The sequence below is a fragment of the Bos indicus genome, chromosome 8, assembly GCF_029378745.1.
Source record: "Bos indicus isolate NIAB-ARS_2022 breed Sahiwal x Tharparkar chromosome 8, NIAB-ARS_B.indTharparkar_mat_pri_1.0, whole genome shotgun sequence".
NCBI classification, from domain to species: Eukaryota; Metazoa; Chordata; class Mammalia; order Artiodactyla; family Bovidae; genus Bos; species Bos indicus.
In genome coordinates this window covers 87,345,812-87,489,990 of record NC_091767.1, presented here as the reverse complement: position 1 = coordinate 87,489,990, position 144,179 = coordinate 87,345,812, and the positions used below count along the sequence as shown (strand labels likewise).

Below are 144,179 nucleotides of genomic sequence, written 5' to 3'. Positions count from 1 at the left end.
TAGCCACCCCATGGACTGCAGCCTACCAGGCTCCTCTGTCCATGGGATTTTCCAGGCAAGAGTCCTGGAGTGGGGTGCCATTGCCTTCTCTGTCTTTACCTTCTGAGCTACCATCATATCACTGTTGTATTAGAGTTCATTTAAATCACTATCCAATCAATCAGACTCACCTAACTTGCAGAAGTCTCACACCTGGGCAGCCACTGATAGCTGAAGTTTTACTCTGAACTACTTTTTGAAATAATATTTGAAAGCAGATGGGAAACTTATTTGACTTTGCCATGGGATGATATTCTCAAATAGAACTGTTCTTTGATGTGTACTCAGTATGGGGACCAGACCTTCAACCTGCTGTTGGTTGACCATCAGAGAGTCTTGAATTTTCCACTAGCTACTTTTCTTTAGCCAGTATACTCTTTGAATAATAGTGAAAATTTATTCACAGTTTAGTCAAACACTCTTTCTTTATATATGGCAACATGAAGGGCAGTTTATCAAAGTGACAGCAGCTCTCTTGGAAGCCTGCAATTCATCATTTGGGGGAAAAAAAAAAAAACCCTAAATGATACTTTATAGCACTGGTGTGGATGAAAACTTCTCTAAAATCAGAAACCAAAGAGTCCTAAGAAACAGATGAAGAAAGAGTCTCCCTGTGTTCTCACAAGGAATTTGCGTCCTAACCAGAATCCTCTGTTCTCTGTTTTAATCTCCTAATAGGAAAGAATATGTCAGAGGCTGCTTTCTGACCTTATTCAGGTGGAACATTTGGGCTGAATATCTTTTCAGAGTCTTTCACTGTTTTCATTTTCCAAAACTTCTGTACAAAATATGGGTCCTATGAAAATGTAAGACTTTTAAAAGTCAAAAATAGTTTGTTTTTTTTTTTTTAAAGGAAAAAAAGATAGGGATCAAATCCATCAGAACTCAAAAGCCCTAATTCTTCTTGTCAGTTTTCCACTGCTTTCTAAGCAATCAGTTCAGTTCAGTTCAGTTGCTTAGTCATGTCCGACTCCTTGCGACCCCATGAATTGCGGCACACCGGGCCTCCCTGTCCATCACCAACTCCCAGAGTTCACTCAAACCCTTGTCCATCGAGTCGGTGATACCATCCAGCCATCTCATCCTCTGTCGTCTCCTTTTCCTGATGCCCCCAATCCCTCCCAGCATCAGAGTCTTTTCCAGTGAGTCAACTCTTCACATGAGGTGGCCAAAGTATTGGAGTTTTAGCTTTAGTATCATCATTCCTTCCAAAGAACACCCAGGACTGATCTCTTTTAGAATGGACTGGTTGGATCTCCTTGTAGTCCAAGGGACTCTCAAGAGTCTTCTCCAACACCACAGTTTAAAAGCATCAATTCTTTGGCGCTCAGCTTTCTTCACAGGATGACCATAAATCCTCTGAGGAATAAATTGTTGCATAGGTTGCTCTACTTACCTAAAAGTTTAGCAAATAGTTCCTAAATAGTCAATGCAGTTAAGTGCACAGACTTTAGGATCAGGATGCCTGTATTCTAATCTTGCTCAGATATTTACTTGCTTTGTCACTTAGGATAAATCAATTAACCTGTCTGTGCCCCAGTCTTCGTAAAATACAAACAAAATGGCATCTATCTCACAGATTGTAGTCAAGATCAAATAAGTTCATACATGTGTCCATTTTTAATTGGATGTTTTTATAATAGTAAGTTTTAATTTCATTCACAGGTGAAAGGATTGAATAGTGGTTTGAGGCCCAGGCAAGTGTAGAAACCCCAAATTAAGAGTAGCGTCCATCAGCAGAACTGTGGACTTTTTTTATAGGACTCAGCTGCTATGAGACAACATATGACAACACTGGTATCAAGTAGGATTTGTAGAATTGATGGCTGTGGAAAAACAAGGTACTGAGAGTACTAAGGGTCCTGGCGAGAGATGAGTTCAAGTGCCTTTAACTAAGGCATGCAAGCTAGAGAGGAAATGTGGTTGCCCAAGGCCTTCAAACAAAAGGGTTGAGAGAATAAGTGACCTTAGGGTTGGAAGACTGAGAGTTCTAAGAGAGATTGTACTTAAAGGAGGGTAGTTCAGGAGGGAAAAATGGTTGAGTGCGATGGTCCAAGATTCCTAGGGAACAGGAGTTAACTTCAAAATAAAGGTGAAAATTTATTTTTTGATCAATGAATTATAATCCAAATGGAGACTGCATCCAAGATCAGTTTTTTAATTTAACTGATCAAATAGCTGTTTATTTTATTTTATTTTATTTTAGAGGATAGGAAAAATATTCAACATTTAAGTAATCTTTATTTTGACCCAAAGAAGTATAATCATTTTTGATAAATATAAGTAGCAATTCAAACACTTTAATAATGCAGATATGACTATTGCATGCATTTTCAAGAAGGGCAATACTACTCCTAAAGGACTGAAAGCTTGTTTTTTGAGGGAGAAATTATTAGATATTATAATGATTTGTGGCTCTTTGAAGCCAGGCTTGCCCAGTAAAATCTTATTCCTTAATATTTCATTTCTATCATTGGGTTTTCTTGGATAACACACAGCAATGCTGATATTAACTTAATGGCATTGATCCAAAACATATGCAAAGTCAGGTTACAAGGCTGTGGCAAATCGATGCCTGTGAGTGGGAGATTTTCCATCAGCTGTTCCATATGAGTCACATGGTGCAAGAGTCAGCCTGTGCCCCTTGTCTCCTCTGTGGACCGTGTTTGTTTGATCTCAGCAATCTTATATTGCCACTTTGGCTTTGAGGGCATTGAGAATTCAATACAAATGTTTAGATTTTATCATTTTATTCTAAAACTATTATTTAATCCACCATTAATTATGTCAAGTAGTGAAAATAAAAAACAATTGGTAATGTCTGAAAGACAATTCAAAGTTATCCTCTGATATCAAATGAGAAGTTCATTTTGCTACATTTTTAAGAAACTAATTTTTGAAGTATTTTACTCTTGCAGAGAAAATCAAGTTTAGAATGATTTTTTAAATGTGCACAGTACTATTTTATGTATTTATATGTAACTAATACACATTGCTATGACCAGTGCATTCTCTTGGCAAAACTCTATTAGCTTTTGCCCTGCTTCATTCCGTATTCCAAGGCCAAATTTGCCTGATACCCCAGGTGTTTCTTGACTTCCTACTTTTGCATTCCAGTCCCCTGTAATGAAAAGGACATCTATTTTGGGTGTTAGTTCTAAAAGGTCTTATAGGTCTTCATAAAACTGTTCAACTTCAGCTTCTTCAGCGTTACTGGCTGGGGCATAGATTTGGATTACTGTGATATTGAATGGTTTGCCTTGGAAATGAACAGAGATCATTCTGTCGTTTTTGAGATTGCATCCAAGTACTGCATTATGGACTCTTTTGTTGACCATGAGGGCTATTCCATTTCTTCTGAGGGATTCTTGCCCATAGTAGTAGATAAAATAGTCATCTGAGTTAAATTCACCTTTGCCAGTTCATTTTAGTTCGCTGATTCCTAGAATGTCGATGTTCACTCTTGCCATCTCCTGTTTGACCACTTCCAATTTGCCTTGATTCATGGACCTAACATCCTAGGTTCCTATGCAATATTGCTCTTTACAGCATCGGACCTTGCTTCTGTCACCAGTCCCATCCACAACTGGGTATTGTTTTTGCTTTGGCTCCATACCTTCATTCTTTCTGGAGTTATTTCTCCACTGATCTCCAGCAGCAATTTGGGTACCTACTGACCTGGAGAGTTCCTCTTTCAGTGTCCTATCATTTTGCCTTTTCATACTGTTCATGGGATTCTGAAGGCAAGAATACTGAAGTAGTTTCCCATTCCCTTCTCCAGTGGACCACATTCTGTCAATAGTCTCCACCTTGACCCGCCCATCTTGGGTGGCCCCACATGGCATGGCATAGTTTCATTGAATTAGACAAGGCTGTGGTCCATGTGATTAGATTGACTAATTTTCTGTGATTATGGTTTGTGTGTCTGCCCTCTGATGCCTCTCGCAACACCTATGGTCTACTTGGGTTTCTCTTACGTTGGACGTGGGGTACTTCTTCACAGCTGCTCCAGCAAAGTGCAGCCAGATGGTCAACACCAAAATCAGATTGATTATATTCTTGGCAGCCAAAGATGGAGAAGTTCCATACAGTCAGCAAAAACAAGACCAGGAGCTGACTGTGGCTCATATCATGAGCTCCTTATTGCCAAATTCAGACTTAAATTGAAGAAAGTAGGAAAACCCACTAGACCATTCAGTTAGGACCTAAATCAAAAACCTTATGATTATACAGTGGAAGTTAGAAATAGATTTAAGGGACTAGATATGTTATATAGAGTGCCTGATGAACTATGGATGGAGGTTCGTGACATTGTACAGGAGACAGGGATCAAGACCATCCCCATAGAAAAGAAATGCAAAAAAGCAAAATGGCTATTTGTGGAGGTCTTACAAATAGCTGTGAAAAGAGGAGAAGCGAAAAGCAAAGGAGAAAAGGAAAGATATAAGCATCTGAATGCAGAGTGCCAAAGAATAGCAAGGAGAGATAAGAACGCCTTCCTCAGCAATCAATACAAAGAAATAGAGGAAAACAACAGAATGGGAAAGACTAGAGATCTCTTCAAGAAAATTAAAGATACCAAGGGAACATTTCATGAAAAGATGGGCTTGATAAAGGACAGAAATGGTATGGACCTAACAGAAGCAGAAGATATTAAGAAGAGGTGGCAAGAATACATAGAAGAACTGTAGAAAAAAGATCTTCACGACCAAGATAATCACGATGGTGTGATCACTAACTTACAGCCAGATATCCTGGAATGTGAAGTCAAGTGGGCCTTAGAAAGCATCACTACGAACAAAGCTTTTGGAGGTGATGGAATTCCAGTTGAGCTATTTCAAATCCTGAAAGATGATGCTGTGAAAGTGCTGCACTCAATATGCCAGCAAATTTGGAAAACTCAGCAGTGGCCACAGGACTGGAAAAGGTCAGTTTTCATTCCAATCCCAAAGACAGTCAATGCCAAAGAATGTTCAAACTACCACACAATTGCATGCATCTCACATGCTAGTTAAGTAATGCTCAAAATTCTCCAAGCTAGGCTTCAGCAATATGTGAACCGTGAACTTCCTGATGTTCAAGCTGGTTTTAGAAAAGGCAGAGGAACCAGAGATCAAATTGCCAACATCCGCTGGATCATCAAGAAAGCAAGAGAGTTCCAGAAAAACATCTATTTCTGCTTTATTGACTATGCCAAAGCCTTTGACTGTGTGGATCACAATGAACTGTGGAAAATTGTGAAAGAGATGGGAATACCAGACCACCTGACCTTCCTCTTGGGAAACCTATATGCAGGTCAGGAAGCAACAGTTAGAACTGGACATGGAACAACAGACTGGTTCCAAATAGGAAAAGGAGTACATCAAGGCTGTATATTATCACCCTGCTTATTTAACTTATATGCAAGTACATCATAAGAAACACTGGGCTGGAAGAAGCTGGAATCAAGATTGCCGGGAGAAATATCAATCGCCTCAGATATGCAGATGACACCACCTTTATGGCAGAAAGTAAAGAGGAACTAAAAAGCCTCTTGATGAAAGTGAAAGAGGAGAGTGAAAAAGTTGGCTTGAAGCTCAACATTCAGAAAATGAAGATCATGGCTTCTGGTCCCACCACTTCATGGGAAATAGTTGGGGAAACAGTGGAAACAGTGTCAGACTTTATTTTTGGGGGCTCCAAAATCACTGTAGATGGTAATTGCAGCCATGACATTAAAAGATGCTTACTCCTTGGAAGGAAAGTTGACCAACCTAGATAGCATATTGAAAAGCAGAGACACTACTTTGCCAACAAAGGTCCATCTAAATCAAGGCTACGGTTTTTCCAGTCGTCATGTATGGATGTGAGATTTGGACTGTCAAGAAAGCTGAGTGCCGAAGAATTGATGCTTTTGAACTGCAGTGTTGGAGAAGACTCCTGAGAGTCCTTTGGACTGCAAGGAGATCCAACCAGTCCATTCTAAATGAGTTCAGTCCTGAGTGTTCATTGGAAGGACTGCTGCTAAAGCTGAAACTCCAGTACTTTGGCCACCTTATGTGAAGAGTTGACTCACTGGAAAAATCTCTGACGCTGGGAAGGATTGGGGGCAAGAGGAGAAGGGGACGACAGAGGATGAGATGTATGTATGGCATCACCGACTTCATGGACATGAGTTTGGGTGAACTCTGGGAGTTGGTGATGGACAGGGAGGCCTGGTGTGCTGCAATTCATGGAGTTGCAAAAGTTGGACTCGACTGAGTGACTGAACTAAACTGAATACACATTGTAATTTACATAAATGACACTAAAACTTATTCAGATAATCAAGTTAAATGAAATGTTATAGCTTCTCAATGAGGATTTACCATATAATGGGGAAATATAATCAATATCTTTTGATAACATATAATGGAAAATAATCTGAAAAAATATATACATATATATGTATATATATAACTAAATCACTTAACTGTATACCTGAAACTAACACAATATTATAAATCAACTATTCTTCAATTAAAAATAAATAAAATTTTAAGATATAGATTTTAATTTTTATTTTGAATTTGAACTTAAAATTTGTGTTTAGTTATTTTTAAGATTCAGGTAATAATATGAGTAAAATTCATGCTTAGTATGTTTGTATAAAGCACAATGGTATACAAAACATAAGCAGATGTATATCAATTGTATTAAAATTTATTGAAGGTGATGAATAGGCAAAAAGTAGCTAAACAGGCTTTTGGCCTATGTTTCTGAATGGAGGTGGAAGAAGCTGTTATTAATAAGGGGAAAACATTTAAAAAAATGCCCCACTAGAGAAAGATACTCAAACACCAGAGGTGTTTCCCCACCGCCCATCCCAAGGTTCCAGGAGCCTGATGGCAGTTTGTCCGGTGGTACATCCTGCAAGAACAGAGCAAGACAAGAAGAGAATCCAATCATGTTGACCATCTGAAACTTGGTTTCAGCCACTCGCCAGTCTCCACCCCACCTCCAGCCAGTCGCATCTTTCTCCTCAACAGGCAAGACCCTGGTTCCACTGCTCTGATGTTTGCTTTATGGAGGGTGCTCACTTCTTGGAGGTTGCAGTTTACTCTATATCAATTTCAATTCACCTGATATCTGTATTCTCTTCCCTGTATAGTAAGGTAATGTAAAATCAGCATTAAGCAAAGTTCAGACTCTCAGTAACAGAATTTGAGACATTTGAGAAATCCTCCCTAAATTAAAAAGTTGGTGAACTTATCCAATCTGCCTCTCTTTCCCTGAGATGTCATGAATACACTGAAATTGGCTTGGATTACCTTGGTGCATAATTTTTTAATTTTTCTAAATATGAATGTACATATAGTGCATCAAGTAATGAGTTACTAGAGGCAGAATTTTTTGAATGAACAGTCACTGATATTTGTTCCCACAATCTAGATCTGGGCTGGGTTCTTGCTATAGGCCTGATTTCTCTGAGCCAGTCCTGATGACCTGTTAGTGAAAGCTCCCTTCTGTGTTCTAGTAGTTTGGTCATCAGGAAACACAGGAATTCTAGCCATTTCTATCTTGAGATTGAAAACTCAGTTTTTCAAAAAAGGCTTCACTTTAAGATTTAAATTTTCCCCAGAAGCTGAGTGGTTTGACATGGAGAGCTGCCCTAAACATTTTTCTCTGCAAGCAAGTTGTCTCTGTAATATTTGGATTAACAAGACAGGCAATTGGTGGAGCAGAGCAGGATACATATTAAAGAGAGCATCATCCCTCACTTTACACCCATGTGATTTAGACACACAAATACATGCACACATGCATAGAACTTATAGATGCGGAAGGACACATTTGTTTTTTCCTAATGGCAGAGTATCACCTGTGATCTAATCCATCTCACAGAAAGAGCCTCTTGTTGTAATGACATTGTGAACACTATATTCACTGTGGAACTACAAAAGTTAATCTCCAATTTCTCTTACTGCCAATTCCCCAATTGTATGTCCTTTAGCAAAAGAAAACTCAGGGGACATTTTTCTCCCCCTGAGATTCCTGTTTGCACCTTCACATGTGTCTGATAATTGCTTGTCTTCTTGAGATGACATATATCAAGTACACAGTTTCTCAGCACCCACTTTGTCATAAAATACCAGAAGTTGGTCCCTATGACTCATGTCTGGCAAGCCTGAGATTATTTTCCCTCATATTTACAGCCTTGTCCACGGAGACCTGGGAGTGGTCCTGCTGTGCTGAGAGGGTCTCCAAAGAGAGTTAGCTGTGACATATCCCCAAGACCACTTGGGGTTTTGCTGGCATTTACTGATGGATACTCCTCATGGTCAGCTTCTAGTTGTATAAGAATGTGCCACTTTTCACCTAAAGGATTTGTAGAAACATCTAGAAGCACTCTTTACCTCCTATATATATATGCAGGCTAATGTCCACATTCGTAATTTTCTCTGCATATCAAGCTGTCCCGCCCATCAGGAAATCTTTCAAGCCAAACACAAGCATTTACTGTTCCTTGAATGTCTCTTATCCTTAAGCTGTATTAGTTATCTATTGCTGCATAACAAAATACTCCCAGAATTTAATAGCTTAAAAAACAGCCATTGTGTTTGCTTTCAGTTCTGTGGATCTGAGCCTGAACAGTGTATGAAGGAGGTAGGTCTCTGCTTTGTATGGCACCAGCTGAGGCAGTCGGCTGTGCTGCAGATTGGTGGGCACTGCTCTACCAGTATCCCACAGCTGGTTCCTTGGTGCTGTCAGTTGGCTTCCTGATTCTCTTGAATATGGCCTCTTCATGTGTTCTGCTTGGACTTTCTCACAGCACGGTGGTCTCAGGAAGTAGGATTTCTTAAATGGTGACTGACTTCAGCAAGAATGAAAAGCAGTAGCTTCAGCATGTTAAGTAATAGATTTAGACTTGGAACTGGCACAGTCTAGTGATTAAAGCAAGTCTCTGGGAAAGATCAGATTCTAGAGGAAGTAGGACTACCAGGAGATATGGTACATCAGAGGTCCCCAAAGTTTCATTTGATTCCTTCTCACTGGAATGTCTATGCCAATTTCTCTGAAAGCTTATACTCTACCCAAATACAAAAAATGGCCTCACACAGTCCTTCCAGAACTCAAATTCTATGATACAGGTTGGTACTGTGGATCAGTATCTGCTCCGAAAGGAGCAGGTGTTTACAAGGCAATACTACTTCCAAGCTTAAAAATTATTGAAAGGCCAATGTGTTATAAGCCAAATGTATACAATTCTCCATCTCCTTGGTATATTATTATGTATCTATACACTCTTAAAAATTCACAACATACTGATTAAAACATATAAGAACAGTAGGAAGAGAAGTAAAGATATCATTGTAATTTGGAAAATAATAACTGTAGAACCAAATATAAAAGGATTCATCTTCACAAAACTAGATTTTAAACTTAGTTCTAATATTTGATATCTCAATTCTAAAAGCAATTAAATCATTAATGATAATCATTCCATTATTATTGCTGCTTTCCATGCAAAGGTAGTAACATCAATTTGTGCTATACATGGTTACTATGGGTATTACTTATTTGCAGATTTCTAACATAAATTTGTGTCATGACAAGATAATTTCTGAAAACTGCCTCTGTCCATTGAATATTTTTGAAATGAATATGGAAGAGGAAAAAAATTCATTCTTCCCCTGGAGATCTAAGCCTATTAACAGGTGAAGCACCAAGCTTATTATTTTGCTTCCTGTGCACTAATGTCTGCTTTAGTGCAGTCCTTCTGATCTGCCTAAAATGAAGCGTTCCAATACACATATAAGGTCCTTTGGGATTTAAGAAAAACTCACAGTGCGAAAGAACTTTAAAAGATCAAGGGTTGTGTCAAGTAACTGAAAGAAATTCAAAATTTTTTTTACATATCAGTTTTGCCTTGGGGACATTCTGGGTGGCAAAGTTCTTCCTTTAGAGAGACTACCTTTCATCCTTAGCATGTTTCCCTGCTTCCAGGATGGTTAGCCTCCTCCTAGTGTATGCTGCTTTTTCTTCTCCAGTCACTGTGAAAGCCAGAAATCTCACCATGTGCTCTCTGGGCAGGAATAACATTTTGGGATTGAGAACCATTGAGAGACACTGTGGATGATGCTCCTTAAAACGAAGACAAAAAAACAATGTAGCTTCTGATTACCTGTTTATTACTATCTTGGTCAAGCAACACCCAGTGTCCTCTCTGCTGTCCAAAATATAAACCACCCTAGTGCAGGTTGGACTGTGAAGAAGGCTGAGCACCCAAGAATTGACGCTTTTGAACTGTGGTGTTGAAGAAGACTCTTGAGAGTCCCTTGGACTGCAAGGGGATCCAATCAGTCCATTCTGAACGAGATCAGCCCTGGGATTTCTTTGGAAGGAATGATGCTAAAGCTGAAACTTCAGTACTTTGGCCACCTCATGGGAAGAGTTGAGTCATTGGAAAAGACTGTTGCTGGGAGGGATTGGGGGCAGGAGGAGAGGGGACGACAGAGGATGAGATGGCTGGATGGCATCACTGACTCAATGGACGTGAGTCTGGGTGAACTCCGGGAGTTGGTGATGGACAGGGAGTGTTGGGGGCCAGAGTGAGGTACTCCGCCCGTGACAAAGGTCATGAGGAAGGAGGCTCGACATACGCAAAGGCGGGATCGAGCCTCAGGAGTCCCCCTGGAACTCCTCGAGCATCTACCCCCATAACCAGAGCCTGCCTACTTTACTACTTTGTGCTCACCTACACCTCTGACTTTACGGGGGGCTGTCCCCCACCACCTCTTTTGGAGAAGGAGTTAATTTAGAGCTCCAGTTTATAATAATTCCTGGGCATGATAAGAGTGTTTTAACCTACAAACTCCTTTGAAGTTTCTCTGGCCTGCCTGACAGGCTTGTCTGGCCACATGTGATCGCTCACAGCCTCCCAACCGTGAGAGGCACAAGATGCTTTAAACCTTCTAAAAACAGGTTCCTTAGAAAAGTTAGAAAACTATTAGTATAAGTATAATGGGCTAATTAGAAATTGTGTTGGTGAAGGGTTTTTCATTTGTTGAGCCAATGTTTGTTGCTAAGTCTCCATATCCCCTGCCCTTACACACATTAATGAATATATAGAATTAACCTTTGATATTAATCACGTTAGACCTTAGGCTAAGTAAATTCTTTCCTTAACTAAAACCCACTACACCCTCACCCTGTAGGAATGTAACTTTATTTGAGTGGCGTCTGTTTTGAGAATAATCAGCCCTGGAGAAATAAGTGTCCTGATTGACTGACCGCTGTCACAAGCAGAGGGTCGTAAATTGTCAGCAGGCCCCCCTGGCCAGAAGATGATGTAACACCCCTAAGACCTCTGTATACATTTGTATGAAGCACCTGACTTTGATAAAAGTCAGGACTGCTGACCCCGCGTGACTTTTGCATAACATCTCAGTGTATAAAAGTAGACCATGGAAAATAAAGAATTGGGATCAGTTTCTCGAAATACTGGTCTCCCCATGTCGCTCTCTCTCTCACTCTGGTTGAGTCTCCATCTGGAGCGCGGAACCCACCATGCTTACTAATTATGCCTGGGCTTCTAAGATCCGACCGGGGAGGCCTCAGTGTCTCCTCTCCTTTGGGAGAACGGAAGGACGCCTGCGGCCTACGTAAGTGGTGCAAACTTCTTGTCTTGAAGTTTTATTGGTCTCCCGCGTAAACCAAGCTACTCAGCCTCTTTTCTCCACTGAATTTTCCTACTGAGCTATCCTCATCCTATTACTCTTTATATCTTTGATAAAATACTTAAATAAATAGGTCGCCGACGCTGTCCCCGCTTCGAATACCCTGGATCAGCCGGGGCAGGACCCCGGCAAGGGAGGCCTGGGGTGCTGCGATTCATGGGGTCGCAAAGAGTCGGACACGACTGAGCGACTGAACTGAACTGAACTGAACTGAGTGCTAGATCAGAGAAGGCAATGGCATTCCCACTCCAGTACTCTTGCCTGGAAAATCCCATGGACAGAGGACCTAGTAGGCTGCAGTCCATAGGGTTGCTGAGGGTTGGACACGACTGAGCAACTTCCCTTTCACTTTTCACTTTCATGCATTGGAGAAGGAAATGGCAACCCACTCCAGTGTTCTTGCCTGGAGAATCCCAGGGACGGGGGAGCCTGGTGGGCTGCCATCTATGGGGTTGCACAGAGTCGGATACGACTGAAGCTACTTAGCAGCAGTGCTAAGGAGTACAGCAACTTGAAGATTTTGGCTAAGTTTGTGCCATGAATAAAACCATGAAGAAAAACTTAGCCTTAACTGTTTCTTGGGGTTGCTGCTAGACCATTACTCTCATCCCAGGAGTGTATGAGTCCCTGTGGGGATGGTTGGGTGGAGGACAATGTCTCTGGGTCTCCCCACACACTCAATTGCTCTCCCGTGAATGAGTACACAGGGCAGGGGCTCTACTTCTAAACTGTTATAAAGTCCACTTGGCCTACTAGCAGACATATAGAACTAAGGGCTGTTTTTTACTCAACAGGGTTTGACACTGACATGCCACCATCCAGGGAAATGCCTACCAGAAAATAGAACATTATGAGCATGTTATATGCTGGGAAAAGATGGAGACAGAAGTTGGGTGAGGTTAATTATTTAACACAATGAAAACTCAAATCACAACATTTTGCTTGTTTAAAGTTTAACTTCTTTGTATTATTTTCTTTTCTTTAAGTATTTATTTATTTGACTGTATCAGGTCTTAGTTGAGGCATGCATGAATCTTTTATGAGTCATACAGGCTCTTCATTGTGGTGTACTGGTTTCTCTCTCTAGTTGTGGCCCATGGTCTCTAGAGCTTTCAGACTAATAGTTTCCTCGAGACACATGAGATTTTATTTCCCTCATCAGGGATCAAACCTATGTACCCTCTCTTGAAAGGCAGATTCTTAACCAGTGGACCATCAGGGAGTTCCTCTATTATTTTTCTTTTCAGCCCTGACCTCCTGCTTCACTTTTGCATTCAATAGTTATTCATGTTCACATTTTTAAAAAGAAAATGATGAAAGTTATCTTTTATTTCATTTATATAAGATTTATCCCATCCTAGCACATCAGAAGTAGACAATTGACCCAAGGTTGCCTGTTTGCTAGGAAATCACTGGTAGCATGTTTTAAAGTGAAAAGAGCCATCCAAGCCAAGCAAGGTTGGGGGCTTCTATTAAGCCCAAGACCCTCCCTCAAAAGAGGCATTTATTTTCCAGGCTAATTTTAATCTTCATAAGCATACTATGATAAAGATATTTTCATTTTATTTTTCTTTCTACTTAATTTTATAAAGGGTGTGGATAACACCCAGGGTATTTGAACCCAATCAGGATGAATCCAAAGCCTATGTCTTTAATCTGCACATTCTTCTGTCCTCTTCTCTATTGAATAAGGCTCCCCATCATCTAAGGGCTCAGTGGTAAAGAATCTGCCTGTAATGCAGGAGATGCAGGATACTCGTTTTCAATCCCTGGGTCAGGAAGATTCCCTGGAGGAGAGCATGGCAATCCACTCCAGTATTCTTACCTGGAGAATCCCATGGACAGTGGAGCCTGGCCAGCTACAGTCCATAGGGTCACAAGGAGTCAGACATGAGTGAAGCGACTTAGCACACATGTACCATCATGTAACCTGGTCTTGATAAGGTACTCAGTATGGGAGAAAATAGACACAAACATCGGACAGAAGAGACAATACAAAACAAAACGTTATAGTCCTGAATTTGAATTGAAAGTATGAATTCAAGGTACATTTGACCTCATAAACAAAAATCTTAGCTTTATTCACAGAAATGTTCTAAAATCCAACCCCTGGACTGTTGTCTTGAAATAGCATTGCCAACCCAAAGGACCAGGGCCTTATGGAGACATGGCTGATTCCAAGACTAGGGCAGGAAATGTACAACTTAAGCCTGAAACATCTTTTCATATCAGAATATAAGAAAGTTGTCAAAGATTACTAGGGTCATGTCAAGAGGGCTAGGAGCCAACTCACATAGGCTCCCACTGGCCAAGGAAAAGAGGACTTGAACTTCAAAATGGATAGACATTGCATAGCTGTTGTGACTGTTTATAGCTTTATCAGTTAGATCTCTATCCCAAGATACTACAGTTCAGTTTATTTCTTAGATCTCCTTATATTCTAAGTCTTTTTTTAAAACACAATTTTTCTTATTCTTACAATTTATCCATTGAAAAACCCATGTCACTTGATCTGTAGTCTCTCACAGCTCGGATTTCATTGATTCAAATTCAAAATCCAGGTTAGGGTGTCTCTTTGTCCTGTATATTTCTTGGAAACTGGCAACTATATTGGAGGTTCGATTAAACTTGGATTCGATTCTTTTGAATAAGACTACCATATTGTCAGTGATGGCATTTCATTTCATTTCATCACGATGTACATCATTAAGGTGTGTTTCCTCTCATTTATTCTTTACTTAACCAGCAGTACAGCTCATTAGGAAAGGTAAACGCTAATTCTATTTCCCAATTTCCAACCTAGCAAATTGATTCTTCACCATCCTCAGGGAATCATCAATTATATTTCATAATATGATTATGAATTTGTGGATTTAAATATATTTGAATATGTAATTACATCTAGAAATAGTTAAGGCAATTTGTGAGTTCATATTGGTATTTCCAATTTAGATTTAGGACTACTGGATTTCACTTTACCTTCATTACAGTATGTCTGAATTTCCTTTCTTCCACAGTGAAAGTCTGGCATTCTAAAATACAGAAAGTAATAGAATTAGAATATCTCATAATTGCTAATTTGTTGCTTCATATTACATGTACAATAAACTCAGAATAACAATGTTGTCTACTGCTATTATTATAATTACTAATTACCAGAAAGTTGATTTTTTAAAATATGTATCTCCTTTTTCAATAATTTTTAAAATGGTCATATCAGATCTACATTGTCAGATGACATACCTATTATATATCTAAATACTCACTTTTAACCCTCATTTATTCTTCTATAGGTAGTTAAACTTTTAATGTTCACCACTATTAATTGCTCTCTAAATAGTTTGGTTTTCTGGGGCTCTTTCTCTAGTAGAGTCCTCAGAAATATATTCCCTGGGTTCTTGTAGATTAATTATACTCTTTTTTCCCCTTAGTATCTTTAATATGCTAGTTTGTGTTTCTTCTGGCATTGTTGTCAACAAGTCTGATGATAGCCTAATTTACTTTTCTAACAAATTATAGACTCTTTTTACCTAGATGCCTTTTAAGTTCAGTCATTTTACTAGAAATATCTTTATGTTGGTCATTTTGGATCAATATTTGTAGATACCCAGTGTTTCAAAATATAGATTAAAATCATTTTATTTAAACCAAAGAAAAAATTTATTAAATTATAGTTTTAACTATTTGTTTCTCTCACTTTGGTTTCTCCTTTAAGGATTTCTATTATTTCTGTGTTGAATCTCATCTGTCTACATTCAACAGTGTCACTTCTCAATATTTTTTTTTTTTATGTCTTTAGTCATTACTTTTTTATTTCTTTTTTCCCTTAGTACTCTGTGGTTAAGTGTGAGTCTTTATTTCTCCTTATTTAGTAATGATGGATGCCACCTCCTCTCAGAATTGTTCTCAATTTTACCTGCTACACTTTGCAGTGAGTACCTGGAGACTCTACTGTCTCCTTCTATCTGCAAGGCTGTCAGATGTTCTACTGCTTCCCTCAGCTTTCTTCTGCATGGACATAGAAACATCTAGGTATTGTAGCTCTTTACAGTTTGAGGACCTTCAGAACAAACACCTGGTTATGTTGTCCATAGATTGTAGTTTTCCTATCTAGTTTTACTATCCAATTTTTCTGCCTCTTCTTACTTGGGAATTTGGGAAGATTAAAAAACTAAAGTAATTTCCAGTGCTGCCCATACTACCACAGAATCTCTTTGATTTCTGTCTTCTTTTCTTTGAAAATGCTCTTTTAAGACAAGAATCTGGGCCTAGAGATGTTCTTTGCTACTGAATTGGCCATGGAATTTACTTTTACCATGCATAGAGCTAGTCCTTTAGCAGGCATGGAGCTAAGAAATTACGTAATAAATTAAATTTGAGCATGATCAACTCTAAATCCAGCGATTAATAAGAAATAGTATACATACCACACGAAACAATCAGCAAAATGCACATTATGAGAAATTCTACAGGACAATAAATCAAGCCCTTGTCTTTCAATAGCATGCTCTTAAATTACTTAGTGGGACAGTTTATTATAAAACACAAAAAGCAAACAAACAAAAAATAAAGAGAGATCAGCATGGGGGAAATCTATAAATTAAAATTAAAGGACACCAATTGTGATGTATTCATCCTATGTTTATCCTGATTCAAACAGACATTTGCAACATGATATTTCTGAGACAATCAGAAATTTGAAAATTCAAAAGCATCATTTAGTAGTGATGATTAAAATATTTATGATGATGAAGTTTAAAGGACTAAAACTCGGGTGACAAATAGTTACTTTAAAGGGGAAAAACAGTGACTTTCATATATATTGATTGGTTATAGTGTGCCAGGCATTATACTAAGCAATGTATGTGTATTGCCACATTTAATCCCCAAGACTCTGGGGTAGGGTTACATCAACCCATGTTACATATAAGAAGAAACTGATTTTCCAAGTTTCTAACTAACTTGCCCAAGCTCACAAAAATTAGTATATGAGAAGTAGAGATTTAAGCTCAAGTGTGTTTCTTTAAGGCTCTACCAATGATCCTCTTTTACAAATTTGTAAAGAGGCAGGGAAAAGTGAAATTAACAAAAGCCAGTAATGTACATGTCTCAAGTAAGTGTAGCTCATAAATTGATCTTATCATCTGCACTGTAAACAGCTATCTGAGAGTTCAGGAACCTGGATCCTTGACTTGCCACAAAGTCCCTTCACCCAATTTCCAAAAATAGTGTTCCATCATCTTTTGGAAAACAGTGTTCCATCACCTTTTCCTTAATGTGTGTTGTCTGGAAACTGTAAATTAAGTCGTTCTATGGGGTCGCAAAGAGTCGGACACGACTGAGCAACTGATCTGATCTGATCTGATGCTCTCTTAGCAAAGAGTTGAGTCACTGCCCTCAGTGAGCCTAGTGGAATGGCATCCTGGAAATTTGAAATCTGAATGGATTGATGCCAGGACAAAAAATTGTTGTTTATGGATTTTGTCAAGTGAACTCTAAGAAGATAACGAAGTTGTTGGCACCTGCCACTCAGACCCCTGGAATTGCCCTGTGCCCTGTCCGTGTTCAGAGCTTGGATTTCCAGATTATGGTTCATTCTGTAAGGTATGATGTACACCCTTTGTACATTCTGTGATACTTCTGTACCCATTTTGCAATTATTAGTCAAAGATAACATCTGTAGTCTATTAAAGGAAACAAATTTCAATGACATTTGTTATAGCATGGCAAGGAAGATTTCATTCAAAGTGATGAGGATGTCACAGTGGGTGCAAAGACCACTGCAATAGGGTCTTACAGTGAGGGAGAGAGGTTGGAATCAACTCCAAATACAATAAGGAAGAGTGAGGATTTATAACCAAGGAGCATGGAGGGAGTTGGTGAATAGAAAATTACTAAGAGCATCAGAGGTAAGTGGGGTTCTGGCTAACCTGACCTAAGAAGATTCTTGCTGTGGACAGGCCAGGGTGGGTGAACATCACCTGGGACATGGTGAGGGATGAGGGACCTCATTAGACATTGAGAGTGATCAGATATGAAGGATGGGAGGATTCTAGTTAAATGGATGATTCTCACTAAAATTGGATGATGCACATAATCCAAAAGTTATGCTTAGTTGAAAAAGAGTTCAGGGATGCTGAGTAGAGTTTGGTCAATGAGAGACCCTCATTGTCTACTAACAGAATAAATTGGCAAAGAATCTCCTTGTCAAAACTTTAGTCAGGTTCCTCTGCATCCCCTAGGCCTTGACCTTGGCATCCGTCCTTGCCTGGCCTGCATTGTCCAGTTGTTGCCAAAATCTTGCCAAGTCAGTTTATGGGGAATCTTTGACCCAGACACCAAATCTGATCATCTTTGACATCTGATCAAATTCCTCATCCCCTCCTTTGATCTCTAAGCTATCAACCTTCCTTCCACAAAAATTCTCTTAGGTTTGCTTAACCAGAGCCCCAAACTCCCGCTGTTTCTGTTAGTATGTTTCATCTAATAACCACTCTCCATCCTGGGCTGTACTAAGGTCTTTTTTCCACTTTTGCAATAGTCCCTGAATGAAATCTGTTTTTACCACTCTAACTACTGCCTGGCTCTAGTTTTTCTTTAATAAAATACAGTGATTATGTTGGTTGTTTCAAAATGAGAACATAGGATATTGCACATGGTTTTCTCCTCTTTTATTTAAGTGGTATTTCACTTCCTTGCTTCATGTGCAGGGGACATATCTTCCACATCCTTCCTTATCCCCATTACTTTTATGCCTTCCCCGTTAGGAGATAAGAAGCTCTGTCACTCAACAGAAACCTTATGATTTAACATTTTCCTTCATGTATATATTTATCAAAGAATAAGAGATTAAGCTAAGGTACTTTATAGAATCCAGTAATCTTTTGCAAAATCAAAGTTTCAGTCTGTACACCCTTGGTGCCCCAAAAGCTCTGGGCTATTGCAACATCAAATAGGCTGTAGGTTATTTTAAACAGACTCCTTCCTGGGTCTTAACTTTTTGGATTTGTTTCTAGTGGAAGGGCAATTTAACAGCTGACCGATTTAGAAAGAGAATAAAATAATGCTACAAAATATCTGATAACATCCACCGGAAGGCAACCCTAGTGCTCAAGCTAAGGGGAGAACCTTTGGAAATGGAGAGATTAAAGTGAATCAACTTCCAAAAAGAGTGGTTCTTACAAAATGGTGAGGCAGGCATGATTCTCAGTTTCTAACTCATACAAGCAAGACATTGCCTCTTCTTTTCATCAATTACATCAGTCCCCATGTATCTACCTTCCTAGATATTGAGGTCCATTCTTCCTACCTTACCATGGGGCTTAGAATCCTGATGGCTTCCTCAGTCCCTGCAAATGAGGAAAGAGCATCTAAACTCCAACATATCTTAGTTGCCTCTGGCATCAGCATTATGAAAGCTTTTCAGTAGGCAATTAAACACCAGAACTCTTTTTTGCGGGCCATTGTGAGGAGAGAGCAAATTAGCCTATATGGGGTGTTTAGGCTCTCTGGCTCAATGTTGTAAATAATGACTATGTGACAGCTGAGATTACTTATAGCACTGGCATGCAGGTCACAAGGTACTCGCTTGGTCACCACTACTTTGTGTGGTACGGATATGTGAACTCCACCCAGAAAACAGTGGGAATTATTGCTACATCACAGCTGTGTCTATTGATTAGCCAGTAGCGGAGAGAATAGAGCATGTCTGCTGTTACGGCTGCTCTGTCAACCAGGTGAGAATATTGTTATGGTTGCTTTGTCAATCAGGAGAGAGGTTGTGTGTAGTTATGTTGTGTTATGTCATGTCTGCTGCTACGGCTGCTGTGCCAGCCAGAAGAGGATAAATGTGTCCACAGTTCCTATGGCTCCTAGCGACTTCTTTCAGCCACTTAACTCATGTCTTGTCTAACTTGAGTTCAGTTAGCAGTGCAGACAGTGTGAACAGCAAGACAATTGGCACTCTGAGCAGGATGAGAAGCAATATAGCTATTATAAAGAGGGCTCTTTGCTGAGCCTGGGAACCCCATTCTTAGAGCTCCTGACCCCCTGAGACCACCATAGCATCAGCATCTCTAGGATCTCACCTTCTCTCCCAAGAGATGCAGAAGAAATCGCAAATGCTGTTGATATTGTAGAATTCCTAGGCCCCTCTCTGCTTCTCAGCTGGTCTCTCTCTCCCTCACCCATACAGAATGTCTTGCGTGCATTATCTCCTCTGCAGCTGAGGCTTATGTACAAGATAGGCTGCCAAAGGCTGCCTCTCTTTCAGGCCAAAATCCTCAAGGCAATTGCAAAGCCTTGATATCTGCTAGAAATATGGAGCAGATACTTGAGGAAAATAGAATAGATATTTAAAGTCAAATTGATGCCTCCAATTTCTCAGCACTTGTTCAGAGATGTATGTGACTGATAAACTAGGTTTTTTGTTTGTTTTTTTGATGGAAAACATCCACTTCCCCTGTTCTAGTTACTGCATTAAACCACAGAATGCTTGGTCCATTGAAAATAACAGTAGCCTTCCTCTACATCCCCAGGGGATCATTGGGGTTTCAGCCTGCTGCAGAGTCCCTGGAGGTAGAATACCTGTGTATGGAGGGCTGATGTAATACCAGGGCTGCCCTAGACAAAAAGAAGGACTGAAAGGTGGGTGTCTAGATTAGTGTGATGATGAGAGTGCTTACTCAGTTCTGTTAACTTAGTTTGGTTAGCTAAGTATAAAATTTAGATCCAAAGAACAATGTGTTAGTTAATCTATAGATTGTCGTGGAATTCAGTGGCCTCCTTTTCAAGGAAGCTACAAAGCCTCCATAATATCCAGCACCTCTGCAGATTCATACTTTGTAACAATGGGCCTTTTAAGTCCCCAGAACATCACTGCTTAGATGAAGAACACACAGCTCACTACTTTTCTGCTTTGATTCAGGAAAACCTGAAGAGGAGCTTCTCAGATATAATTTCAGTGAAATCTAGCAAGATGATGCCTCATGTGCTTTGGAAATGTAAAGAGAAGATCATCACTGCAGTTCACTTTTCCTGATCAGACACTGAGGTAATTAAAAACCTAAAGATGCTATGGAGAAAATCAACCTCTGAGGTTCTTCTGAGTCTCTGTTTTGAGCTTCTAAGATGTTGCTTGGAATGTAAACTTTCTGACTGCCAGTGCCTGCATGTCAAAGACCCCCACTGAAGTCTTGTGATGAATAAAGAAGACAGGGAATATGGAATCACAAATGCAAACCTGGCTTTGAAGAACTCTTGGACAAATGTTTCACTCAGAAGTGTTGAATCAGAATTCTCTTTTTTTTCCCCTAGATTGTGAGTTGAGTTACCTGCTCAATATGTTACACACATTTGAAAAGCAATTTGAAAGCAATACTGCAAAATGCTATAAGCCAACACTCCTGTAGTCTCTAAAATTTAATTTCCAGGAGCTGTAAAGTAGAACTTCAGTGGGTCCAGTCTGGTATAAAAATATTAAATTAATAGAGTCCCCCAAATTGCCAGGATATGCCACTAGTCAATATAGTAGATTCATATTTGAATTGTTTGTGAATTCAACTAAAATTACCCAATAACTAAACCCAAGGGCAGGGGAGAACACCCCAGCAGGTTTGCTTTGTTCCTATCCTACCCAGAGTGCCTCTGCCCCAGGAACAGCAGGCTAAATGAAAAGTGGACTTGTTGTAGAAAAGAAGCCAATTCTGACTCCATATTGGAAGTTTCTTTGACTTGGTTTCCATTGCATTTGTTATTACAATCATACATAATAGCCTGCCTCAGAGGACCCTGCCCCTCTGCCTGACTGTAAACTAAAGTGCCTTTGTTCAACTCTTAGAGAGATAATTTGACTCTGCCCACCTATGAATAGAAGAGATTAACATATCCCTTCCAAAGGCTGACCTTTCCCAGAGATGTTTTGCAAGACCTGTCTCACTGACTCTCCCTCTGTATTCTGCCTTTTGACTTGAGTTCTCACTGCTTCTCTTTCTCTATGACTCTATAAAAGAATCTGGCATCCAGATCCAGACAAGATGGTTACTTTGAGACATTAGTCTGCCATCTTCTTGGTCAGCTGGCTTTCTGAGTAGTCATTCTTTGCCTCAAGATCTTGTCCCTTTGATTTAGTGGCCTCTTGTGAGGCAAGCAGAGTGAGCTTGGATTTGGTAACAAATTTACTCCTTATCTCACTTCCCCAGTGGCTCAGAGGTTAAAGCGTCTGCCTGCAATGCAGGAGACCTGGGTTCGATCCCTGGGTTGGGAAGATCCCCTGGAGAAGGAAATTGCAGCCCACTCCATATTCTTGCCTGGAGAATACCATGGACTGAGGAGCCTGGTGGGCTACGACTCACTTCACTTCACTTTACTGCTTATACTTCTCACTCCCCATGAATCTGGCATTAAATGAGCACACTTCCAGGTGAAAGGTGATCTTAAATTTCTAGGAGATCAGAACATGTCATTCTGAAATGCTTCACTTTGGCCTAAGGGTTATCTGGAGCTGGAGACAATTGAGAAACAGCAGACACCACAGGTCTCTGCCCTGCTCACCATTGGCACAAAATCAGGCTTAGAGATCTCCTTCATCGGAGAATCTTAATAGCTCAGAGAGAGCAGGAGAGGACTCCAGGTGACAAAACTAAACAAACAGCTGTTTTGTTCCATTATTTCCCCTCATATATTTACTTTTATATATCTGCTAAAAGCTGGATACCCTTTTCCTGTGTCTTTTCATATATGTACAAATATGTTCTTTTATGTAAGTCCAAGTTCGAATCTATCCTTTGAGTTACTCATCACTGAGTGCTCACATCTAAGTGCAATGCACACATTCATAAATTCTGTTTGCTTTTCACTCTTTCATCTTCCTTTGTCAATCTAATTTTCAAGGCCCCAGCTAAAAAGATAAGGCAAATGTTCTTTTTCTTTCCTTATAATTTTAAAATGTATGGTTTCAGTTTAATTGACATTCAAAGTAAGAAGCTGACCTGCATCCATAGGAGGGAAGAAAACCACTGTAAAACTGTGTTGTGATCTGTGCACATGTTGGAAAAGAATTTCCAAACATGAGGCAAAATAAGAAGGGAATAAAGTTTATTAGATTGGAGGATGCAGTTAGAACAGGGGAGTTGGCTCAAGGGAGAGTTGAACACTTTCACAGGCTAATGGCCTATTTTTATAGACAGAAAATTCCTACTGGAATGGTGGCATTAGGGGGTTGGTTAGGATGCTATAGGGTAGATAGTAGTTTGGGTATTTTACCTAATATGGGGTCAGGAAAGTGGCCAGTTTAGATCCTGAGGCTCATGGCAGCAATTGCTGTGGGAGTTGGTCAGTTCCAGAGATTTTTATCCTGTGACCTTGGTATAAGGCTCCACACCTGTGATCTTGATGTAGGGCTCCACAAATCAGTAGATAAAGTTTATCCTTCAAGCTTAACTTCCAAATTGTCCTTTTCCCAAGAAGTTAATCTTCTTGTGTAGTATTGCTTACATATGATTTTCTCTTATGCAGACTCTAAGCATGGATGGTGTGTGTGGGGTATATGTGTCATGCATGCATGTATGTATATGTGTGTGTATATAAGTGTAAATTCTAGATTGAAATTTTATTATCTACTAAGTCTAATAAAAATTTATACCTAGAGTGGGATCACATACTACATGGGAGCTCTACTTTCACATTATTAGAAATCCAGTGACCCTCAACCTTGCTCTCCTTTTCAGCTGCAAGAAAATCCTTCCTTCCATAGATGTTTGCACACATGTTTCAGGATTCAGCAAGCTCTGCTCTGGCCTTCCTAATATCTGATTTGTAAGGTGGTAAAATTCCTCTCACTTAATTATCACTAAAATGTGGCTTATCTCGTTCTTGTGTTCCAAGTCATAGTGATTAATTTGACTGAAACTCAGGCGGAAGTCGAGCTGTGAAGATACCTATAACCTGAATCTCCTTTCCTGCCCTAAATCATACAAGTGCCAAAGGAGTACATTCTCTGCTGCTTCCTCAGGTCAAAAACACATCATCTTTTATTAAGGAAATTCCCAAGTCACTTGTGAATCTTAGCAACACATCCATGACCCTGGCCTGGAGGGTATAATTATCTTAATGGTCTTTTGACTGAGCATCAGTCTCCCATTGTTAAAAATGTGTTCACTGTGTGACAGGAAAGCCCATCCACCCTGCCTTGCACAGCAAAAGATAATTAAAAGAGGGAGTTCTCTTGCAATAAAAATCAAGGCCTAGAGGTGAGCTTTCTGCATGATAATGAAAAAAAGCCATGATGATAAAAATAAACCTTTGCTAAGCAAAGGTTAATTGGGGGAACAGCAGAAAGACTGACTGTGTCTAAAGTTATCTGTGTTGAGGCAGTGGTCTCTCTCCTCTAAAGTCCCTGAGCTCTGTGCTGGCATTAGGCTCTATGTTTCAGGGAGGTGCCAGGTTTTCATCCAGGACTACTGAATGGCAATATGTTGCTCTCTGCTCCCCAACCACGGAATGGTCCACAGAGCTGGGTAAGGATGTTAAGAAAAGCAACAGTAATGCCCTACTGATGCCCCAAGAAAAAAATAATGGGGCTTGAATTTTCCCTTGGGGAAGAATTGGGGAGTGTGGGGAGAGGATAGGGGAAAGATGTGTTGACTTAAAAATTACACGTCATGAGAGTTATGAGTTAAGTTTTATTTGGGGCAAAATGAGGGCTACAGCCTGGGAGACAGCACCTCAGTAGTTCTGAGAAACTGCTCCAAAGAGGTATAGGGGGAAAGTCAATATATGTGGTCTTAGTGAAGGGGGTTGGGGGAGGGTTCATTCAATCAAGCACTTACCTTTACAAAAGGATTTCTGCTGTCACCCTGAAGGGATTTAGTGCTTTTCTAGATATGAGGAGATGCAAGGATTGGACTAATAAAATCAGTTGCTGAAAATATCTATCTGAAGACTGATTCTGCCAGTTTTCCTGGAGCATGGAGTGCCTCATTCATGTCCACCACCCTGAACTTCCTACAGGCTGTGTTGGAGGTCTACAACTGAAGCAGCACAGGCTCCAGTTCTCACAGAGTCAGATGGCAAATGCCCTTGGCAAGTGCCAGTTCATAGTTGACAGATGTGAGTCTCCGCCAGATGTGCTGGATAAAGTGATGCTGGGGAAAGTGTTTGCACAGCTGGGCAAAGGAGCTTGGATTATGCATGATGTGAGTTTACTGGGTCAATTTCCAATGAAATTCCATGAGGAAGAAGTCCCAGAACAGTGGCCTCTAATCCCCCAGAGACCTATAGAGAAGGCTTAGAGAAAGCAGTGTTGAAAGAAAAATCTATGGTTAGCTGTACCCTGGCAGAGCTGATGGAAGCTCTCAGGCCTTCACTGGATTCTGTGGTGGCTGCTCCCAAACCACGGTCAGGTGACAGGTCAGGGAGGTAGCCCTGTTCCATGCCACCAAGTACCAGCAGCTCAGGCTACTTATGTGGAATGCAATTGGGTGTTTGGGAAGGAGGAGAAGTTGGAAGGAAAACTGAATACAGGATAGCGAAAGGACTTAGAGGCTGGCAGGTCAGGAAGAATTCTCCAGAGCCACACGGAGCTTGGGCTAAAGATTAGGGATGAAACAACTATTCGTCGCATGATGGTTCTCATTTCTGGGCTTTCCTGGTAGCTCAGCTGGTAAAGAATCTGCTTGTAATGTGGGAGACCTGGGTTCTATCCCTGGGTTGTGAAGATCCCCTGGAGAAGGGATAGGATACCCACTCCAGTATTCTAGCCTGGAGAATTCCATGAACTATACAGTCCATGAGGTTGCAAGGAGTTGAACATGACTGAGCAACTTTCACTTTCATTTTTTCTCATTTCTAGAGTATGAATTGATGAGGATATAGAGTGTCCAGGAAACATTCACATATTCATGGCCACTTGGCAGCTATAGGCCAATGTATTAAGGGCATCCCTCATGATCCTAGAGTATGGCCCAAGCATATTTTGACTGAGGTTAAGCTGCTACCAGTTTTCAGTTGGTTAGTTGATCCTCCCTTCTTTGCAGACTTACCATTGGGGTGCTTTAGGTATGCACCCAATGCTTGGATATAGCGGTACTATATCAAAGTGAGTTGTGTGATCCTATAACCTCTGAGAAGCCAGAGCCTCCATTCTGGTGCATGTACCAACTGAAGTTAAGTGCCTCTGGTTGTCCCTGTCTTCGAGTCTCCGGTAGCCCAAGGTGCCAACTGGACATTATTCTTCTGATATAATCACTTGTGTGAGTACAACCTGATGAGGGAAGCCACTTCAATGTGGGCTGTTTGTGATTTTTCAGCCCAATGCCCCTTGGGGAGATAAGTCAGCAGAAGTTTCAAGCTCTGTGAGCTTCTGAGAAATGGAAGGAGACACTGAAGGAAAACTATAAACTATGATTCATCCTTGGATAGTGACACAACCACCAGTGCTGCAAGGAGCCTCCTAGAAGTTTGCAGTCTAAGATGGATAATCATGTCCAAAATCTCAAATGCCATCTCAGTTGGGCACATAAGGTAGGAAACATTTAAAGTATGATGTATGTGGATTGTCAAACTCTAAATCAAAGGCACACAGCACACCAATATCCTGTGAATTTAGTGTATCCTAGACTTTACGGTGGTATTCACCCATGGCTTCATGCTATCATTTTGCAGAATAAAACTAGCAGAGAGGAAAGTCTGTTGCTGATATATTTAAGCACACCTGTTGGTGACAGAGCTTCCTTTCAGGCATCTGAGGTTTGGCAGCCAGGCTCTGAACAAAGGGGGATGCTACCTACTCTGATTCACATGGGAGAGGGTAGAAGAAGCCAATGAGCTTGCATCTTCATCAGTAGGAAAGTAGCTTGTCACTTGCAGAACTGACTTGTGAATCCAGCATAGAAGGCAAATGAATATTGTATACAATAGTGGTTTTGAACTTCACTCTGCAGCAGAACCACCCAGAGGGCTTATGAAAACACACTTGCTGGACCCCCCAGCACCCATGAAGTTTCCAACTCAGCAGGTCTGAGGTAAAGCCAACGGATTTGATTTCCTAATAGGGTTCAGATAATGCCAATGATGTAGGTCAGTGGACCCCACTTTAAGAACCACTGCTGTCTATCTTAGGAGAAGGCAATGGCACCCCACTCCAGTACTGTTGCCCGGAAAATCCCATGGATGGAGGAGCCTGGTAGGCTGCAGTCCATGGGGTCTCTAAGAGTCAGACACAACTGAGCAACTTCACTTTGACTTTCCACTTTCATGCATTGGAGACGGAAATGGCAACCCACTCCAGTGTTCTTGCCTGGAGAATCCCATGGATGGAGAAGCCTGGTAGGCTGCAGTCCATGGGGTCGCACAGAGTCGGACACGACTGAAGCGACTTAGCAGCAGCAGCAGCAGCTGTCTATTTTAAGGATGTGGAAGAGCAAAAGTCACTGCTAGCTGGGGACCTCTCTGATAGAGCTGATATCTGTTTCATAAAATAGGTTCATCAGTTCTACAGAGGGCCCAGAAGCAGAGAAGGGGCATGTATAAGACAAGAGAGGAAGTGCCTCATGGAAACTCTCACTAGTGGTAATGCGGATATTGCTGGGCACCTTGTCACCTTGGCACCATGTGAAAGGGCACCTTGGTCACAATGTTACAAATGCAAGTTCATGTGCCTAGTGCACAGTGAGGCCAAACAAAGCAAAACACTGGGGTTGGGCACAGAGAAAGATTCATTGCTCAGCCATGCAAGGAGAATGGGTGGCTCATACCCCACAAAACCCTCAGCTCCCCAAAGGGTTTCAGCAAACCATTTTTAAAGACAAGATGAGGGAGGAGCAGGGTTAGTGGTTGTAAACGTCTTCGCATCAGAAGTCTGTTCTTGCAGCTATACACATAGGTTAGGTCATGATCTTTCTGTAAACCTCCAAGACAAATATTATTCTCTGTTCTGTAACTTTTATCTCTATATGAATGGAAAAGTGTTATAATATACCCTTGAGAATTATAACCTATAAGTTATAATATACCTGTTCTGTATATTTCAGGTTATTCACAACATTCTTAACTGAATGCTAAAGCAATAAAATACAAAGGTTAAAGTAAAAGAAACAGATCTAATAAGGAGTCAGATTTGTTCTTCCCCATTACAATAGCACAGTCCAGAACTAGAACTTTCCCCAGAAGCTATGGATCCTCTCACCCTGAGCCAATCCCTGTTGCCACAGACTGGGAGATAACATGGACAAAAATAAGTGTTGAAGAGAGACGAGCATAAGCCATATTCATAGTCATAAGGCCATGCCCAGAGAAGTTCCTGATAATAATGGAATACTATAGAGAGTATTGCAGCAGACCCCTAAAATATTTATGGAAATAAAGAGTACTTCCTGAGGTCAGCCACAATGCTGATAAATTTGAAAAACAGAAGGATTGATTTTAAGGATAACTAAGATATAGGTTTTTTATTTTTTTAAATAAAATTATAGATAGATGATATTTATTAAAAAAGAAAGAAAGAAAATAAAAACAAAACAAATCTGACCCCCTGCACCTGTTGTATGTAGCAGAAAGCATTGCTCACAAAAACCACCTGTCAAGATGATTCAGGCCAGGAATTCCTTGGAAATAGCATACCTTAATATGCTGTCCTCAAAGCTAGACTTGAAACCAAGACATTGCATTCACTACAATGGATGACTTTACTTACAACTCCTAGAAAGAAACCTAGCTCGGCACAGATATTGTAGGAAAATCTTCTTGGGTTTTGCTCTACCCAGACTTATCAAGAAAAAGTGGGTGCATTTGGGATACTGTCAAAACGGAATGCAAGCATTTGGTGGGAACAGAAGACAGAAGACTGAGGGCTTTGATGAAGAACTCAATGCAGAGAACAAGATACACCTTATCATGTAATAGGGAAGAACAAATCTGACACTATATCTGCTTCTTTTAATTTAACATTTGTATTCTCTTGCTTTTGCTTCAAGTTAATAATTCTACCTATAGCCTGAAATATGGAGAAGGAAATGGCAACCCACTCCAGTGTTCTTGCCTGGAGAATCCCATGGATGGAGAAGCCTGGTAGGCTGCAGTCCATGGGGTAGCACAGAGTCGGACATGACTGAAGTGACTTAGCAGCAGCAACAGCACTCTGAAATATACAGGATAGCTCATGCTCAAGACCTGACTTCAAGGGTATAATACTCTTCCATTCATGCAGAGAGAAAAAGTTGTAGAACAGAGAATAACATTTGTCTTGTTCAAGGTTTACAGGGATATTGTGACCCGATCTATATGGATGGCTGCAAGAACAAAGAATTCTGAAACCAAGAACTCTGCAACAATCAACCACACCCCCTCCCTTTTTTAGTATAAAGGAAGCCTGAATTTCACTTTGTCCACACTGTGGCTGAAATAATTTACAGAGAAAACTTGAGTTTCTGAGGGTAAAATACTTTATTTCAAATAAGATCCTAATCATAGTAAAAGGGGTGGAGGAAAGGTTGATTTTTAGGGTTACTCTAGGCCAATCAAGGTTACAAATATAAAATTATAAATACAAATTATTTTTATGCATTTGAATCTCTGTAGTATTGTTTGCATTTATGTAAACATCTTTGCTAACATATGCTCTGCAGCTGAGAAGTTTCACTACCCCTGATAGTAAATGTGATACTGTTGTATTATATATGTGAACCTATAAAATTGAAGATATTCAAAAGTGTTTCTTTGAATAGCCAGATTTGCATTACTCTTGGGAACCTATCTTCACTAAAATAAAACATAGGGTCAGAATATTAAGACCATTGCCACAGAGTTTGCATTTGAGTGAGGATAAATACAAAGTCCACCTCATGGGAAGAGTTGGCTCATTGAAAAAGACTCTGATGCTGGGAGGGATTGGGGACAGGAGGAGAAGGGGACGACAGAGGATGAGATGGCTGGATGGCATCACCGACTCGATGGACGTGAGTTTGAGTGAACTCTGGGAGTTGGTGATGGACAGGGAGGCCTGGCGTGCTGCGATTCATAGGGTCGCAAAGAGTCAAACATGACTGAGCGACTGAACTGAACTGAATTGAACTGAAATACATAGTCAGGGAGTAAGGTAAGATTAAAATAGTAAACACGGCAGCACTGCTGCAGACTAGGGCATGTTAACATCTCTTTACAATAATATTCTGATCCTGTATATGTCAGCATTCAATTTTATTTGGGATTACTCATTAAGTGTCTAAGTCAGCACCCTAAAGCATTAAGACTGATTATCATCCTACATTTCTAAGAAAAAAAGAGATGGTTAATATGATCAAGAAACAGTTATTTGACACAATTCTAACTTGTTTATCTTTTTCCTTTCAGTTTATTATATTTTGAAAATATTCAAACACAGAAATGTTGAAAGAATGAGAAGGTGAACATTTACATAACCACCACCCAGGTTCTACATTTTTCTATACCTGCTTGTGTGCTTCATCCATCCTTCCTTCTATTCACTCTATTCATCCATCAGTATGAATGAACATTTTTGATGCATTTCAAAATAACCTACAGACATAATTTTCTTTCACTCTGAAATACTTCGGCATGCAGATCATCACCTTGAGTTCAATATTTGTTATCTGTATTATATTATTTGTGGTTAAAAGTTCAAATCTGAAGAAGACCATTTAACATTTTGACAAATGCATGCGCCTGTATAATCCACATCCCTACCACCATACAGAACTTTGCATCCCTCCAGAGGATTCCATTGTGCCCCTCCCAGTCAATTCCAACCACCTCCATCCTACCAATAGGACCACTATTTATATCTTTTCAACCATTAATTAGACTGCCTATTGGTCAGTTCATTTTTGTCTCTCTTGTGCAATTGAATAAAAAACAATTTTAAAGATTTTGCTTTCAGACTAATGAAACTTCAATATTTCATTGGATACTCATTTTTTAATATTTAGGGACAATTTCTAATAACAATAGAGAAAAGTTCTCACAAACAATGTCAATAAAAATTTCTGATGTGTTTGAGGACAATGCAGTCTCTTAAAGGAGGCAGATCTTGCCAAAAGGGAGCAGGATTTATTGTGTTCCTCGAGGTAGCTTGACTGTTGAGGAGAGAAAAAAAAAAAAGGAAAATTCATTTGTTGGATATTTCCTGAGGGAAAATCAAAACAACTCTATGTTTTCATTTGTCCATGACATGATGGTGTTTTGTTTCTCTCACATCACAGGGCAGCAGAGCATTTTTCTTCCCACGAGCTCTGCTTGAGTTCTTCTTCCCTGTTTTACTTTCAGAAGGCACTTGCCTGAGACCACAGGACTCTCTGCAGGCTGCATGATTTAATCTGCAAAGTGAGATATTTCAGAATCCAGAGGCTTCTGGGGCCTTGCCTCCTGGAGAACACAGAGGATTTACCATAGATTATTTCCAGTGGGCTGCCCTGACAAGCCCAGAATAGAAACACAGTGGGAAAGTGGCAAAATACATGTCTCATCTCTCTTCTCTGTTCTTATTCAGCAAGTCAGTTGAAACTGGAACATTGTGTTTGTCAAAACCCCACACTATTCTGGCTGTGTACAGCAGCCTTCCCACACTTCAATCAACCCTTATTTTGCCATCAGCTACAAATATTAATTCACTTATTCACTCATTCCTTCATCAATTTATCCATTCCTAGCATTGGTTGTCTCCCCAGGTGTCATTTGTTCAGTGGGAATACAGTGACCCATGAAAAAGAAAAGGCTCCTGTCCTCCTAGATAGTCCACTTTAGGGAGAAGAAATACCCAGAGAAACATGTTGAAATTTTATATAATGCTGTGAATCAAAGAAATTCAAAACTAAGGCTCATGTAACATGGTATGAAGAAAGAGAGCAACAATTTAGAATGTAATCATGGGAAGCTTTTTTGAAGTTAAGCTGTTGCAACCAAGATTCTAATAATGAGAAGATATGGTCATGTGATGGTCTGGTTGGGACTTTCAGGCAGAGTGGACAGGAATTGGCAACACCTTACTCTTATCTTGGGCTTCCCTGGTGGCTCAGGGGTTAAAGCGTCTGCCTGCAATGCAGGAGACTTGGGTTCCATCCCTGGGTTGGGAAGATCCCCCGGAGAAGGGAACAACAACCTACTCCAGTATTCTTGCCTGGGAAATCCCATGGACAGAGGAGCATAACAGGCTACAGTCCATGGGATTGCAAAGAGTCAAACCTGACTTAGCAACTAACATTTCATTTACTTTTATCTACCATCACTTTTACCTTGGTCCAACTAACTGGTCTACCTTGATGTATGGGTGCTCTGATATACTATGTCTTTCATACTAAGCTTTCTGTAATGTAAACCATATTCCATCAATTTCCCTACCCTCTTGTCATTCTCATCAAAATGTCCCATAGCTCTCTACTACTTTTTCAGGGATACAGTCCTTAACATAACAACAGGCAACCAGACCATCCAGGGCCCGCCTTGGATTCCTCTCCAGCTACATGTTACAACACAATTTCCTGGTCTCACTGACCTTCTTTCAGTCTTCCAGTCCACTGGGCTTACATAGATGACATTTCCCCAGTGTCAGAGTGGCCCATTTATTCCCCTATTTTTGAATTAATTCACTTTCATCCTGTAAATTGCAAATCAATCATCACTATCCCAAGAAAGCCTTCCCTGACCTATTTTTTAGAACCAAATGTCCAAATTACATGTTTTAGGGAACAATTGCCTCCCATGTACAGCACTTCTCACTTCAGTAATTGTCGATATAGTTTAGTTTATTTGGTTTATCTCTGCCCATAAGATTCTATGTTTATAAGAGGAGCCTCCTTGGAACATTACTTAGAACATAATTTTTCTTTTTTTAAATGTTAAATTGATTAATCATGAATAACTTCTGTGAATTTGAAAGTTGTCAGCATAGAGAAGACATTCTAAGAATTACAAAGGATGAGCTCACCTTGGGAGATGATAAGCAGAATCAGTACTGGGCACCTGAGCCATGGGCAAGTCTACCTTTACAGAACCAAAGAAGGAGGGGCAACCAAGGAAATAGAAGTGGAGCAGCCAGAGGGGCACTCCCTGAAAAGGGAAAGGGGAGAACTCTGTCTCCCACATCAGAAAAGGAACTCTCCTAGTCTATTTGGGCTACTGTAACAGACACTTATAAGCAACAGAAATTTACTTCTTACAGTTCTGGAGAACAATTCCAAGATTAAGTGACCAGATCCAGTGTCTGATGAGAGCTCTCCATCTGGTTCAGACATGGCCATCTGCTCACTGTGCCCTCATGAGGCAGACAGGGCAAGAGAGCTCCCTGGGGTCTCTTTATGAGGGTGTTAATTCCATTACGAAGGCTCCAACCTCAAGACCTAATCGCCTCCTAAAGGCCCTACCTCTGAATACCATTACATTGGAATTAGGTTTCAATGTATGAATCTGGGGGAAGCAAAACTTTAAGTCTATAGCAGAGAGTGTGCTGAAGAAGGGAGAGGTCAGTCAACTCTCTGGAATTCTGCTGTATATGACAGTGTTTTAGGAAATAAAGAAACAGAAAAAGAACATAAATGGAAATAATTCAAATACACACACATGCATGCATACTATGTTTGGGAAATGTTCTTAGATGACTTTTAAGCACCTAACCAAACTGTGCTTGAGTGTGAGTGTGTGTGTGTGTATGTGTGTGTATTTGAGAGAGGGAGTAATGAAGTGATGCTGCTACTGCTAAGTCACTTCAGTCGTGTCCGACTCTGTGTGACCCCATAGACGGCAGCCCACCAGGCTCCACCGTCCCTGGGATTCTCCAGGCAAGAACACTGGAGTGGGTTGCCATTTCCTTCTCCAATGCATGAAAGTGAAAAGTGAAAGTAAAGTCACTCAGTCGTGTCCGACTCTTTGCGACCCCATGGACTGCAGCTGACCAGGCTCCTCCATCCATGGGATCTTCCAGGCAAGAGTACTAGAGTGGGTTACCATTGCCTTCTCCATGAAGTGATGAGCATTATTAAATAATCCTCTGGTCTCAGAATTATATATTTTATCAGTTGCTAAAAGAAAACAGATTTTTGTTTTGCTTAGTTTTTAAAACATTTTTCTTTAGATTTTGTGACAGTACTGTTCTAACAAAGTATTCATTTTTTGCAAATAATAAGTCATATTAAATAATCTTAAAGAAATAATAATCTTAAAGTCTAAAATAAATAGTCTTAAAGGAATCCTAAAATAGAACTGAATACAAATCAGGTAAGTTATTATTTAATAAAGAAGGTATATAAGTTACACATAAGAGGGCCCTTGGTAAATATTTTGAAAATAAGTTTTTTCTCCTGCAGAAATTATTTCTTATATTTAATATAAAGCAAGAAATCTAATTTTATCAAAAATGTGCAAACAGTTTTCATGGCACAGCAGGTTCGTGTGTCGAAACAATCACAGGCGATGTGTAGATATAGTACTTCTCTGGCGCTGCCCCCAGACTCTCTGAAAGAGCATTACTGACCCTTAGGTGGTCGTGAAAATCCAAATCCTGAATCCAGGGTACTCTTAAGAGTCCTTGTGGTTACCTGCCAGTGACCAATGAAGACTTCAGGTCTAGTGCTGGCTGCCTGATGTTTGCAGCAAAATCAGCATTTCTGCATGCCCCCAGACCTTTTCCCTGTGCAATCTTCAGCCCCTCAAGGCTGCAGGCACCAGACCACTGCCCTCAGTATTCAGAAAGATTTGATAAAAAGAGATATTTTGTTTACAAGTGATTACTCTTTCATTGATCACACTGGAAACAATCCATGCTTGGACTGGAAAACAATCTAAGCAAAAATACCTTTCCTGTACTCCAAATAACAACCTGCAGCCCTCATTTGCCAAGTGAAATCACAATATAATCTTCTTTGAAACCAAGAACTCAGATAAGCTCCAAACAATTCTCCCCATGAATCTGAGGCAAACAATTCCTGACCTGATCCTGAGCCACAGAGGAAAATTGTGAAACTGACTTCAGCTGGAGATAAAATCCCAAACTAGTCCACTGATCAGAAATCAATAGTTTATGTAAACAGGTCCAGGGTGGGTAGCTGGCTACTCATTGGAGTGACAAGGATCCTGAGACCTACTGTTTTTTCCCTTCTGCCTTCAACAGCTTCCTCTGTGACCCTCTAAACTTATTACCACATATTTAGCAATAAACATAAAATGAAGATAAACTAGGAACTGATCACAACACTTTTCATCTCTCCACATTTATGCTAGCTTAAGTTACTATTGTGCTTGCCTGGTGGCTCAGTGGTAAAGAATCTGCCTGCCAAAGAAGGAGAGGCAGGTTCAATCCCTGGGTCAGGAAGATCTCCTGGAGTAGGAAATGGCAACCCACTCCAGTATTCTTGCTGGGATAATCCCATGGACAGAGGAGCCTGGCGGGCTACAGTCCATGGGGTCGCAAAAGAGTTGGACACAACTCAAACAACAACACAACAAAATTACTAGGAATTTATCTTCATGCATTGATTTGCTATTTTTTGTGAGCCTCTGTGTGAAGATAATAGCCTGTGTCTTTGGGAGAATAATAATTCTCTGAAAAAGAGAGTGAGCAGGAAACAAGAGAAGAGAGGCAGGGAAGCACTCTGTGTAGGTGATCACTTTTACTGAAATTGCAGAGCTGTAATTATCCATAAACTGAAAGGTTTAGATGGAACATTTTCAGGTCATTTCTGCAGAACCTCAAGGGCTAGAATTATTTACAATACTTAAATATTTAGGTAAAAATTTCAGGAAGAAAAAACAATATCTTTCTTTCAGCATTACTAAACCTAAGGGTTTTAAAACCTCACATAAAAGTGTCACTTAATTACTCTTAGGGAAAAGGTGAGTTCAGAAGGCTTTTTATTATAGTTCAGCTTTCTGGGAAGAAGTAAACTCATGTTAAGCAAATGATAGAGGAAAGTTCTCTATCTCAAAACATGACTAACGGGAGAGCGGTGTTTCTGGATTGGGATGCGCTGTATCAGGGCTACAGGAATTATATACTGTGTCACTGCTGTTCATCATTGGAAGAAACCTAACATTTCCTTAATGGGAAACAATTGCTGCAGAGTGGGCTCTGACGCCTTTATTTGTACTGAGGAGCATAGCTATGTTCACCCTGTAATTACAGTGACACAACAAACCTTGGCAAACGTTGGCACAGCAGAGCAACCTTCATCGTTGCAGAGTCCTGAGATGCCGGAGTTCTTGGAGTCATGCAATCTCTCTCTGGCTCGCATTGACCTTCCGCGGTGTCATTTCCAATACTTCTATGGGGCTGCGGTCCATCACCGTGTCTTAAACTTTCCTGACAGAGAATCCAGAATCAGTTTTTGAGACAGAGGGATCGAACCTCCTCCACAAATCAACCACATTGAAATCTCCAGGTTTAAGAATTTGATTGTGGACACTCACTTTTCAGAAACACTGAGAGATCCCTGAAGCTCCTTCCAGGTCTAATGGTCTATGAGGATCTCAGCTAGTCGTTCTCAATAAAAACAGAGGAGCTGGCATTTGAGAACCACCCAAGGAGCCTTGTCAGAACACAGATTCCTTTTTCTCCCAACCCTCAGTTACGTTGAAGTCTCCAATGGAGTTGGTTGTACATGTGTTTTGAAGTGACTTCCAAAGTAGTTAGAGCCTCCCTAGGCAGCTGCTCTTCTAGAACTTTGATATGCAGGATGCCAGCTCAGGTGCTGCTCATCCAGTCAGTGTTTTGTTTTGTTTTAATGGAGCACCCACCATTTACTTATTCAGAACGTTTTAGTGCTTATTGTTTCCTACTCCCACATATTTCAAGTCAAATAAAACCATCATGCACCTCATAGAATTTTAAGCTCTGAAGATAAAAAAAAAAAAAGAAAATACAATTTGGTGACACCATGACCCATGACACTTACAGTCTAGTTAAACAAGCAAAAGAAAAACTAAAGAACAGAAACAACAAGGAAAATGCTTCAAAGAAAAGTGGTATGTCAAGCAATCAGGAGACTCCAGTTCCAAAAGGGAGTGTGGTTGAGGCTCAAGTAACAATAAAGTCAGTAGTTGTCTTGAAGAGGAAGACTTCACTCTACTCCTTGAGAAAGCAACAGTGGGATAATACCAAGTAGAGAGAAAGGGAAGGTAGCATAATGTATGGGGAAACTGCTCTCTTAAGAAAACACAAACATTAACAAAACTGTATTGTATTTTTTCTGGAAAATTTAATTTACCTCTGGTTTTTGTCAAAAGGCATGCATTTTTATTCTGTTTCTGAAATCAAATTTGTGCATTCTTTGCATATACATCCTTTGCATGTACAATCCTTTGCATGTACAATATTTGCATTCATGTCTACAACCTTGAATTACTATAAGTGCATGGAAATAATTATCCATCTTGAGAACTGACAAATGCATATCCATGTGATAAAGGTAACCATCCTAACCAGTTTACTCTATTAAAAAGGAAGAGTAAGAAAGAGAAGAGGAGAAGGAGAAGAAGGTGGAAGGAGAGAGAGGGGGAAGAGGAGGGGAAGGAGGAAAGACAGAGAAATAAAAGAAGAACAATAAAAATAATAATGGAGGATTTGAGAATAGATGAGCGCTGAAGAACTGATGCTTTTTAACTGTGGTGTTGGAGAAGACTCTTGAGAGTCCCTTGGACTGCAAGGAGATCCAACCAGTCCATTCTGAAGGAGATCAGCCCTGGGATTTCTTTGGAAGGAATGATGCTAAAGCTGAAACTCCAGTACTTTGGCCACCTCATGCCAAGAGTTGACTCCTTGGAAAAGACTCTGATGCTGGGAGAGACTGGGGGCAGGAGGAGAAGGGGACGACAGAGGATGAGATGGCTGGATGGCATCACTGACTTGATGGACTTGAGTCTGGGTGAACTCCGGGAGTTGATGATGGACAGGGAGGCCTGGCGTGCTGCGATTCATGGGGTCGCAAAGAGTCGGACATGACTGAGCGACTGAACTGAACTGAACTGACTACCGTAAGCACCACCAAAATAAAAAACAGAAACAGAGGTGAGTTACCTGCCTGATGAATCTTGCATAAATGAGAAAAATAAGGAAATAGATTGGTCAAAGACCACATGAAACTCAGGAGCATTGAGTGGAGAGTTGTCCGAGATTGTTTACTGTAGGAAACTGGGCTTGGCGCATTCACATGTTTTTCATTTTACTTATACATGGAACTTTCTGGAAGTAACATCTGAAAGTAAGTGGCAAACCAATTTCACCTTAGGTTAGCTAACCTTAAGGGAGAGTGTGCCAAGACTTTGTTTGTTCCATTCCCTAAAAGAAGTGGTAGGAAGCAAGAGGGGGGTCACCCTCAACAAAACTCCGCCACCATTGCTTTGAAAATCACTGAAATTTATGAGACCTGATACCACAATGGTGGGATTCCCATTGATCTCAAGACTCTAGTAATAGGAAGAGCAGCAAGTTGGGTGGCAGACTCGAATGTGAAGGCTGCAAGGAGGCCTGTCTTCTCTCAGTTCTTTGCCATAATTGATAGGCATACACCAACCTCATCAATAGCTGGCTCCTGGCCCTCAAGTATTAACCTTATACTCATGTTCCCACAGTGTCCTTGGCAGTACAGTCTTCATTCATGGTGAGGGAAACCTTTCCAAGTGAAATAACATATCATGTTTGCCTCCACATGGGAAATATTTGAAATATACCCACTGATGTAAGTTGTAAGGAAATTGGCATATATATTAATTGGTTATAAGTATTATTGCCTATTCATATAATGCTGCACTATGTTATTATTAAAGGCAATTATTTTTATTGCCATTAAAAGATTTTCTCAGTTAAAAGTTAAAGAATGACTAGAAGTATGAAATACAGTATGATCTTATATTCATACATACAGACACACACAATAGACACATTCACATAAAAAACTACACACCATACATACATATACATTCTATAAATATTTGAAGTATGAACTTACACAAATTCATATACTCTTACATTTTTGTATGAACTTACTCAAATTCATATACTCTTATATTTTTGTATGATGATGTTAAAATTCTTCCTAGGAGTCAATAAACCAAAATACTAAGACTTGACCTAAGGATATTGTGGTTATCAGTGATTTTCACTTTTTACCATTTTTTAGCTTTTCAAAGATGTGATTTTTTTCTCCAACTCAAGATGGATTATAAGTAAACAGCAAATGTTTCTTTGAGATATTCATAATTTATATCATCACCCTTCATTTCAGAAAGTTGCCAAGAGTGCATCATGTCCCTGTCAGGAGGAAGCATGAGCTGATGGGCATGTTCAGATGGAGAAGAAGGCTGCTGAAAGGAGAGAGAGGTGGCTGCAGATGCTGCAGGTTGACTGTGCTCCTTCCAGACTCAGCACACCACTCAGATACCAGATCTCATGTCATTTTGCTGCCCAGAGTTTGCCAATTGCCCATGCCAACAGTAATAGATGAAACTTATAGCACTTCTACCACCATAGTCCCCATCCCAAACCATCCTAGGGCAAAAAATGGCATTGCAAACTCTCATGGATCCACATGGTGAAGGGGATTGTGCAGGGCCAGGAAGTAGGCTTGTACCATTGGGGTTGAAAGTTCTAGGGTCCTGAGAACCTTACAGCGGGAAATGAGAGTAGGACTATGCTGAGAAAGAACATGCCCTGTCAGTACCACCAATGCCTAACCCCATGGGGAATAAAAGACTGAAGGAAGACTGGAGTAAGGACCTGTAGGGCTTGAGGTCTAGAGTAAAGATGACAATTGTCCAGGTCTAGTGGTATTATGGTAAATCATTTCTCTTCTGAAAAAATAAAAATTTAAAAGCACTGATTTGTAGGATTTTCAGATTTTAATGACATAATTCTCTATGGCCAACTTTAGGCTGCTAATAGCTACATAAAATAATGCTTGATACTAACCTCTAGCCAGCCAGCACATGCTGACTCTACTTCTTTGTTCCTAGTTTCAGTTCAGTTCAGTTCAGTAGCTCAGTCATGTCCGACTCTTTGCGACTCCATGAATTCAAAAGCAGAGACAGTACTTTTGCTAACAAAGGTCCGTCTAGTTAAGGCTATGGTTTTTCCAGTAGTCATGTATCTATGTGAGAGTTGGACTGTGAAGAGGGCTGAGAACCAAAGAATTGATGCTTTTGAACTGTGGTGTTGGAGAAGACCCTTGAGAGTCCCTTGGACTGCAAGGAGATCCAACCAGTCCATTTTAAAGGAGATCAGTCCTTGGTGTTCTTTGGAAGGAATGATGCTAAAGCTGAAACTGCAGTACTTTGGCCACCTCATGTGAAGAGTTGACTCATTGGAAAAGACTCTGATGCTGGGAGGAATTGGGTGCAGGAGGAGAAGGTGATAACGGAGGATGAAATGGCTGGATGGCATCACCAACTCGATGGACATGAGTTTGAGTGAACTCCGGGAGTTGGTGACGGACAGGGAGGCCTGGTGTTTAGAAATCCTCATAAACAGACAAGTAAAAGAAATAAACATCATTCCCATTACTCAGAGACTGAGATGAGACTAATAAAGGCAATACCCTAAGTCTTTGTAAAATGTCACGGTGCACCCCTATTTTCCACTCACAAAATAGTCAGCAAATGTGCCTCCTTTCTTGATAGCCTCATAAAAGATCCTCCTCCTCCAGGCATATCACTATAGTCTTCAAATTCCTTTTTCTTTTTTAAAATGGAGTGTAGTTGATTTACAATGCTGTGTTAGTTTCTGCTGTGTAATGAAGTGAATCACCTATTTGTTGTTGTTGTTCAGTCACTAAGTCTGTCTGACTCTTTGTGACCCCATGAACTGCAGCTTGCCAGGTTTCCTGTCCTTCACTATCTCCCAGAGTTTTTTCAATTCATGGCCATTGAGTTATTGATGCCATTCAACCCTCACATCCTCTGTTGCTCCTTTCTCTTCCTGCCCTCCATCTTCCCCAGCATCAGGGTCTTTTCCTGATGGTCTTTTCTTCACATCAGGTAGCCAAGAACTGAAGCTTCAGCTTCAACATCAGTCCTTCCAGTGAATATTCAGGGTTAAATTCCTTTAGGATTGACTGGTTTGATCTTGTAGTCCAAGGGATTTTCAAGAGTCTTCTTCAGCACCACAGTTCAAAAGCATCAGTTCTTTGATGCTCAGCTTTCTTTATGATTCAACTCTCACATGACTCCTGGAAAACCATAGCTTTGACTATACAGACCTTTGTCAGCAAAGTGATGTCTTTCATTTTTAATATGCTGTCTATATTTGTCATAGCTTTCCTTCCAAGGAGCAAGCATCTTTTATGGCTGTGGTCACTGTCCATAGTGATTTTGGAACCCAAGAAAATAATCCTGTCACTGCTTCCACTTTCCCCCCTTCTATTTGCCATGAAGAAATGGGACCAGATGTTGTGATCGTCATTTTTTGAATGCTGAGTTTTAAGCCAGGTTTTTCACTCTCCTCTTTTACCTTCATCAAGAGGCTCTTCAGTTCCTCTTCACTTCCTGCCATTAGGACAGTATAATCTGCATATCTGAGCTTGTTGACATTTCTCCTGGCAATCTTGACTCCAGTTTGTGATTCACCCAGCCTGGCATTTCACATGATGAACTCTGCGTATAAGTTAAATAGGCTGAGTGACAAGATACAGCCTTGTACTCCTTTCCAAATTTTGAACCAGTCTGTTGTTTCACGTAAGATTCTAACTGTTGCTTCTTAATCCACATCCAAGTTTCTCAGGAGACAAGTAAGGTGGTCTGGTATTCTTATCTATTTAAGAATTTTCCACAGTTTGTTATGATCCACAGTCAAAGGCTACACACATACGTATATACCCTCTTTCTTGAGCCTCCCTTCCGCCACCCTATCCCACTCCTCTAGGTCATCAGAACACTGAGCTGAGCTCCCTGTGCTATATTGCAGGTACACACTAGCCATCTATTTTTAAACATGGTAGTGCATATATGTCAATTCTAATCTCCCAATCTGTCCCACCACCACTTCCCCCTCCACCCTCCCCAACTGTGTCCACATGTCTCTATTCTACATCTGTGTCTCTACTCCTGTGGTGGAACTAGGTTCATCTGTACTACTTTTCTAGATTCCATATGCATGTGTTAATATATGATATTTCTTTTTCTCTTTCTGACTTCACTCTGTTAATCTCTAGGTCATCCACATCTATACAAATGACCCAAATTGTTCCTTTTAATGGCTGAATAACATTCCACCTGAAGTAACAGGCAAATTTGGCCTTGGATACAGAATGAAGCATGAAAAGACTAATAGAGTTTTGCCAAGAGAACTCACTGGTCATAGCAAACACCCTCTTCCAACAACACAAGAGAAGACTCTACATATGGACATCACCAGATGGTCAACACTGAAATCAGATTGATTACATTCTTTGCAGCCAAAGATGGAGAAGCTCTATACAGTCAGCAAAAACAAGACCGGGAGCTGACTGTGGCTCAGATCATGAACTCCTTATTGCCAAATTCAGACTTAAATTGAAGAAAGTAGAGAAAACCACTAGACCATTCAGATATGACCTAAATCAAATCCCTTATGATTATACAGTAGAAGTGAGAAATAGATTTAAGGGACTAGATCTGATAGACAGAGTTCCTGATGAACTATGGACTGAGGTTTGTGACATTGTACAGGAGACAGGAATCAAGAACATCCCCATGGAAAAGAAATGCAAAAAAGCAAAATGGCTATCTGAGGAGGCCTTACAAATAGCTGTGAAAAGAAGAGAAGTGAAAAGCAAAAGAGAAAAGGAAAGATATAAGCATTTGAATGCAGAGTTCCAAAGAATAGCAAGGAGAGATAAGAAAGCCTTCCTCAGCGATCAATGCAAAGAAATAGAGGAAAACAGCAGAATGGGAAAGACGAGAGATCTCTTCAAGAAAGTTAAAGATACAAAGGGAACATTTCATGCAAAGATGGGCTCAATAAAGGACAGAAATGGTATGGACCTAACAGAAGCAGAAGATATTAAGAAGAGGTGGCAAGAATACACAGAACAACTGTACAAAAAAGATCTTCATGACCAAGATAATCACAATGGTGTGATCACTCACCTAGAGCCAGACATCCTGGAATGTGAAGTCAAGTGGGCCTTAGAAAGCATCACTATGAACAAAGCTAGTGGAGGTGATGGAATTCCAGTGGAGCGATTTCAAATCCTGAAAGATGATGCTGTGAAAGTGATGCACTCAATATGCCAGCAAATTTGGAAAACTCAGCAGTGGCCACAGGACTGGAAAAGGGCAGTTTTCATTCCAATCCCAAAGAAAGGCAATGCCAAAAAATGCTCAAACTACCACACAATTGCACTCATCTCACACGCTAGTAAAGTAATGCTCAAAATTCTCCAAGCCAGGCTTCAGCAATATGTGAACCATGAACTTCCTGATGTTCAAGCTGGTTTTAGAAAAGGCAGAGGAACGAGAGATCAAATTGCCAACATCCACTGGATCATGGAAAAAGCAAGAGAGTTCAGAAAAACATCTATTTTGCTTTATTGACTGTGCCAAAGCCTTTGACTGTGTGGATCACAATAAACTGTGGCAAATTCTGAAAGAGATGAGAATACGAGACCACCTTACCTGCCTTTTGAGAAAGCTATATGCAGGTCAGGAAGCAACAGTTAGAACTGGACATGGGACAACACACTGGTTCCAAATAGGAAAAGGAGTACGTCAAGGCTGTATATTGTCAACCTGCTTATTTAACTTCTATGCAGAGTATATCATGGGAAATGCTGGGCTGGAAGAAGTACAAGCTGGAATCAAGATTGCCGGGAGAAATCTCAATAACCTCAGATATGCAGATGACACCACCCTTATGGCAGAAAGTGAAGAAGAACTAAAAAGCCTCTTGATGAAAGTAAAAGAGGGGAGTGAAAATGTTGGCTTAAAGCTCAACATTCAGAAAATGAAGATCATGGCATCCAGTCCCATCACTTCATGGGAAATAGATGGGGAAACAGTGGAAAAAATGTCAGACTTTATTTTGGGGGGCTCCAAAATCACTGCGGATGCTAATTGCAGCCATGAAATTAAAAGACGCTTACTCCTTGGAAAGACAGTTATGACCAACCTAGATAGCATATTCAAAAGCAGAGACATTACTTTGCATAACAAAGGTCCATCTAGTCAAGACTATTTTTTTCCAGTGGTCATGTATGGATGTGAGAGTTGGACTGTGAATAAAGCTGAGCGCCGAAGAATTGATGCTTTTAAATTGTGGTGTTGGAGAAGACTCTTGAGAGTCCCTTGGACTGCAAGGAGATCCAACCAGTCCATTCTGGAAGAGATCAGCCCTGGGATTTCTTTGGAAGGACTGATGCTAAAGCTCAAACTCCAGTACTTTAGCCACCTCATGCAAAGAGTTGTCTCATTGGAAAACACTCTGATCCTGGGAGGGATTGGGGTCAGAAAGAAAAGAGGATGACAGAGGATGAGATGGCTGGATGGCATCACTGACTCAATGGACATGAGTTTGAGTGACCTCTGGGAGTTGGTGATGAACAGGGAGGCCTGTCGTGCTGCAATTCATGGGGTCACAAAGCATCAGACACGACTGAGTGACTGAACTGATCTGAACTGAACATTCCATTATATATATGTACCACATCTTCTGTATCTATTCATCTGTCAGAGGACACTTAGCTTGTTTTCATGTCCTGGTTATTGTAAATAGTGTTTCAATGAACATTGGGGTACATGTGTCTTTTTAAATTATTTTTTTCTTAGGGTATACACCTGACATAGTGGGATTGCTGAGTAGTTCTATTTTTAGTTTTGTAAGGAAGTTTCATACTCTTCTGCACAGTGTCCGTGTCAATTTACATCTCCACCAACAATACAAGAGGGTTCCATTTTCTATATACCCTTTCCAACATTTATTGTTTGCATATATTTTGATGATGGCTATTCTTACTGGTGTGAGGTGATACTTCGTTTACAGTTTTCATTTGCCTTTCTCTAATAATTAGTGATATTGAGCATCTTTTCATGAGCCCCTTGGACATCTATATGTCTTCTTGGTACAAAACAGAAATATAGATCAATAGTACAGGACAGAAAGTCCAAGATAAACCCACCTATGATAAACCAATGGTCACCAAATCTATGTCAATTAGATTAGGTCACCTAATCTAGGTAACCTATCTAACTCCCTGATGGCTCAGATGGTAAAGAGTCTTCCTGCAATGCAAAAGACTCAGGTTTGATCCCTGGGTTGGGAAGATCCCCTGAAGAAGGAAATGGCAACTCACTCCTGTATTCTTGCCTGGACAATCTCATGGATTGAGGAGCCTGGCAGGCTACAGTCCATGGGTTCACAAAGAGTTGGACACGACTGAGCAACTTCACTTTTTCACTTTCAATCTATGACAAATGAGGCAAAATACAAATGGAGAAAAGATTGCCTCTTCAATACATTTTTCTGGGAAAACTGGACAGCTACATGTAAAAAAAATGATATTAGAATACAACCTAAAACAATACACAAAAATAAACTCAAATGGATTAAAGTCCTAAATGTAAGACTGGAGACTATAAACTTCTCAGAGAAAAACATAGTAAAAAAAAAAAAACTCTCTTATATAAATCACAGCAAGAGCATTCATGATCCACTTCTTAGAGCAACAAAAATAAAAACAATAAAAAATGGGTCTTCATTAAACTTAAAAAGCTTTTGCAACATGAAGGAAACCATAAAGAAGATGAAAAGCAGCCCTCAGAATAGGAGAAAATATTTACAAATGAAGCAACAGACAAAGGATTAATCCCCAAAATATACAAACAGTTCATGCAGTTCTCTCTCTCTCTCTATTTTATATATATATATATATATATATATATATGAACATGCAAAATGCCAGACTGGATGAAACACAATCTGGAATCAAGTTTGCTGGGAGAAATTTCAAAAACCTCAAATACACAGATGACACCACCCTTATGGCAGAAAGTGAAGAAGAACTAAAGAGCCTCTTGATGAAAGTGGACAAGGAGAGTGAAAAAGTTGACTTAAAACTCAACACTCATAAAACTAAGATCATGGCATCTGGTCCCATGACTTCACAGCAAATAGATGGGGAAACAGTGGAAACAGTGGAAACAGTGACAGACTTTCTTTTGGGGGGCTCCAAAATCACTGCAGATGGTGACTGCAGCCATGAAATTAAAAGACGCTTGCTCCTTGAAACAAAAGCTATGACCAACCTAGACAGCATATTAAAAAGCAGAGACATTACTTTCCAACAAAGGTCCATCTAGTCAAAGCTATAGTTTTTCCAGCAGCCATGTATGAATGTGAGAGTTGGACTATAAAGAAAGCTTAGCATTGAAGAATTGATGCTTTTGAACTATGGTGTTGGAGAAGATTCTTGAGAATCCCTTGGACTGCAAGCAAATCCAACCAGTCCATCCTAAAGGAAATCAGTCCTGAATATGCATTGGAAGGACTGATGTTGAAGCTGAAACTCCAATACTTTGGCTACCTGATGCAAATAACTGACTCATTTGAAAAGACCCTGATTCTGGGCAAGATTGAAGGTGGGAGGAGACGGGGACGACAGAGGATAAGATAGTTGGGAGACATCACCGATTCAAAGGACATGAGTTTGAGCAAGCTCTCTAAGTTGGTGATGGACAGGAAAGCCTGGCATGCTGCAGTTCACGAGGTCGAAAAGAGTCAGACATGACTGAGTGACTGAACTGAACTGATAAAAGAACTCAATCATTTTGGATTCATTTTGATATTTGGCAAAACTAATACAATTATGTAAAGTTTAAAAATAAAATAAAAAAAAAAGAACTCAATCAAAAAAACGGGTGGAAGGCCTAAGTAGATATTTCTCCAATGAATTCTTGAGATTATCTTAAGAGGAGTGGAACAAGTGTTTACTATAGGTTGAAAAGAGCTTATAAGATCCAAAGCACTTCTGAATTCCAGTGCAGAGTATGTCTTTAGATATGTGATTTTTGTCAAAGGATTAGAGCACTATAGTTGTTGTTTAGTCACTAAGTCATGGACTCTTTTGTGACCCCATGGACTGTGGCCCATCAGACTCCTCTGTCCATGGGATTTCCCAGGAAAAAATACTGAAATGGGTTGTCATTTCCTTCCTCAGGGGATCTTCTTGACCCAGGGATTGAACCCACGTCTCCTGCATTAACAGGCAGATTCTCTACTACTGAGCCACCTGGGAAGTTTTTAGAGGATTGTAGAGTTTTTGAAATCTCAGTTGTAAATTGGTACGGCTATTACCAACCTCAAAGCTATGATTTTTCCAGTAGTCATAAACAGATGTGAGAACTGGACCATAAAGAAGACTGAGTGCTGAAGAACTGATGCTTTCAAATTGTGGTGTGGGAGAAGACTCTTGAGAGTTCCTTGGACAGCAAGGAGATCAAACCAGTCAATCCTAAAGGATATCAACCCTGAATATTCATTGGAAGGACTGATGCTGAAGCTGAAACTCCAGTACTTTGGCCATTTGATGCAAAAAGCTGACTCAGTGGAAAACACCCTGATGATGCTGGGAAAGATTGAAGGCAGGAGGAAAAGTAGGTGACAGAGAATGAGATGGTTGGATGGGATTACTGACTCAATAGACATGAGTTTGAGTAAACTCCAGGAGATAGTGAAGGACAGAGATGCCTGGTGTGCTGCAGTTCATGGGCTCTCAAAGAGTCAGACATGACTTAGAGACTGAACAGCAGCAACGTTACCAACCTCATAAGGTTGCTGTAAAAATTTAAAGTGACACATGAACACAATTTATAAACTATGAAATATTTTTCAAATATTATATAGCAGTGGCAGTTTTATTTAGTTTGGGTATACAATCAATGGATCAAGAATTTCTGCCTAAAAAGGCTTAGGGATAGCATGGGAGGCAGAAGAACTCTCTTGACACCATGTTTTCTTACCAACTGCACTGTTTTCTCATAATGATTTATTTGGAGTGAGTAGAAGGATCTGCTGAACACTGGAGGAGGAATAAAATCCTCTGAGAAGTTCCTTTGCACCCCTACTATATTCAGGGAGTACAAGAAGAAGACAAAGTACCTGAAGAACTGAAGAGATTCACCACACAGGATTTTCCTTCTTTGAGGAGGCGGTTAGTTTTTAATGCGCAGGATCCAAATGTAGAACAGTACACAAAAGTTGCAGCAGCCTTTTAGAATGCTATCCAGTGCTACTGTGTCATTTATGATGAGAGAAAAAAGAATTGCTACACAGGCGCATCTTTTGACCTTTTTTTTTTTTTTTAAGAGGGTAGGTAGAATTGACTCCAGCAAGGAATCAGAACCTGTGCATCAATGTCAGGTGTGAGTGAAATTGCAACTTTCTCTCCATCTCCTATTGCTGACAGTCCTTCAGCTCTACCATGTCCCACCTCTTCTCCCTCCTCCAGTCAGTAACTCTTCTTGTCTGCTCACTTGATGCCAGCCTCTATATGCCAGCTGTTGCAGTACTGTACTTTTCAAGATCCTATACTGTAAAATTAAAAATGTCTTCTTTATAAAAAATGACAACCCAAAAAACACCAGTATAATTTTACAACCTAAAAGACAAACATTTATGTGTGTACTTGTGTGAATCTGCACACACTCATAACTATAAATACACACACACACACACACACTACAGTGCTGTTTCTTCCTAAAATGAAAAGGTTAGAGCAGAATTACAAAGAAACCCTGCTCATTCTAGGCACCTGAATCTCAAATAGGTTCTTCAATATTTGGTACTATTGTTTTTCAAAAATATAAAAAAGATTGAGAGTGACTGGATGGAACCTATATTTTGCAGTGAGGACTTGTAAATGTACTTTACTAGAATGACAAAAGAAGCGTTAGCATCTATAAAACAAATTATATATAATGTCTTTGTTTCACTGGGATTAACGTATTCTGTCTCACTAAAGACTGGGCATCAAATGAAGTACTAGAGCTGAATATAGTCAAAGGAAATTCCACCCCTGAGCCATTCACATCCTCTGGGTTTGATGTCAAGGAGTGTCACAGTCATGTCTGTGTGGTTCTGTAGTGCATGGGGCACTTCGTGGTATCAGGGCTCTCATATTTATTCTAATTTGACCTTGATAGTTCTATCTGCAATTCCTAGAGGCCCATACAGTTTTTACAAGGCCCCTAAATGTAACTTTGATTTTCTCTGATTAAATACTGCCTATGCCCATACAGTCAGAATCACAAAAAATATGACTTTCATTGTGGCCCTCAATAGGCTGTCCAAGCTTATTTCTTGCCAGTGGCAGCTTACCGTGTATTTCACCCTGGGGACTTTTCTTGACTTCACACACAATCAGTTCTCTGCTCCGAAGGACCAACGAGTTGTTTTGTGGTTGGACATTCTCTCCATTTGGTTTTCTTCCCTCTATCTTTCATGAACACTCAAATAAGATAGAGGGAAAGGGAATGAGTCCTCTTCCAAGTGAGTATGATCTGAAAGAACTTCCTTGCACAGAAACCCTAGAACATGTATTTCCTATATATTATTTGTGAGTATTCTTTCCATCCTCAGCTGGATATTATTTCAGTTTTCATAGTTCTCTGTGGGATTCTGGAGGTAAGACATTGAATTTTTAGCAAACACTAATTAATGTAACCTGATTGGCCTTCCATCCTCCCTGTGATGGAATCCCCTGGGCCAGAGGCTGAGTCAAGGGTTCCATTGCTGAAGTCCTCAGTCAGTCCTGCCCTGATGTCCATCACACACACATGCATGCAGGCTAAGTTGCTTCAGTCGTGTCTGACTCTTTGCAACCCCATGGACTATAGCCTGCCAGGCTCCTCTGTCCATGGGATTCTCCAGGCAAGAATATTGGAATGCGTTGCCATGCCCTCCTCCAGGGATCACACACACACACATCCTCTTAAAAATCACCACCCTGTGCAAGATCGCTCTGGAAAACTTACAGAGCAAATGGAAAAATGGGGTTAGTAGCACAATGCTTAATAACTCTGTGACTAAAAAAAGAAAGAGCTAAGAATCTAATAAAAATAGGGACTTCCCTGGTGGTCCAGCAGTTAAGACTTTGTTTTCCAGTACAGGGGGTGTATGTTTGATCGCTGGTCAGGGAGCTAAGATCCCACATGCCTCATGGCCAAAAAAACAAAACATTAAATAGAAACAATATTGTAACAATTCAATTAAGACTTTAAGAATGGTCCACATCAAAAAAAATCTCAAGAAAAAAGTAATCTAATGAAAATAATCCCACAACTTTTGTGTATTAATGTGGTTAAAAAACATAGCAATAAATATGACACCTAACCTTGAAAAAGACATACTTGCTTATGGCAGTATTGCTTCAGAACCCTGTGTGCAGAGGAAGAGAATAAAATAGAGACAGAAAAGGGGTGAGAGAAAAGAGCAAAGAGCAATAGAGAAAAAGAACCAGAGGATGACTGCAAACTAGGCTAGGTGGCCAGTGGGGGTTCAGGGCAGGGAGGAACAGACCTTGTGTTCTGTTTGGAGTAGTCATCTGGGGGCAGTTTTCTGTGGCCACGTTGGGCTTCTTGCAGACAAAATCATCAGTAAAGCAGCTCAGAAGCTTGGTGGTACTCAGCTGATGCAACTACATCAATTCTATTGGCAAATTTTGGAGAAAGGCCAAGAAGACCCAGCAAAGGAGCCACTTGCCAGCTCCAAGAGAGAGAAGCCCATCCAAGGGCCCATTCACAGGTAAGTTAACCTTAGGCTCTGAGGGTGGCGGGGTGCATGCAGGACTTTCCCTGCCAGGGGCCAGCATCTAGCACTGTCAACTTAAAAACTGAGAGTTATGTCTTATTCAGTGGGAATTTTTAGGAAACTTCAAACCCAGTAGACAACATCTCAGGTTGCCTTGCAAGAACTGCTCTAAGGAGGCAAGGGAAGGAGCCAGGTTATATAGAAGTTTTACAACAAAGGGCAGATAGTCTGTACATCAAAATATTATTGTTAATTAAGGAAAACCAGATATCCCAAGTTAAGGAATGTAGCGTTTTTCTATGTATGGGAAAATATAAGAGTTTGGGCTCACTGAAATCATTCCTTTCATATGTATCTTGACTATCTGGGGCCAATACCTTGTGTTTTTCACATCCTGAGCTCCCTTGGAACTCACTGTAGGAAGTGGCTGCAGTCTGATAGCTGCTCGATTTTAGATTCTCTCCGCCTTCTTCAGTGCCCTAAGAGCTCATCAGCTCACCTTGGAGGGCTGCAATCACTGATGACTATGACACCCTTGTTTACCGATACAGCAGGAAATATTCCATTTCTCAGCATCACAAAGTGTTTACTCATCCAGTGCCTACGCTACCTGGTTTAAGGTCATCTCTGGCTGCTATGAGAGAGGCTGAGGGCACATATTGGGTGCATGCTGTGGTGACTGGCCAGGGATGAGAACAAACCTCAGGAGCCTGTATCAGTACAAGCAGAGTCTGCAGCCAATGAGGATCTCCTCAACCTGTAGCAGAGTTTTGTTTCCAGTTGACCCTCTTGGGTTACAGTGGTCAGGACTGCTTCACAGCCCAAGGTGCTGTGCTGGGCACTTTCAACAATGAAGACTTTCATGGCCCAGGGCTGGTGCCAGCTCCCTCCACACCCATGCCCCATCTGATTACCTTTTCCAAGAAGCATGCTGGTTATCCTTACCAGTTATAGTTACTGTTTAAACTGACATTTGCTGAAGTTCTATGCATTTTTTTTAGCTTAAATGTGAATTATGTGTCAGTTCCAACCCTGGCAAATTTAGCTATAATTTGAAAGAATTGTGCTCCATCAAAATGGAGAGCCCAATGGGGTTCCTTTCAAGGATTTGCATTAAATAACAAAAAGAGCTTTTTAGAACTCTTCCAGCTGTTAAAATATTAAAATTCAAGAGCAGTAAAGGCATGCATAAAGGCAAAAGCATCCAGTTTATATGAAATGAAAACTTTTCTTAAAGTTCCTTGAGTATTGTTTTTAAAGGAACTGAAGAGCTGTTTTTCAACAACAACAAAAAAAACTTCTTCCCTGGCATCTTCAACTCCATCAAACTTCCCTCCCAATGCCTCAATTCACTTTGGAAACAGAAACTGTGCATCTATTCTAACAGCATGTCCCTTATTAAATGAAACAACTGCTCCTGAAAACTTTAGTATTACTTACATGGAGAGAAGGACTGGAAACAGTCTTCTTCACAGAACAGTTTGAAAAGATACATGCACCGCCGTGTTCATAGCAGCATTATTCACAGTAACCAAGACATGGACACAACCTAAATGTCCATTGACAGAGTAATGGATAAAGAAGATGTGGTACATATATGCAATGAAATATTACTTAGTCATAAAAAAGAACTAAATAATGCTATTTGCAGCAACATGGGTTGCTGCAACTAAGTAAAAGAAAGAGAAAGGTAAATGCCTTATGATATCACTTATATGTGGAATCTAAAATACGACACAAGTCAAACTATATAGGAAGCAGAAACAGAAGCAGAAACTTAGAAAACAGACTTGTGGCTGCCAAGAGGTCGGGGAGGGGGAGGGATGGATTGGGAGTTTGGGAGTAGCAGGTGCAAATTATTATCTGTAGGATGTATGATCAACAAGGTCCCACTGTATAGCACAGGGAACTCTATTCAACATTATCTGATAAATCATAATGGAAAAGAATATGAAAAGTATATGTATGTATGTGTATATATCTGAATCACTTTGCTATATAGCAGAAACTAACACAACATTGTAAATCAACTATATTTCAAATAAATAAGCAGTTCTCTTGAAATGTAATTTGAGTAAGTTCAGGTTTAGCAAGCATATAAACCTTGAAATCAACCACAAAGTATTGAGGCGATGATGTGTGCTGTATCACTGCTGTCTGACTCAGTCAGATCTTAGGGTTCAGAAGCTCCTGGCTCCCCCAGAGCCCTGTTAATGGGACACCCAAGATGATCTGTGGGACCTCTCCTATTACTGTGGGGAATTTGGAAATGCTGAACTATTTCAACACCACCAAGTACCTCACGTCTGTGAGCTGAAAACCAGTTTGCATTGCAATCCAAATTGTCAGAATTATAAACAGTGAAGCACAAAAATCTCCACCTGACAATTTTTTACCTATCTAGATTTGGGAATGTTTTCATAAATGCTTAATGTAACAGGCAAAAGACCTAAAAAATATCGAACAATATTTTTAAAACAAATACACTTTTTCACGAGTGAAAATATAAACATAAACTGTAGCCTGGAAAAGCAATCAGCTGAACTATAAAGCCAGGGGAACAAGACAAAGGAGAAGCAGAAATATAAAGCCAGGGGAACAAGACAAAGGAGAAGCAGAATCTGAGAGCCCATTTCTGCAGATGGTTGAGTTGCAGAGGCCTTTGTACAAGATGATTCATAACAATAGTCACAAATCCTACTTCTAGATCCTTTTAAAAGATCCTCCTTTGTTTCATTTACCTTCACACTTTCAGAAGTGCTTTGTTGTTATTTTTACTTGCATAAGTGTCTTTAATCATGAGATTTGTCTTCTTTTATCACTATACTAGATAAAGGCACATTTTGTACCTACATTGTAAGTGAAAGTGAAGTCGCTCAGTCGTGTCCGACTCTTGGTGATCCCATAGACTGTAGACTACCAGGCTCCTCCGTCCATGGGATTTTCCAGGGAACAGTACTAGAGTGGGTTGCCATTTCCTTCTCCAGAGGATCTTCCCGACCCAGGGATTGAAGCCGGGTCTCCCGCGTTGTAGGCAGATGCTTTACCGTCTGAGCCACCAGGGAAACCTAAGAAAGTCTGACAAATGTCAAAGATTTGAAATTAGACCAAGTGTGATTCTGTGACTACAGTAAGCCTAGTTGTAAATAAAGAAACAAAACTGGAAAACCTCTAAATGTAGCAATAATATTTTAAGTAGCCAATGAGTCAAGGAAATAATATATGTTAGAAAATGTTTGTATTAATTAATAGTGAAAACACAACAGATCAAATGATCAAACTCATGAAATACTTTTTTTCTAAATCTGTGCCTAGGGGAAAATAGCTTTAAATACACAGATTAGAAAAGAAGAAAAACTGAAAAATCAGTGAGTACTAAGGAGTTAAAAACGAATAATTATAAAAATTAAGTGAAAAGAAATAGTTAAAACAAGAATAGAAAAAGTTTTATTTCTAGATAACAAAATAGAAAGAATATTTAATGGAGAGGGATAATGTTTTCATCAAAATCTTCAGAAGATTAAAAATATGATAAACTACTCACAATGCTGATCACAAAAAAGAAAGGTACAAACAATATTAAGAACCAAAAGGGGAAAAGCTATAGCTATAATAGAAATGAAAATGATAATCAGAATATTATTTAAAAATTCATGGCAATAATTTTGGACTCATTTCTAGAAAAATGCAACTAACCAAAACTCAAACAGTAACAAGTAAAATTTTCAAGTATCCTGTAATAAAGCTCATTCTACAAAGAAATCTTTGAAATCAGAGACCTTCACTAGAGAACTGTTAAAAACATTAATAAAGAAGTAACATGAATGTTACACATATTTTTTTCAGAGTATAGAAAATGGAGGAAAATTTGCCAACTTTATTAATGACAACAAAATAACCTGCACACCAAAACTTGTACTGAAGATTAAAATAAGATAAAATTTTAGATCAATTCTTCTCATGAATACAGATAAATATTCTAAAAATAGTGGCAAAATGAACAAACAAATATATGAAAATGATACTAGATCATAAAGAAGTTTATGTATATTTCTATTAACTTCAGGGATGTAAAGTTGGTTTAAAATTGAAAAATTAATCAATATAAATCACTACATTAACAGAAAAAGGAGAAAAAATGCATAACTTTCCCAAGAAATACATGAAAATAATTACATAAAATCTAGTCCCTATTTAGGAGTGCAATTTTCAGCTGAGATGTAAGAGAAAGGAACACCTTTAATCTGAGAAAAGATACTTACTATCAAATTTAATCAAACCATACTTTTTAATATATAAAACACTGGAAAATTTGCTCAAAGGCCAGAGGTAAGATAAGAATGTCCATTATCAATATGCATAGTCAACTTTTTACTTGAGTTCAGTTGCTGAGTCATTGTCCAACTCTTTGCGACCCTATGGATACAGCATGCCAAGCTTCCCTGTCCATCACTAACTCCAGGACCTTGCTCAAAGGTCCTTGATAGACCATGTCCATCAAGTCGGGGATGCCATCCAACCATCTCTCCCTCTGTCATCCCCGTATCCTCCTGCCTTCAATCTTTCCCAGCATCAGAGTCTCTTCCAGTGAGTCAGTTATTCACATCAAGTGGCCAAAGTATTGGAGCTTCAGCTTCAGCATCAGTCCTTCCAATGACTATTCAGGACTGATTTCCTTTAGGGTTGTCTGGCTTGATCTACTTGCAGTCGAAGGGACTCTCAAGAGTCTTCTGCAACACCATAGTTCAAAAGCATCAATTCTTCAATGTTCAGCTTTCTTTATAGTCCAACTTTCACATCCATACATGACTACTGGAAAAACCATAGCTTTGACTAGATGTATTTTTGTTGGCAAAGTAATGTCTCTGCTTTTTAATATGCTGTCTAGATTGGTCATAGCTTTTCTTCCAAGGAGCAAGTGTCTTTTGATTTCATGGCTCCTGTCACCGTCTGCAGTAATTTTGGAGCCCAGGAAAATAAAGTTTCTCACTGTTTCCATTGTTTCCCCATCTGTTTGCCATGAAATCATGGGACTAGATGCCATGATCTTGGTATTCTGAATGTTGAGTTACAATGTAAAAGTGCTTCACTCAGTATACCAGCAGATTTGGAAAACTCAACAGTGGCTACAGGACTGGAAAAGGTCAGTTTTCATTCCAATCCCAAAGAAAGAAAATGCCAAAGAATGCTCGAACTATTGCACAATTGCTCACATCTCACATGCTAGTAAAGTAATGCTCAAAATTCTCCAAGCCAGGCTTCAATAGTACGTGAACTGTGAACTTCCAGATGTTCAAGCTGGATTTAGAAAAGGCACAGGAACCAGATAAAAATTAGCAACATCTGTTGGATTATCAAAAAAGCAAGAGAGTTCCAGAAAAACATCTATTTCTGCTTTATTGACTATGCCAAAGCCTTTGACTGCATGGATCACAACAAACTGTGGAAAATTCTTCAAGAGATGGGACTATCAGACCACCTGACCTGCCTCCTGAGAAATCCGTATGCAGGTCAAGAAGCAGCAGTTAGAACTGGACATGGAACAAAAGACTGGTTCCAAATTGAGAAAGGAGTACCTCAAGGATGTATATTGTCTTCCTGTTTATTTCACTTATATGGTGAGTACATCATGAGACATGCTGGACTGGATGAAACACAAACTGGAATCAAGATTGCCAAGAGAAATATCAATAACCTCATATGTGCAGATAACACTACCCTTATGGCAGAAAGTGAAGAAGAGCTAAAGAGCCTCTTGATGAAAGTGAACAACGAGAGTGAAAAAGTTGGCTTACAACTCAACATTCAGAAAACGAAGATCATGGCATCTGGTCCCATCACTTCATGGGAAATATATGGGGAAACAGTGGAAACAGTGACAGACTTTATTTGGGGGGGCTCCAAAATCACTGCAGATGGTGACTGTAGCCATGAAATTAAAAGACTCCTGCTCTTTGGAACAAAAGCTATGACCAACCTAGATAGCATATTAAAAAGCAGAGACATTACTTTACCAACAAAGGTCAAAGCTATAGTTTTTCCAGTGGTCATGTATGGATGTGAGAGCTGGACTATAAAGAAAGCTGAGCGGCAAAGAACTGATGCTTTTGAACTGTGGTGTTGGAGAAGACTCTTGAGAATCCCTTGCATAGTAAGGGGATCCAACCAGTTCATCCTAAAGGAGATCAGTCCTGAATAGTCATTGGAAGGACTGATGCTGAAGCTGAAACTCCAATATTTTGGCCACCTGATGCAAATAACTGATTCATTTGAAAAGAGCCTGATGCTGGAAAAGATTGAAGGTGGGAGGAGACAGGGACCACACAGGATGAGATGGTTGGATGGCATCACCATTTCAATGGACATGAGTTTGAGTAAACTCTGGGAGTTGGTGATGGACAGAGAAGCCTGGTGTGCTCCACTCCATGGGGTCATAAAGACTCAGACAGGACTGAGTGACTGAACTGAACTCAACTGTAGCTTAAGCCAACTTTTTCACTCTCCTCTTTCACTTTCATCAAGAGACTCTTTAGTTCTTCTTTGCTTTTATGTGAGGTGCTGACTAACGTGATTAAGTCAAGAAGAAAGAAACAGTATGAATACTGAATAAAAGAAAAGAAACTATCCATGGATGACATGAACATGTATGAGAAACATCCTAAAGAATCCACCACTACATCAGGATATCATTCACTGAAATTATCAAAATATCTGGGTACAATTTATCATTTAAAAATAAATTGTGTTCATATCTACTAGTCACAGAAAATTACAAAAAGCAATTTTAAATGATAATTGCTACATAGCAAATAAAACAAACAGTTAAGTATAAAGCCATCTAGACTTTATAAGACTTCACAAGACCTACAAAACTGTATTGAAAGTGATAATATTTAAGCAAACTCAAATAAAGAGAAGGATATATCATCTTTAAGGATAAGAATAATCAGCACTGTAGGGGTGTCAGTTTTCCTCAAACTGAGTCTACAATTCCAGTTTTCATCCTACATAAATCCTCCTTGGTTTTTGTTTTTACTTTTTGCTAAAGTTTACAAGCTTATTCTAAAAAATGTATATGGAATACAATGTCCAGGAATAACCTAAATAATCTGATTTTTTTTAAAAGAGCAATGTTTGAACACTCAAACTATCTGATATCAGTATTTATTGTAAAGGCATATTATATTACTTAAAGCATTACAGTATTGGCACAAGGACAGATAAATAGTGCAATGAAAACTTCCTAAACAGAGACAAGCATAAATGAGCACTTGAATTTTTGACAGAGATGACACAATGGAACATGGGAAATAAAAGTTATTTAAAGTAAACAGTACTGAGTAAATTGGGTATACATATTAGATCTGAATGTGAAAATTAAATGGAGTAAGCATCTAGAAAAGTACATAGTACAAAGCTATCGCTCAAACAGAATATACTACACGAAGACAATCAGAAAAATTTGAGCAACTAGACTTCTTAAAATCTTCTGTTCATCCAAAATTATTAAGAAGACATGTTGCAGAGTGGGGGTGGAAGAAGAACTCTTCTTACATGTAAGTAGCAAAAGACTCATTCAGAATATGTTTTTCAAATCATTAAGAAAAGAGTGATATAGTAGCCCAGTTTTTAAGTGAGGAAAAGTCATAGAAAAGTACTTAACAAAAGATAGTACCAAAATGACCAATAGCAATAAGAAAATATACTCAAAAATTAAGCCACAATGATTTATCATTCTACTGTTTTGTTCTCATTTAAATTCTAAAATTAAGAAAACTAGGAATAATGAATATAAGTGAGGGTGTGGGACACCTGTAACTCCTTTGTGTTGAGTATGTAAATAGATAAAACCATTTGAAAAGCTGCTGACAGTATTTATCAAAGCTAAACACACACATTTGTTCAGCAGATTCATGCCCCTGTATCTATTAACAGTCAACAGAAATCTTACATTTGCCCCAGAGATACAAAAGAAGGGCCGTTTCACTGTTACTTTGAACAATGAATAGTGTAATGATAAAACTGGGATGAATACAATCTTTCCTCAATAGCAGAATGGAAACACAATCTGTAAAACATACAATCCTGAATGGAACATTGTGCATCAGTGCAAATGGGATGAGCTGCCCTCCATACACAGCATGGGCACACCCCACAGACACACCTGGTGCTTGCAAACCAAACACCACGCCTGCACACTGATGACCACGCTGAGCTCAACACCAGGCAAGAGGACTCTGAGGTCTGGAGGGGAGGTGTTTGGTTCCCTTGCTGAGGATAGGGGCTCTGTGACTGAGTGGCCATGGGAGAGACATCTGGCCTGGGATGATCTCCTACTTCTCCACTACTGTAGTGAGAACATGCCACGTTCGGGGTTCAATAAGTTAGAATGTTAAAATTCCAGTAAAGCATATTGAAAAAGTGGAGTTGAATAGATTGATTAATAAGGAGTTGATGTGTTTGACTGCTGACAGTTTCTAAGCCTCATCTCTCCCTCTTCCCCTTGTGCCCACTTCTGGTCAGTAGACAAAGCAGCCAGATGCTTTCTCCTTTAGAGAGGACAGGAGATTAAAATTTCAAAAGTCCCTGAGTGTATGGGGGAACCCTCGTAAGCCCCAGCACTCACCACAATAGAAGCTCAGTCTGGTCTCCTTTCCTGGCTGTCCCAGGCTATTTGGGGCCCAAGTTTTGAGTAATATAATGAATTAAATGATTGTAAGTAAAAGTCACTCAGTTGTGTCCTACTCCTTGTGACCCCATGGACTATAGCCTACCAGGCTCCTCTGTCTATGGAATTCTCCAGGCAAGAATACTGGAGTGGGTAGCCATTCCCTTCTCCAGGAGATCCTCCCCACCCAGGGATCAAACCTGGGTCTCCTGCATTGCACTTAGATTCTTTACCATCTGAGCCAGTTGAATATTTGTGCCTCCCACACCCGAGGCCAGGGGCAGCGGCCAGGAGGAGCAACCCCACACCCGAGGCCAGGGGCGGCGGCCAGGAAGACTATCCCCATGTCCAAGAAGCAGTGGCTGTGCGAGCGCAAGAGGGTCTAGAGGAGCTATCCCACATTGAAGGTCAGGAAGGGCAGCAGTGAGGAGAAACCCCTCGTCCAAGGTAAGGACCAGTGGCTACATTTGCTGGAGCAGCCGTGAAGGGATACCCCATGCCCAAGGTAAGTGTAACCCAAGTAAGATGGTAGGTGTTGCAAGAGGGCATCAAAGGGCAGACACACTGAAACCAGAATCACAGAAAACTAGTCAACCTAATCACACTAGGACCACAGCCTTGTCTAACTCAATGAAACTAAGCCATGCCCATGGGGCAACCCAAGATGGGCAGGTCATGGTGGAGAGATCTGACAGAATGTGGTCCACTGGAGAAGGGAATGGCAAACCACTTCAGTATTCTTGCCTTGAGAACCCCATGAACAGTATAAAAAGGCAAAATGATAGGATACTGAAAGAGGAACTCCCCAGGTCAGTAGGTGACCAATATGCTACTGGAGATCAGTGGAGAAATAACTCCAGAAAGAATGAAGGGATGGAGCCAAAGCAAAAACAATATCCAACTGTGGATGTGACTGGTGATAGAAGCAAGGTCCGATGCTGTAAAGAGCAATATTGCATAGGAACCTGGAATGTCAGGCCCATGAATCAAGGCAAATTGGAGTGGTCAAACAAGAGATGGCAAGAGTGAATGTCAACATTCTAGGAATCAGCAAACTGAAATGGACTGGAATGGGTGAATTAACTGAATTAACTCAGAATTAACATCTGAATTAACTCAGATGACCATTATATCTACTACTGCGGGCAGGAATCCCTCAGAAGAAATGGAGTAGCCATCGTGGTCAACAGGAGTCCAAAATGCAGTACTTGGATGCAATCTCAAAAACGACAGAATGATCTCTGTTCTTTCCAAGGCAAACCATTCAATATCACAGTAATCCAAGTCTATGCCCCAACCAGTAACACTGAAGAAGTTGAAGTTGAACGATTCTATGAAGACCTACAAGACCTTTTAGAACTAACACCCAAAAAAGATGTCCTTTTCATTATAGGGGACTGGAATGCAAAAGTAGGAAGTCAAGAAACACCTGGAGTAACAGGCAAATTTGGCCTTGGAATACAGAATGAAGCAGGGCAAAGACTAATAGAGTTTTGCCAAGAAAATGCACTGGTCATAGCAAACACCCTGTTCCAACAATACAAGAGAAGACTTATTACATGGACATCACCAGATGGTCAACACTGGAATCAGATTGATTATATTCTTTGCAGCCAAAGATGGAGAAACTCTATACAATATAGTCAACAAAAACAATACCAGGAGCTGACTGTGGCTCAGATCATGAACTCCTTATTGCCAAATTCAGACTGAAATTGAAGAAAGTAGGGAAAACCACTAGACCATTCAGGTATGACCTAAATCAAATCCCTTATGATTATACAGTGGAAGTGAGAAATAGATTTAAGGGCCTAGATCTGATAGATAGAGTGCCTGATGAACTTTGGAATGAGGTTCATGACATTGTACAGGAGATAGGGATCAAGACCATCCCCATGGAAAAGAAATGCAAAAAAAGCAAAATGGCTCTCTGGGGAGGCTTTACAAATAGCTGTGAAAAGAAGAGAAGAGAAAAGCAAAGGAGAAAAGGAAAGATATAAGCATCTGAATGCAGAGTTCCAAAGAATAGCATGGAGAGATAAGAAAGCCTTCTTCAGCGATCAATGCAAAGAAATAGAGGAAAACAACAGAATGGGAAAACTGGAGGTCTCTTCAAGAAAATTAGAGATACCAAGGGAATATTTCATGCAAAGGTGGGCTCAATAAAGGACAGAAATGGTATGGACCTAACAGAAGCAGAAGATATTAAGAAGAGGTGGCAAGAATACACAGAAGAACTGTACAAAAAAGATCTTTATGACCCAGATAATCATGATGGTGTGGTCATTGACCTAGAGCCAGACATCCTGGAATGTGAAGTCAAGTGGGCCTTAGAAAGCATCACTATGAACAAAGCTAGTGGAGGTGATGGAATTCCAGTTGAGCTATTTCAAATCCTGAAAGATGATGCTGTGAAAGTGCTGCACTCAATATGCCAGCAAATTTGGAAAACTCAGCAGTGGCCACAGGACTGGAAAAGATCAGTTTTTATTCCAATCCCAAAGAAAGGCAATGCCAAAGAATGCTCAAACTACCGCACAATTGCACTCATCTCACATGCTAGTAAAGTAATGCTCAAAATTCTCCAAGCCAGGCTTCAGCAATATGTGAACCGTGAACTTCCTGATGTTCAAGCTGGTTTTAGAAAAGGCAGGGGAACCAGAGATCAAATTGCCAACATCTGCTGGATCATAGAAAAAGCAAGAGAATTGCAGAAAAACATCTATTTCTGCTTTATTGACTATGCCAAAGCCTTTGACTGTGTGGATCACAATAAACTGTGGAAAATTCTGAAAGAGATGGGAATACCAGACCACCTGACCTGCCTCTTGAGGAATCTGTATGCAGGTCAGGAAGCAACAGTTAGAACTGGATATGGAACAACAGACTGGTTCCAAATAGGTAAAGGAGTACGTCAGGGCTGTATATTGTCACCCTACTTATTTAACTTATGTTCAGAGTACATCATGAGAAACGCTGGACTGGAAGAAACACAAGCTGGAATCAAGATTGCTGGGAGAAATATCAATAACCTCAGATATGCAGATGACACCACCCTTATGGCAGAAAGTGAAGAGGAACTAAAAAGCCTCTTGATGCAAGTGAAAGTGGAGAGTGAAAAAGTTGGCTTAGATCTCAACATTCAGAAAATGAAGATCCAGTCCCATCCAGTCCCATCACTTCATGGGAAATAGATGGGGAAACAGTGGAAACAGTGGAAACAGTGTCAGACTTTATTTTTCTGGATTCCAAAATCACTGCAGATGGTGACTGCAGCCATGAAATTAAAAGACGCTTACTCCTTGGAAGGAAAGTTATGACCAACCTAGATAGCATATTGAAAAGCAGAGACTGTACTTTGCCAACAAAAGTCCATCTAGTCAAGGCTATGGTTTTTCTGTGGTCATGTATGGATGTGAGAGTTGGACTGTGAAGAAGGCTGAGCACCGAAGAATTGATGCTTTTGAACTGTGGTGTTGGAGAAGACTCTTGAGAGTCCCTTGGACTGCAAGGAGATCCAAGGAGATCAGCCCTGGGATTTCTTTGGAAGGAATGATGCTAAAGCTGAAACTCCAGTACTTTGGCCACCTCATGCGAAGAGTGGAAAAGACCTCATGGAAAAGACTCTGATGCTGGGAGGGATTGGGGGCAGGAGTAAAAGGGGATGACAGAGGATGAGATGGCTGGATGGCATCACTGACTTGATGGACGCGAGTCTATGTGAACTCCGGGAGTTGGTGATGGACAGGGAGGCCTGGTGTGCTGCAATTTATGGGGTCGCAAAGAGTCGGACAAGACTGAGTGACTGAACTGAACTGAACTGGCGTTGGGGACTTTGGGAAGGGATTAGGTATAATTGAGGCCATCATATGGCTCTTGTTATGGGGTTAGTGTCCTTATAAGATCTCTCTCTCTTTCTTCATGTTCACACACTGGGGAAAGCCATGTGAAGATACAACCAGAAGGTGGCCATCTGCACACCAAGAATAGAGCCCTGACCAGGAACTGTTTCTTCTGGTGCCTTCATCTTTGATTTCCGGCTCCCAGAACTGTGAGAAATAAATGTCTGCTATTTCAGCTGCCCATGGTGGCATTTTGTTATGGTAACACACGAACTGATTGAGAAGGGAGGGCAATCCTCCTGCTTTTACATAGTACCTGTGATAATATATTGAGTGATATCTAACAAGCATTAAAACAAACAAACAAAAAAAGGTCAGTTTACATAACTGTGTGTATTTCCTTCTATCTGGTCTTCATATTTATAGAAAAATAATTGGAGACACACAAACATATTTGTATAGGGTTTCGTTACAAAGCAGAAACTACCTGCCTTTTTAGAGGACTCACAAGAAATTGGAAAGTATACTTAATGCTGAGCTATTTGCAAGGCCTCCTCAGACAACCATTTTGTTTTTTGCATTTCTTTTTCTTGGAGATAGTCTTGATCACTGCCTCCTGTACAATCTCACGAACCTCTATCCATAGTTTTTCAGGCACTCTGTGTATCATTTCTAGTCCCTTAAATCTATTTCGCACTTCCACTGTATAATTGTTAAGGATTTGATTTAGGTCATACCTGAATGGTCTAGTGGTTTTCCTTACTTTCTTCAATTTAAGTCTGAATTTGGCAATGAGGAGTTCATGATCTGAGCCACAGTCAGCTCTCAAGAAAGAGAGCTTCTCCATCTTTGGCTGCAAAGAATATAACCAGTTTGGTTTTGGTATTGACCATCTGCTAATGTCCATGTGTAGAGTCTTCTTCTTGTGTTGTTGGCTATGATCAGTGCATTCTCTTGGCAAAACTCCATTAGTCTTTGTCCTGCTTCATTCTGTACTCCAAGGACAAATTTACCTGCTACTCCAGGTGTTTCTTGACTTCCTACTTTTGCATTCCAGTCCCCTATGAGGAAAAGGACATCTATTTGGGTGTAAGTTCTAGCTCTTGTAGGTCTTCATAGAGCCATTCATCTTCAGCTTCTTTAGCACTACTGGTTGGGTCATAGACTTGGATTACTGTCATATTGAATGGCTTGCCTTGGAAATGAACAGCGATCATTCTATAGACCTAGAGATCTCTTCAAGAAAATGAGAGATAAAAAGGGAACATTTCATTCAAAGACGGGCATGATAAAGGACAGAAATTGTATGGACCTAACAGTAGCAGAAGATATTAAGAAGAGGTGGGAAGAGTACACAGAAGAACTATACAAAAAACATCTTTATGACCACAAAACCACAATGGTGTGATCACTCACCTAGAGCAAGACCTCCTGGAATGTGAACTCAAGTGGGCCTTAGGAAGCATCACTACAAACAAAGCTAGTGGAGGTGATGGAATTCCAGTTGAGCTATTTCAAATTCTAAAAGATGATGCTGTTGAAGTGCTGCACTCAATATGCCAGAAAATTTGGAAAACTCAGCAGTGGCCGCAGGACTGGAAAAGATCAGTTTTCAATCCAATCCCAAAGAAAGGCACTACCAAATAATGTTCAAGCTACTGCACAATTAAACTCATCTCACATGCTAGCGAAATAATGCTCAGAATTCTCCAAGCCAAGCTTCAACAGTTCATGAAGTTCATGAACCTTGAATTTCCACATGTTCAAGCTGGATTTAGAAAAGGCAGAGAAACCAGAGATCAAATTATCAACATCCATTGGATCATCAAGAAAGCAAGAGAGTTCCAGAAAATGATCTACTTCTGCTTTATTGACTACACTAAAGCCTTTGACTGTGTGGATCACAACAAACTGTGGAAAATTCTTAAAGAGATGGGAATACCAGACCACTTGACCTGCCCCTTGAGAAATTTGTATGCAGGTCAGGAAGCAATAGTAGAACTGGACATGGAACAACAGACTGGTTCCAAATTGAGAAAGGAGTACATCAAAGATGTACATTGTCACCCTGCTTATTCAACTTCTGTGCAGAGTACATCATGTGAAATGCCAGGCTGGATGAAGCACAAGCTGGAATCAAGATTTCCAGGAAAAATATCAATAACCTCAGGTATGCAGATAACACTACCCTTATGGGAGATAGCAAATAAGAACTAAAGAGCCTCTTGATGAAAGTAAATAAGGAGGGTGAAAAGTTGGCTTAAAACTCAACATTCAGAAAACTAAGATCTTGGCATCAGGTCTCATTAGTTCAGTTCAGTTTAGTCACTCAGTCATGTCCGACTCTTTGCGACTCCATGAATCACAGAACACCAGGCCTCCCTGTCCATCACCAACTCCCAGAGATTACCCAAACTCATGTCCATTGAGTCGGTGATGCCATCCAGCCATCTCATCCTCTGTCGTCCCCTTCTCCTCCTGCCCCCAATCCCTCCCAGCATCAGGGTCTTTTCCAATGAGTCAACTCTTCGTATGAGGTGGCCAAAGTATTGGAGTTTCAGCTTCAGCATCAATCCTTCCAATGAACACACAGGACTAATCTCCTTTAGGATGGACTGGTTGGATCTCCTTGCAGTCCAAGGGACTCTCAAGAGTCTTCTCCAACACCACAGTTCAAAAGCATCAATTCTTCAGCACTCAGCTTTCTTCACAGTCCAACTCTCACATCCATACATGACTACTGGAAAAACCACAGCCTTGACTAGATGGACCTTTGTTGACAAAGTAATGTCTCGGCTTTTGAATATGCTGTCTATGTTGGTCATAACTTTCCTTCACTTCATGGCCAATAGATGGAGAAACAGTGGAAACAGTGACAGAGTTTATTTTGGGGGGCTCCAAAACACTGCAGATGGTGACTGCAGCCATGAAATTAAAAGACACTTGCTCCTTGGAAGAAAAATTACTACCAATCTAGACAGCATATTGAAAAGCAGAGACATTACTTTGCCAACAAAAGTCTGTCTTGTCAAAGCTATGGTTTTTCCAGTAGTCACGTATGGATGTGAGAGTTGGACTATAAAGAAACCTGAGCACCAAAGAATTGATGCTTTAAAAATGTGGTGTTGGAGAAGACTCTTGAGAGTCTCTTGGACTGCAAGGAGATCCAACCAGTCCATCCTAAAGGAGATCAATCCTGAATATTCATTGGAAGGACTGATGTTGAAGCTGAAACTCCAATACTTTGGCCACCTGATGCAAAGAACTTACCCATTGGAAAAGACCCTGATGCTGGGAAAGATTGAAGGCAGGAGCAGAAAGAGATGACAGAGGATGAGATGGTTGGATGGCATGACAGACTCGGTGGACATGAGTTTGAGCAAGGTCCTAGAGTGAGTGATGGACAGCGAAGCCTGGCATCCTGCAGTCCATGGGATCACAAACTGAGTGACTTAACTGCACTGAACTGTATTAACTCTGAGGAACGATGAAATTATGTTATCACAGTAAAAATTTTGGTAACATTGTTATTTTTGTTTTCCTGTGTTTGCTTATTATTTCTCAAGTTAAAATAATCTTAAATAAAGCAAATGCAGTTTAGTTCACTCTTAAAAAGGAAAAGAAATAGAAAGTAATGGTCATTTGCAGTAAATAAAAGCACAAGCAAAATGAGTGCAGTATTTTAGACTACATGACACGTAACACTTTTACTTTTGCAGGTGCTACAGAAAAGGCATTCCCCTGAGGTGCTAAACATGCAGTGAGTCAAGGTGAGAATGAAAATTCTCATGTGGTAAATGGCCAATTTTTATCTCTTTTTATCATCCTTTGGAAAATATATTTTTAGGATATATACTGCTAATGTTACTGCTACTTTCTTCCTTCTGTGTACTTAAAAACTCAAATACTGAAGAAATAAACAAAATAAGTATAAACCAGAGATGTCCTTGAGCTTCTCCTGACAGTATGTTCTTTCATGGAGCACATTTAGGCAAGATTTCTCTTTGTACTACTATGCTTCATCGTTTAAGTAACAAGCTAATCCCAAGACTTGCACAATGGCTGGAGTTAGTGGAATGATGCTCTCTTATTTCTGATATAATGGGGTTAGAGCAGATGATCTTCAAGACCACTTCCAGATGAAACAGTTCAGTATCCAAGGAAACACACACCTATACAATTGTCCTGTGTGTGTCTCAATACTTGCAGAATTACAAGTGTTGCACTTAGAATCATTTTGAGATAAAATACTAGAGAATCTTCACAAGGGAATGTAGGCATCATCTCTAGCCATGTCTGGTCCTCTATCCACTTCACTAAATGTACTTTGCTGAATTTAAAAGGTGTGCATCCATCTAAAACTTTGGATGTCAACTACTTTCAAAGCAGAAATTAGCTTTATTTTCTGTCTGAAGAATTTGGGCAAAGCAACATTTGGAATCCTCACATTTGGAGGTTAAGTTTCTGCCAAATATAGAAGTTCCCATTTATATTTCAATGGAACTTATTCAAATAAGTCTTATTTATTCAAGGATCAATGCTGCATTTGTAGACTATGTCCCTAACTAAGGACTCAGTATCAAAGTAAATTATATATAATCTATATATCTATATGGCATCAGTATATCATGAAAGTTTAAATAAAATTAAAATTGCCAAAATTAAAAGGACAAGTCCATTTCAGAGTAGTTAACAAACCAATTAAATAGCTTACCAAATAATCAGACAGGTCAAGGTTCAGCCTAGATGCTCAATCTTTTCCCACAAACTTCCTCCTTCCTTGGTAATGCTTTTCACAGTGCTGTTCTCTCTCCTAAATAAACTGCATCTGTCCTTCAGGTATCCACTTAATATCAGCTTTCATGGAGATGACTCTGACACTCAAGTGAATTTGCCTTTGTGGTGTGCCTGCTTCTCCTACCTACTTCCCCATCATGATACTGGTCACAGTTTTGTAAAGAATTTGTTTAATTTTCCCTTTGACCTGACTATGGGCAAAGAGCACTGGTAATCTACTATCTTGATCTAAACCAGAGATCCTTAATGAAATTGCCATTTCTGATGTAGTACATATGTTATCCAGGCTTCCTTGGTAGCTCAGACAGTAATGAATCTGCTGGCAATACAGGAGACTCAGGTTTCATCCCTGGGTCAGGAAGATCCCCTGGAGAAAGGAATGGCTACTTCCTCTAGTATTCTTGCCTGGAGAATCCCATGGACAGAGAAGCCATGTGGGCTGCAGTCCATGGGGTCACAAAGACTTGTACAGAACTGAGCAATGAACTATTTCACCTTCACATGTGTGTTATCCACAGCTCTGAAAGGGGAATCCTCTCTCCTGAATTTTGTGCAGGTTAATTTTATTTTTAACTGTTATTCATAGTACTGCCACTCTCCTATATATTATGTATTTATATATTGACTTGTCTTTATCATCTTACCAGAACATACATATGATGAAGGCAAGAATATACTTTTCTATTGCATTTTTTCTGTATCCTCGGTATCTGGTTCACAGAGGTATGTAATATTTGATTAAATCAAAGAATCAACCAACAATGAATCAATAGTATCAAAAAATTAAATTAGGTATGTATTAATTTAATAACTACTGTTTCCCCAGTCTGAATAAGTGAATTTCAGAAAAAAGGAACACAGCAAAATAAACTAAAATAATAGTTTATTTCATATAATCTCTATGTTCTACTGTAGAACTGAACAGGGCTAATCCTGAAAGTAGTATGTGTTCTAACTTGACATGGATCAATAAAAGCTTAATCATCAACAAAAAATTGCATGCATTTTTCCTGTTTTGTGGCCATGTATGTAATATTAAATCATTAAAACATAATGTTATTTGACAGTTTGATCTTATTACTAAGGCACTATCCTTGCATTTTTGTTTACTTTGATTCTACTATGGTACTAAAGTACATATTCGTGGTAAAAGTAGTATGTGGGAATTTGTATTAAGCTCATACTGGCTTTCCCACAGCTGGTTTCTACCCACAAAAAAAAAATAAAATTGTTTGATACCAGCCATGCACAATTTTGCCATCTCCTTGTAAGATTCCCAAATGAGTATGAAAACATTGAAAAGGAAGACAAATATCCAGAAATCCAGTGAAGTGCTAAAATAAGATGTCAGGCATACCTGGAATTCCTTGGGAAGGAAGATAGATTATAGTTGTAAGACAGCACATAGGTTATTTTGCTGTTTGTGTTTTTGTGAGTAGTTTTAAGGCAGTGATGGGTTGAATTTTGCATAAAGGCAGTCCCTATCATTTGCCCTCAGGGATACTAGTTACTGGGAGTATAATATTAGCAATTATCATTCATTAGCCAATATGATAAATTGCTCACTTACCTTGCACTCATTGAGTAAAAATGTTGAGTGTATGTGAGCTTCACTGGGAAACAAAGATGGGTAATAAAAACTTGCGTCATTCCTTGAGGACAAGGTGAGACAAATAGGTATGTTAAGGAGCAGTTTTTTAAGTGGATGTGATCAAAGTGTTGTCATAGCAACAAACACAGACTGATTAATTGTTTGGTGGCATTGAGGAAGGCAAGTGAGTTATTGTTTCACCTGGGTCTACAAGGTGTAGAAGCAGCTTGCCAAGCAGTCACACAGAGAATGAGTGACTTTCAGATAAAGGAACATAGTGAAAATCGTCTCTTATTTTCCTATAATTGGTTCAGGGTCACAGACATGTGGGAAAGAGATGGTAAAACTGGAGATGGTGTTAGGGATAAAACAGGCTAGTTCTTGAAGCATTTTGCATACCAAACTAAGGATGAAAAATGTTATCCTCATAAAAATTATCTGTTAAAAATTTTACTTAATTGTTTAGACACACAGCTTTAAGAATTGAGTTGTATCCTAGAGATTTTAATGATAAATCCGCTAGGTTTTAGCTCTTTTAAGTTTAGTCAGTATACACTGATATCAACGTATTGAATAAACCAGAAGGAGAAAAGAATTGATGAAAAAGAAATTATTTAAAGGCTTATTATAAGAATATAAACAAGAAATAATATTGGAACAAAAGGATTGCATTCATATCAAGTTCTATGAGGTAGAATGGAGAGGATCTAACAAATAATTGCTGAGGTTGGGAGTGGTGGGTCAAGAAAGGATGATACTGGGGTTGCTAATATGAAAGAGAGTGGGTCACAGTGAGAAATGATATCAGTAGTTAAAGGCCATAATCATAGAGAACAGACTTGTGACTGTCAAGGGGGAATGGAATGGTGGAGGCATGGAATGCGAATTTAGTATTGACAGATGGAAGCTATTATATATAGAATGGATAAACAACAAGGTGATACTGTATAGCACAGGCAACTGTACTCAATATCTTGTGATAAACTATAATGTAAAATAATGTAGAATATTTCTACATTCTAATATATATTCTATATTAATGATATATGAATATATACGAATCACTTTGTTGTACAGCAGAAACTAACACAACATTGCAATTCAACTGTACTTCAATTTAAAAAAAAATAGAATTTAGGGGAAGAGTCTCAAGATCATAAAAATTGAGGGAGCATAAAGGATAACATAGTTTTGGCCATACTAAGTTTGAAGACCCAACAGAACACCCAGGCAGATGTGCTCAGGTTGAAGATAGGCTGACCCTGAAGGTGCTGTCTTGAGGTTCATCAGTCTATGGATAGAATTTGGGCCTCGGGAATGGTGACATCCCTCAGATGGACTGTAGAGTAAGGGTCAGCAAGCACTGGCATTAGAGTTTGAGAAATATTTTGTTTCGATAGTTTATCCAAAGCCTACTTTTCAGCTCTCATCGTAACAAGAAACTTAAGTGTTCATGATATACTTTCTCTTTGAAGAGACGTCCCTGGTGGCTCAGACGGTAAAGCGTCTGCTTACCTGGGTTCGATCCCTGGGTCAGAAAGATCCTCTGGAGAAAGGAATGGCAACCAACTCTGGTACTCTTGCCTGGAAAACCCCGTAGATGGAGGAGCCTGGTAGGCTAGAGTCCATGCGGTCGCAAAGAGTCGGACACAACTGCGCGACTTCACTTTCACTTTTCACTTTCTTTTCTCTTTGAAATGTTTTCTTTATGTATGTAAATATATATATATATATATATATATATTTCTTTTTTAAAATACTTATTTTATTTATTTGACTGTGACATGTTTTGTTGTGGCATGAGGGATTTTTAGCTGTGGCTGGTGGGATCCAGTCCCCTGACCAGATATTGAACCCAGGGCTCCTATATTGGGAGTGTGGAGTCTTAGCCACTGGACCATCAGGGAAGTCCCTGAGATGATTTCTTTACTGTACTGTTGTTCTTACTGAATTTCCTCCTGTCCATAAAATGCTGCTTCATCGCTATGGAATCCCCCTCCTGTGCTGTCTCTAAATGTTTCATAATTTAAGGATCTGCCCTTGGCTTTATTCTTTTCCATGTTTACAGTTAATACCTAGGTGGTCTCATCTGATTCTATGTGTTTAAACCATGCATGAATTTATTCATTCAACAGATATGTATTGTGTACCTATATCGTACCTGTCACATTTTTAAGTTTTACATGGCAGTGAATAAAACAGATTCTGTTCTCATGGAATTTATCCTCCATTAAAGGGAAATATATATATAATTTGTAGGTACCTGAGGTCAGGGAACATACTTCTCAAAATGTTTCATGGAAGCAGAGACTTGACATGCAGTCATGTGTGGGCAGGATGTTCTACAGGAGACAACAGTAAGCTCTAAGAAACTGAAAAGAGAGGACGCCTGCCATTTTCTAAGGAGTGGCAAGGACTCTAGTGTGGCTAGAACCACGTGAGTGAGGGATAAGAGGGAGAAGTTGGAATAGGGAAGTGTTCCATGCCCAGGTTAGGTAGGGCCAAGCCCACTATAATGGAAATTCATGTTTTCCTGAGGGTGAAGAGAAGCCTTCACAGGTTCTGAGTGTATGAGCAGCATAATCAGATTTATGGCTTTAAATGTCACTTCTGGGGTTCTATAAATGATCTAAATTTGAGTATATTTTGAAGGTCAACCCAAGAGATTTTATGGAATGGACTAGAAGTAGGATAGAAGAGAAAAGAGAAGTTAAAGGAGACAACAAAATGTAGAAACCATACGGTAGGATGAGAAATGGTAGCTGCAGAGCATCTTTTACTGGATACTGTGAGGCTGGGAGAGAGCAAAACAAAAATTACTTTTAATGCTTATGTAACCCTTTGAATTTCCCCAGGAAAGTCGGTCATGGTAGCAAGTTGGAATGTGAAATTCATAGGTGAGATCAGAATGGGAGTTATAAATATGAGATTTATCCATTTTTACTGCTAACAAACTACTCTCAGGACACTGCAAATCTAACTCCTACTCACCGCTTTCACTGCTACCAGTCTAGACTGAGGTATCTTTGTGGATTTCTAATTGGATGCCTTCCTTTCAAATATGTCTTTCTGTATTCTGTTTCTCACAACGTAGCCAGACTTTTCATTCTAAATGTAAATCATATATTGCCCTCTGATCTGTGGCCTTTAATTGGATTCTCTCATCCCTCTAGACAAACAATGCTGACTAGCCAAAGCAATCTTGAGAAAGAACAAAGCTGAAGGCATCATATTTTCTGATTTCAAAATATTTTACAAATCTACAGTAATCAAAATAGTATGGTACTGGCATAAATACAGATCATTAGCCTGATGTAACAGAATAGAGAGCTCAGAAATAAACCCATGAATATATGGTCAACTGACCTTCAACTAGGATGCCAAGAATACACAATGGAGAAGGATAGTCTTTTCAACAAATGCTACTTGGAAAACTGTATATCTACATGCAAAAGAATGAAACTGGACCTTATATTCCATGGGATAACAAAGAGTCAGACATGACTTAGTGACTGTACTACAACAACAATTACACCATATGCAAAAATCAACTCAAAATGCATTAAACATAAGACCTAAGAAGAAAGCATAGGAGTAGTTTTCTTGACATTGTCCTCGGCAATGATTTCTTGTATATTCTGTATTATAGCCAGTAGGCCTTATGAGCTCTGAATCTGGTTAATCTCCACATTAATTTCCAATTCCTTTGCTGTTCATTTTCAAAATTCCAGTTCACTGCCTCCCTTGCTCTTCCTTGAAAATATCAATTAAAATGTAATCTCAGAGTGAGGATGTGGAAAAATTGAAACACTCATGCATTGATTGTGGATGGTGATATAAAATTGTGCAACTGCTGTGGAAGACAGCTTGGTGGTTTATCAAAAAGTTATGCATAGAACTACCCTATGATCCAGCAATTCCCTTCCTAGGTATATACAAAAAAGAATTGAAAACAGGGACTCAGGAAAATATATCCACACATCACTAGTTACATCAACAAAATGGTACAAATGACCCAAATGCCCACCAATGTATGAATGGGTCAACAAATTGCTGAACGTGAAAATGACAATGGCTCAGTCGTGTCTGACTCTTTGCGACTCCGTGGGTTCTACAGTTAATGGAATTCTTCAGGCCAGAATTCTGGAATGGGTAGCCTTTCACTTCTCCAGGGGATCTTCCCAACCCAGGGATTGAACCCAGGTCTCCCACATAGCAGGTGGATTCTCTACCAGTTGAGCCATAAGAGAGAGCTCTGTGTACACATAAAATGGAATATCATGCTATAAAAAGGAATGAAGTACTGATACGTGCTACATGTAGATGAACGTTCAAAACACACTAATTAAAGGTTCCAAACACAAGAGATCACATTCTATGACTATTTTTATATGAAATATCCATAATAGATAAATCTGTAAGAGACAGAACACAGACTGGTGGTTTCCAAGGCTGAGAAGAATGAGAAAAGATGACTTAGTGGTAGGGAATTGTATTTTAGAACTAGACAAGAGGTAATACATTGAATTTTGACTATACTAAATGCCACTGAAATGTTGTCTCACTTTATTTAGGTCTCAGCCATTTATCTATTTAGAGGGCTTGTCTGGCTTCTAAAATAGTATACTTCACTCTCTTTCTCCTTACCTTATTTTATTTTTTCCAATCTCAACCAAATATTCTATTAATATTAATCATAATATACTATATATGTGTGTGTGTGTGTGTGTGTGTGTGGTCTATCATGAATTTATATCCTTAATCTTCTGCTATTTACTATGTTCCTATGTTTCCCCAGTTAAGTCATAAAATAACTCCCTATCCCTTCTCCAACAGATCTTCCCAACCCGCAAACTGAACCAGGGTCTCCTGCATTTCAGGTGGATTCTTTACCGAGCTATCAGGAAAGCCTTTAATGAAAATGAGGACATTAACATTTTCCATGTGGATTTGTTAACAGAATTAAGCGACATAATGCATATACAATAATTAACAGGAGTTCTAGGCTTATAATATGTACTGAATAAACTATGGTCATTAACTTCAACACTTACAAAATAGCTATATACTCAAAAATCAGTGAAAGAAAGAGAAAAACTATCTAACAGGGAAGTGGATGTGTTGTTTGTAGAATCCAAAAGTGATCTGTGAACTGAAATGAAGGAAAATGTACAGAGAACAGCAGTCCCAAGACTCTTTCTAGCAGGCGGGAGAGTGAATGAAAATTGAAGAGCAAATACTATTAATAGCACCTGGCAAAGTGGGGAGTTTTTGAGCACAACTGGAAAACAAAAAGTTGTTTCCTTTGGTTGGATAGAGACTTAAACAGGTTTGAAGGTAAAACAGTAAATAGAGGAGCAAAAGGAACCAAAGGCACAAAGTTTCAAAGAAGTCAGAGACAATGACTCATAAACAATTGTCAAGACAGTTGTCCCTCAGGCCCAGCACTGACCTCAGGCACGTTTGTAAGTGCTGCCTTATTGAGTTTGAAGTGTTTCAAGAACTATCCTCAGAGCATCACATTCAAAGTAAAAGTGCACATTCCCACTCTTCTCCTTCTCTAGATACTCTGACTGTAGTTGTGGAGAGAAGAAAGTGAGTCCCAGTTATGAATAAGCATGATTCAGGTGCATAGGTGTATCCATCAGGGCACTGAGGACACAGGACTGAAATTCAATAGATCATCTGAGTATGGTTGAGGGTGAAATAATTTTTTTTTCAAACAAGAATGAGGGAATAGTATTTTTTCAGACTCAGTGTATTTCAAGTTTTTATGTATATATATATATATATACATATACATATATATATATGTATATATTACATATATACCGTAAGTCGCTGCTACAGTGAAAATTTTCTAAGATAGACCTGCAGTTCCAACAGTAATCAAGATTATGTGGCATTTGCTTCGTTTATTTATCCCTGTTTTGTTCATTTATTGTTGTTCAAGTGTTTGAAAGTAAAACCAATATTTCTTGTCTTTTCATTTCAACTCTATTTCACCATGTATTTCATAAAACAAAATAAATATTTTGAAAACCATAATATCAAAGTTTTTACAACACTTATCAAGATTAATAATAATTTCTCAGTAACATTAATAATGGATCTATATCCAACTGTCTCAATAATATTAAAATATTTTCCTGTATATATACATATTTTTTTCCAAATTTGTATCAAGATTTAGTCTCTTGATCCTTCTTTAATTGAACTTTCTTCCTAAAGATTTTTAATAAAAATTGATTTGTTGAGATAATTTGGTCAATTGTTCTAAGAAATATCCTGAATCCTGGATTTGCCTACTTTTCTCAAGTTGATGTTTAAATTTTTCTAGTACCCTCTGTACAGGCAGTAACTGGAAGCTCAGTGAAACTATGTGCCATGCCGTGTAGGGCCACCCAAGACAGATGGGTCATGGTGGAGAGTTCTGACAAAATGTGGTCCACTGGAGAAGGGAATGGCAAGCCACTTCAGTATTCCTGCCCTGAAAATCCCATGAACAATATGAAAAGGCAAAAAGATAGGATGCTGAAAGATGAACTCCTCAGGTCAGTAGGTGCCCAACATGCTATTGGAGAACAGTGGAGAAATAACTCCAGAAAGAATGAAGAGATGGAGCCAAAGCAAAAACAATACCCAGTTGTGGATATGACTGGTGATGGAAGCAAGGTCCGATGCTATAAAGAGCAATATTCTATAGGAACCTGGAATGTTAGGTCCCTGAATCAAGACAAATTGGAAGTGGTCAAACAGGAGATGGCAAGAGCGAACACTGACATTTTAGGAATCAGCAAACTAAAATGGACTGGAATGGGGGAATTTAACTCAGATGACCTTTATATCTACTACTGTGGGCAAGAATCCCTTAGAAGAAATGGAGTAGCCCTCATAGTCAACAAAACAGTCTGAAATGCAGGACTTGGATGCAGTCTCAAAAATAACAGAATGATCTCTGTTCGTCTCCAAGGCAAACCATTCGTATCACGGTACTCCAAATCTATGCCCTGAACAGTAATGCTGAAGAAGCTGAAGTTGAACAGTCCTATGAAGACCTACAAGACCTCCTAGAATTAACACCCCAAAAAGATGTCCTTTTCATTATAGAAGACTGGAATGCAAAAGTAGGAAGTCAAGAAATACCTGGAGTAAGAGGAAAATTTAGCCTTGAGTACAGAATGAAGCAGGGCAAAGGCTAACAGAGTTCTGCCAAGAGAATGCACTGGTCATAGCAGTTGGAAGACACCCTCTTCCAACAACACAAGAGAAGACTCTACACATGGACATCACCAGATGGTCAACACCAAAATCAGATTGATTATATTCTTTGCAGCCAATGATGGGAAAGCTCTTTACAGTCAGCAAAAACAAGACCAGGAGCTGACTGTGGCTCAGATCATGAACTCCTTATTGCCAAATTCAGACTGAAATTGAAGAAAGTAGGGAAAACCACTAGACCATTCAGGTATGACCTAAATCAAATCCCTAATGATTATACAGTGGAAGTGAAAAATAGATTTAAGGGACTAGATCTGATAGAATGCCTGATGAACTATGGATGGAGGTTGGTGACATTGTACAGGAGACAGGGATCAAGACCATCCTCAAGAAAAAGAAATGCAAAAAAGCAAAATGGCTGTCTGAGGAGGCCTTACAAATAGCTGTGTAAAGAAAAGAAGCAAAAAGCAAAGCAAAAAGGAAAGATAAACTATTTGAATGCAGAGTTCCAAAGAATAGCAAGGAGAGATAAGAAAGCTTTCCTCAGCGATCAATGCAAAGAAATAGAGGAAAACAACAGAATGGGAAACACTAGAGATCTCTTCAAGAAAATTAGAGATACAAAGGGAACATTTCATGCAAAGATGGGCTCAATAAAGAATAGAAATGGTATGGACCTAACAGAAGCAGAAGATATTAAGAAGAGGTGGCAAGAATACACAGAACAACTGTACCAAAAAGATCTTCATGACCAAGATAATCATGATGATGTGATCACTCACCTAGAGCCAGACATCCTGGAATACAAAGTCAAGTGGGCCTTAGGAAGCATCACTACAAACAAAGCTAATGGAGTAATGGAATTCCAGTTGAGCTATTTCAAATCCTAAAAGATGATGCTTTGAAAGTGCTTCACTCAATATGCCAGCAAATTTGGAAAACTCAGCAGTGGCCACAGGACTGGAAAAGGTCAGTTTTCAATTCAGTCCCAAAGAAAGGCAATGCCAAAATATGCTCAAAATACCGCACAATTGCACTCATCTCACATGCTAGCAAAGTAATGTTCAAAATTCTCCAAGCCAGGCTTCAACAATATGTGAACTGAAAACTTCCAGATTCTTAAGCTGGTTTTAGAAAAAGCAGAGAAACTAGAGAATTCCCAACATCTGCTGGATCATCGAAAAAGCAAGACAGTTCCAGAAAAACATCTATTCTTGCTTCACTGACTGTGCTAAGACTTTGACTGTGTAGATCACAATAAACTCTGGAAAATTCTGAAAGAGATGGGAATACCAAACCACCTGATCTGCCTCTTGAGAAGTCTGTATGCATGTCAGGAAGCAACAGTTAGAACTGGACATGGAACAACAGACTGGTTCCAAATAGGAAAAGGAATATGTCAAGGCTGTATATGATCACCATGCTTATTTAACTTATATGCAGAGTACATCATGAGAAGTTCTGGGCTGGATGAAGTACAAGCTGAAATCAAGTTTGCCAGGAGAAATATCAATCACCTCAGTTATGCAGATGACACCACACTCATGGCAGAAAGTGAAGAAGAACTAAAGAGCCTCTTGATAAAATTGAAAGAGGAGAGTGAAAAAGTTGGCTTAAAGCTCAACATTCAGAAAACAAAGATCATGGTATCCGGTCCCATCACTTCATGGGAAATAGATGGGGAAACAGTGGAAACAGTGTCAGACTTTAATTTTGGGAGCTTCAAAATCACTGCAGATGGTGATTGCAGCCATGAAATTAAGACACTTACTCCTTGGAATTAAATTTATGACCAACCTAGACAGCATATTAAAAAGCAGAAACATTACTTTGTCAACAAAGGTCCATCTAGTCAAGGCTATGGTAGTTTTTTTCTAGTGGTCATGTATAGATGTGAAAGTTGGACTATAAAGAAAGCTGAGTGCAGAAGAAATGATGCTTTTTAACTGTGGTGTTGGAGGAGACTCTTGAGAGTCCCTTAGACTGCAAAGAGATCCAACCAGTCCATCCTAAAGGAAATCAGTCCTGGATGTTCATTGGAAGGACTGATGCTGAAGCTGAAACTCCAATACTTTGGCCACCTGATGCAAAGAGCTGACTCATTTGAAGAGACCCGCATGCTGGGAAACATTGAAGGCAGGAGGAGAAGGGGTCAACAGAGGATGAGATGTTTGGATGGCATCACTGACTGATGGACATGAGTGTGAGTAAACTCCAGGAGTTGGTGATGGACAGGGAGGCCTGGTGTGCTGCAGTGCATGGGGTCTCAAAGAGTCGAACTTGACTGAGAGACTGAACTGAACTGAACTGAAAGGTTTTATTAAACCCAGATTCAGCTCTTCTATCAAGCATGCCTCCTATATGATGGAGTGTTTCATCTTGTATCACATTAATGAGGCATTTACAATCTGCTTTTCCACTTTCAAGGGATGCCAAGAAACATCACTGGATGAGAGTGGTGAGTACTAATCTCTTCTTTAAAATATTCTCCATCCACCTTTTACCTAAGTCTCTTGTTTCTATTGTTTGCTTTACTATTTTTTTTATAAAATTATAAACATGTATTTTTATAGATTGAATAAATTTGATTCAAGTGAGTGTTGATTTCAGTAGGAGTCTGCCACGTTGCTCCTCTGTCCATCAACTTTGTATAATCATGTAACTGTACTTTATCATACATCATAAAGAGTTCATCTCTTCTTTTAAAAGATAAAACATGTAAGTCCACACAAACTCTTACACAGAGATATTTGCAGCAGCTTTTTTTCAAAATTGCCCAAAGTTAGATTCAACCAAGATGTCCTTCACAGGTGAAAAGATAAGCTATGATATATCCAGACAAAGGATTTTTGTTCAGCACTAAAAAATAAATGTTCTTTCAAACCAGGAAAAGACATAAAGGAAACTTAATGCATATTGCTAAGTGAAAGAAACCAATCTGGAAACTACACTGTTTGACTCCAATTATACGATGTGCTGGAAAAGAAAATACCATGAAGAGAGTAGGAAATGATTGTCAGTGGTTGTCAGAAGTGATAGGGAGAGATGAATACACAGAGCACAGAGCATTTTTAAGGCAGTAGATATACTCTGTACGATGCTGCGATGCTGCATTTATGTCATCGTACAATTTCCAAAACCCACAGAATGTACAAAACCAAGAAGGAATCCTTATGTAAACTATGAACCTTGAATGATAAAGATGTGTCAATGGAAGCTCATCAATTGTAACAAATGTATGACTCTGGTGGGGGATGTTGACAATGGGAGAGGCTGTGCCTGTGTGTGGGGAAAGGGTATATGGGAAATCTCTACAGTTTCTGCCCGTTTTCTATGAACCTGAAAATGCTCTTAAAAAAACAAACAAACAAATCCTACTATAGTCAAGATACAGAAATAATCTAAATGTGAAGAATGGATAAAAAAGATATGTACAATGGAATACTACCCAGTTACAAAAAGTAATGAAATAATGCCATTTGCAGCAACATAGATGGATCTAGAGACTATCACAATAAGTGAAGAAAGTAAGAGAAAGACAAATACCGTATGGTGTCGCTCATATGTGGGATCAACAATGATGATGCAAATAAACTTATTTGTGAAACAGAAACAGACTCATAGACTTCAAAAACAAATTTACAATTACCAAAGAGGAAATGTCGGGGGACAGGGATAAGTTAGGAATTTGAAATTAGCATATGCACACTACTATGTATAAAATAGATAATCAATAAAGACCTACTGCATAGTACAGGAAGCCCTACTCAATATTCTGTAATGACCTATTTGGGAAAAGAATCTGAAAAAGTATATATATGTATGTATGTATTTGTATCAACTGAATCATTTTGCTGTACATATGAAATGAAAACAACCTTTTAGATCAGCTATAATCCAATATAAGATAGAAAAATTAAAGTATATTAAAACAGAAAAGAATTAACTTATGAAATACCTCACCTAACTTCATTTTTAACAATAGTGTGAGAAGCTTATGCTCTTTGTAAATTCTACTACATACCAAAGTCATTATTTTTTTTCTAAGAACTGTACTTCACTTTGTAATGTTCTAACTATAAATAATCCCAGTGTTCATGTTAAAAAATTTCAGTGATAAACTGAGACTTCTATTGTATTGGAAATATATCAAAGAATGACACAGCTTTTCTAACAGTGACAAATAAGATATGAATACTTTAATCTTAAAGCTAAATTAGTCTTCTCAGATGATACTAAAAAGTAGATTTAGCCGCACTCAGTGACATTTATTATTGTCAATTTAAGCCATTGTACTAGTTAAATGACATGTATTCAACAGCAGCAGTGAAACACATATCATTATCAATGATTTAATGATATTAAATATGATTACCTGGGATCATATGACTATTTTCAAAGATATTTCAAAAGGACAAAATATACCAAAGGAATTTGAACTGTGTTATACTTAAAACTTCTCTTAGCTCTAAATTTTTGCCTATTATCTTTCTCTCTCTATTCCCTCCTCCTTCTCCCTCCTTCCCTCTCTCCTATCCATCTTTTCTTCCTCTTCTCTTCTTTCTTTCCTTCATTGCTTCCTCCCTTCCTCCTCCTCCCTTTCTTTCCTTCCTTTTTTTGGCTACTTTTCCCTCTCCTGCTGAGTTGGGAGAAAATAAAAACAGTTGGGACATTTACCACAAAACATTCTTTTTTCTTCTCACAGACGTATCACTTAAATAATCTATGAAGATACAGTAGGAAAGGCAAAGAGATTTGTAAATGGAAGTATCTTTCATCTGGCTGTATCCTTAGAGCAATGATTCCCAAAGTCTGGCCCTCAATTATGGGGAGACAAAAACATTACAAGTTGTCCTCAGAACCACTGTCAGCACATGGAATAATAATTTTTAGAATATATATATATATATAATTGAACAATATGAAATTGCAAATGTCAATTTTGACCTCCGTAAGCAGCAATTTCATATAATTAATCCTAATTACACACATATATTCATGGCTTCCCTAGTGGCTCAGACAATAAGGAATCTGCCTGCAGTACAGGAGAACTAGGTTTGATCCCTGAGTTGGGAAGATCCCCTGGAGAAAGCAAGGCTACCCACTCCAGTATTCTGGCCTGGAGAATTCCATGGATAGAGGAACTTGGTGGGTACAGTCCCCATGGGGTCACAAAAATCAGACATAACTGAGCCACTAACACTTTCACTTTCATCCATGTAAATATATTACTTTTCCAAATATATGAAAAAGCTATTGTGACTACTTAAATGCATGTAAGACCATACTGATTACATTATTCTTGGTTGAGCAGTTGAGTCAAAAGGAGACCAGTCATAGAGAGGGATGATGTGATGGAAAGTGAAAGTGAAAGTCGCTCAGTCGTGTCCGGCTCTTTGCGACCCCATGGACAGTCCATGGAATTCTCCAGGCCAGAATACTGGAGTGGGGTAGTCTTTACCTTCTCCAGAAGACCTTCCTGACCCAGGAATCAAACCAGGGTCTCCTGCTTTGTAGGCATATTCTTTACCAACTGAGCTATCAGGGAGCCCAGTGTGGCTGGAGTATGTATTAATTTCTTATTGGTGCTACAACAAATTATCACATACTTACTGGCTTAAAACAAAATATATTTATTATCTGTATTATCAGGCAAGATATCAGCAGGGCTGTACTCCTGGAGATTCTAGGAGAGGAATAATGTGATTGCTTTTTCCAGCTTCTAGAAGCCTCCTATATTCCTGGTCTCATGTCTCCTGTATCTAAAGTCAGCAGTGGCTGGTTGAGTCTTTCTCACATGGACTTATTTTGTAATTCTCTCTGCCTACTTCTTCCTCTTTTAAGGATTTCTGAATCCACCTGGATTATCCAGGATGATTTCTTTATCTGTAGATCCGCTGATTAGCAATGGTAATTCCCCTTATAATGTAACAAAATATAACATATTCACAGGTCCTGAAGATTAGGACTCAACCATTTTTGAGGACCCATTATTCTGGTTTCCCTTTTCTGGGAGATCTGAGATAGACGTGATAAGAGGTAGAAACTGTAGAATAGGGAAAGGACCTTCATTGATAGGAAAAAATAAAACAACAATCAGGAATTGAACTTGTGAAGAAAGAACAGACCTGAGAGAAGAATTGCAGATCAGGTATGAGGGATTCCTCAGTAGAAAGGCGTCCCTGAGAAGGCAGAGACAGTTGGACCCAAAGCACAAGCAAGGGGCAAGGCTGAGCATACCCTTGAGCTGTAAGAAAGGGAGGGAATATACTGTATTGGGGGCAGGGGCAGAAAGACAAAGAACTTTTATTGCTTTCTTTAGAAAACATTAGACAAAGTCTGGAAGTTATTGCCCAGAAATGGGGGAAAAAAAACTCATCCAGTCTTTAAATGTGTGCTTAAGTGGTCAGTGAGATATGAGAAGATGACCTAGCAAAGCTGCCCTCTCATCTGGGATTGGAGATTGTGGATGGCTTTACTCCAGCCACCAAACCACCAGATCATACAGTGCTCTCCTCAGGTGTGCGGCAGACAGCCAAAGTGATATGAAATTAACTATCTGTAAATCATGCCTGGAAGAAAGACAACTGAGCACCCTCATATCTGTATCTTGGAGGTAAGGTAATAAGTAAATAACAGAAGAACCAAAAGACTGAAATCTCTGTGAAGTTGGAAACACGTGCCCTGCACGAGAGGCAGAAACTGGGACCATTGGAGACTGTGATGCCAGTGTGGTTGGATATCCACTGCTCACAGGTTCTAGTTGGCAGCCTTGGGATTGGCTGACGTGAAGGAAGGAAAGATGATTTGTGTCATCTGCTTTGAGGTTGAGCTTCCCTTTGAATTTCTGTGAAATGAGAACAAATACATCCCTGCACAACTGGTGGGAGATAATAAATGTCTCAGACTGGCATCTTGTAGGACAAATAGCCTGCACGATGAATTTGGCTTGGAATTCGAACACTGTTGATAAGCATAAGTTCTTAAGAAACACCAAGCTCCCCAGGACTCCTGAGTACTGCCTAAGACCCTCAATTTTGTTGGTCTGATAGCCCTGGGCATTACAATTTGAGATTCTGGGTGAATAACAGATTCACTGACATTCAATAAGTACCAGTTGTGGTGTCAAGAAGGATGCTGAATATAGTCTTAAATGAACAAATAACAAGGAAGACATTTTATTTGCTAAAACATGTCCAGTTTTTGTTTCAGATCCAAATGTGCAGAGTTCTTGAATGTTTTAGGTTTTGCCCATGTTAACAAATTGGTTGTCAAAGATGATCAGTTTAACTCTTAAATCAGGAATTGCTACCCTTCATTTTAGCAGTTTCTCCCCCTTCAAATCCACACCTAAAATATTGATCACCGCAAGTGGATAAACTAAGACAAAAGAAAAGCTGATACAGGGGCACATCAAGATTTTTCTTTTAGTTACAGATAGCATCTTTTGTCAATGGCATCCCACTCCGGTACTCCTGCCTGGAGAATCCCATGGACGGAGGAGCCTGGAAGGCTGCGGTCAACGAGGCCGCTGAGGGTCAGACACAACTGAGTGACTTTACTTTACTTTACCATCCTTTGAGATTAGCCATGAGTTGATGGCTGTTGAGATGGGAAACATGTAAATGGCAGTTCATTACACTTTACTTTTTTTTCTGGGACTACAATAATAAAAAAGCATTTGTTCTGAAAGAAAGTCCACTGTGTGACCACCCGCTGCTAAGAAGTTCCACATCAAGCCAGTTCCTCCAAGCCCAAATTCTGTCTATGGACTGACATCTAAAGCCACCATTGCAGAACTGTCACTGCTGATGGCTCTAAGGCTCCATACTAACATAAGGTCATTGCTCCAAAGAGAATTGCACTGCATCTTTCCTGACAGTGTTTGTCCTTGGGGAAGTAAGTCATCTCTGAAACTGTTTTCTCCTCTGTGTAGAGGAAGTAATAAATACCTTCCCTTTCCATTGTTGATATGCAGGTTGACAATAATGTGTGCAAAGTCCCTGGCACTTAGGTGCTTGTTATGTGGTAACTACTATCTCTATGGCTTCTATCATAACTTATGTTTGTGTATCCAGCTAGCCTTCAAGTCACTGATGCTATTGGACTTGAGGCTGTTTCTGTGAATTCTTAAGACATTTCTCTTGCCTCCCCAGCTTCTGATCAAATAGAATTAATTCATGACAGCTGCTTGGAAGCCTGTTTATTATTCTGCTGCTGCTGTTAAGTCACTTCAGTCATGTCTGACTCTGTGCTACCCCATAGACGGCAGGCTACCAGGCTCCGCCATCCCTGGGATTCTCCAGGCAAGAACACTGGAGTGGGTTGCCATTGCCTTCTCCAATGCATGAAAGTGAAAAGTGAAAGTGAAGTTGCTCAGTTGTGTCCAACTCTTCGCAACTCCATGAACTGCAGCCTACCAGGCTCCTCCGTCCATGGGATTTTCCAGGCAAGAGTACTAGAGTGGGTTGCCATTGCCTTCTCCAGTTTATGATTCTAATGTCCTGTGAAATTCACTTTATGTGGAACCAACTTTAAACAATTGGTCATCTGATGCCCTGGAAATTTAGCCATAGTGGCAAATGCTATGAAGTCTGGATTGGAATGGGCTTCTCCCTTCCCAGAAAGTACCTCAGAATGCATTTGCTTTGAATTAGTTTTGATTTAAAGTTTTATTTTTAGACACTTCATTTTTATGATGAAAATGGATTTCAAGTTGAGTGGTTTCAAGAATATGCTGGGCAGAAAAATTTACCTATCTGTACAATGTTAATTATTGCCTCAAAGGTGAAAGTCATGATTTCCTTATGACCCCAAATCCCTGGCTTTCCAAGTTGAATATACCTGGGTTTGATTTCTGATTTTGAATCTTACCAGCTTTGTGATCTGAGGCAATTTACTTAATGACTGTGAGAACCATATCTCTCATTTGTAAAACAGGGATAATCCATGCCTTTTTGCTATTATTCCAGTATACTATTACTATATCTTTCTTCACATTATGAGAATTAAAGTTTTCATCATATATGAGAGCAATGTGTATAGCAATAAATCTTACTTTTCTTCTTTCTTTCCTTATAGGGAATTGCTTTTATTGTTTTAGTGATATAATTGTCAGTATTTATTATTCCAAGTTTTCTCCATAATGTCTTTCCCACTTGCAGGATAACTTTATTGTAGGCTTATACCCACTCTTCATTTTTCTTGCAAAAAGTTCTATGATAAAGTATGAAGAAAAATTCTTTCTGTTTTTTTTTTTTAAGTTATGTTGAGTTCTAGCTGGAAATATGTATCAAAGTTTATGAATAATTCAACATTACCAGGTAAAGGTCACTTTTATGCTTCTCTGCCCCAATTTTCTCCAACTTTACCTTAATCCATGACTTTGTTTCATTTAAATATGTGCTCTAATTGGTTAAATATTTCTCAGTAAATCTTCTATGCTCTTGCACATGAGGGATGAATCTTGACCAGCTGATGCACAAGAGGCCCCGGGCCAGGAGGTTGGAAATGGTCTGCTCTGCCTTCACTAGCTCCCTGTCCTCACTCGTCAACCTGTGTCTCAGCTATTCAAGGACAGGATGATGCTGCTGTGCTCAGTCTAGCCACACTCACTGTTCTATCCCATGCTCGTCAGCTATTTCCAGGCTTCCACCTGAAACTCCCAAACTTCAAGTCTTCTGAGGTTCTGAGTCAAGCACAGCATTTTAGTGCTTCTGACCTTGAGATGAGCTGAAGGGAAATTTGGCTCATTGTTGAGGACCATGCACTGGTGGCGTGGGGCTGCCTAATAAAGTATTTAAAAACTGGGCAGTTAGACAACAGAAATGTAGAATCTCTCAGTTCTGAAGGCTGCAACTCTGAAATCAAGGTGTCAGCAGGATTGGTTGTCCCTCAGACTCCAAGGTCTTTGAGGGACAAACTCTCCTGGGCCTCTTTCCAAGTCACTGGTGGTTTCTGACAATTTTCAGTCTCCATTGGTTTACAGAAGCATCACCCTGATCTCTGCATTCCCCTCCCTGTGGCATTCCCCCGGTATGTCTATCTCCGTAACCAAATGTACCCTTTTTTTAAGGAAGACCAGTCATATTGGATTAGGATCCACCTTAATGACCTGATCTTGACTACATTGGCAAAGACTTTATTTGAAAATCACGTCACATTCACAGGTACTGGGGTTAGAATGTCAACATCTTTTGTGGTGACGTACTTTATCTCATAACAGACTACTTCATATTTGTTCTCTGTAGCCAAGCTAACTGTCCTTATCTTTCCCATTTATAAAGAAGACTGTCAATAAGTGGGGCCCACAGGACACAGACTCAAATGCCAGTTCTCCCATCTGCACAAAAGAAGGAGCAGCTGGAGGCAAATTTCACAGTCCCTATAGGTGACTCATTCTCTCTGGGAATAGGTCCTCTGTTCTCACTAGCTAGAAATGTGGCCAGAGGAAGGGACTACAATTCGCTAAAATAATTACCAGAGTTGTGGATGGATGACTCATTTTTTAGGTCATGCAATTTGAAGGTGTTAGTGTATCTTTACTTTCTGAATATCATTAAACCACCAGCTTAATTCTGAAAACATATATTAAACTATTTTCTACTGACAGTATTTATACAACTGCTCATCTGTCATTGTATAGCATATGGGAAGTTTGTGTAAGAATTGTTTCTTTGGGAATGTATGTATTTATAAAAGGTAGACAATGTCAATTCTACATCAAGAGTCAGTCAACAACCAAATACTTAGGATTTGCAGGGCACAGTTAGACATCCCACAGAGATCATCTCTGAAATTCCTAGTAGGACTCTGCTGAGTGGATAGCATTGGGCCATTTTATAGTCAATGGAAAGCAGGTGCAAAGAAGTTGTGAAGGCCTCAGTCCTATGATGCTGGTGGCTACAGGGCGGGAACCCCCAAAAGGTCTTTCAGATTGTCTTTCAGATTGTACTCTACTTGCTTTCCCTGCATGATCTGCTTAGCACCATGCAAGGAGCTATGCCTTCTGTAAGAATATATCCGAGAGAGGGAGACTGTGTCCTGTGGAGTCAACAAAGGTTTAAATCCAGCTTCTACATTAGCAGTGTGAACAGAGACAGATGACTTAATTGCTCAATGTCTCGGTTTCTTACAACCAAATCCATATACTTATCTTAGGGCTGTTCTGGAAGTTACATGAGACTGTATTGATAAAGTATCTGAAATACTGCCTGTCACATAAGAAACATGTAATGCATAATAGTATCATTGTATGTAATAAAATAATAATAAAGTGGTAACTTAGAACATAATATTTTATAACTTTCTACGATAGCAAGGCCAAGGCATTAAGGAAAGAGAAGCCACTGCTTGTTTGAACATAAGGTCTATGTTCTTCATTAGTGTCTCCTTTCTGTTTAAGGCAGGAAGGCCACACTCTTGCTCCTGCAACCAGGAACATTCCAATGATTCTCCCCATGTGTTCCTGTGGGCTTCTTCCATGGCTCAGTAGTAAAGAATCCACCTGCAATGGAGGAGCCGCAAGAGATGTGGGTTCGATTCCTGGGTCAGGAAGATCCCATGGAAGAGGGCATGGCAATCCACTCCAGTATTCTTGCCTGGAGAATTCCAAGGACAGAGATGCCTGGCAGGCTACAAGGTCACAAAGAGTCAGACATGACTGAAACAACTTAGCATGGGCATACGCACACCTTCTTGTACCTCTTTCAATGGCTATGAATTCACTCATGGCCAACAGGTCAAGGAAAGGGGCAGTGGTCATTTTCAGGTTGTATTATTGGAAGATTAGGCTTGAACTCAAAAGTGCCTTAGCCATTACCAGTTTTTCTAAAACTCTAATTTTTGACTGCCAGGTAACAATGAATAGAGGGGGTAAAAAATGCTTTTTTTTTTTCTTTTTTAGAACATAGATTCTAAAAATCTAAAAGTGACATTTCAAAACCATCATTTCTTCTCCAGAGATGGCTGGAAATAAATGTGCTAACAGTCTGCTTTTTAAAAGTGCCTCTGGGCCACGTGGAAGGCACCAAGCCGTTGTATGCATTTTAACATGTGTATATGTCTTAAAATTGCCACCAAGCCTTGTAGCCAGAGGAATGCATGAAAGCATTGTGTAATTTGGGGATTAAATAAGTAAAGTGAAGCTGAATATGAAAACCATCCCACCTCAGAACCAAACAATGTGAACAACAACAAAAAAAAAAATCAATTATGATGGAAAGAGGAGGGAAGGAGAGACCCCATGAGGAGAAGCAGTGAAAAGTACACTTGCTCAAATTTAAATTAAATGGTTTGATGGCTGGTGGCTTACAATTAAGTAAGAAAAAAAGATTGTCCAGAAATCCTCAAAACTCAGCATGGTACCTCTCCACATAGTTTTTTACTCTATGTCCCATGGAGGCACCTTGGAGAGAGCTGAGGAACATCCAGACAATCTCATCATGAGCCCTAGGTTGGGGAGAAGTAAAAAGAAAAGGAATGTTGAAGGTTTTTACACCCTTCTCATTCTGCAAGAACAGCAATAAAAATCTCCCAGACACAGAGATTTCATGCTAATGATTTTCTCAAGGGGGAGGGGAAAAGGAAGGGCTTAATTATTTTGAGCAATAAATGGAAAACTAGGCAAGTGGAACATACATACAGTGTCTCAGAGAGGCCCAAACACTTTCCAGTTAGCCCATTTCTGTTTGCAGGAAGGGCTATCACCATGAGCGTGAGACAGCCAGATGAAGGCAGGGACCAGTCCCATTCAGTTGGATGGAGGCTACAGGGACAGAGCTCCAACCCCTAAAGTAGGGCACAACCCAGAAATGGTACATGGTCAAGTCAAGTGTCAAATAATGAACTTCAGGACATCATAGAATAGGATGTGTTCCCTTTAATTTAAGGTATTCAAGATAATTACAAAAAAGAGGGCAGAGTCTAGGACTGCCAGCCATCACTATATGTAGTCCTCTCTGAGCCCTGTACCTTCATACCCCTGAAACATCAGTTCAGTTCAGTTCAGTCACTCAATCGTGTCCAACTCTTTGCGACACCATGAATCACAGCACACCAGGCCTCCCTGTCCATCACCAACTCCCAGAGTTCACTCAGACTCACGTCCATCAAGTCAGTGATGCCATCCAGCCATTTCATCCTGTCGTCCCCTTCTCCTCCTGCCCCCAATCCCTCCCAGCATCAGAGTCTTTTCCAATGAGTCAGCTCTTCGCATGAGGTGGACAAAGTACTGGAGTTTCAGCTTCAGCATCATTCCTTCCAAAGAAATCCCAGGGCTGATCTCCTTCAGAATGGACTGGTTGGATCTCCTTGCAGTCCAAGGGACTCTCAAGAGTCTTCTCCAACACCACAGTTCAAAAGCATCAATTCTTTGGCATTTAGCCTTCTTCACAGTCCAACTGTTACATCCATACATGACCACAGGAAAAACCATAGCCTTGACTAGACGAACCTTTGTTGGCAAAGTAATGTCTCTGCTTTTGAATATACTACCTCAAGCCCTGAACAAATAGCCATATTGTTTCATAGAAGAGGTGAAGCATGCCCATGAATCTTGAAAGAAAAGTCAAGGAGAATTTACCATATCAGAACAAGTAAAGTTCTGGACAGACTTATCCACTTCTAACAGCATGATGTTTATGCAGCAATTATGAAGCAATTGATACATAAAATGGGGTAAAACAATGGGATATTACTCATCCATAAAAAGGAATATATTTGAGTCAGTTCTAATGAGTTGGAAGAAATTTGACCTTATTATACAGAGTGAAATAAGTCAGAAAGAGAAAAACAGATACCATATATTAACTCATATATTGGAATCTAGACAGATGGTACTGACGAACCTATTTGCAGGGCAGCAATGAAGATGCAGACATAGAGACAGACTTGTCATCACAGTGGGGGAAGTAGAGAGAGGATGGACTGGAAGAATAACATTGAAACAGATACATTACCATATGTAAAAATAACCGGTGTAAATTTGCTGTATGATGCAGGGATTCAAATCCAGTGCTCTGTGACAACCTAGAGGGGTAGGATGGGGTGAGAGGAAAGTTCAAGAAGGAGGGAACATATATACACCTATGGCTGATTCATGTTGATGTGTGGCAGAAACCAACACAATATTGTAAAGTGATTATCCTCCAGTTAAAAATACAAAAAAGGGGGGGGGAACAGAGGGTATGGGAGTGTATCACAAGAAAGGAGAGAAAAAGGAAAGGCAGTGAGGAAAAAAGAAGCTGGCAGGCAAAAGAAAGATGAAGCATCTAATTAGGAAAATATCTTAATCCCAGGAAATATGAAACACTAATATTTTACTGTACACAGAAAAACATATTAATAATGGGTTTATTTTAATGGATTTTAAATGAGGGGCATTAAAATAAAAATAGGTAAAGGGAGAGATTATAGACAGAAAATTACAAATAAAATCAATATACTACTAAATAAAAAGAGAAAATAAACCCATCAAAAAATGATAATAGCTTAGTACTGAATTATTGCTATAGAAAAAGGATGTAAATAATTATAAATAAAGAGTAAGAAACAAACTGACTAGAGCAATTCGAGTCCATGATGTTCTTCCTGGTGACTTTGTCATTCAAGGGTGAAGAAAGCAGTTAGACCTTCTCAAACATAAAGAAACTTGTGACACCTATAAGCATTTTCTGAAAAAGAATCAGATAAAAGCAGAATTTAGCCAAGCAAAAGCTCAAACCAGAAGCCAGGAAAAATGTCTGGTATAAGGCATTAAACACTTACATGTAGAAAAATGACTAAGCTGTGGTAAATATGATTCAAAAGGTTAACAACTATTATAAATTCCAATGTTGTGTTAAAGGATAAGTTTTTAAAGGAAATTTGTAACTACCATTTGGAACATATGTCAAAAATAACTCATAATTAATGAGAGAATCTGTAATACATCATAACAAGTTCAAAAGAGAATTCAATATACACATATATATAGGGAATAAAATAATTCTGAAATCAAGTTGCAAATTGATGTAAAACCGATCTGTTTACAGGTCAATAATCAATTGCAACACACTGGGCCTAATTCATTTGTGTTTCTATAAACAAGAATCAGTTTCTGGTCTTACGTTTAGATCTTTAATCCATTTTGAGTTTATTTTTGTGTATGGTGTTAGAAAGTGTTCTAGTTTCATTCTTTTACAAGTGGTTGACCAGATTTCCCAGCACCACTTGTTAAAGAGATTGTCTTTAATCCATTGTATATTCTTGCTTCCTTTGTCAAATATAAGTGGCAGATTCATTTTGATATTTGGCAAAACTAATACAATTTTGTAAAGTTTAAAAATAAAAATAAATACATAAATAAATAAACAAGAATCATTTACATTATTGTCAGATTTCCATAACTTACAGAGCTGTAAAACAGTTCAAATACCATGAAAGGCAGAGACAGCTGAAATAGATGACCTTGGCAGAGTATTTACTGAGTTTTTTTTCTTTTTTCCTATTTTAATCCTTCATAACTTTTCCTGATAATTGTAAAAGTTATAATACAAGAAAAAATGTGCTATTATCCTTATTTCAACTTAAAAGTATTTGAAAATTCAAAGATATATACATCTACGAAAGTATATTTATTCGTTTCCTCAAGTTTTTCCAAGTGCCACCAGAAAAATAATAAGGTTAAGATTGGGTATAGAATAATAAGAGGTATTATTTTAATGTTTGTTTAAAATGGCAAGGAAGACTTTATTCAAGATTATGGCAATAGGGGAGAGACTATTGCAATAAAGAAGAGAGATTGACCTTAACTCCAAATACAACCAGTGTAAGTGGTTTTTTATCACCAGTGGGCAGAATAAAGGAGAGGAGCGACAATTGCAAAGAGGAACTTAGTTACTAATCAAAGATGAAGGGGAAGAGGAGGTTGATTGGCTATAGACGGTTGGGGGATTCTCAGTAAACTGACAGCAGGATTCTTTGCTAAAACCAGGCTTGGCAGGCCAAGGACAATGAATAGCTAAAAGAATTCAGAGAAGTTTGACCAAAGTTTGGCCAAGGAGGTAATCCTTTGGTAGAAAGTTAATAAATCACAAAAGGGGTGAAGTATAATGTTTAAAGTTATATTCAAGGGAAAAAAAAAGACAACAAAGAAAATTGCAATAAATTAGAGCATTTCAGTTCAGTCACTCATTCATGTCCAACTCTTTGCGACCCCATGAATCGCAGCACACAAGGCCTCCCTGTCCATCACCAACTCCTGGAGTTCACCCAAACTCACATCCATTGAGTCAGTGATGCCATCCAGCCATCTCATCCTCTGTCATCCCCTTCTCCTCCTGCCCCCAATCCCTCCCAGCATCAGAGTCTTTTCCAATGAGTCAGCTCTTCACATGAGGTGGCCAAAGTACTGGAGTTTCAGCTTCAGCATCTCCTTCCAAAGAAATCCCAGGGCTGATCTCTCCCAGAATGGACTGGTTGGATCTCCTTGCAGTCCAAGGGACTCTCAAGAGTCTTCTCCAACACCACAGTTCAAAAGCATCAATTCTTCGGCACTCAGCTTTGTTCACAGTCCAACTCTCACATCCATACATGACCACTGGGAAAACCATAGCCTTGACTAGATGGACCTTTGTTAGCAAAGTAATGTCTCTGCTTTTCAATATGCCATCTAGGTTAGTCATAGTTTTTCTTCCAAGGAGTAAACGTCTTTTAATTTCATGGCTGCAGTCACCATCTGCAGTGATTTTGGAGCCCAAAAATATAAAGTCTGACACTGTTTCCATTTATTTGCCATGAAGTGATGGGACAAGATGCCATGATCTTCATTTTCTGAATGTTCAGTTTTAAGCCAACTTTCTCACTCTTCTCTTTCACCTTCATCAAGAGGCTTTTTAGTTCCTCTTCACTTTCTGCCATAAGGGTGGTGTCACCTGCCTATCTAGGGTTATTGATAATTTTCCCGGCAATCTTGATTCCAGCTTGTACTTCTTCCAGCCCAGCATTTCTCATGATGTACTCTGCATATAAGTTAAATAAACAGGGTGACAATATATAGCCTTAAAGTACTCCTTTTCCTATTTGGAACTAGTCTGTTGTTCCATGTCCAGTTCTAACTGTTGCTTCCTGACCTGCATTCAAATTTCTCAAGAGGCAGGTCAGGTGGTCTGGTATGCCTATCTGTTTCAGAATTTGCCACAGTTTATTGTGATCCACACAGTCAAAGGCTTTGGCATAGTCAATAAAGCAAAAATAGATGCTTTTCTGGAACTCTCTTGCTTTTTCGATGATCCAGCAACCTGTCTCTGGTTGGCAATATGGTCTCTGGTTCCTCTGCCTTTTCTAAAACCAGCTTGAACATCTGGAAGTTCACCGTTCACATATTGCTGAGGCCTGACTTGGAGAATTTTGAGCATTACTTCACTAGCGTGTGAGATGAGTGCAATTGTGCGGTAGTTTGAGCATTCTTTGGCATTGCCTTTCTTTGGGATTGGAATGAAAACTGACCTTTCCAGTCCTGTGGCTATTGCTGAGTTTTCCAAATTTGCTGGCATATTGAGTGCAGCACTTTCACAGCATCATCTTTCAGGATTTGAAATAGCTCCACTGGAATTCCATCACCTCCACTAGCTTTGTTCGTAGTGATGCTTTCTAAGGCCCACTTGACTTCACATTCCAGGATGTCTGGCTCTAGGTGAGTGATCACACCATCGTGATTATCTGGGTCATGAAGATCTTTTTTGTACAGTTCTTCTGTGTATTCTTGCCACCTCTTCTTAATATCTTCTGCTTCTGTTAGGTCCATACCATTTCTGTCCTTTATCGAGCCCATCTTTGCATGAAATGTTCCCTTGGTATCTTTAATTTTCTTGAAGAGATCTCTAGTCTTTCCCATTCTGTTGTTTTCCTCTATTTCTTTGCATTGATCGCTGAAGAAGGCTTTCTTATCTCTTCTTGCTATTCTTTGGAACTCTTCATTCAGATGCTTATATCTTTCCTTTTCTCCTTTGCTCTTCTCTTCTCTTCTTTTCACAGCTATTTGTAAGGCCTCCCCAGACAGCCATTTTGCTTTTTTGTATTTCTTTTCCATGGGATGGTCTTGATCCCTGTCTCCTGTACAATGTCACAAACTTCCATCCATTGTTCATCAGGCAATCTATCTATCAGATCTAGGCCCTTAAATCTATTTCTCACTTCCACTGTATAATCATAAGGGATTTGATTTAGGTCATACCTGAATGGTCTAGTGGTTTTCTCTACTTTCTTCAAATTAAGTCTGAATTTGGCAATAAGGAGTTCATGATATGAGCCAGAGTCAGCTCCTGGTCTTGTTTTTGTTGACTGTATAGAGCTTCTCCATCTTTGGCTGCAGAGAATATAATCATTCTGATTCCGGTGTTGACCATCTGGTGATGTCCATGTGTAGAGTCTTCTCTTGTGTTGTTGGAAGAAGGTGTTTGCTATGACCAGTGCATTTTCTTGGCAAAACTCTATTAGTCTTTTCCTGCTTCATTCTGTATTCCAAGGCCAAATTTACCTATTACTCCTGGTGTTTCTTGACTTCCTACTTTTGCATTCCAGTCCCCTATAATGAAAAGGACATCTTTTTTGGGTGTTAGTTCTAAAAGGTCTTGTAGGTCTTCATACAAACATTCAAATTCAGGTTCTTCAGTGTTACTGGTTGGGGTAACAGTCTAGGTTGGTCATAACTTTCCTTCCAAGGAGTAAGTGTCTTTTAATTTCATGGCTGCAATCACTGCCCACAAAAATAAAGTCAGCCACTATTTCCATTGTTTCCCCATCTATTTGCCATGAAGTGATGGGACCGGATGCCATGATCTTAATTTTCTGAATGTTGAGTTTAAAGCCAACTTTTTTACTCTCCTCTTTCACTTTCTTCAAGAAGCTCTTTAGTTCTTCTTTACTTTCTGCCATAAGGGTGGTGTCAAATGCATATCTGAGGTTACTGATATTTCTCCTGGCAATCTTGATTTCAGCTTGAGCTTCATCCAGCCCAGCATTTCTCATGATGTGCTCTGCATATAAGTTAAATAAGCGGGATGACAATATACAGCCTTGACATACTCCTTTTCCTATTTGGAACCAGTCTGTTGTTCCATGTTCAGTTCTAACTGTTGCTTCCTGGCCTGCATACAGATTTCTCAAGAGGCAGGTCAGGTGGTCTGACAGTGGATTTCAAGGACAATATAATTATTTAAAATCCAGTACTAAAATTTGAAGTGAAACTAAAAATTAAAAAACAAAATTCTTTTGCAAATATAACATACTTAATTTTTTCATATTGGCAACAAATTTTATAGTATCTTTCTCTTCTGTTGAATCATTAATTTTTCCCTGTTTCTTTGTCACTTTAACTGTCAAAAGTTCTCAGTGCTGTCAGAATGCTTGCTAATACACAGACTCTCAGAAAACAAATGGTTACAGGACTTCTACATAATGACTTGACTGTCTTTCTTCTCCCTCAAAGAGTAAAAAATCTGTTTCCTTCTATGACTTGTATTAAATTCCAGCACCATTCAAGTAAGAGACAAATTTGTGATAACTACTCTCTTAATGCATTATTTGAAAGTATTTGTGCAACTTCAGTGATGGTTAGGGTACACAATGTAATTATCCTTAGCTTCATTACTGAAATGAACTTGGGTTTGCCATGCAGCAAAACCAATGTACTGAATCCAGGTTGTGGTGAAGAAAATTACAGTGCTTATTACAGGCACAAAGCAAAGAGTATGGGTGGCTTATGCTCAAAAACCTGAACTCCCTGAAAGTTTTCAAGGAAAGATTTTTAAAGGCAACATTTGGGGTGAGGGCTGCATGGTGCATGATTTTCTTCTGATTGGTTGATGGTGAGGTAAAAGAGTGATGTTTCAAGAATCTTGATCATCAAACTTCTGGTTGCAGTCTGGAGTTCACATGCTTCTGTTCAGCATGTAGTCACCATCATCCACCAGTCTGAGTAAATTAGGACGGGGGTGGTTCTTAGTTACTGCAGAACAACTCAAAGATCTGTGTCAAATTGTTACATATATTGCTTGAGGGGGAACTAGGATTCTGGGGTTTTTTGTTGCAATTTTTCTTTGTTTTAGATTTTTTGATGTGGATCATTTTTATGTCTTTATTGAATTTAGGACTCTATGACTGAACCATCATCATTACTTTTCTTGTTTAACTGCTTCTCCTTTGTCTTTTCATTTTCTCACTCCTCTAATTAATAACTGCCTGTGTTTGCTCTCTGGAACACAGAGAAGGCCTTGGAGACCAAAGCTTTTATCTAAAAACAAGAAAGAGGAGACAAGAAGGAGCTTTTGTACCTGGAAGGACTCCGCAGGGTCCTGCTCCTCTTCATCATTAAGCCACTTGCTTGTCTTGCATTATAAATATTTAATAAGAAGATAATCAAATTATAGTTTTGCAAGAATCTCTTGCTAGGATGCTATTAGGAAAAATAATGGTTTTTGAATATTTAAAAAATAGATATTAAGAAAGGGGTCTTCTCTTACGAGTGCCGCATATAGGGCAGTTCGTTCTTCCTGAGGAATCGATATCAAGAAATTTTGGAAGCATAATTTTTTTGTACTTAGGCAGCTGGTAATCATTGGTCCTGGTACCCCACCTCTCCCACAAAAAAAAAAAAAAAAAAATAGGTATAATGCTACTGCTGAAGCAATATTTTTTAAAGATAAAAATTTATCAGTCAGTAATGTTGTTTCTTTCCTCTCCTTCATTCTTCTGCTTTTCTTCTTTCCTTTGTTATTTTCACCCATTACTTCCCTTTTGTGTTTATATTATTTATTTTAGAGCTGTGTAACTTTAGAGGATGATCACTGCATTTTCATAGTCCAAACATTTTTGGGAAAAAGTTGTCATTTCAGAAAAGTAAGCTGTCACAATATTAATTTAATTTTACTTTTTTTCATTTTTTAGAAAATGTAGCATTATCAAAATTAAACATATTTTTAGAAACATTTTTAAAGATTTCTTAATATGGACAATTTCAAACATACCAAAAGCTGATATTATGGTAAAATAAATCCCTTTTACTTAATATTCATCTTCAGCAATTGCCAGCTTATAAACAGTTTTGTTTCACTAATCTCCCCACTTTCATTTATGGTTTTGGGGATTTTTTTTCAGGGCAAAATGCCAGGCATTATGCCATTTCACCTCTAAATACATTATCATGCACTGCTAACATACACTTTCTTTTTACACATTCATCATGTCATTAACACATCTAAAATTAAAATGAAGCACTATTTCACACCAATATTTCATACTCAGATTGGCCTGATTATCTCAAAACCATTTTTTCACTGTGAGATTGTTTGAATCAGAATTCAAACAAAATCCATAAATTGTATTTGGTTCCTATGTCTTCTCTGATTTTCCCATTGGCTGTTTCTGAGGGGTTAGGAAAGAATCCATTATTTATTCTGTAGAATTCTCACATTTTGCATCTGGTTAATGAGTCCTCTGGTCTTCCTCGGTAGCTCAGCTGATAAAGAATTTGCTGGCAATGAGGGAGACCCTGGTTTGATTTCTGGGTTGGGAAGATCCCCTGGGGAAGGGATAGGCTACCCACTCCAGTATTCTTGAGCTTCCCTGGTGGCTCAGATGGTAAAGAATCCACCTACAATGCAGGAGACCTGGGTTCAATCCCTGGGTTCAGAAGATCCCCTGGAGGAGTACATGGCAACCCATTCCAGTAATCTTGCCTGGAGAATCCCCGTGGACAAAGGAGCCTGGTAGGCTGCATCCATGGAGTCACAAAGAGTCGGGCACAGCTGAGCGACTAAGCACCGCATATCACAATGAATCATTTGTGGCATCATGTAACATATTTCTCTTTCTCAGTGTGTATCCTATACACTGGTAGTGAGGTGCAGTTATAATTTAAGTAATTTTTTTTCAATAAGACATCATGCATGGTATTGTAAATTTCCTATTTTTATGAGAAATTTAACTCAATTCAGTTCACTCAGTTGTGTCCGACTCTTTGCAACCCCATGGACTGTAGCACACCAGGCTTCCCTGTCCATCACCAACTCCCGGATCCTACTCAAACTCATGTCCATGGCGTTGGTGATGCCATCCAACCATCTCATCCTCTGTCCTCCCCTTCTCCTAGTCGTGCTAACATTCTCTGGAACATTCAGGTTGTGTCAGTGTGATCCATCCAAAAAACAATTTCACACCAACAAATCTTTGGGTGATTTTGATCCTTTGGCATTTACAAAATGATGGTTTTCTAATTCCATTATTTCCTCTTCATTTATTAGTTGCAAATAACTTATATAGAAAGAACCTTTTATTATGTAATTGTTGGCTACTCTAAAAAACAGAAAAATATATTTAATTCTTTCCAATTGTTTTTGAAGTTTTAGAACAGTCAGTCTTAGCAATTACCAATGTTACCAATACAATCTTTTTAAATATCATTTTGAAATAATAGCTTTTTAAATTGTGCTTTTTATTTTAGAATAGATTGAGATAGAAAAGCTGTGAAGATAGTGTATCTTCAAAAAACAGAGTTGGTAGGATCTGTATTTACATCTTTATCTATATCACTTACATCTATAGGATCATCTACCTATCTCCCTATTTATAGAGATTTATTTCAAGAAATTGGTTCACGTCATTGTAGGACTGGCAAATCCAAAATCTGTAGGACACACCAGCAGGCTGGAACCTCAGACAGAAGTTGGTGCTTCAGTCTTGGAGCAGAATTTCCTCAGGAAACACTAATTTTGCTTTTTGTATTTTAATTCACTTTTGCTCAGAAAAATTTAGTTAACATCAGGTGTGGGATAAAATTATACCATTCTCAGATTAGAACTAGGAATCTTTTGATCTAATTTAGACGAGATTTCAGGGTTGAGAAAAGCTACAGTTTTGCTTTTAAGTCCTTTCCACTGACTGAATGAATCCCACCTGTATTATGGAAAATAATCTTGGACTGAAAGTCAATTGATTGCAGATGTTTTCCACATTGACAAAACAACTTCACAGCAACACCTACCTTAGTGTTTGATTGAATAGTCTAGCCTCTAAAATTAACAATAAAAATGACCATCATAGGTGGTGAAGAGAATTCCTATATACCCCACATGAAGGAATTAAAGAAGGAAAGAAAAGAAAAAGGAAGAAAGGAAGGAAGGAAACAAGGAAGGAAGGAAAGATAAGTGGTAGGGGGGAAGGAGGAAGAGGAAATGGAGAGAGAGAGAGAGATGATAGGCTGAAAATATAGAGGTAAAAGAAAAAAGAAGTTTTCAGTATGACACAGTTCAAGTTCTTTCAAATATATTGTCCTTTTGAATTATTTTTGAAATAGGCCCATTGATAACGATACATTATTTGTTTCCCTTCTGTTGACATCTTCCATCAAGATGGTAAATTTGTCACAATGAGTGAAACAATATTGATATATTACTATTAAGTTCATATTATGTTTACATTTCTTTACTTTTTAGATTTAATGCCCATTTTCTGTTCCAGGATCTCATCCAAAATACTTTTAATTATCATGTGTCCCTAGCCACTCTTGACTGTGATAATTTCTCAGATTTTCTCTGCTTTTATGACCTTTACAGTTCTGGAGTACCTGTTATGTGTTTTATAAAATACTCATTAAATGGATTTTATCTCATACTCTTCTCATGATTAGACCAAAGTTATGTATTTCTGGAAGGAAGACTACAGAGGTAGTGTCATTTTAATCACCTCATAGCAAGAGTACATGCCATCAGCATGACTGATACTGTGGATGTTCACTTTGATCACCTGGCTGAGGTAGTTTCTCAGGATTCTCCACTGAAAAGTACAAGAAGAAAGTTATTATACACAGGCTGAACTTGAGGAGTGGGACATTATCTATGTAAATTATTTGTATTTATTCTGTTCCACAGATTTTTATCTTTTCTCCATTTATTTATGTATTCAATCCTTAACATACATTTAAGCAGTATGGGTTGAAACACCTGTTTTAAACTTTGGGTTATAATCCAACACTACTTTATTTTATTGCTCAAATTGCTCCAGGCTTGGCCATTCGGAGATCTTTCATTTTGCTCCTATGACTCTTTGGCATGCCCCATCAGAGCGGGCATGATTAACCAATCAAAGACACACTTTGTTTTCATTACCATATCATTTACTTCTAGCATTTCCTTTCAGTTCTTTCTTAGTTCCCATCTCTCTGTTTACATATGCTATCAGTTCTTATCTGTTGTATGTTTTAGTTACAGCCATTAAGATATGAATCATAAGTTATTTTCAATTCCCTGACATAATCTCAACATCTGTGTTATATCTGAGTTTTGTTTCTAATGATTGGCATATTTCTTCACAAAGTGGTGTTGCTTCTTGTCTTTGTGTATCTTATAATTTTTTTTTGTTGAAATCAAGACATGTTATTTCAGGTAATGTTAACAGAGATAAATAAGCCTTACTGTGAGAATCTTTGTTCACCTGGCTGATAAGTAACTGGGTTTACTGTTTGCCATAGCTGCAGGTGTCAGAGACTTCTCTTTTCTGGACTTTGGTTTCTAAGTTTTCCTGCTTAGATAGAGCGTGAATCTTGCAACTCAGCTACAATGTCCTATTGTTATCCTGAAGCCTGGTCCATGTGGTGGTGAAGTATGGGTTTTGGGGAGCATTCTATGCTGTTCTGATCAAGTATCAGTCTTTTTGTGAGTCTGTGTCTCAGGGCTATGGCCTTCATAAGCATTTACATCCCTCCTCCTGTGGTACAACTTTCCCCCTTCACTCCATCCTCTTCTTTCTGGGTATGGCATTGCCAATCTATACAGAGGAAAACAACAGAATGGGAAAGACTAGAGATCTCTTCAAGAAAATCAGAGATACCAAAGGAACATTTCATGCAAAGATGGGCTCGATAAAGGACAGAAATGGTATGGACCTGACAGAAGCAGAAGATATTAAAAAGAGGTGGCAAGAATACACAGAAGAACTGTACAAAAAAGATCTTCACGACCCAGATAATCACGATGGTGTGATCACTGACCTAGAGCCAGACATCCTGGAATGTGAAGTCAAGTGGGCCTTAGAAAGCATCACTACGAACAAAGCTAGTGGAGGTGATGGAATTCCAGTGGAGCTATTCCAAATCCTGAAAGATGATGCTGTGAAAGTGCTGCACTCAATATGCCAGCAAATTTGGAAAACTCAGCAATAGCCACAGGACTGGAAAGGTCAGTTTTCATTCCAATCCCAAAGAAAGGCAATGCCAAAGAATGCTCAAACTACCGCACAATTGCACTCATCTCACACGCTAGTAAAGTAATGCTCAAAATTCTCCAAGCCAGGCTTCAGCAATGCGTGAACCATGAACTTCCTGATGTTCAAGCTGGTTTTAGAAAAGGCAGAGGAACCAGAGATCAAATTGCCAACATCTGCTGGATCATCAAAAAAGCAAGAGAGTTCCAGAAAAACATCTATTTTTGCTTTATTGACTATGCCAAAGCCTTTGACTGTGTGGATCACAATAAACTGTGGAAAATTCTGAAAGAGATGGGAATACCAGACCACCTGATCTGCCTCTTGAGAAATCTGTATGCAGGTCAGGAAGCAACAGTTAGAACTGGACATGGAACAACATACTGGTTCCAAATAGGAAAAGGAGTACTTCAAGGCTGTATATTGTCACCCTGTTTATTTAATTTATATGCAAAGTACATCATGAGAAATGCTGGAATGGAAGAAACGCTGGAATGGAAGAAACACAAGCTGAAATCAAGATTGCCGGGAGAAATATCAATAACCTCAGATATGCAGATTACACCACCCTTATGGTAGAAAGTGAAGAGGAACTAAAAAGCCTCTTGATGAAAATGAAAGTGGAGAGTGAAAAAGTTGGTTTAAAGCTCAACATTCAGAAAACAAAGATCATGGCATCCAGTCCCATCACTTCATGGGAAATAGATGGCAAACATTGGGAACAGTGTCAGACTTTATTTTTCTGGGCTCCAAAATCACTGCAGATGGTGATTGCAGCCATGAAATTAAAAGACGCTTACTCCTTGGAAGGAAAGTTATGACCAACCTAGATAGCATGTTCAAAAGCAGAGACATTACTTTGCCAACAAAGGTTCGTCTAGTCAAGGCTATGTTTTTTCCTGTGGTCATGTATGGATGTGAGAGTTGGACTGGGAAGAAGGCTGAGCACCGAAGAATTGATGCTTTTGAACTGTGGTGTTGGAGAAGACTCTTGAGAGTCCCTTGGACTGCAAGGAGATCCAACCAGTCCATTCGAGAAGAGATCAGCCCTGGGATTTCTTTGGAAGGAATGATGCTGAAGCTGAAACTCCAGTACTTTGGCCACCTCATGCAAAGAGTTGACTCTTTGGAAAAGACCCTGATGCTGGGAAGGATTGGGGGCAGGAGGAGAAGGGGATGACAGAGGATGAGATGGCTGTATGGCATCACTGATTCAATGGACGTGAGTCTCAGTGAACTCCAGGAGATGGTGATGGACAGGGAGGCCTGGCATGCTGCAATTCATGGGGTCGCAAAGAGTCGGACATGACTGAGCGACTGATCTGATCTGATCTGATCTGATCCTTTATCTCTCTCCCCTGTTGACTATATTTTTCCCTCTTGGGTAAGACAGGAATATTGAAAGGTGACTGGTGTGGGAGAAATTCCCTTTCTCTAGCTAAGATAAAGGTGACTCTGGTGAAATTCTTTCCCTTAGAAAGTAGTCCTTATTTATGAAGAAGGTTCTGAGACATTTCACAATAGTTACTCTTCTCCCTGGGCCAGGGCCACACTGGGATCTTTCTTAGGGGTTCCTAGAGTAAAATCCCATGAATGCAGAGCACCCCCTAAGACTGTAGTCCTGGGTTTTTCTCGCTCTCACTCTAGTTCACATTAAACCTCCAGTAATTTGTCAAAATGACCATGTTTTGCTAGCAGTTGATGGTTAGAGTATGTCTGCTTTCAATAAGTAGATCTCAGTTGCTCTATCTTTCTGGATCTCTCTTCAAAATCAGGGTAGTAGTTTGACTTGTGACCTTAGTTCTCTAATGTATCCTAAGAAAGCTGCTGACTTTCAGTTTGTCTAGGTTTTCCCCCTTGTGATGATGGAAATGACAATTTTCCAAACTCTTTAAATATTCAAGATGAAAGCAAAATTAATCATAGATTTTACACATGATCAGTTTTCAGTCCATAGTCATCACTTTATTCTTATTGATTAAGGTGTAACATTTTTAGCAGTAAGAATCTGATCAAGTTAGTACATTATCTTGCCACGACCCCATTTGTCTTTGAACACTTCCTTGCTTTCTGGCAGAATATGATATCTTAGGTTCACATTTCTTGCCCGATCCCTAAATGGAGAATTGTATACATTTGCATATTTCCTGCCAATTTCTCCAAGAAATCTTATTCCTTTTGTTGAAAAACAGGCATACTACTGGCTTGCCTTTCTTCTCATGTATTTCAGTAAATAGATGTGTGAAAAAAACATGAATTCAAATTTAAGTTTATCAAATGTTTATAAAAGCATATAATTAAATAGTTATTTGTTTACATTGAACTACCTTTGTCTAGTCAAGACTATGGTTTTCCCAGTGGTCATGTATGTATGTGAGAGTTGTACTGTGAAGAAAGCTGAGCACCAAAGAATTGATGCTTTTGAACTGTGGTGTTGGAGAAGACTCTTGAGAGTCCCTTGGACTGCAAGGAGATCCAACCAGTCCATCCTAAAGGAGATCAGTCCTGAGTGTTCATTGGAAGGACTGATGCTGAAGCTGAAACGCCAATACTTTGGCTACCTCATGCAAAGAGTTGACTCATTGGAAAGACCCTGATGCTGGGAGGGATTGGGGGCAGGAGGAGAAGGGGACGACAGAGGATGAGATGGCTGGATGGCATCACCGACTCGAGGCACATGAGTTTGGGTGAACTCTGGGAGTTGGTGATAGGGAGGCCTGGCATGCTGCTATTCATGGGGTCACAAAAAGTCGGACACAACTGAGTGACTGAACTGAACTGAACCTTTCATATCAGAGAAGCAAAGTAAGCACTTGACCTTTTCCTGTTATTATCAGTTTTTGGATAAAGTTCTGGGTCCTTTTACCCTGACTCCAGTGAGCTTTCATTTCTTTAATATAATGTGTAGTCCCAGACTTATCTTCCACATTTTTTAACATTGTGCTGCAAACTGCCTTTTTCTTAAGAGCCTTTGTTGGATTCCTTGGTAATGGATATTTGGTGATCACACTTTGGGTAGTAGGTATGCTCAATGCTACTGGATTTTCACTGTTCCTGGAACTTTCAAGTGTATTAAAACAGGAAATACATACAAAACTGTTACAGTGATAAAATGAACACTAATGATCCTGATATACCTAATTTTAAGTTAAGATTGTAAGATTTTTCATACCTGCTTTGACTTCCCACTTAAAGTTCTTACTTTCCAAAATGCAATATTGTCATTTGCCAGCATCTGTGTCATCACCTATTTAATTTATACAATAATATCAACTCAATGTTTTTAAAAGCCAGATTTATTTTTTCTAAATTAAAATAGCTTGTTGGCCTAAATAGAGAGGTAAACTGAGACAAGCTCAGAAGAAACTAGTATTTGAGAATAGCAGATTAATTCAGGACAAGAAAACTGTAGCAAGCTACAGATGAGGGTTTGGAGCAGGTTGTACTCATGGGCAGGGAAGGGAAAAGGGGGAGAGTTCAGTTAAAGTTGGTTCAAATCTAAAAGAAATGGAAACCAACCCTGAAATTTTTCCAAACAGACAAAATCAGTCCAGTCACAAAGTTCAATTCAGTCCACTTTGTGAGACCAACTCACCTGCATTTGGCAAAACAGCCCAAGGTTGAATATGATTACCTCTCATCAGTCCCCTATTATCCAAGAAAATTCCAACACTATCAGTTTTCTGTATATCAGGGATTACTGGGAAAAAGTTTCTCAATCCTTGAGTTTTCCTGGGGGCACATTAATGAGATTCTGTATTTTATATCCTCCAGTTATATTTTAAATGGAAATTCTTTCACACTTGAAAACATATTACTAAATTTTACTAGGAAACAATTGAATCCATGAAGAAAGGACCCAAAAAAAACTTATACAGATAATGATGCTTTTGCATTATTAAAACACAGCACATGCATCTTTTCACGTCAGTAACTGGATCTGTAATCAGTCCCTCAGCCCTAGAGCCCACTTACACCTTAAACTCTAACCGTTACACTGGGCATATTCCTGGACCCTTAGGCTTCTGCTCATTTTCCAACGCCTTTTTCTGGTTTGCTTAACATGATGATTCTTTTCTTAGGCTACGGGAAGGGAGGGAATGCAAAACAAAGGAGGAGAAGTCAAGGAAGAAAAGTGCAGGGATAAAGCAGGGTCCCGGTCTCCCACAAGGAATATGTATAGTTGTACTTTTGAGTTCTGTTTTAGGAATGAAGGCTCCCACCCAGGTGAAGGATGATAAATTCAGGCTAAGAAAAAGAGTCCTGAAACACCACCATATTACCTCACCACCAATCAGCCTACACACAGTGAGGATAACAAACTCTGAACCCCTCCTCAAATGATTAACTTCTCTTTCTCCCTTCAAAAAGCTTTCATGGTCCAGCAGAAACTTTGGTGTTGATTCTTGGACATGAGTCCATCTTCTCTCTGAGTTGTTGACAATTGAATAAAGCAAAGGTTCCTTTCCAACCAATGCTTCTCTCTCAAGTATTCGATTTTGAGATGCAAGCAGCCAAACCTGAGTTCAGTAACAAATCCACTTTATCCTTAAAAAAAAAAAAAAAACTAACCAATAAACAAAAAATCCTGACTATTTTAGAGCAATTTTAAGTTCACAGTAAAAGTGAGCAGAAGGTACAGAAATGTCCTATATGCTCCCTGCCTCTACACACACACACACACACACACACACACACACAGCCTCTCCCATCATCTAAATCTCTCACCAAAGCGGTAAATATTTTATAATCAGTGAAGCTACACTGATTCATTATAATCATCCAAAGTCCATAGTTTACCTCAGGGTTCACACTTGGTGTTGTATGTTCTATGAATTTGAACAAATGTATAATGACATGTGGGCTTCCCAGTTGGTGCTAGTCGTAAAGAATATGCCTGTCAATGCAGAAGACAAGAAATGTGGGTTTGATCCCTGGGTCAGGAAGATCCCCTGGAGGAGGGCATGGCAACCACTCAAGTGTTCTTGCCTGGAGAATTCTTGGACAGAGGAGCCTGGTGGGCTATAGACCAAAAGGGTTGCAAAGAATTGGACATGACTGAAGTGACTACGCATGCACGCATAATGACCTGTATCCACCATTACAGGATCACACAGAAGTGTTTCTTCTAAAACATCCTCTCTGCTACCCCTGTTTATCCCTTCCTCCCTCCTAAACCCTGGAAACCACTGATCTTTATCTTGTATTCATAGATTTGCCCCAATTTTAAAAAAATAACTGCATATTCTATTTCAAGGTATGCCATAATTTATTTCACAAGAAATATAACAATATCTTTATTGTTATATTCAGGCCTTCAGCTGAATTTTGATAATTGTCTCTTCCCATTAGGTCTCTGCTTGGCAGTGGGACATTATGGTGAGGGCACTCTCTGATGGAGAGGCCAGGATCCTGATCAGAGGGCTCTGCATCCAGGGTATATCCTGAAGGGTCAGGGCATCATTTCCCAGTGCTTTTACAGTGCCTGGCTAGTGCTGGGTATCTAAGCCCTGTCCCTCAGGGGCCAGAAGCCCCCCATCTTCATACCATTATATGGAGGCTGCAAGTTTTTCAAGGAAAACATTTTTTTTTTTCATTCACTGAACATTAACTGAGGATTTACCCTGTGTCCTCCCCATGCTTGTGCTTTGGCTCCAGAAATGAAAAGCCCTCACCTCTGCTCTCAAAGAATCCACAGTATCTAAGAGGAGACAAGCACATAAGTCAGATGCTATAGTGCCTGTAAGGAGTCTTGTTATAAAGCCGTGTGCTTGACCACGGCTCTCAGGACGTCATCATGGGTGACAGCTCAGGTGCAGCCTGGATGAGCCCCATTGGACAATCTGGATCTAAAACAGTGAGTCAACAAAGTTGGCAGGTGGGGAAGAGAAAGTGCTCCCCAGATCGGGGGACAGTGTGTGTGAAGGCAGGCACAATATAATTAACATACATGGGTAAAGTATTGCCTGGGGAAAGTTAGATACCTACTATTCCAATTTTGGGGCTTCCCAGGTGATGCTAGTGGTAAAGAACCCGTCTGCCAATGCAGGAGACTGTAAGAGACTTGGATTCAATCCCTGGGTCAAGAAGATCCCCTGGATGAGGGCAAGGCAACCCACTCCAGTATTCTTGCCTGGAGAGTCCCATGGACAGAGAAGCTTGGTAGGCGCTACTGTCCATAGGGTCACAAAGAATTGGACATGACTGGAGTGACTTAGCATACATTCCAATTTTTTCTTTGAAATGTATAGCACTGAATCTATTGAATAACAATATTTTTAATGTGGAAGGCAAGATATCAGTAAGTAAATATGATGTTTCCTCACTGTTTGGGTTCCAGACTGGGATTTAATGCAAATTAGACATGTGCATTTAAATCAGGACTGGGGAGGAAAGATCAGCATGGGGTTGATGTGTGATGGACGATCCTCATTCAAATGTCATCAGCCAAGAGAAATGTTACCAACATTATCTACCATGTGCATCCCTGGATGACCATCTTGTTGCTAGATTTTTGCTGCCTAAAACACTACATTTTTGTTATCCCTTAGGATGAAATAAAAACTAAACTCTTGCTGGATTGAATATATTTAGGGTAATTTCACGGTTTCTTGATAAGCAGAAACAAGTTGCTACAGATTCACTAGGCTTGAGGGGTAGAGTTCATAGAATCCAATTTATTGTAACTATTCTAAGAGATTATAATTAATATTCTCAAGTTTGTTCCTGCTGTCACCTTGAAACTTAGACCATCTACACAGAAAACATTTGCTCATGACTCCACAAAAGGAAAACTTTGACACAGAGATTTAAATGAATGTTTTGATTTTTGTTTCTCCAGGTTTAGGAAAAAATGAAGCTGTGAGCTTATTGAATACATGCATAATATACAGTGCATATCCAACATTTCATCAGACTGTTTTGAGCCTCTGACAAGTGTGATGCTTTCATGGTGTGAGCTCCCTAGCAACATGAAGCTAATATCATCTTATCTTACTTTCTTCACTTTGAGAGAGGCTGAGACATAAGTGGGAGAAATACAGTCACCTTCAGAATGAGGACTTGCATGATTTAACGATAATCATGAAAGAGATGGCCATGCAGCAGAACCTCTCTGCCAGTACTTGGCAAGCTACATCCCTGCTTCGTGGTTCTCAGTTCCATCAGACCAAAGCTCTTTTTTTATAATGAGTATGTTGTGATGCTCCCATTGCTATCCTGAAATGAAACTTCACATCCTATCCTGTGGTAAAGGGGGGAGCTGAGGCTGTCTATGACTCCAGCAGGAGAGGATGACTGGGAGCTACAGAGCTAGAATCCTCCTGGACCCTGCATCACATGTCTCTTTCATGAGCTGATATTATTCATATTCTTTTGCTACAATAAACTCCAACAATGAGTATAAGAGCTTTCAGCAAGTTCTGTGTGTCTTGCTGGTGAATTATTGAAACTGAGGGTGGTCTTGAGGCTGCACCCACAAAAATAACAATATAATGCCATAATGGTATATCATTGAACTGTATAACTTTGCCAAAATCTAACAGTGTTTAACCAATAACATGTCAAATGATGTGACCTATCAGAAATTAGATATGACAGAGATATAAATGGAAACTAAGTTGTAATTATACAGCACACATTCAAGAAGCAAAGGTTCAGATACAGCTATCCTGAAGAACATAATAAAACAGACCAATACTTCAAATTTTTTATAATTAATAAATTTGTAGGTAAGAGAAGACAGACACTCAGAGCCCATTCTACCAAGAGGCATGGGATAGGGAAAATGCCAGGGGAAAAACTGAGATTAAAATAAAGTCTAATGTTAGAAGAAACAAGTACAAGTTGTAATTATATAATAAAAGAAAGAGGAAATACCTTTAATTGAAATGGGGGAATAATCCAAGGCAAATTACAGACTGATGAAATGGGGAAAAAAGTGATGAGGCATGAAATTCGTACATATGAGCCTAGTCTTGTTTACAGATGCAGACATGAAATAAGACCCTGTGTTATCATAGTTTATTCCAGGAAACCTCTTTCCAACTCACACCATGATGGACCATATATTGGTCCATCACATCCCTCAGCTGGTGACACAAAGTAAGAAAAGAAGGCGTAAGTGGACAGCACAACATAAATAATGTGGTAGACCTGGGAGGCAGCTCCTAAACTGCCCTAGTGCACATTTTTCTTAATATGGGTTACCGATCATCATACTGCACAATAGTGTGTGTATATTTATTATATGTAAATATATACATAATTCAAAATATCTCTAAAGCAAGCTGCATTGATGAAATACACCAAGATCCCCATGTTTCCTGTGTTTTCGGTAACTTAATGATATTTGGTTCTCCAGCTGTTAAAAGGAGTCTTTAACATCCTTTCCCTAGATATTACAATTGGCTCCACAGCTTTTTTAAGTAACCACCCCACTGTGCTAAAACTATCTTTAGTTAAATACAGAATTGGAAATTGGTCTGCATAAGTAATTTAGTTTCTTTCCAAATGAGTGTGTGGGGAAATCTTAAACACAAAATCTTTTCTAACTATATCCATTAAAAGATATTTTGGTCTCAAAGGCATTATTTTTAACTTATTTAACTTGCTGCAAATGTTTAACATAGTCTTTAGCCATTTTTAGTAGATTAGTAAATTAGTCTGATAAAGATCTTTAAATCAATTATTTATACATATTAAATAGTTTTTAATTATGAGCAAATGTTTCCAAATTAGAACCTTTAAGTGTATCCATATGTCATTCTTAGTGAGTGAGATAAATACCTTGATATTCTCCTTCACTTTAATAAAATTGATCTCATTTCCTTATAGTTTAGGGAAAAAAACATTTAACATTTTAAAATAAGTCTAAAACATATGTTGCATACTTTCTTAATAATACAATTTCAGTGTACACCTTTTTAATAATTCAACTTAAAAGTTATTCAGTAACATCCAAAAGTGAATAGGATCTTAAAAACAATAATCTTAAAACAACAGCAACAACCACTTCCCGTGGATAGTTACTTCCTTTGTCGTATAGAAGGAGATATCCAAACATGTCTTCAGTGGTAATGTACAGACCATCAAACTATCTGAGGTACATGGGAGCAGTCTTCATGCCTTAGGAGCAATGGCAATGTTGTCCATTCAGTGATTTTCACTACAACCCTTGGCCCTGAAGCATTGTTGAGCAGAAGGCAAATAAGTGCTAAAGACACCTGGTGCAGCGTTTAAAAGTCCTCCCACGGTCTCCACCTGATTCACCGTGGCTATTGCTCCATCTGCAGCAGAAGCAATGGCATGGAGAAATGAACTATTTGTATACATTTTAAGGCTTTTGAGTATTGAAATTTTCTTTATATCCATTCGCAGCAACTTAGAAAATGATATTTCATTTAAAACTTGTCCTTTCTTACAAACATAACATATGCAACAGCAAATCTTCATTATCACATAAAAATTGTTCATTTGTAATGAACGTTTATGTCACTAACGCACATTTTAAAGTTGTGTTTTACCTCTTTCCCACTTTACCTTTCTTCTGAAACACGATAAATGCTTGGTTGAAAATTACATTTTTGAATTTCTTTCCACTTTTGCATACCAATATTATACTGATAGTAAAATATTAATATAATACCAATAAAATAATTGTGTCTAATATTGTGCAATTTGCCATATTTTAGATTAATTTGTGGTTTTATCTAAGAACCAATGAAATCTTTTTTTTTCTGCTCAAATGCAATATTTCAGTTTTATTATGACCTTTTTCAAATCATTTTTTTACATCTTGAAAATGTGGTATATCTCTGACAACCCTAGTGTATTTCTTGGGGAAATGTTTATCTAATTTTGGTTCTACTCTGTTTTGGTAGAGTAAATATTAGGATAAAATCAATATAAAATACTTTACTGAACACTATTTGGCATTTTAATATTTTTAAAATAATGGCTAAAGTTGCCTTTCTCTCTGTCTCTACATATATATGTAGAGAGATATGTGTGTGTGTGTTTATATGCATATATATATATATATATATATATATATATATACACACACACACATACATATATTGGGGAAGGCAATGGCACTCCAGTACTCTTGCCTGGAAAATCCCATGGGCGGAGGAGCCTGGTAGGCTGCAGTCCATGGGAGTCAGGAAGACTCAGACACGACTGAGTGACTTCACTTTCACTTTTCACTTTTCACTTTCATGCATTGGAGAAGGAAATGGCAACCCACTCCAGTGTTCTTGCCTGGAGAATCTCAGGGACAGGGAGCCTGGTAGGCTGCCATCTATGGGGTCACACAGAGCCAGACATGACTGAAGCGACTTAGCAGCAGTAGCAGCATACACACACACACACACACACATACACACATATATATATACACACACATAACTGTAAATTTGATAGCTAAAAATGAAGGTTGATAAAGTGTGTTTTATTGATGATTTAAGTCCCATCACTTCATAGGAAATATATGGGGAAACAGTGGAAACAGTGTCAGACTTCATTTTTTTGGTCTCCAAAATCACTGCAGATGGTGACTGCAGCCATGAAATTAAAAGACGCTTACTCCTTGGAAGGAAAGTTATGACCAACCTAGAAAGCATATTCAAAAGCAGAGACATTACTTTGCCAACAAAGGTCCGTCTAGTCAAGGCTATGGTTTTTCCAGTGGTCATGTATGGATGTGAGAGTTGGACTGTGAAGAAAGCTGAGCACCAAAGAATTGATGCTTTTGAACTGTGGTGTTGGAGAAGACTCTTGAGAGTCCCTTGGACTGCAAGGAGATCCAACCAGTCCATTCTGAAGGAGATCAGCCCTGGGATTCCTTTGGAAGGAATGATGCTGAAGCTGAAACTCCAGTACTTTGGCCACCTCATGTGAAGAGCTGACTCATTGGAAAAGACTCTGATGCTGGGAGGGATTGGGGGCAGGAGGAGAAGGGGACAGCAGAGGATGAGATGGTTGGATGGCATCACCGACTCAATGGACATGAGTTTGAGTGAACTCCGGGAGATGATGATGGACAGGGAGGCCTGGTGTGCTACGGTTCACGGGGTCACAAAGAGTCAGACACGATTGAGTGACTGAACTAAACTGAACCAGGATAAAATTCTGATGGCAACACATTTCCGAAATAATGATGAATTCTTAGTAAAGTACCAAATAAACAATGTGCAATCTTCCCTTGGTTTATATGGCAGGTTCATTTGAAAGTTCAATGCATATCATGACTGTGACAAAATATTGTCTTTATTATACACAAAATAGTGCTAGGGTCTAGACTCAAGTTTCAAAGCTCCATCATTTTCACTGGAACATTCAAGAGTAATTTGGGACAAGCATGGCTTTCTAAGCTACAGAAACGTACACTCCAGATGTTTAAGGGTTCTAGACATTGCAGATCATCTAGAATTTCAATCCTTATTCTCTAAATGTCCAGCGAATTTTCAGATTTTGCATAAGAGGTAATAGTGCCTCAGATGGGAACCATTAATATTATGCAATCCTCTTAGCAACATCACAGGTAATTGGTTCTGCAAATTGCAAAACAGGAAACTGAGGTCGAGAATGGAAAGGATGCCTTATTATGGTTTCACAGCTAATGTATGGTAGAGCTAGATTTAAGAATCAGGTTTGTCTACTTCAGAGTCAAACCTTTTCCACTACATCATGCTGGTGTTGACTGATTTGACTGATGAAATGGACAAACAGGTAAACAAAAAAATAACTAATGAACAAATGATTTATAATTTGACCTTACAGATCTTTTGCAACTGAAACTGCCCTAGCAGTGACATACAGAGATCCACACCAGTAACCTATTTTATCATTTTGAAGATGCTACAGCCATACTACAAGGTGATTTCACATTTTTTTAATCTGGCATGTTCTCTTGGATGGACTCAAAACCACTGGAGGCAAATATCAGTTCAGTTCAGTTCAGTTGCTCAGCTGTGTCTGACTTTTTATGACACCATGATGGACTTCAGCATGCCAGGCTTCCTTGTCCATCACCAACTCCCAGAGCTTGCTCAAACTCACATTCATCAAGTAGGTGATGTCATCCAAACATCTCATCATCTGTCGTCCCCTTCTCCTGCCTTCAGCCTTGCCCAGCATCAAGGTCTTTTCCAGTGAATCAGTTCTTTGCTTCAGGTGGCTAAAGTATTGGAGTTTCAGCTTCAGCATCAGTCCTTCCAATGAATATTCAGGACTGATTTCCTTTAGGATTGACTGGTTGGATCTCCTTGCAGTACAAGGGACTCTCAAGAGTCTCCAACACCACAGTTCAAAAGCATCAATTCTTTGGTGCTCAGCTTTCCTTATACTCCAACTCTCACATCCATACATGTCCACTGGAAAAACCGTAGCTTTGACTAGAAGGACCTTTGTTGGCAAAGTAATGTCTCTGCTTTTTAATATGCTGTCTAGGTTTGTCATAGCTTTTCTTCCAGGGAGCAAGCCTCTTTAATTTCATGGCTGCAGTCACCATCTGCAGTGATTTTGGAGCCCCCAGAAATGAAGTCTTTCACTGTTTCCACTGTTTCCCCATCTATTTGCCATGAAGTGATGGGACCAGATGCCATGATCTTCACTTTTTGAATGCTGAGTTTTAAGCCAACTTTTCCACTCTCCTCTTTCACTTTCATCAAGAGACTCTTTAGTTTCTTTGCTTTCTGCCATAAGGATAGTGTCATCTGCGTATCTGAGGTTATTGATATTTTTCCCTGCAATCTTGATTCCAGCCTGTGCTCCATCCAGCTTAGCATTTCTCATGATGTACTCTGCATGTACGTTAAATAAGCAGGGTGACAATATACAGCCTTGACATACTTCTTTTCCTATTTGGAACCAGTCTATTGTTCCATATCCAGTTTTAACTGTTGCTTCCTGAGCTGCATACAGATATCTCAAGAGGCATGTCAGGTGGTCTGGATCTCTTTCAGAATTTTCCACAGTTTATTGTGATCCACACAGTCAAAGACTTTGGCATAGTCAATAAAGCAGAAGTAGATGTTTTTCTGGAACTCTCTTGCTTTTTCAATGATCCAGTAGATGTTGGTAATTTGATCTCTGGTTCCTCTGCCTTTTCTAAATCCAGCTTGAACATCTAGAAGTTCATGGTTCACGTACTGTTGAAGTCTGGCTTGAAGAATTTTGAGCATTACTTTGCTAGCGTGTGAGATGAGTGCAATTGTGCAGTGGTTTGAGCATTCTTTGACATTGCCTTTCTTTGGGATTTGAATGAAAATTGACCTTTTCCAGGGTCTCCTAGTGAGGCAAATATTACTTCTATTTTAATTGAACAAGTCTTGATTGCTTCCTTATGTTTTGTGAATTGATGATGAGTCACACTGCTATGGCAGAGTCATTTTTTTTGGCTTATGATGGTTGGAAAATTAATCAGATTGAACTGTATTTTGCTAATTTGGTCTTTTAATATTCAGAAACTGCATCATTTCCCGTAAAGTCAGTTTCTACTCAAACTCTTCACTATCAAAATGAAAAAGTTTAAATGCAAATTAAAAGATTTTGATGGATGGATTGGGCAACTCATCACAAAACACTCAATTAATTCTTAAAGTGATAAAACTAACAATGAGATTTCACATGAAATATGATGGGATGACATATCACAGCATTTGAAATGACAATTTTCAGGGAAAGATTTTAAAAGCTCTTTCTAATTGACAATGTGTGAAAATTTAATCAAAGATTATTACTAATTACTGTTATTGCCTGCTTTAAAAGAAGGCATAAAACACCATAATACTTTGCATGTCTGTCTTATTTAATCTTCATGAAGCATACATTATTTTTCCAGTTTTACAAAGGAGGGAATTCAGGATGAGAAGATGAAATAAATTGCTAGATCCAGGATAACACAATGAGGCATGATCATCTAATTCAGGAATATCACTCCAAAGGCTAAATCTTAACTCACAGTGTATTCTAAAAGACATTTCTCCAAAGAAGACATACAGATGGCCAAGAGACACATGAAAAGATGTTCAACCTCATTAATTACTAGGGAAATGAAAATTAAAACTACAATGAGGTATCACCTCACACTGGCCAAAATGGCCATCATCAAAAAATCTACTAGCAATAAATGCTGGAGAGGGTGTGGAGAAAAGATAACCTTCCTAGTGTGTTGAAGAAATCCATAATTTGAAAGGATACATGCACTCCAATGTTCATTTCAGCACTGTTTACAATAGCCAATACATGGAAGCAACCTTAATGTGCATGGAGGAATGAATAAAGAAGATGTGGTACATATACACAACAGAATATTACTCAGTCATAAAAAGGATAGAATGATGCCATTTGCAGCATATGGATAGACTTGGAGATTGTCCTATTGAGTGAAGTAAGACAGAAGAAGACAAATGTCATATGATATCACTTATATGGGAAAGCTAAACAAACGGTACCAATGAACTTATTTACAAAACAAAGGTTGATTCATAGATGTAGAACACAAACCTGTGGTTATCAAGGTGAAAGGTGAGGAGAGAGATGAATTGGGAGATTGGGATTGACATAGACAAGCTACTATATACAGAATAGATAACTAATAAGAACCTACTCTATAGCACATGAAACTCTGTTCAGTACTCTGTAAAAACCTGTATGGGAATAGAATAAAAAATATTGGATATATATTTATGTATAACCAACTCTCTGCTGTACAACATAAATGAACACAATATTGTAAATCAATTACGCTCCAATAAAAAACTAATTAAAAAAAACTTACACTTTTAGTATGCATGCTGCTGCTGCTGCTGCTGCTAAGTCGCTTCAGTCGTGTCTGACTCTGTGCGACCCCATAGACGGCAGCCCACCAGCCTCCTCTGTCCCTGGGATTCTCCAGGCAAGAATACTGGAGTGGGTTGCTATTTCCTTCTCCAATTAAGTATGCATAGTATGCAACTTATTAAGTATATTAAGGGCTAACTAAGTGAAGTTGCTCAGTCGTGTCCGACTCTTTGCGACCCCATAGACTGTAGCCTAACCAGGCTCTGCTACCAGGCTCTGAGGAGCCTCTCAGTCCATGGAATTTTCCAGGCAAGAGTACTGGAGTATGTTGCCATTTCCTTCTCCAGGGGATCTTCCCAACCCAGGGATCGAATCTGGGTCTCCCACACTGCAGGCAGATGCTTTACCATCTGAGCCACCAGGGAAAGCTTCTAGCTAAGAAAGCTATAAATATAGCATGATTTATTTATATAGCCCAATGTCCCTGCATTAACCACACTGTCAGTATAAAACAAGGTTATACCTGTCTCTGTAAGGGCTCTCCCTTCCCTCTAACCAGATGATTTCTTGTGATGGGGAGTCTGACTTCAGCCCATGGAATCCAGAGTCAGAGAGAGACTCAGAGTGCTGACTCATAAGCTGTGGGGAAGTGGTTACATCTGGGAAGTCATCAGGACAAAAGGAACCTGAGTTGTTTCCTCTGGACCAGATGTTCTGTCCAGGTGGAAGAGAGCCAGCTGGGGCCACCTTAGGGTCTGCTCATGAGGGCCAGCTGGAAGGGAAGGCAGGTCCTAGCAAAGAGAAGCTACAAATGGTTAGGGACCGAGGATGGAGGGTGAGGTACATTGTGAGCCATGGGAGTGGTCAGTTATCAAACAAAGGAGTTACAGGTGACAGGTCACCTGAGACTGAGCACCAGCTCAGTGTCAAAGTAAAACTGACCCCAATCCAGGCTATAGGAACTGGAGAATCTTCAAGCTGAGTACTGCCCAAATTCCTGGCCCACAAAATTGTAAGATATAATAAAACTGTGGTTATTTTAAGCCCATATCTCCTGGGATGCTTTGTTATACAACATACAAGCCACTTTGAGGAACCATTAAAGACACTCACAAGAAATGAAGTTACTTTAAAACATCAGCAAATTCAGAGAGTTTGAGCCCAAATCAAGAAAGGACCAATCAAATTCCCTGTGCCCTTTAGTCTTCCCCATCTTCAAGGAGAAGGAGAATTGGCACAGAGAGAAGGAACCCAGCCTCTTTCCCAGAATGTAGACTGTATAGTCAGCAGCAGGCATTGATGTTTTAACTACTTGTTACCAACAACTTTAATTATTGATCAGAGGATTTTGTGGTGTCCAAGAACACATTTATGGGCCTGCTCAAGCTTTCCTCAAAGGCAGGATAAAAACTAGTTCCAGAAAATAAATGTTAAAAGACAGGATATTTTATAATTGCATACCATAAGTTACAGAACCAGAGAAAACTCTTTCAGTTATTTTAATTATGTCTTCTAATATTCAAATATATGTCATCAAAATACTGCAGCTTCTTGAGAGATAATTCAATGAGAGCCATGCTGAATGAACTTCAAAGACATCAGAAATTACATCAATCAACGATGAATTGACCTAAGGTTGCAAAATCTTCTCTGAACTTATATTACACAGAGAAATAAACCCAAATTTGTTTCAGTCCTTGTGAATGCATTTTCTGTAACTTTCAGCCAAATGCCTTTATAAATGACACATTTATTTACTCATTGCTTTATTCATTTATCAAGTAGATATCAAGTGCCCCCTTCAAGGTAGTTATTCTAATACTGGGAGGACAGAAGTAAGCAAGATTAAGTGCCTAGGAAAACATTATAGTAAAGAAACAGAAAAAAAAAACAACACATGAATAAGCACCTTCATTTCAGGCAATAACATTTCTGTGGAAAAAGAAAACCAAGCAAATGGAGGGGAAATGAAAAGAAGGAAGGAAGCAACTGGGATTATCTTACTACAGTGTTCAGGAAGTGATTTCTTAAGGGGATGCCCTTGACCAGGCATCTGAAGGATCAAGCTGTGAGACATGAGAAGATCCAAGTCAGAAAAGACATAGGGAGAGGAATCATAGATGCTGAGTCCTGAGGCAGAGAGCAGCAGAAAGGAGGGGGATGCTGTGGGTGGGGGCTTCCCTCATAGCTCAGTTGGTAAAGAATCTACCTGCAATGCAGGAGACCGGGTTCAATTACTGGGTTGGGACGATCCCCTGGAGGAGGACATGGCAACCCATTCCAGTATTCTTGCCTGGAAAATCCCATGGACAGAGGAGTCTGGCAGGCTACAGTCCACAGGGAAATTCAAAGCAGGAGGAGGTGGAGCCCCAGGGGGTCAGGGCAGGTTGTCACAGAGGAAATCTGGAGCTTCTCTCAAGCATGATAAGAAGGTCCTACTTTTTCTCCACCATCTGCCCATAAGCTCTGGGAAAATCTTTGTTCATTCCTAGAATCCAGCACAACATCTCATCCATATGACAAGCTCCATAAATAGTTTTGAACTAAAGATGTAATGTCTGCTTGCAAAGAGAGACAACAGTCAATAGTCATTGATTCATTCATGCTCAGAGGGAATAGAACTGTTTTGTTCAGCATAGTGAAAAAGCATAGTGAAAATGCTTGATTTGCTTGTAAGAAACTATGTATATGGATGCCTTGGTAGCCTCAAAATGCATCATCTGGTCCTCTCCCAGAGGCTACAGATGAAAGACTTCCAGAGCAAATCACATAGTTATTGGGATCAATATGAAATGTAGCAAAAGGTGAAAGGAGAGAAATAAGGCAGGCTAGAGTTGGACTATAAAGAAAGCTGAGCACAGAATAATTGATGCTTTTGAACTGTGTTGGAGAAGTGTTGGAGAAGACTCTTGAGAGTCACTTGGACTGCAAGGAGATCCAACCAGTCCATCCTAAAGGAGATCAGTCCTGGGTGTTCATTGGAAGGACTGATGTTGAAGCCGAAACTCCAATACTTTGACCACCTGGTACAAAGAGCTGGCTCATTTGAAAAGACCCTGATGCTGGGAAAGATTGAGGGCAGGAGGAGAAGGGGACAACAGAGGATAAGATGATTGGATGGGATCACTGACTCAATGGACATGGGTTTAGGTGGACTCCGGGAGTTGGTGATGGGCAGGGAGGCCTGGTGTGCTGCGGTTCATGGGGCTGCAAAGAGTCGGACACGACTGAGTGACTGAACTGAACTAAACAAATGTTTTCAAGAAATAACCTTGTAACTTGCAAGGCGCAGCTATATCATGAACTGTCATTATCAAAGGTTTGGGCCTACAAGAGTGTCTGGAGCCGTCAAGGAAGGAGCTAAGGAGAAACAGCTAGAAATCATCACAAGATCACTGTGTCTAGAGTCATGCTGTCCTGAATTTCAATCTTGGCTCTGCTACTGAAATTGAAACCTCCTAAAACTGAGTTCCCCTGCCAACTTATAATTAATCTTTCTATCCAAAATGTATTCTCTTTATTGTCCTGTCCCCTGGTTTGAGAATTGAGAAGTATCAGAGGGAAGTAGGAACTGAAAGCAAGCAGGATTCAGCAAGGCCTTCCCAGGCACAATAGCCCCTCCTTCTCTCCCATTTCTTATTTGTAGAAAATGCTTCTGTCTCCTAGACCTTCTGAGTTCCAGAGAGCAGAGATGCAAAATTAACAATTAGAGAAGTAAGAAAATGGATAAACAAAAGGAAAACAGTTACTCAAGAAAACTAATGATAATTTAAATAGTAGTGCAGTAATAAAACAGTCCATCTTGCTATTCCACCTACCCCAAGTTTAAAAGGAAAATAAAAAAAAGAGACTTTCGCACAATTGTTTCCTAACTGATATCATTGTACATTCTTAGGAGATTAGTAATTGTGTGAAATTTACTCATACTGTTTCTAAGTTTTTCAGCATAGTCATGGCACTTCAGCAGGGAATCTGAGTATACTTTACAGGCAGAGTGAACTTAAAAGTTTAAATGTCAAGAGATTATGGCTTAAATAAATTAGTGTGTCCTATGAGGGGAAAAAAGAAACCACCTTTTAAAGAATGATATGCCATATACCCTTGATTTTCATTTTGCATTATATCGACTTTTTCTTTTTGAGAAAAGTAATAAAAATCGGATAGTCTAAGACTCCACTATTTAAAAGCCTAATTACTTTTAAAAATATGCATACTTTCAAAACTTTTACCAAAATACATAACTGTTGAAGCATTCACTTCTATATGGAAGTATGCATATTGGTGTCAGTTTCTTTGTACAGTTGTACTTAGATATTTTTTATGATTTTTTCATGTGCAAGTATCAAGGTTTTAAAGTTTTAGTCAGAAGATACTCTGTAGATTACATTCCCAAGAACATAATGCTTATACAAAATGTATATTCCACGTTTTAAAGCTTAATTGTATTTTACTTTACATATACACTTCAGTTAACATAGAGCACTTAGAATCTATTTGGTATTTTTGATTTCTCAAAGTAAAAAAAGTTTTAGATTTTTAGGTTTGATATGGTTGTGTCATAATCATCTCATAATTGAAAATTTTAATTTTTGACAATAAAAGGAAATTGGGTATCTTTGGAACTGTAAAATCTGGTTTAATCCTTCTCTTTCTAGAATCTTGATAGATTGGATAATTAAACAGTATCCAGAGAAACTAAAGAAATGGGCATTTTAATTGCTTATTTTATCTTGAGTTACTTTTTAATGAACATGGCTCATTACAATTTTACAAACCAAAAGTGTTTACTAATTCTAGTAACTACAGTTTCTTTTTCAGCTAGATGAGTGATCGGAAACCTTTTGTTGCATTTCAAAATCTAAATAAACTACAGACTTTATCCTTATACCACGAATGTTTTTTTTAATATTTTGTCTTAATACAGCATGGTACAATAAACAATGCTTTTATATATATACATATTATATATATATATATATATATATATATACTTTTCTAAAGAATGATGGTTTGACTTACACATTGGACAGTTTTAATTTTTGGAAAATAACAGTTATATTGATTTTATTATTCTCTTTAATTTGTTCCAACTTTTTTGTTTTTTATTTTAAATTTCCACCATCTTTGTCACAATGCACACATACTGATAGAGCATCAGTAATCTAAAATTAATACCCCTTGAAGATGCAGCTTTCTTGTTAATTTCCATTTTAGCTTTTATATTGGCCTTATAGACCTTCAGTCTTTGTTTCAGTACAGAATGTTCTACATTTTAAATTATTTTTTATTTTATTTAATGTTATCCCAAGACTGTTCTCATAAAGAAAAGGAACAAAGACATATCTAACCTTAACATCTTTTACATTTATTTTGAATATATGATGTTTTATGATAAGAAATATAAATTATGTTTAATGTGGTTTCCTCTATACTTTGGTTATTAAACTTTGCTTGAAACTTAAAAAAAAAAAAAAAAAAGCCAAATTCCAGGAATTACAGTTTAAAATTACAGAGTAAAGAGAGAAACCAAAGCCTATATTCCAGGAAACCTAAAATATTGAATGGTGGAAAAAAACAACCCCACACCCACAGTGTAACAACCAAAAGGGCTGCTGTCCTATCACAGAGATAGAAACTTCCAGGGAGCCCCTCAGGGTGGCATAATGTCTTACCACAGTCCCCACCCTGCATCTGAAGGAAACATTAGACAGGAAAGGTTAGATGCATAATTATGTGTGAGAGGTTGGGGGAGGATTATGCATAATGCAAGGAGAGAAATGTCAAGTAAGTGTGGTTTGGGCAGGGCTGAGAAATCACTAGAAAATGTCCACCCAGGGAAAACTTCCCCCAGTCACTGCCGCTTTTCCCAAGAGCAGAGGAGTGAAAATACAAAAGCAGAGGAAACTAACTCCAAAAATTAAGCAGCAATTAGTCAAACAGAAAATATATAGGAAAACAATCTAAGTCAGTGGGAAATGGGAGAAGAAAACTAGAAGAACATGTAAAACTTCTCCACTCCCTGAAGGCTTCTTTCAGGGGACTCAGACCCACTTCCAAATATCTTTTCAGCCTTCTACTCCAAGTGGATCCGAAAGAACGCTGCAGAAGTAGGAGAACTGGGTAGAAACACAAACTAGTAGCCTCTCTGTCTCCAGAGATAGCCAGCACCAGGGAGAAACAGCTATCAGAAGCAGAAGAACTTCAGACCTCTCTTCTGGGAGAGGGGAATTCTGAAGGGAATTCTGCCCCCTGACAGGATGAAGGAAGCTGGATGCACAGTACTCAAGTAAGCAGCAGGAAAGTCACCACAGCCCAGGCCATGCACACTGTCCGCCCCTGATACAGAAAACCCAGAGAGTCAGTACAACCTCAGGGAAAACTAGAGCTCCATGAGAAACAAAAGCAGGTCTCAGAGGGGAGGGGAAAGTTATCAAAGAAAATCTGTTTCATCTACATCAGACAGAAAGATGATCAAGACAGACTACACACTTCAAGCACATACAAGATGAAAAAAAAATGGTATTTACATAAATATCATTCAGTTCAATTCAGTCATTCAGTGTTGTCTAAATCTTTGAGACCTGGCAGCATGCCAGGCCTCCCAGTCCATCAGCAACTTCCAGAGTTCACTCAAACTTAAGTCCATCGGATCGGTGATGCTCTCCAACAATCTCATCCTCTGTCATCCCCTTCTCCTCCTACCTTCAATCTTTCCCAGCATCAGGGTCTTTCCAATGAGTCAGTTCTTCGAATCTGGTGGCCAAAGTATTGGAGTTTCAGCTTCAGGATCAGTCTTTCCAGTGAATAGTCAGGACTAATTTCCTTTAGGATGGACTGGTTTGATCTCCTTGCAGGCCAAGAGACTCTCAAGAGTTTTCTCCAATACCACAGTTCAAAAGCATCAAATTTTCAGCACTCAGCTTTCATTAGAATCCAACTCTCACATTCATACATGACTATGAAAAAACCATAGCTTTGACTAGATGGACTTTTGTTGGCAAAGTAATACCTCTGCTTTTTAATATGCTGTCAAGGTTAGTCATAGCTTTTCTTCCAAGGAGCAAGCATCTTTTAATTTCATGGCTGCAGTCACCATCTGCAGTGATTTTGGAGCCCCCAAAATAAACTCTCTCATTGTTTCCAGTGATTCCCCACCTATTTGCCATGAAGTGATGGGACAAGATGCCATGATCTTAGTTTCCTGAATGTTGAGCTTAAGCCTACTTTTTCATTTACCACTTTCACTTCCATCAAGAGGCTCTTTAGTTCTTCTTTGCTTTCTGTCATAAGGGTGGTGTTGTTTGCATATCTGAGGTTATTAATATTTCTCCTGGTAATCTTGATTCTAGCTTGTGCTTCATCCAGACCAGAGTTTCTCATGATGTACTCTGCATATAAGTTAAATAAGCAGGGCGACAGTATACAGCCATGACGTACAACTGGTGATAGAAGCAAGGTCCAATGCTGTAAAGAGCAATACTGCATAGGAACGTGGAATGTTAGGTCCATGAATCAGGGCAAATTAAGAGTGGTCAAACAGGAGATAGCAAGAGTGAACATCGACATTTTAGGAATCAGCGAACTAAAATGGACTGGAATGGGTGAATTTAACTCAGATGACCATTATATTTGAGCTATTTCAAATCCTGAAACATGATGCTATGAAAGTGCTGCACTCAATATGCCAGCAAATTTGGAAAACTCAGCAGTGGCCACAGAACAGGAAAAGGTCAATTTTCATTCCAATCCCAAAGAAAGGCAATGCCAAAGAATGCTCAAACTACCGCACAATTGTACTCATCTCACATGCTAGTAAAGTAATGCTCAAAATTCTCCAAGCCAGGCTTCAGCAATACATGAACCGTGAACTTCCTGATGTTCAAGCTTGTTTTAGAAAAGGCAGAGGAACCAGAGACCAAATTGCCAACACTGCTGGATCATGGAAAAAGCAAGAGAGTTCCAGAAAAACATCTATTTCTGCTTTATTGACTATGCCAAAGCCTTTGACTGTGTGGATCACAATAAACTGTGGAAAATTCTGAAAGAGAAGGGAATACCAGACCACCTGACCTGCCTCTTGAGGAATCTGTATGCAGGTCAGGAGGCAACAGTTAGAAATGGACATGGAACAACAGACTGGTTCCAAATAGGTAAAGGAGTACGTCAAGGCTATATATTGTCACCCTGCTTATTTAACTTCTATGCAGAGTACATCATGAGAAACGCTGGACTGGATGAAGCACAAGCTGGAATCAAGATTGCTGGGAGAAATATCAATAACCTCAGATATGCAGATGACACCACCCTTATGGCAGGAAGTGAAGAGGAACTAAAAAGCCTCTTGACAAAAGTGAAAGAGGAGAGTGAAAAAGTTGGCCTTAAACTCAACATTCGGAAAATGAACATCATGGCATCAGGTCCCATCACTTCATGGGAAACAGATGGGGAAACAGTGGAAACAAAGTCAGACTTTATTTTCTTGCACTCCAAAATCACTGCAGATGGTGACTGCAGCCATGAAATTAAAAGATGCTTACTCCTTGGAAAGAAAGTTATGACCAACATAGATTGCATATTGAAAAGCAGAGAGGTTACTTTGCCAACAAAGTTCTGTCTAGCCAAGGTTATGGTTTTTCCAGTGGTCACGTATGGATGTGAGAGTTGGACTGTGAAGAAAGCTAACGCCGAAGAATTGATGCTTTTGAACTGTGGTGTTGGAGAAGACCCTTGAGAGTCCCTTGGACTGCAAGGATATCCAACCAATCCATTTTGAAGGAGATCAGCCCTGGGATTTCTTTGGAGGGAATGATGCTGAAGCTGAAACTCCAGTATTTTGGCCACCTCATGTGAAGAGCTGACTCCTTGGAAAAGACTCTGATGCTGGGAGGGATTGGAGGCAGGAGGAGAAGGGGACAACAGAGGATGAGATGGCTGGATGGCATCACGGACTCAATGGATGTGAGTTTGAGTGAACTCCGGGAATTGGTGATGGCCAGGGAGGCCTGGCGTGCTGTGATTCATGGGGTCACAAAGAGTCGGACATGACTGAGCAACTGAACTGAACTGAACTGACCATTATATCTACTATGGTGGGCAGGAATCGCTTAGAAGAAATGGAGTAGCCATCATGGTCAACAAAAGAGTCCGACATGCAGTACTTGGATGCAATCTCAAAAACGATGGAATGATCTCTGCTCATTTCCAAGGCAAACCATTCAATATCACAGTAATCCAAGCCTATGCCCCAACCAGTAAAGCAAAGAAGCTGAAGTCGAATGGTTCTATGAAGACCTACAAGACCTTCTAGGACTAACACACAAAAAAGATGTCCTGTTCATCATAGGGGGCTGGAATGCAAAAGTAGAAAGTCAAGAAACACCTGGAGTAACAGGCAAAATAGGCCTTGGAGTACTGAATGAAGCAGGGCAAAAGCTAAGAGAGTTTTGCCAAGAGAACGCACTGGTCATAGCAAACACCCTCTTCTGACAATACAAGAGAAGACTACATATGGACATCACCAGATGATCAACACTGAAATCACACTGATTATATTTTTTGTAGCCAAAGATAGAGAAGCTCTATACAGTCAGCAAAAACAAGACGAGGAGTTGACTGTAGCTCAGATCACAAACTCCTTATTGCCAAATTCGAACTTAAATTGAAGAAAGTAGGGAAAACCACTAGACCATTCAGGTATGACCTAAATCAAATCCCTTATGATTATACAATGGAAGTGAGAAATAGATTTAAGGGACTAGATCTGATAGAGTGCCTGATGAACTATGGACAGAGTTTGGTGATATTGTACAGGAGACAGAGATCAAGACCATCCCCATGGAAAAGAAATGCAAAAAAAGAAAATGGCTGTCTGAGGAGGCCTTTCAAATAGCTGTGAAAAGAAGAAAAGCGAAAAGCAAAGGAGAAAAGGAAAGATATAAACATCTTAATGCATAGTTCCAAAGAATAGCAAGGAGAGATAAGAAAGTCTTCCTCAGCGTCAATGCAAGGAAATAAAGGAAAACAACAGAATGGGAAAGACTAGAGATCTCTTCAAGAAAATTAGAGATACCAAAGGAACATTTCATGCAAAGATGGGCTCGATAAAGGACAGAAATGGTATGGACCTAACAGAAGCAGAAGATATTAAGAAGAGGTGGCAAGAATACACAGAAGAACTGTACAAAATGATCTTCATGACCCAGATAATCACGATGGTGTGATCACTGACCTAGAGCCAGACATCCTGGAATGTGAAGTCAAGTGGGCCTTAGAAAGCATCACTATGAACAAAGCTAGTGGAGGTGATGGAATTCCAGTTGAGCTATTCCAAATCCTGAAAGATGATGCTGTGAAAGTGCTGCACTCAATATGCCAGCAAATTTGGAAAACTCAGCAGTGGCCACAGGACTGGAGAAGGTCAGTTTTCATTCCAATCCCAAAGAGAGGCAATGCCAAAGAATGCTCAAACTACCGCACAATTGCACTCATCTCGCATGCCAGTAAAGTAATCCTAAAATTCTCCAAGCCGGGCTTCAGCAATACATGAACCGTGAACTTACAGATTTTCAAACTGGTTTTAGAAAAGGCAGAGGAACCAGAGAACAAATTGCCAACATCCGCTGGATCATGGAAAATGCAAGAAAGTTCCAGAAAAACATCTATTTCTGATATATTGACTATGCCAAAACCTTCGACTGTGTGGATCACTATAAACTGTGGAAAATTCTGAAAGAGATGGAAATACCAAACCACTTGACCTGCCTCTTAAGAAACCTGTATGCAGCTCAGGAAGCAACAGTTAGAACTGGACATGGAACAACAGACTGGTTCCAAATTGGAAAAGCAGTACAGCAAGTACAGTATATTGTTACCCTGCTTATTTTACTTATATCTAGAGTACATCATGAGAAACGCTGGGTTGGAGGTAGCTCAAGCTGGAATCAAGATTGCTGGGAGAAATATCAGTAACCTCATATATGCAGATGACACCACCCTTATTACAGAAAGTGAAGAAGAACTAAAAAGCCTCTTGATAAAAGTGAAAGAGGAGAGTTATAAAGTTGGCTTAAGGCTCAACATTCAGAAAACGAAGATCATGGCATCCGGTCCCATCACTTCTTGGGAAATAGATGGGGAAACAGTGTCAGACTTCATTTTTGGGGCCTCCAAAATCACTGCAGATGGTGATTGCAGCCATGAAATTAAAAGACGTTTACTCTTTGGAAGAAAAGTGATAACCAACCTAGATAGCATATTAAAAAGCAGAGACATTACTTTGCCAACAAAGGTCTCTCTAGTCAAGGCTATGGTTTTTCTAGTGGTCACGTATGGATGTGAGAGTTGGACTGTGAAGAAAGCTGAGCACCAAAGAATTGATGCTTTTGAACTGTGGTGTTGGAGAAGACTCTTGAGAGTCCAGTCCTGAATATTCATTGGAAGGACTGATACTGCAGCTGAAACTCCAATACTTTGGCCACCTCATGCAAAGAGTTGAGTCATTGGAAAGGACCCTGGTGCTGGGAGGGATTGTGGGCAGGAGGAGAAGGTGACGACAGAGGATGAAATGGCTGGATGGCATCACGAACTCAATGGACATGAGCCTGGGTGAACTCTGGGAGTTGGTGATGGACAGGGAGGCCTGGTATGCTGCGATTCATGGGGTCACAAAGAGTCGTACATGACTGAGCGACTGAACTGAAGTGAGCATGACCCCATCCATCAGAATAAGACCCAGTTTCCCCTTTAGTCTTTCCCATCAGGAAGCTTCCATAAGCCCCTTATTCTCATCCATCCGAGGGCAGACAGAATGAAAATCACAATCACAGAAAACTAATCAAACTGATCACATGGACTACAGCCTTGTCTAATTTAATGATACTGGGGAAGGGAATGGCAAAGCACTTAAGTATTCCTGCTTTGAAAATCCCATAAACAATTTTTTTAAAAAGCAGAAAGATAGGATGCTGAAAGATGAACTCCCCAGGTCGTTAGGTGCCCAATATGCTACTGGAGATCAGTGGACAAATAACTCCAGAAAGAATGAAGAGATGGAGCCAAAGCAAAAACAATACCCAGTTGTGAATGTGAGTGGTGATGGAAGTAAAGTCCAATACTGTAAAGAACAATGTTGAATAGGAACCTGGAATATTAGGTCCATGAATCAAGGCAAATTGGAAGTGGTCAAACAGGAGATGGCAGAGTGAACATTGACATTTTAGGAATCAGTGAACTAAAATGCACTGCAATGCGTGAATTTAACTCAGATGACCATTGTATCTACTACTGTGGACAAGAATCCCTTAGAAGAAATTGAGTAGCCCTCATAGTCAACAAGAGAGTCCAAAATGCAGTACTTGGGTGCAATCTCAAAAACAACAGAACGATCTCTATTCGTTTCCAAGACAAATGATTCAATATCACAGTAATCCAAGTCTATGCCCTAACCAGTAATGCTGAAGAATCTGAAGTTGAATGGTTCTATGTAGACCTACATAAATATAGTACTAAATAAATAAATAAATGGTGCAGCCACTATGGAACATAGTATGCGTGCCAGTGTGCTCAGTTGTGTCCAACTCTGCAACCCCATGAGCTACAGACCACAAGGCTCTTCTGTCTATAGAATTTTACAGGCAAGGCTACTAGCATTGATTGTCATTTCCTACTCCAGGAAAGACTCCACTGAGCCACCAGGGAAGCCTCAGAGCAAAATTCAGAGGTTCCTTAAAAAAATTAAAAATAGAGCTACCATATGATCCTGCAACCCTACTCTTAGGCATATATCCAGAAGATGAAAACCCTAACTGAAAAAGATACATTCACGACAATGTTCATAGTAGCACTGCTTAAAATAGCCAAGACATGGAAACAACCTAAGTGTCCATCAACAGATGAATGGATAAAGATGATGTGGTACATATATACAATGGGATATTCAGTTCAGTTCAGTCGCTCAGTTGCGTCTGACTCTTTGCGATGCCATGAATTGCAGCATGCCAGGCCTCCCTGTCCATCACCAACTCCCAGAGTTCACTCAAGCTCGTGTCCATCGAGTTGGTGATGCCATCCAGCCATCTCATCCTCTGTCGTCCCCTTCTCCTCCTGCCCCCAATCCCTCCCAGCATCAGAGTCTTTTCCAATGAGTCAACTCTTCACATGAGGTGGCCAAAGTATTGGAGTTTCAGCTTTAGCATGAGTCCTTCCAAAGAACATCCAGGACTGATCTCCTTTAGGATGGACTGGTTGGATCTCCTTGCAGTCCAAGGGACTCTCAAGAGTCTTCTCCAACACCACAGTTCAAAAGCATCAATGGAATATTACTCAGCCCTAAAAAGAATGAAATAATATCATTTGCAACAACATGAAAAGACTTAGAGATTATCATACTGAGGTTAGCTAGATAGATAGATAAAGACAAACACCATGTGATATCACTTATTTGTGGAATCTAAAAAGTAATAATACAAATGAACTTACATACAAAACAGAAACAGATCCTCAGACACAGAAAGCAAATTTATGGCTACCAAAGGGGAGAGGGGTGGAGAGGGATAAATTTGTTTTTTGTATTAACATATACAGACTATTTTATATAAAATAGGTAACCAACAAGGACCTCCTGTATAGCACAAGGAACTATACTCATATTTTCAATATTTTAAATTAACCTATAATGGAAAAGAATCTGAAAAAGTATACATTGGGTTGGCAAAAAAGTTGGTTTGGGAATTCCACTGAATTATATATATGGTTCAGATGGTATAGAATCTGCCTGAAATTCAGGAAACACAAGTTCGATCCCTGGGTTAGGAATATCTCATGGAGAAGGAAATGGTTACTCACTCCAGTATTCTTGCCTGGGGAATTTCATGGACAGAGGAGCCTGGCAGGCTATGGTCCATGGGTAAGCAGAGAGTCAGATACAACTGAGTGACTGGCACACCCACACAACAGAACAAATTGTGGTAAAGCCAAGTTACTCATTAACAGGAAGCATCTGAGACCTTCTCTATGAGTGCAGAAGGGAAAAGGCAGGCTGATGAATGCAGTTGAAGGGGAGATAACATAAGGTGGAGTGCAGACACATCTAACACAAGATCATAGCTGTCCATACACAGGACCCCATCAGAGAAAAAAGGTAGTGCATTCAAAGATATAATAGAAAATATTTTCCTGAACTTGAAAAAAAAAAAAAGTCTGCAAACCTAAAGGGAAAGGTATTACACTCCAAAACTAGCACAAAATTATCTACGTAGACACAGAAAACAGCTGAGATTAGTGTAAAGTAATTAACCTCCAATTAAAATAAATAAATTTATATTAAAAAAAAAGAAAACCATTCTTCATCCATTCTTGATGTAACGAAGCAAATAACAGATAAGGACAGAGACAAGGCAACAACCTGCCTTGGATCTCCCTCAGAAAGCAACAAAAGCATTTTCATGTTATATGCTGCAGGAAAGAAACTTGGACACAGGAAATCACATAAAAGAGGCTGTAGCTTAAATATATGTCATGAGGTGGAAGAGCTCATGTTAGGAAATAGATCAGGAGTATATTAGCATAGCCCATTGTTGGTTAAAAAAAAAAACAACGCACACACAACAACTTGAATATGGATATCCAAATGATGAAAGAAATACCAGTAAATGGAGTGACAGTAAAGAGGAAAATATTTCAGTAGAAGTTTAGACAATATTCTGAAGACAAATTGGTTCCAGAAGGTATATTTGAAGAACCTCAAAAAAGTAAAACTCACTCCAAAGTCAGCAGGATCAAAGCAGGAAGAAGACAATGTAAGGGCAGCCATTTCTTCATCTGTCACAGCACCGAGTGGGTAAGCCAAGAAAAGGAACCTCTGAGTTTTACTTGGAGTTGTGAAAGGAACCACCAAAAGGACTAAAAATAAGTGGAAAACCAAGAAAAGTCTGGAGGTGGAGGGAAGAGAGAGGAAGTGGGAGAGTGGTAATTTTCTCTTAGTCATAACAGAGGCAACAGATGCTCTGTAAGAGTTCTAAATTCAGGAGCAGAAGGCTAAGTGTGATATAAAGAATTAAAAAAAGAACCACTACAAAACCCAAAAGCAGAATCTATGAATTCCACATCGCTAACAGATGGACCCACACGTACACATATTCATACATAAAACAATCCTAAAATTACAAAGATAAGGCTAAATAGCAAAAGATAGAAAAAAAAGGAAACAAAATCAGAAGAGATATTAAGACCATATATATGTTACATTAATATTGTAAAATAGGAAAATCTCATATATAAAAATATAACTAAATTCTAAGTTCAGATGTGTAGGTATGCTAGGTCATTTCAGTCATGTGTGACTCTGTGAAACCCTATGGACTTTAGCCCACTAGGCTCCTCTGTCCATGAGATTCTCCAGGCAACAGTACTGCAGTGGGTTGCTGTGCCCTCCTCCAGGGGATTTTCCCAACCCAGGGATCAAACCTGTGTTTCTTCTGTCTCCTGCATTGGCAGGCGGGTACTTTACCACTAGACAGCATATTAAAAAGCAGAGACATTACTTTACTGACAAGGGTCCATCTAGTCAAAGCTATGTTTTTTTCAGTAGTCATGTATGGATGTGAGAGTTGGACTATAAAGAAGGCTGAGCACTGAAGAATTGATGATTTTGAACTGTGGTGTTGGAGAAGACTCTTGAGAGTCCCTTGGACTGCAAGGAGATCAAACCAGTCACTCCTAGAGGAAATATACAGAAACATATAATGTTGTTGGAGACTCAAAAATAAGAAATGAACAAGAGGAAAGGATAAAAATTCTTTTCATAGACATACCAATTTTACAAAAACTAATACAAAATGAAGCTGAATTCTGAAGTAGAACTTCTAGTTTCCAAACATGGTAGACAAAGTCATTTAGAGTAATCATCCAATGGAAACCAATTTTTAAAAGTGGGTAAAATTTTTAATTTTTTTTTTTAGAAATGTTTAAATTTCCTAAGACTTTAAGAAATTAAAGGGGAAAAAGTGAAATATGGAATTCAGAGATGCCAGCACACAAATTCAGGAGACATGCAGAGGCTAAGACATGAATTTTGAAGTGGGTGTGCAGGGGACCAGGCATGTAAATGCATATATATTCACAAACACAGAAGTAAACAAGGATGATGTGTGTGTGCAGCATAGGGGAAATCAGAAGATAAACAGTACCTGTCATCATGGTTTCTCTGCATGAAAGAAGGGCCTGAACTGGAAGGAAGGGAAAGATGAGGGGAAGGGAAGAACCAGACCAAAAATGCAGAGGAGAGAATTAATGAACCACAGTTGTTCATGAAGCTTGTTCCTGTGTGTAAAATTATGCCTGTATGTTTATATGTAAGGGAAGTAAAGTCAATTAATGCCACAGAGGAAATAAATCAATACCCAACAGTATGTTATTTCTTGCTGGCAGTTCTACCAAAGTTTATAAACAAAAGGATCTAGGAACACATAGTAGAAAATCCCAAGAAAAACAGAGGTAGGGTTTGTGATATTAAAATCTAATAAGCTTGGACTGAAGGCAGAAGCTGTTAAGACAAGGAATCATGACAAAAGTTATGCTCAGTAATAAAGTCACTCTTATAAAAATCCTCAGGAACAAGAAATGAAGGAGAGATGAATTTAAACACAACAGTAAGAGAGATGGGGAGATCGTTAACTGTCAGACTTTGTGTCTGACAAACACGAACAAGTGAGAAGACAGACATTCTGAAGAAACTAATGAGTGTGTTTCCAGCATCCATGAAATAGTGACAAAATTGAACCATGTAGATCACAAAGAAAAATCCAATAAAATCAAATGAAGGGAATCCTAACTATACAAATTACATTCTCTGATCTGTGAAATAACCAGAAAGCAATCACAAAAAATGAATAAAGAATGGTTAGGTATTTTTGAATAGGTAAAAGTCGAGTCAAGAAAGAGATAAAAATCTAGAAAACAATTATAAAGAAAATAAAACATTAAATCTTACAAGATATGCTAAAACTGTGCTCAGAAGAAAATTCTTAAAACACTTTTATAGCTAAGAACTTTCTTATGAGATGAAGGAGACTAATAAAATTCAACCTTAAATATAACTCAAAATGTTTAACTAAACAAAAGAAACAGAAAGAAGTTAAGAAAAACAAAAGTTTTAAACTTATATATTGAAAAAGAGTAAAATACACAAGGCAAGGCCAAGCTTGATGGATTCATCTGATAAAGAAACAAGCCCTTTTTTAGGTTCAAGCTGTTTATTTCTCACATTGGCAGTGAAAGCAAAGGTGAGCCAGGTGCTGCTTCCTAGCCGTTGCACAGGGCCGCATGGAAACGAGTCAGATGACAGCAAGTGGATGAGAGTCTCTGTTGCTGAGGAACCAAAGACATGCTTTACTAGTCAGTTTCACAGCATGCAGCTGTAATCTGAGGTCAACAGGCAGAGACTGACCCTTGTCAGGACCCAGCTGGCAGTAAGAAACTATGTCATGCCAGCCTCTACATAGACCAGGAAACATATGAGAAATGGTTTTATAGGAGCAACTTACAAGGCTCCCATCCTCTTACGTTCTCGTACGCTCACAAAATGTTCTGTCTGGACTCCTACCAACCGTGGGTCAATCTTTGCTTAAGTGGTCTTTGTGAATATACACCTGTAAGATCATCAAGGCACCAGCACAAAACTGTTTCCTCCAAAAAACAGTGCAGTTCAGAACCTACATCCAGAAAAGAAAAAAATTTTAAGATAATCACAATTTTTCTTAACTGAGGAGGCAAATATCACCAAATATGAAAAAAAAAAAAAAAACTGAGAAACCTCAGAAATAAAATTCAAGAATAATAAAAATTTAATGGGTAAATATAGGTGCAAGCACATTTAAAAATTTAGATAAATGGCTAAATTTCTGGGAGAAAATGTTAACATTATTGTCCTCAAAAGAGTCGTAAAATTCCAACAGAAAAAAAACAGAATTTAAAACCTTGATATCACTGTGAAAAAGCTACCCCATAATCTAGCAAAAAAACAAAAACAAGGAGGTGTATATATGTAACTGATCCAGATAATTTCATTGAAGTCTCTCAATCTTTCAGGTTATAGGCACTTAGATTACAAGATATTAAAATCTTATTATTTTATAACAATAACAAAGAAGAAAAAAATCACAAAAACAAAGAAAGCATAAAATGTAACATGAAATAAACATAAACCTTAAAACAATGAATTTTTTACAAAGTAAATAATTTTCAAATAAATTTCCTTTATTTTTGGCCCTTTGTATTTCCATATAAACTTTACAATTATAACTTATCAAGTTCCATGTGTGCATATATACACAGTCACACAAACTTTTGGAGTTTTTTAAGAGTATACCACATACATCAGCTTTGGAGAGAACAGACATCTTTACAACAGTGAGTCTTTCAATCCACTAATTCTGTACTTTGTTCCACATATATACCTTCTTCAGTTTCTCTCAAGAGTGTTTTAAATTTTTCAGGGGAGAGATCTTGCATAACTTTTTTTTAAGATTTATTACTATGTATTTGATTATTTTTAAATCACAACGATGAAAAAATACTTATTAAAATTTGTTTTCAATTTGTTTATTGCTGATGTGAGAAAACATATTTTTATATATGACCTTATATGCAGAGATTTTGCTTTGATATTATTTAATTATAATACTTTACTTATAGATCCTGTTGCATTTCTACTTAAAGGACAAAACTTACACTATTATTTATCAAGATCTTTTACAAAACCAATTAAATCTTACAAAGTTAATTAAAAGAAGTAACAGCAATGTGGTATTATTGCAAGGATTACAAACTCACCAAAGGGAAAAACAGAGTTCAGAAATAGATTCATGTTTATGATACTGCAATGCAGTGAAGAAGAAGAGCCTTTCCAATAAATCATCCTGGGCCATGTAAGTACCAATATGAAAAATATTAAATCTTAATCCCTGCCTGACACATAAAGAAAAGCAATTAGAGATGGATTGCTGTTCTCAATATAAAAGACAAAAAATAATTCATTTTAATGAACTTAGGTTAAGATTTCTTATTAAGGACACACACACAAAATAGTAACTCTAAGGAAAAAAATGACCAATTGAAATATCTTAATATCTTAAATTCAACGAAGGTCCGTCTAGTCAGGGCTATGGTTTTTCCAGTGGTCATGTATGGATGTGAGAGTTGGACTGTGAAGAAGGCTGAGCGCCTAAGAATTGATGCTTTTGAACTGTGGAGTTGGAGAAGACTCTTGAGAGTCCCTTGGACTGGAAGGAGATCCAACCAGTCCATTCTGAAGGAGATCAGCCCTGGGATTTCTTTGGAAGGAATGATGCTAAAGCTGAAACTCCAGTACTTTGGCCACCTCATTCGAAGAGTTGACTCATTGGAAAGGACTCTGATGCTGGGAGGGATTGGGGGCAGGAGGAGAAGGGGACGACAGAGGATGAGATGGCTGGATGGCATTACCAACTCGATGGACATGAGTCTGAGTGAACTCCAGGAGTTGGTGATGGACAGGGAGGCCTGGCGTGCTGAGATTCATGGGGTCGCAAAGAGTCGGACACGACTGAGCAACTGAACTGAACTGAACTGAAGTTCAAAAATTACATCCAAAAAACCACTATAAGACAGAAAAAGATCAGGATACCAAATGGAAGAAGATATTTGCAATGCATATATCTGACAATGGAAAGAATATATAAATAATATAAGCAACTCCTAAATTCAGTTAGGGCTTCCCTGCTGGCTAAGTGGTAAAGAATCTGCCTGCAGTGCAGGAGACGTGGGTTCAATTCCCGGGTCCGGAAGATTCCCTGGAGAAGGAAATGGCAACTCACTCCTGTATTCTTGCCTGGGAAATCCTATGGGCAGAGGAGCCTGGCAGGCTACAGTCCAAGGGATCACAAAAGTCAGACACAATTTAAGAACTAAACCACCACCATATTCAATAAGAAAAGACAGACAACCAAGTAAGACACAGGCAAGAAAATAAAGATATCTATATGGCAGAGAAACATATGAACTCTAAGAAAAACATGCACTCCCACCCGTCTCATCAAGAAAATTCAAATTAAAACCTCAATTTAGCCAGTAAAATCACTAAAATTGAAAAATCAATGACCTGAAGCATCTATAAGGATTTCAAATATTTGAAACTCAGGTACATTGACCAGTTCAGTTCAGTCGCTCAGTCACTTCGACTCTTTGAGACACCATGGACTGCAGCATGCCAGGCCTCCCTGTCCATCAACTCCCGGAGTTTACTCAAACTCATGTCCGTTGAGTCTGTGATGCCATCTAACCATCTCATTCTCTGTTGTCCCCTTCTCCTCCCACCTTCAATGTTTCCCAACATCAAGGTCTTTTACACTGAGTCAATTCTTCGCATCAGGTGGCCAAAGTATTGGAGTTTCAGCTTCAGCATCAGTCTTTCCAATGAATATTCAGGACTGATTTCCTTTAGGATGGACTGGTTGGATTTCCTCACTGTTCAAGGGACTGTCAAGAGTGTTCTCCAACACTGCAGTTCAAAAGCATCAATTCTTCAGTGCTCAGCTTTCTTTATAGTCCAACTCTCACATACATACATGACCACTGGCAAAACCATAGCTTTGACTAGATGGACTTTTGTTGGCAAAGCAATGTCTCTGCTTTTTAACATGCTGTCTAGGTTGTCATAACTTTTCTTCCAAGGAGCAAGCATCTTTTAATTTCATGGCTGCAGTTACCATCTGCAGTGATTTTGGAACCTAAAAAAATAAAGTCAGCCACTGTCTATTGCTTCCCATCTTTTTGCCATGAAGTGATGGGACCAGTTGCCATGATCTTAGTTTTCTGAATATTGAGTTTTAAGCCAACTTTTCACTCTCCTCTTTCACTTTTGTCAAGAGGCTTTTTAGTTCTTCTTCACTTTCTGTCATAAGGGTAGTGTCATCTGCATATCTGAGGTTATTGACATTTCTCCTGGCAATCTTGATTCCAGCTTGTGCTTCCTCCAGCCCAGCATTTCGCATGATGTACTCTGCATATAAGTTAAATAAGCAGTGTGACAATATATAGCCTTGATGTACTCCTTTCCCAATCCAGTTCTAACTGTTGCTTCCTGACCTGGATACAGATTTCTCAAGAGGCAGGTAGATGGTCTGCTATTCCCGTCTCTTTAAGAATTTTCCACAGTTTGTTGTGATCCACATGGTCAAAGGCTTTGGCATAGTCAACAAAGCAGGCGCAGATGTTTTTCTGAAACTCTTGTTTTTCAAATGTTGGTACATTGATTGTTGGAGTATAAATTAGTACAATCTCATTGGAAAACTGAAAGTCTCTGTCTCTATTACAACCAATTGTATGCATAGCCAACAATTCCATGTTCAGTAGGAATGCATGTGTAACGCCATGGCTGATTCATGTGAATGTATGGCAAAAACCACAATATTGTAAAGTAATTAGCCTCCAATTAAAAATAAATTGAAAAAAAAAGAAATGCATGTGTAAGTTTAACAAAAGGCATTTACAAGAATGCTTATAATAGCACTGCTTATAATAGATATACACTGGAAACTGTCCAGATGCCCATCAACAGTAGGATGGATATACAAACTGTGGTGTATTCATGAGGAGGAATACTATGCAACAATGAGAGCAGAAGCACTATAATGCACACAATATGATGGATGAATATCCAAACATGTCAAGTGAAAAATCCAGATACACAAGTGTATAATTTTCTCCAATTCTATTTGTATAAAGTTGACAGCTGGCGGGGAAGAAACAGTCTATAGTATTAGTAGTCAGAGTAGTGGTTGCCCTAAGGAAAAAAATATTTTGGAGAGGAAGGACAAGGATGTCTGAGGAACTGACAAAGGTAAGTTACTTACTTTGGACCTGGTTGCATAGATGTGTTCTTTTTGTAAAAATTCATTGAGTTGTATACTTATAACTGTGATCTTTGCCTACATATCTTTTCATGAGGAAGTTTTAAAATTTATAAATACAAATGAATGCATCAGAAGCACATATGATAAAGAAATGGGCTTCATGTCAGCCCAAAGGACCAATGTTTTGGAAAAAAAGATATAAAAATGAATCTCTACACCATGATTTATTTAAAAATAAATTATAAATAGATCAGCAATTTAAAGGTAACAGAAAAAAAACATGATTGTTTTATCAGAAAGAATTGGTGATTTTATGTCTTAAGGTGAAGAAGGTCAAAAGGAAAATATTTCTAACATTGAAATTATGAAAATTTGAACATTTATATAGCTAAAGAATTTCCACATCTAAGTCAAATAATAAAAACAATGGAAAAATCTCACATGAGAGTTGAGAAGTTGTTTCCTAAACTTGCATGGGTAAAAATGCCCATGCACATTAATGTTTAAAAGACTGAAAACTCAATAAGAAAATGAGTAACAAAAATAAATAGGGAATTTATTTTTGAAAAGAAGACAGAAAAATATAATAGGTCCATACATGCATATGGGATGGCTAGGATAGACTATAATTAAAGAAATAAAATTTAAAATAACTCTGCATAATTTTGACTTTGGTATAATAGGAAAATTTGTAAAAACATTATGTGATGCCCAGTCTACCCCAAATAGCCAAAACAATCTTAAAGAACAATAGAAAAAAATCGGAAGGCTCATAATTTCTAATTTCAAAATAGTAATCAAGACAGTATGGTACTCCCAGGTGTACTTTTAGCTTCTAAACAATCGAGTAAAACTTAATTCCAGTGGTAGCGAGACAGAAGGTGTTCCAGGTGGTGCTAGTGAAAAAGAACCTGCCTGCCAATACTGGAGACATAAGAGACGAGGGATCAATCCCTGGGTCGGGAAGACACCCTGGAGGAGGGCATGGCAAACCACCCAATATTCTTGATTGGAGAATCCCAAGGACAGCGGATCCTGGTGGGCCACAGTCCATAGGGTCACAAAGAGTTGGACACAACTGAAGCAACGTAGCACGTATGCATGCATATACTTGCCTACAGAAATGAAGACGTCATAATGGTGACACTTGCCATGGCATGAAAAAGCAAGGAAGGGGGCAATGGAGCTGTTTCTTTTTCTTTTATTTTTCATAAATATCTTTTAAATATTAAAAAAATACAGCATGTTACTGGCCTATGAATAGACATATTGATCCTTAGACTAGAATTGATAGCCAAGAACTAAACTAACCTGTTTATAGTTAATTGATTTTTGACAGGGGGGCCAAGATGATTCAATGGGGAAAGAACAGTCTTTTCATCAAATGCTGGGAGAACTGAATGTCCACATGCAAAAAGAATGAATTTGGGCCTTTTCCTCACTGTGTATATAAAAATTAACACAAAGTAGATCAAAGACCTAAATATAAGAGCCCAAACTCTAAAATTCTTAAGAGAAAACTTAGCTGTAAATCATGACCTAAGATTTGACAATGGTTTCCTAGATATAATACCAAAAGTTTAAGTTACAAAGGAGAAAATTGGACTTAATCAAAAATTAAAAGTTGGAGTCATCAAAGGATACTATCAGAGAGTGAAGAGACAACCCACAGAGTGAAAGAAAATAATTTAAAATCACATATCTGATAAATGCCTACTATCCAGAAAGTATGAAGAACTTTTAAAACTCAACAACTAAAGACAACCCAATTTTTAAAATACGAAAAGGACCTGGATAAACATTTCTCCAAAGAAGATATGCCAAGAAATACACAAATAGCCAAGAAACACACAAAAATGTTCACCATCACTAATCATTAGAGAAATACAAATAAAAATCACAATGACAAATCATTTCATACCCTCCTGGAGAATCCTACGGATGGGGGAGCCTGGTGGGCTGCCATCTATGGGATCTCACAGAGTCAGACACGACTGAAGCGACTTAGCAGCAGCAGCAGCAGCAGCAGCAGCAGGATGACCATAATCTACAAAATGGAAAATAACAAATGTTGGTGAGGATATGAATAAATCAAAACCTTCATAAATTGCCGGTGGTAATATAAAATAGTACAGCCATCATAGAAAACATTTTTATGGCTCTTCAATAAAATAAACACACCGATTCCATTTCTAGCCATATTCCCAGAATATTTTGGTCAAACAGGAGTTAAAAACTTGTACACAACTGTTCCTAACAGCCCTATTCACAGTAACCAAAATGTAGAAACAACCCAGTGCCCATCAGATGATGGATAAAGAATGTGTTCTACCCAAACAATAGAATATTTTTAGCCATAGAAAGAAGAGAGGTACTGATACATGCTATTAATAAATCATGGATGAACCTTGAAAACATGCTATGTAAAGGAAACTGATTCCATTTATATGCAATATGCATAATAGATAAATCCAAAGATTAGAAAGCAGATTTGTGTTACCCAGGACCTGGAGGGAGAGAGGAATGGGGAGTGACTGTTAATGGACAGGAATGGGGAGCGACTACTAATGGGCAAGTGACTGTTAACCATCACCCAACATTTTCCCTCTTGGATGACGAAAACTTTCTAACACTGGATAGTAGTGATGATTCCAAGTATCCTGAACTTACTTAATACTGCTGCTGCTGCTACTGCTACTAAGTCGCTTCAGTCGTGTCCAACTCTGTGCGACACCATAGACGGCAGCTCACCAGGCTTCCCTGTCCCTGGGATTCTCTAGGCAAGAACACTGGAGTGGGTTGCCATTTCCTTCTCCAATGCATGCAAGTGAAAAGAGAAAGTGAAGTCTCTCAGTCGTGTCCAACTCTTCCCAACCCCATAGACTGCAGCCTACCAGGCTCCTCTGTCCATGGGATTTTCCAGGCAAGAGTACTGGAGTGGGTGCCATTGCCTTCTCCTTACTTAATACTACTAATTTTTAAATCATAAAATGGCTACAGTTGTAAATTTTATGTGATGTATATTTATATTTAGCATAATAAGATAATGTGGGGAGCTATGTTCCACAGTTAGCAAAAGCTTGCTTTCCTTAAAAGGAATTAGGCAAGGGGATCTCCTTGGCAGTCCAGTGGTTAAGAGTTTGCACTTCCAATGCAGGAGGCATGGCTTTGATCCCTGTTTGGGGAACTAAGATCCCACATGGTGAGCAGCTAAAAAATAAAAATTGAAATAAAAGGGCTATGAACTCTCAATATAAAAGAAATCAGGCAATGCTGTTATATTGTTATGTATACAAATACTTTCAGGTATCAACTTCACGTAGACATTTGCCTTAAGATGTTTCTGGTATGGTATGAATTTAAGTTTTTTCATTGTTGTTAATTTAATTAAGCATTAAAAAGACGTCGATTACAAATGTACCATAAAGAACCTTATTTTTTTATTATTATGGTACAATGATATAATGATCACCATGTGTCCCATTAAAAATAACATGATAAACCTATCTGTGCTGCTATAGGGAAATTTTGTAAAATACGTTATTAAAGGAAAAACATGAAGAATATATAGTATAACACCTTTGTGTAATTAAAAATCAAATATATATTTTAAAGTTTGTTTATTCCACAAAAACATTATTGAACACTTAGAGCAGAGCCGTTACTACTCTAGACCCTGACTGCATGTGTACTCAACTGTGTCTGACTCTTTGTGACCCCATGGACTGCAGGCCACCAGATTCCTCCCTCCATGGGATTTCCCAGGCAAGAATACTGGAGTGGATTGCCATTTCCTCCTCCTGGGGATCTTCCTGACCCAGGGATCAAACTTGCATCTCCTGTGTCTCCTGCATTGTGGTGGCTCAGTAGTTAAGATCCTGGCTATTCAGTGGTAAAAACCTTCTACACCATTGCTGGTCAGGAGAGTTCAGTTTTTACAGGCAGCAGTGCAACAGAAAATGCAACCAGTTCTCTCAACACCATTTTCATCCCCTGAAGTTGACCTTCCTTAGCAGAATCTAGGACATCAGTATCCACTTCGCAGACTCTCTTACAGCTAGGTTCTGCATCATGAAGACCTGGGAGGTGAAGTGAGTTTCAGGGGGCCAAGCCCTGTGTTTTTCATGATGAACAGGCCTGGATGTATTGTTTATCATTGCTGAGAATCTTAGGTTTGGTCTGTAGGTCTCTCAGTAACACGTGACAGTGGCAGTGGGATCCACCTTATGGATGAGTAGTTTTCTACGTAGGTTTCTTCTTGGTGTGTAACAACCAAACTTTGTTTCCTAAACCTCTCTGAGATTCTGTAAACCAAAGTATGCAAAGCAAACTAATAAAGCCAAAAAAAAAAAAAAACCCACTATTTTTGCTTAAAAATGGTAAAGTCATTGCCTACAGTGGAGACATAACCAATAAAGGAAACAAGTACCTAAACAATCTAATTTCAGATTGGAATCAGTGCTTAGAAAAAAAAATAAAATTTAGTATTGGAACAAGGCATAGTTGGAAAAAAAATGTTTTGGAGGAGGATGGGAGATGAGCTAAGACCTCAGTAAAAAGAGGGAGGTAGCAGACAGAAGAATAGGAGTGTAGTTTCAGGTCAGAGGAAATATCAGCCTCGAATGTGATGCAAATTTTAATAAGGGGAAGAAGGTCAACTGGCTAGAGTTTGGATAAAAGAGACATAGGGAGATAGAAAGACACTAGGAATGGCATCAGATGAATTATTCAGCGGGGTAACTGAGTAGAATTTATTAGACACTATTTGCAAAGGTATGGTCAAAGTCAAGGAAAACTAGAAAGTGGGAGTTTGAAATATCAGGGAACCAACCCCAACTGCAGGCTTCAGGGGCATGGGCAGGGAGAAGGAAATAGAAGAATGGACCCCACGTGGCACCGACAACCTCTCTCCTTGACTGAACTCTAGCAGGCCAGCTTAGCAATAGTGCCCCACCCTTGATATTTACTCTTAGTCATCTTCCATCCACTGACCCTCAAGCTGCTCCTTGGCTATAAAGCCTTGCTCACACTTGATGTATTAGGAGTTGGGCCTCATTTCTGCTTCCCTACTGCAACACTCTTGACACCAACTGTGATAATCCTGAATGAAATCTTTCTTACCATGTTCACAAGTGTCAGAACTTCTTCTTTAACAGCTTCTCTTTGGACAAATTTCTGGGGGAATCAATTTCCTGATTATTTGTCCTCCTTCCCCAAGTCTCCTGCCAGTCCTTCCCACTAAGGGGACACATACGGGAACCAGAGTGTGGGGACCCTGTTTACAGGTTCGTACAATCAGCTCCCAGAACACAGAGCAGGGTGGAAAGAAATGGTGAAGTAAATACGAGGGGTGATTTGGAAAATATCTGACAAGATCTAGTTTATTTGCTACTGGTTTGCACCCTTGTTGTTTGGGGGGAAAGTCGGATGCAGGTGAGATCCCTGGGCTTACCTTACACAACTGGGGATGTTGGCCAGGACATCCTCATTAGTCACCCTGAGGATTCCCCAGTTGCATTAGTATAAAACACAGATAGCCCCATCTGACACTGGCCCTGAGGTCTAAATCCATAATCATGTTTCTCTTCTCCCATGACTGAGTCTATATACCCCTTATATTTTAAAGCCAAGGCTTTTAAAAACCAGTTGATACAAAGTATGAAAGCAGACAAACCTGTTCCATGGTGTTCAAAGTGGCTCTC

The 144,179-nt window shown here is 39.2% G+C and overlaps 1 long non-coding RNA gene and 1 other non-coding gene across 3 annotated transcripts; one reads left to right on the top strand and one right to left on the bottom strand.

Moving 5' to 3' along the window:
• Window positions 1–29,813: 29,813 nt before the first annotated feature.
• LOC139184466 (uncharacterized) lies at window positions 29,814–131,469 on the bottom strand. 2 transcript variants are annotated; one of them, XR_011567965.1, is made up of 3 exons: window positions 131,349–131,469; window positions 35,876–36,039; window positions 29,814–30,826 (listed from the first exon to the last, which is right to left on the bottom strand). It is a non-coding gene; the product is annotated as an uncharacterized lncRNA (long non-coding RNA). The 2 variants fall into 2 exon arrangements; XR_011567966.1 differs by lacking the exon at window positions 131,349–131,469 and adding an exon at window positions 36,147–36,998.
• On the top strand, window positions 97,050–97,180 carry LOC139184714 (U11 spliceosomal RNA). Its single transcript, XR_011568278.1, has one exon. It is a non-coding gene; the product is annotated as a U11 spliceosomal RNA (small nuclear RNA).
• Window positions 131,470–144,179: the final 12,710 nt, after the last annotated feature.